This window comes from Solanum dulcamara, chromosome 1, assembly GCF_947179165.1.
Source record: "Solanum dulcamara chromosome 1, daSolDulc1.2, whole genome shotgun sequence".
Classification (NCBI taxonomy): domain Eukaryota; kingdom Viridiplantae; phylum Streptophyta; class Magnoliopsida; order Solanales; family Solanaceae; genus Solanum; species Solanum dulcamara.
Genome location: NC_077237.1, coordinates 394,722 through 537,784, shown reverse-complemented (window position 1 = coordinate 537,784; position 143,063 = coordinate 394,722). Strand labels below are relative to the sequence as shown.

At 35.2% G+C, this 143,063-nt stretch overlaps 14 protein-coding genes, 1 long non-coding RNA gene and 1 pseudogene across 24 annotated transcripts; 9 read left to right on the top strand and 7 right to left on the bottom strand.

Annotated features, from left to right (window-relative positions):
• Positions 1 to 206: 206 nt before the first annotated feature.
• Positions 207 to 4,020, bottom strand: LOC129895975 (inositol transporter 4). Of its 2 annotated transcripts, none has more exons than XM_055971785.1 (7): positions 3,931 to 4,020; positions 3,095 to 3,295; positions 2,621 to 2,691; positions 2,195 to 2,530; positions 1,988 to 2,095; positions 1,253 to 1,864; positions 207 to 827 (listed from the first exon to the last, which is right to left on the bottom strand). In XM_055971785.1, the coding sequence occupies exons 2-7, from the start codon at positions 3,225 to 3,227 to the stop codon at positions 354 to 356; spliced, it is 1,734 nt and encodes a 577-aa protein (XP_055827760.1). In that variant the 5' UTR covers positions 3,228 to 3,295; positions 3,931 to 4,020; the 3' UTR covers positions 207 to 353. The 2 variants fall into 2 exon arrangements, with proteins under 2 accessions (XP_055827760.1, XP_055827752.1); XM_055971777.1 differs by lacking the exon at positions 3,931 to 4,020 and adding an exon at positions 2,893 to 3,022 and having other exon boundaries at positions 3,095 to 3,205.
• A 6,459-nt stretch (positions 4,021 to 10,479) lies between these two features.
• On the top strand, positions 10,480 to 14,884 carry LOC129895959 (ras-related protein RABA5a-like). 2 transcript variants are annotated; one of them, XM_055971757.1, is made up of 4 exons: positions 10,480 to 10,756; positions 13,298 to 13,386; positions 13,485 to 14,170; positions 14,334 to 14,884. In XM_055971757.1, the coding sequence occupies exons 3-4, from the start codon at positions 13,831 to 13,833 to the stop codon at positions 14,669 to 14,671; spliced, it is 678 nt and encodes a 225-aa protein (XP_055827732.1). In that variant the 5' UTR covers positions 10,480 to 10,756; positions 13,298 to 13,386; positions 13,485 to 13,830; the 3' UTR covers positions 14,672 to 14,884. The 2 variants fall into 2 exon arrangements, with proteins under 2 accessions (XP_055827732.1, XP_055827739.1); XM_055971764.1 differs by having other exon boundaries at positions 10,490 to 10,752.
• Positions 14,885 to 17,474: 2,590 nt separating this feature from the next.
• Positions 17,475 to 21,698, bottom strand: LOC129895951 (heterogeneous nuclear ribonucleoprotein 1-like). Its single transcript, XM_055971745.1, has 4 exons — positions 21,350 to 21,698; positions 20,516 to 20,738; positions 18,505 to 19,666; positions 17,475 to 17,962 (listed from the first exon to the last, which is right to left on the bottom strand). The coding sequence occupies exons 2-4, from the start codon at positions 20,735 to 20,737 to the stop codon at positions 17,949 to 17,951; spliced, it is 1,398 nt and encodes a 465-aa protein (XP_055827720.1). The 5' UTR covers position 20,738; positions 21,350 to 21,698; the 3' UTR covers positions 17,475 to 17,948.
• Positions 21,699 to 26,326: 4,628 nt separating this feature from the next.
• On the top strand, positions 26,327 to 32,640 carry LOC129895938 (thymidine kinase a-like). 2 transcript variants are annotated; one of them, XM_055971736.1, is made up of 4 exons: positions 26,354 to 27,109; positions 31,188 to 31,332; positions 31,766 to 31,887; positions 32,056 to 32,640. In XM_055971736.1, the coding sequence occupies exons 1-4, from the start codon at positions 26,793 to 26,795 to the stop codon at positions 32,309 to 32,311; spliced, it is 840 nt and encodes a 279-aa protein (XP_055827711.1). In that variant the 5' UTR covers positions 26,354 to 26,792; the 3' UTR covers positions 32,312 to 32,640. The 2 variants fall into 2 exon arrangements, with proteins under 2 accessions (XP_055827704.1, XP_055827711.1); XM_055971729.1 differs by lacking the exons at positions 31,766 to 31,887; positions 32,056 to 32,640 and adding an exon at positions 28,404 to 29,718 and having other exon boundaries at positions 26,327 to 27,109; positions 31,188 to 31,759.
• A 324-nt stretch (positions 32,641 to 32,964) lies between these two features.
• On the bottom strand, positions 32,965 to 36,419 carry LOC129885698 (pumilio homolog 18-like). 2 transcript variants are annotated; one of them, XM_055960078.1, is made up of 6 exons: positions 36,123 to 36,419; positions 34,730 to 35,243; positions 34,475 to 34,640; positions 34,201 to 34,364; positions 33,557 to 33,815; positions 32,965 to 33,344 (listed from the first exon to the last, which is right to left on the bottom strand). In XM_055960078.1, exons 1-6 carry the CDS (start codon positions 36,367 to 36,369, stop codon positions 33,195 to 33,197), a joined length of 1,500 nt encoding a protein of 499 aa, XP_055816053.1. In that variant the 5' UTR covers positions 36,370 to 36,419; the 3' UTR covers positions 32,965 to 33,194. The 2 variants fall into 2 exon arrangements, with proteins under 2 accessions (XP_055816053.1, XP_055816062.1); XM_055960087.1 differs by having other exon boundaries at positions 34,730 to 34,866.
• Positions 36,420 to 37,248: 829 nt separating this feature from the next.
• Positions 37,249 to 38,538, top strand: LOC129885690 (uncharacterized). Its single transcript, XM_055960066.1, has 2 exons — positions 37,249 to 37,571; positions 38,372 to 38,538. The coding sequence occupies exons 1-2, from the start codon at positions 37,366 to 37,368 to the stop codon at positions 38,451 to 38,453; spliced, it is 288 nt and encodes a 95-aa protein (XP_055816041.1). The 5' UTR covers positions 37,249 to 37,365; the 3' UTR covers positions 38,454 to 38,538.
• Positions 38,539 to 40,545: 2,007 nt separating this feature from the next.
• LOC129895929 (uncharacterized) lies at positions 40,546 to 43,311 on the bottom strand. The gene is made up of 5 exons (XM_055971718.1): positions 42,838 to 43,311; positions 41,817 to 42,096; positions 41,553 to 41,690; positions 40,991 to 41,143; positions 40,546 to 40,922 (listed from the first exon to the last, which is right to left on the bottom strand). Exons 2-5 carry the CDS (start codon positions 42,061 to 42,063, stop codon positions 40,855 to 40,857), a joined length of 606 nt encoding a protein of 201 aa, XP_055827693.1. The 5' UTR covers positions 42,064 to 42,096; positions 42,838 to 43,311; the 3' UTR covers positions 40,546 to 40,854.
• Positions 43,312 to 43,386: 75 nt separating this feature from the next.
• Positions 43,387 to 46,741, bottom strand: LOC129895919 (scarecrow-like protein 13). Its single transcript, XM_055971710.1, has 2 exons — positions 46,635 to 46,741; positions 43,387 to 45,493 (listed from the first exon to the last, which is right to left on the bottom strand). The coding sequence occupies exon 2, from the start codon at positions 45,259 to 45,261 to the stop codon at positions 43,636 to 43,638; it is 1,626 nt and encodes a 541-aa protein (XP_055827685.1). The 5' UTR covers positions 45,262 to 45,493; positions 46,635 to 46,741; the 3' UTR covers positions 43,387 to 43,635.
• An 8,762-nt stretch (positions 46,742 to 55,503) lies between these two features.
• On the top strand, positions 55,504 to 57,644 carry LOC129885680 (uncharacterized). The gene is made up of 2 exons (XM_055960054.1): positions 55,504 to 56,094; positions 56,940 to 57,644. Exons 1-2 carry the CDS (start codon positions 55,852 to 55,854, stop codon positions 57,195 to 57,197), a joined length of 501 nt encoding a protein of 166 aa, XP_055816029.1. The 5' UTR covers positions 55,504 to 55,851; the 3' UTR covers positions 57,198 to 57,644.
• Positions 57,645 to 58,543: 899 nt separating this feature from the next.
• Positions 58,544 to 64,753, top strand: LOC129895910 (F-box protein CPR1-like; annotated as a pseudogene).
• A 1,780-nt stretch (positions 64,754 to 66,533) lies between these two features.
• On the top strand, positions 66,534 to 71,298 carry LOC129895871 (F-box protein CPR1-like). 6 transcript variants are annotated; one of them, XM_055971667.1, is made up of 5 exons: positions 66,534 to 66,756; positions 66,852 to 66,996; positions 67,323 to 69,143; positions 69,299 to 69,354; positions 69,885 to 71,298. In XM_055971667.1, the coding sequence occupies exons 3-5, from the start codon at positions 68,960 to 68,962 to the stop codon at positions 70,950 to 70,952; spliced, it is 1,308 nt and encodes a 435-aa protein (XP_055827642.1). In that variant the 5' UTR covers positions 66,534 to 66,756; positions 66,852 to 66,996; positions 67,323 to 68,959; the 3' UTR covers positions 70,953 to 71,298. The 6 variants fall into 6 exon arrangements, with proteins under 6 accessions (XP_055827642.1, XP_055827627.1, XP_055827657.1 ...); XM_055971652.1 differs by having other exon boundaries at positions 67,286 to 69,143; XM_055971682.1 differs by having other exon boundaries at positions 66,852 to 67,380; positions 68,838 to 69,143.
• Positions 71,299 to 71,543: 245 nt separating this feature from the next.
• On the bottom strand, positions 71,544 to 75,734 carry LOC129895865 (pentatricopeptide repeat-containing protein At3g51320). Its single transcript, XM_055971641.1, has 4 exons — positions 73,834 to 75,734; positions 72,715 to 72,795; positions 72,442 to 72,548; positions 71,544 to 72,331 (listed from the first exon to the last, which is right to left on the bottom strand). Exon 1 carries the CDS (start codon positions 75,431 to 75,433, stop codon positions 73,841 to 73,843), a length of 1,593 nt encoding a protein of 530 aa, XP_055827616.1. The 5' UTR covers positions 75,434 to 75,734; the 3' UTR covers positions 71,544 to 72,331; positions 72,442 to 72,548; positions 72,715 to 72,795; positions 73,834 to 73,840.
• A 610-nt stretch (positions 75,735 to 76,344) lies between these two features.
• Positions 76,345 to 77,799, top strand: LOC129885671 (glucan endo-1,3-beta-glucosidase 4-like). Its single transcript, XM_055960042.1, has 3 exons — positions 76,345 to 76,531; positions 76,968 to 77,216; positions 77,494 to 77,799. Exons 1-3 carry the CDS (start codon positions 76,426 to 76,428, stop codon positions 77,526 to 77,528), a joined length of 390 nt encoding a protein of 129 aa, XP_055816017.1. The 5' UTR covers positions 76,345 to 76,425; the 3' UTR covers positions 77,529 to 77,799.
• A 6,536-nt stretch (positions 77,800 to 84,335) lies between these two features.
• LOC129885664 (CASP-like protein 2B1) lies at positions 84,336 to 86,758 on the top strand. The gene is made up of 3 exons (XM_055960030.1): positions 84,336 to 84,652; positions 85,299 to 85,431; positions 86,379 to 86,758. Exons 1-3 carry the CDS (start codon positions 84,429 to 84,431, stop codon positions 86,625 to 86,627), a joined length of 606 nt encoding a protein of 201 aa, XP_055816005.1. The 5' UTR covers positions 84,336 to 84,428; the 3' UTR covers positions 86,628 to 86,758.
• A 946-nt stretch (positions 86,759 to 87,704) lies between these two features.
• On the top strand, positions 87,705 to 89,861 carry LOC129885658 (uncharacterized). The gene is made up of 3 exons (XR_008766100.1): positions 87,705 to 87,809; positions 88,728 to 88,875; positions 89,631 to 89,861. It is a non-coding gene; the product is annotated as an uncharacterized LOC129885658 (long non-coding RNA).
• A 525-nt stretch (positions 89,862 to 90,386) lies between these two features.
• On the bottom strand, positions 90,387 to 94,381 carry LOC129885648 (uncharacterized). The gene is made up of 5 exons (XM_055960009.1): positions 93,672 to 94,381; positions 92,265 to 92,483; positions 91,394 to 91,483; positions 91,079 to 91,183; positions 90,387 to 90,889 (listed from the first exon to the last, which is right to left on the bottom strand). The coding sequence occupies exons 1-5, from the start codon at positions 94,206 to 94,208 to the stop codon at positions 90,671 to 90,673; spliced, it is 1,170 nt and encodes a 389-aa protein (XP_055815984.1). The 5' UTR covers positions 94,209 to 94,381; the 3' UTR covers positions 90,387 to 90,670.
• Positions 94,382 to 143,063: the final 48,682 nt, after the last annotated feature.

The window sequence follows — 143,063 nt, the reverse complement described above, 5'->3', positions numbered from 1 at the left end:
AAAAAATCTTTAAACAGTGGTTTAAAATATACATAAGTTGCAATATAAATAAATGATCATTTACTAAACCGTTACGCAAAATAATTGTAACCATTTAAGCAGAGAGAAGAAACAAAGAAAACTTAGAAAAATCAATATTTTTGGCTAAAAAAAGAAAAAACTGTGCCATATGAAATGTCTAATTGAGAAACAAAAATATTATGCTCTCTGATAATCTTACACTATATATAAAACATCAACTAAACAATCAGAGATTTTCACTTAAGCTTATTTTTTTCACCATAATCTAATAATTGGAAACAAATTACCAGTAATAAACGTCACGCTAATTAAGATTATGGACTAAATTAAACTTAGCTCGTATCGGCTTTTTCGTCCTTTTTCCTGCGAAATAATTTGGGTTTATAGCCTTTCTCAAGCATTTTTTCAACTTGCTCAAATTGCAAGCCTTTAGTTTCAGGCACCACAAAATATATGGCTATCAAACCAATTGTTGAGAATCCAGCAAATAGAAGGAATGTACCAGCTGAACCAATTGCCTCGGTTAACGTCAAGAACGTCTCACTGACGATAAGATTAGACACCCAATTGGAGACAGCCGCGATTCCACCACCAATGCCTCTGTATCTTAAGGGGTATATCTCAGAGTTAACAATCCACGGGGCTGTTCCCATTCCAGGAGAGTAGGATATGATGTACATACCGAGAAGCATCACTGCAAAGAACCCGAACTTGCTAGGACAACCTTTAGTGAACCATTCACGCTTTTCTGATCGACATAAACCTTTAACGTTATCATTTAGAGCCAAGCATGCACCGGGATGATACTGATCACATAAAGTTACTGTCAGTACCAATAGTAGATACGCGGAGAAAACAAAAGAGTCAAGCATGAAAAAGCAATGCAATTAGTAACAACAACAAAAAAAAAAAAAAAAACCGGTGTAATCCTACAAATGGGGTCTGGGAGGTAGAGTGTTTGCAAACCTTATCCCTACCTTGAGAAGGTACAGATGTTGTTCCCGATAGACCCTCGGATGAACGAACGATGAATAACAATGCAATTAGCAGGTAACCAAAATGCAAGACGGCATACACTAGATTGGGCTATTGTCACAAACTTGACTAGTAAGCCGTTTGAATTCTAAACCTTTGCTTCATGTTTCAAGCTTTGACATATCGGATATGGATTCAATAATGAAACGGAAACAGATAATAACTTCAATGTATAACGACAGAAATAACAACTTACTTTGTTGTTTCCATTAGAGCAGAAAGCACAATCTGAGGAAGCCTGCAAGCAACTCATACAGTTCCAGGACGAAGCGCCTGGAGCATTTAGAAACGCCGAGCATGTGGAATTTGATCCAAAGTGATTGGATTCGAAAGCACTAATTCGTGGGGAGTGTGAAGAAGCTTGCATGAAGAGCACGGACAATACCACTAGGCACGTTATGATACCAAACATGGAGACAATCATCAACCTCCTCCTCCCATATCTGTCAACAAAACACATACTAATAATGGAGCCCACAGCATTGAGACCGGACGTTATGAGTGAGAGAGCTATAGCTGTCTTGTTAGAAGCAAATCCAGCCAGTTGCACAATCGTAGGACTGTAGTACATGACCGTGTTGATTCCGACAAATTGCTGTGCCACCTGGACCGTAATACCAGCATAGAGACCCCGACGAACAATAATGTTGCTCCAAGCACTCTTGACTTTTGAAAACATACCCTCCCCAAGGAACTCTTCATCAGCCTTCTCTACTTCAATGGAAGCCTCCAATGCTTTCATCTCGTCTTCGACTTCATGAGCAGGATAAATCTTCTCTAAGATAGCCCTAGCTTCGTCTTTCTTGTCCTGCAGAAAATGTCAATGTCAATGGACAATTAATCATGGCAATGATGATAGAATCTACTTAGATAAACATGTGTTCAAAATTTCAGCTAAAAAGAGAAACTTAAAGAGGCGATATAGGCTTACCGCTCTATACAACCATCTAGGTGACTCGGGCAGAGACAGCATTAGGACAAATTGAATTAGAGCAGGAACACTAGCTACGCCAAGCATCCATCGCCAAGTTCCTTTGGTCTAAAATGTGATCAGCAGAAATAAGTTAAAACATTCCGAGATAAAGAACATTTCCAATGGACTAAAAAACTGCAAACGAGATTCAACATGTATCATTACCCTTGTAAATGCTAAGTTGATAAGATAAGATAGAAACTGTCCTCCCGTAATTAGCAGACCATTGGTGCTAACTAAAGCTCCTCTAATCCGAGCCGGGGAAGCTTCTGATATATAAAGAGGTGAAGTCATAGAAGCCATTCCAACTCCTAAACCGACAAGTACTCTTCCAATAATTATCACCCAAGGTACTGGGGCAAGTGCCATTACGATCGCACCAATAAAGAACAAGATATCTGCTAAAAGAATCGATTTTCTCCGACCATACTTGTCATTCAACCAACCACCAAATCCTGCCCCGAAAATCGCCCCTGCAACAGCCATGCTTACTATGGTTTCCTACATAGTTATGAAGAAATAGTTCGAGTTATTTCATTTTCACGATACAATCAAATTGATTTAATATATAAAGCAGAGTATATCACTTACTTGCAACCAAGTATGCTTATCAACAGATTTGAAGTCATCCCGAATATAAAGCAATGCACCAGAAATCACACCTTATTTCCAAGAAAAGAACATTAAGCCAAAATTTTAGAAAAAAGTGACAACAATGATTTATTGAAAAAGGTCAGTATTAACAACATAGTGTTGAACACGGGCGGAGCTACAGCCCGTGAAGGGTGTACAATTGACCACCCATCTATCGGAAAATTATTCAGTGTATATAGGTAAATACATATGTATTAAATCTCAAATACCTTCAGCAAAATTCTTAACTTTGCCACTGGTAGAAAGAAAGTCAGTAAGCAAGTAGTCTTTTAACAGTATCATAACCAAACAGCCTACGAAGGGTGACCGATTGACCATCCATTGGCGGAATACTACAATCTGTATATAGGTCAAATATAGCGAAATTCTTCACAATAAAAACAAGAAAGTAGTAAAAGGAGTTGTCTTTACCAGTATCATAACCAAACAGCAGCCCTCCTATACCAGCAGAAAAGGCAAGACGCATAATGTAAGGCGTTTTCCATGAAGTCCTCCAACATTCTGTAAACTCCGTCTTCGCGGCTTTGTGAGGACCACCCTCCATTGTATCAATTTAGTTTTCTGCTATACTCAAAAAGGAATTCACAAGAGAAATCTTCACAGCAAATTACTCTGCCAACAACAAAAATTTACCTTTAAATACTCTAAATCACATACATTATCTAATTCAAAGTATCAAATACATTTATTAATACAAATTGCAAAAGAAGTAGGCATAATGACCAAAAAAGGAAGATTATTGATCTAATCATTCATCAATCAAGGAAAGATATTCAAGCCCCGGATATGGAAAAATTCTTGACACAGAGTACCAGACATAAAATGGAAACAAAAAATTCAAGGAAAGATATCTATGTGATTATGAGGGGATAAAAAGAGAATCCTTAGCACAAAAATCACCAATTTCTACAATGGATATACTGACTAAGACAATTCATATTCCAAATTATCCAAACAAAGCAAAAATTAACAAACAAACAAAAAGTTTGTTCCTTTATTCTTTTCTATTAACAAATAAAAACACCATTTGATTCTCTTTTTTAGACTTATTTACAGAGAATAAATAGAATCAAATCAAATCAAACTAAATACATAATACAATCATGCAGAATCAAGAAAACAAAAAAAAAGTACCCAAAATTACAAATTTATTCAACAAAAAAAAAAACTGACAATTGGGATTGAGAATTAGAATAACAAAAAACCATATGAACACACACACCCAAAAAAAAAAAAAAAATCAGTACCTAAAGTCAAGTTGTCAACTTTGCCACTTTGTTTTTCAACTTCAGTCTTTTTTTCTACTTTGATGATAAGATTTAAAGTGAGGTTTTTTGGATATATATAATATAATATAATGTGTAGAACCCAAGTCAAAAAGGAAAAGGATTTTTGAGTCAAATCTGATTAGGATTTTATAATATGTTTATCCTGTTAATTATGATAATAATAAATTCTAATAAATGTAGAATTAGGTAAAAGGGGAAAAATATATCACAATTAGTTGATTAGAATTCCTAAAATAAAAGTCGGAAAGTAATTTATTTATTTTTGTTTTAGAGGCAGAGGTCAAATACGGTGAGTTAATCCAAAACTCTTATAAAATTCATATATAGAATAAAGTTTATTATAGAATTACTAATTTAAATCATGAATTCGCTTCTGATAGTTTTTTTTAATATAATAATCTCTCCATTTCTTTTAGTTGTCACGTTGCATTTTTCAAAAGTCAATTTAACTAACTTTCAAAGTTAAATTAGATTACATTAATTTGATATTTTAAAATAAAAAAATAATATTGAAAAATTATATGAAAAGTATTATAAGTTTCAATTTTTTATCTATTAATATGATTAAAAAAATACATGTTAAAATATTAGTCAAAATTCATATTATTTGACCCTTAAAAAAAATTGTAACAAATAAAAAGGATCGGAGAAAGAACGATATATGTTTTAACTTTTGGAACATACCAAAATTATGTAACTCGTTATTTTATTTTATTTTGGAAATTCCTAATTTGTGGGAATCGAAAAAAAATATTATTGGTTTATCGTTATTGAATTAATAATTTTTAACGGTTTTGTTAACTAGTATCGTTATTGAAATTCCTAATATCGTTTTTACATGAGTCTTTAGAAGGAAATCAAATTTGTATTACACTTTTATTTTTGCTATTATTTCTATTTTATGAACATCGTGTACGTGTGATTATATGTGCATTTTCTTATCGGTTAAATCAAAAATCGAATCATTAAAGACAAAATCGATCAATCGAAAACTAATGATAAATATCTTAATAATTTAATTATTAATTTAGCGTATTCACAATCAAAAATAAATATATCAAATCGATAATAGATAAAATGAACCGAACTAATAAATATACACACCCCATCATATTTCATGATGGTTTGCTAATTAAAATATGTATTTCGTTTTCAACCGTAACGACTTTCCCATGATATATGGAGGAAAAAATGACCCCCCCCCCCCCCCCCGCCGCAACATTTCAGAAGAAAACAAAGGGAAAAATATAAGCTAAGAAAGTTGATAATTGTTCACAATACAAAAGGCCAAAACTAAAAAATAAAATAAAATAAAGTTATATATATGACTTTTGGGATAAGCATCGAGAACAAATTTAATGTATTTTGCATTGGTGTTGATGCCAAACACTACACACTTTATTGTGTTAGTATTGGAAAAAGCAAAGAAAGATGAAGTAAATTAAAAATGCACCTATTACAATTTTGTTCATCACTCCCATAAGTGGAAGTTCTAAAATTATGAATTTAAATATAATAGTATTTATTAAAAAAAAATTAGTATATAAAAATATTGAATTCGAATGAATTTATTGTTGACTAGATCTGACAATGTAACAAATCATTGAAGAGGAGCACACGTGTTGTTATTTGTGTGTTTGGTGTTCGAAAATCTGTAAAATTAAATTATTAATAAAAATAGAATCAAATATCATAAAATACATGCTTTTTATAAATTAAAAAAATCGAGAAATATGATAAAAAGAATAGTTGATAGAATGCACATAATGGTCCAATTTAGTTAGCCATTCTCACCCGAGATATATAATACTTCTTTGATATTAATCTAATAGTAAGTGTAAAATAAGTGGTTATTTTTATATCAAAAGTTATAGCTAATGATAAAAGTGTAACTTTATTTTTGATTAAGCTTAAATAAGCATCTCATTCGATCATAATTTCAATCCGAATCACTTTAGCTTCGTTGTAAACCTTGTCATAGACGGAATATTGATGTTAGCCAACAAAATTGAAAAAGCAAAAATCGTAATAGCAGTGAGCAGAATAGAAATAACCTAAATCGTGAAAATAAAATTGTAATTGAGCAATATAAGCATTATGAAGATTTCCTTTTAATTAATTCTTGAATGATTTTTTTTTATTAGGTGGGTGGTTGTTACCTTCAAAAAGATCCTTTATTTAAGAAAAAACACCATGAAAAACATGACAAAGGGCATATGTCCCAAATATTTATATCTAACCAATTGGCATTCATGCCTTTTACAATAATTATTTCTTTCCTTTTCTTTGTGGTTTTTGGGCCATTTTATGTTCACATAATAAAAGCTAAAACTAGTCAAGAAAATGACATTTCTTTTGCCCTTTAATTAAGGAGTTCTATTTATTTATTATGTATTTTGCCATTCTTGATATTGATACTTTGTCCTCATTATTTCTTTCCTTTTCTTTGTGGTTTTTGGGCCATTTTATGTTCACGTAATAAAAGCTAAAACTAGTCAAGAAAATGATATTTCTTTTGCCCTTTAATTATGGCGTTCTATTTATTTATTATGTATTTTGCCATTCTTGATATGGATACTTTGTCCTCATTATTTCTTCTATTTTGTGCTAAAAATAGAAGAAAAAAATATAAATTGGTCGCTAGTCCTCTAGGTAAATAACTCAATCTTCAGCTAAAATGCACCATTTAATTTTCTTGTATCAAAGGCGCTAACATATAATATATATATTATACTAAATTTAGAAAATATATATATAAAATATCTAATTTTACAGAGAGACCATGAATTCACGTACACCAATTTTTGCTCATAAATTTGCCCATGCTCGTTATGCAAGTTGTGGGCAGAGTCACATTGATAATTACGTGTTTGACATATTAAGTAGTTTTTAATAATTTATTATGAACTCAACAAGTTAAAAGAATTATAATCCAAAATTTATAAACTAAATATCCTTGTTCGACCTTCGACACAAGCACGATATAATGATGGCCTTGTAACTTCAAACCTATGACCTCATATGTCATTACTCATTATCATTAAGAAACTTAAAATTATAAGATGAATCATATTTTCATTTCACTTAAAATTTTAAATTATTAGAAATATTATATTTTTATTTATTTAATTATATCTTTGATATCAACCACATGCATCAAACTTATTAAGGTTATCACGACAAATATTCTTAATTACTCTTAACCTCAATATCTCAATACTACTAATCAAATAATTCAAATAAAAATAACCTATCACTATTAAGATCTTATATATATATATATGTATGTATCTTTAATTGGAATAGTATAAATCCTTCCACTATCAATACAACTGTATTTTACTATAAAATAACCTACGAAATATATAATAATCCTACAACAACTAGACTAGTGTGGATAGAATCTTCATATTTGATTGATTACTAAAGTTGTATAAAAAATTAAACAATTTTAGCGATTCAGCAAAATTATAATGCTATCTTTCTAAGAAAAATAATACATATTAATAGAGGGAACTTTCTTGATTGATTTAAAAGATTTTTAGTTACGTAAATCATAAAATAAGGTAAATGTTGATTGTGTAATTAATAGATATTAAAAACTACGTAATTATAAGTAAGATAAAATTTTATGTTCTATTAAGATAAAGATGAATTGCTCAAGGAGTTCCCAATGTCATAGTACTATTTAGTAATTATTCTCCTTTTTTTTATTTGTATATGTGGTAAATAACATATGCTCCTTTCATTTTACTTGATCTAATGCACATGAATCGAGGGTCTTTCAGAAACAACTTCTCTATCTCTAGGATATAATAGTAAAGTCTGTGTACAGTAGACCCTTCATTGGATTTGTTGTTGTTGGTAAATAAGATAGACGTATTTTGTTTTATGGGCAAGATAAATGATATATCTGCTCTTGAAATATATTTCATAATCGTGCATATAGTTGAGATGATCCGAAAATAGAGTTTGTGAGTATTCAACATGACTACTTTAAATATGATAATCCTACATGATTTATGAATAATTCGACATGACATCTAAATTGAATGATATAAAATGATATTATCGATATGTCATGCTTTGTATGCCACAGTTTACCGGCTAATTTTTATTAGGAAAAATTACCTAAATACACTCTTTTATTTACCATATTTTTCATTACGCTTATTCATTTTAAAAAATTTCAAAAATTCCTTCTTTTTATTCGAATACATTAATTCAGATTCATAAATTATCATACCCCTTATTTTTAAATATTTCGCACATTTGATACCATGAGAGTATGTAATATAATCTGATGGTATCAAGCAATTTCGCTGAAACACTATCTCTTCCTTCTTGATATCATCAGAGTATATTATACTCTGATGATATCAAGAAATAACTGTTTGATAAATTATTTGATACCATCAAAGTATAATTACTATATTCTGATGATATCAAAGAGGAACAAGGGAAGGAGCATTGCTATAAATACACATTTGATATCATGAGAGTATATATATACTCTGATGGTATTAAGAAGAAAAAGACAGTGATTCAGAAAAACCGCTTCATACCATCAGAATATATTACATACTCTCATGGTATCAAAGAGGAGCAGTGATGCTGACGTCAGTATGACGTCATGCGCGAAATTAAAAGGAAAAAAATGGGCTTAGAGGGTAAATAGTTTGGGTTGGATCTAATTTGGGTAAATAGTTTCACAATTGGTCTATTAGGTGTAATTTAGGAAAAAATAGTAATTAGCCATTTACACTATGTGATTTAGGTAAGTTTTCCTTTTTATAATGCTTAGTGTCTCTTTACCATTTATGTCAACTTAAAAATAGTTCAAAATTTGCCCAAAATATCCCTTTTGTGCAAATCATTCAGAGTTATCCACATCCATAAGGGCCCAAAATAGAGAAAGCAAAAGGCCCAAAAAAGCTAGCCCATTGTATACATGTTACCTCATGAGTCACGATTATACAAATATTTTTGTTAAATTATTAGGAAAAATACTTTTTAATAAATAATTATCGATTTTAGCAATATTTTTTATTTATTATCATTTATAGCAATATTATGATATATCTATTATGTATTAAAAGGGAATTATGCATGCAATATAAATGTATTATAAGTGTTTTAAAATATATTTATACTTGTTTGGTAAAAAATTGACACAATGTATTATAAGTGTATTAAAGTATGTGATAAATATATTATCCATAAATAAAATTTTTATTATATGAGTTTTATAAATTATTCTTGCTAATATGTATTAAAATTGTATTATAAGTGTTCAGTGAAAAAAATATTATTGTTATAAATAGTAAATATTTTCTTAATGTAGTACATTTATGTAAATTTCCCAATTTTTTTATGTAATTAATCAATAAATTCTGAATTTTATAAATATAATGCATTCAATGTTAACAATTTTAAAGATTGAGACTATCAAGTTAAAATTTTGAACATATGTTAACTATATTCTACTAAAAATATGAATAATTGTTCATGTCTTATTGGTGAAAAATATATATAATTAAGAGGAATTCTGATTGGAAAATATTTACTGAAATCGTCATTGAAATTGAAATCTTATAAAAAAAAAACGTCTCAATTTTTATTTTTATTTTTATATTATATGAATTATCCAACCGCAAAGACCATGAGTAATTTGATTAGTATTTCATGATTTTATTTTATATATATTATAAAGTCATACAAATTTATGTAGCAGCAAGAAAGACAACATGACCAGTATTGCAGGCACTTTAATTTTGTTATTCATTATAGTAGCTTTAACATAGAAATATCTAAATTGTATGGATAATGTTGATTTTGATTTTTACAGCTCTTTAATTTTATTTTTTCATAAGTCATTTTTAACCCCACAAGATTAAAAGATATTTTAGTACATTCTACACATCTCTAATTTAAATTTAATTTTTTTTACTTTCTCAAATTTTATGTCAAATCAAAATCAAATAAATAAATTGAAATGGAGGAAGTACAACATAACAAACAAAGGAAGTTACAAATATTTCGATAAGGTTTTTTGTGGATTAATTTAGATTATATATTTTGCTAAACCAATCCAACATTTAAATTAAGCAGATCAAAATTGACCGAATTAAAAAAAGTAGCAAATTTATAACTCACCCAAATTGAAATGGATTACCTAAATTATGTTTCAATAGGTTATTATGTCATCCCTTTAAATAGTTTAACAAACCACCTTAAAAAATTTGTGAGCCTATAAGTATTTCTTTATTTTTAACTAAAGCTCTCATATTCGAGTTTTTAGAATGAAAACACTTTGGGTGTGAAACACTTTACTAGAACTGCATGAAATCACATTACTTGAGTCACAAAATGGATATCAAATATCGAACAATAAATATAAAAAACTCATGTATATTAAATTGGGCCAACAAAAAAAATCCGATCCATTTTACAAAGCCCATTTAATGTGACCCCTCTGTTCCTTCCAAATTTGTACAGTCTGTAGCATCTTGGCTTTCTTCCCCCTTTTGGCCCCTTCTCTCTCTCTCTCTGCTTCTTCTTCTTCTCTCTCTTCCGTGGATCTTCAAACCCAATCCAATCTCTCCAAAAATAAAAAAAAAATCGTAATACTCCTTTGATTCCTGTGTTCTTCAACACATTTTTCTCAAATCACTCCTTTTTACCTTTTTTTGGGGGATTGATCTGCCTTAGAAACGGGTCTGATTTGATCACATCGTGGGAGATTGATAAAAGGGGAAGATCCTTTCATCATATAAAGAAGTGGGTATGTGTCGAAATTGTTTCTTTTTATCGATTTGTTTTGTTTATTTTGTAGTTACATTATGCTGGTTTATAAGCTTGTTATGGTCAAAATAATTTCCTTTTTGTGCTGAAACTTCTAAAAAGTCTCATGAAAAGGAAAGATTGAAACTTTATTTTTTTGATTTGGGAGCATTATGAGAATGAGGAAATTAAGGGGTCGTTTGTTAGCTGGTTAGAATTATGCAGTATAGTTATGCGGATATTAGTTATTCCATGTTCTACTTATTGCTTATAAGATAATACACCAATATTAGTTAGGCGCGTTTCTAATAGTTAATACTACATGAATAAGTTACTTCTTTACTAGCTACCAAATGACCCCTTAAGTGTACTTAGTGTAGCATGTGTCTTGTCTATCTTTAATGGGTAAATGCCAAATAATAATGTCACTTCTCATTGTGATTATGTCTGGTAGATATATTTGTTTCACTTAAATAATATTGGTACTAAAATACTGTTTTGGGATGTCAGAAAAAGAACTGTTCGCCTTTAAGATTGTTGTGGCGTCATGTACAATGTTGAGTCGTTCCAATGGCCATGATGAGACAAGGGGCAATTATGATCAGTTAGAATAAGTTTACCAACACATTATGTGTGGCATGATCAATGAAGGATTACATACTGAGCTGACATTTTCAAAGTCTACTTGCTAAAAGTCTTTGTTTATCTGACCTCATTAACTTTGTTGTAGATGTCTATGCAAGTGCAGCTTATTATTGAAATTATTAACAATGTGGGTCCCGTATAGGATATCGCTTCACCTGTTAATAGATAGACTTTGTGACTAGTGATCAAGGGTGTAGTTTAGCTGTCAATAAAATTGGAATGGACCATGTTGAGATCAGTGTTTAAATCCAAACTTGTGCAAAAAAAATGTTGGGTGATTTCTCCTCATATATCTAAGCTTTGGTAGACAAAATTATCTGATACTTGTAATAACGGGAAGGTAGTGGGTATGTGGTAGATTAGTCAAGTTGCACGCAAGTTGGCCTGGATTAAAACACTACACGGTCTTTGTGACCTCTCATAAACTTGATTTTTTTTCCTTTTAGCAGGTCACCAGAATGTCCTTCAAATTTATTGCCTTTATTGAGTGAAGTCAATAGGAATGCATAGCATAGAATGCTTACTTTTCTCTACATCAATTTCCTTTCTTGGTCTACGTAATTTACATGTTGACAGTGATTGTTTCGTATTCATGTATTCTGGGTTCTTCTGATGGTGTATTTCGTGGATGAGGTGTATGCAGCTACCTTGAATAAAGACTTCTTATACTATCTGTTAGCTATTTCTGAAGGTTGTATTTGCATATTTTATTGACTTGAAAAAGCTTTATATATCCGTCTTAGAATCTAATCTAGGGAAATCAACATCTAGTGACCAGATTCTAATTTTCAGGCTTGAGGAAAGAAGACAAACTACAATATTACTGTACAATACTTGTCAAAAAGTAATAACACAGTGCAATACTGCGCTTGAATGTTAGTAATTATAGCTCAAAGTTAGATCTTAGACATCTTGCAGGACTAGTGAGAGAGCACTTAGTGAACCGGGCAAGCCGTTTTTTCAAGGTACAGGTGTCATCATTAAGTACATTGTAGGGACTAAATCTGGCTTAACGGATATTTCCACTGGTCAAATTTTGGATATATTACAAATTTTAAGGCAAATATTCTTGATTTTTCATAGATGATGTTTAGACTATATTACCAGTGATATTGGAGTATTTTGTTTGCTTCAACCTTGGGCATTACATATGTTCTTCTGGTATCATCAGATCTTATGTGCCCTGTATGTTGTTAAAAATCCTTCCTGCATGATAACTTTATCAATTTGGTTTGCACTGTTTATCCCTTCATATTGAATGCTACACACTTAGTTCTTACCTATTATATACCAAGAAAGATGTATGGTCTAATGAGGCTACTATGAAATATTTACTCATGGGTGGGGCAAATTCTTCTATTCTTTCCCGTTTCAAGTATTCTTTTCCGTTTTTGAGAGGGCGCCTCCTCCTCTTACCTACAGCTGGAGAGCGAGAGAAAAATGTTAATCTTTTTCTGTTGACACTTTTCTTTCTCTTATTTGTATCTTTTTCATGTAAATTGTATCTATTAATGGTTTCTGACAGTTAGCAAGCTTTTTGAGCATCGTTGTTTTATGGTCATTGTTTGCAGTCCACAGATATTACTATTTCCCTGAGAATTATCTCCCCTCTCTCACAAATCCCACCCTTCTCCCTCTTCATTTAAACCCCCTTATCCTGAAGAAGTGGGAAAAGAGAAAAGAAGAAAAAACCTATACAGATAGTGTAATAACTAGTTGACCTTCTGCATTAATAGTGAGTAATTTTTCTTGGTGTAACTTGGTTTGAATTAGTGGAACTTTTTGGAGATAACAATTTCCGGTTTCTTATATTATGTCAACAACCAGAAATGAATATTCTGCAAGCACAATTTTGTGTAAAGTCTTATAGCAGTACTTCCCTTCATTTTTCTTCTAGGGTGGTGCTTAAAAGGTCCGCAACAAGAAGCAGGGGAAGTGGGAGGTGGCAAGGACTGGGCACTAAATGAGCGACAGCTGATTAGTCTTGTATAATTTCCTTTTCCTTACCTATGTTAATTAAACTATATCCTATTGAAGAATCTTTGCTGAAGTTTCAAGTTTCTATCTTGCTTCTTCTTATGCAGGTACGTATTTAAAAGCTGTCCGTTTAGAGGGCTGAATAAAATAAGAAAGAGTTATCCAGTGGTGAAGCAGCCAGAAGAAGTTTTAGTGTAGGGTTAATAGAAAGTTCTTATTCTAAATTACCTTGTCCTTCTTCACCTTCATATCCAACTTTTATTATCTGAGATTCCTTTCTTCTCTTCTTAAACCAATTCCTAAGCGAAAGTGCTTTGTCTTACATATGCTTGTATTGCCTTGCAAGTTTCCTTGAGGGCCTTCTGCCTATTTGTGCTTTAAATTTCTTGGTTTTGGTGTTTAGCTACGAAATAAGCAAATATGATGTTCTAGCTGCCATTTTACACAAAGAAGATGGCGTTTCGTTCTGAGGAAGCACAAACAGAGGATTACCTTTTCAAGATTGTTTTGATTGGTGATTCAGCTGTTGGGAAATCAAATTTGCTTGCTAGATTTGCTCGTGATGAATTCTATCCCAACTCAAAATCAACAATAGGAGTAGAGTTCCAGACCCAAAAGCTGGACATAAATGGGAAAGAGGTCAAAGCGCAGATATGGGACACAGCAGGTCAAGAACGGTTTAGGGCAGTAACTTCTGCATATTACAGAGGCGCAGTCGGAGCTCTTCTGGTTTATGATATGAGTAGACGCCTAACTTTCGAAAATATTGGTCGATGGCTTAATGAACTTCAGAGTAAGTTTTATGACTACATTGTTTACTCCTTTGCTTATAAATAGTTTGACTTGCATACTCTGCAATTTAAACTTGATAAACGCTTATTTGAGCTTTTTCCATGTCTATATGTTGCGCAATTTTTATTTTTTATTTTGCTCATTTTCTTTACTTGTGTGGACAGCTCATTCTGACATGAACGTGGTTACAATACTCGTTGGAAATAAATCCGATCTCAAAGATGCGAGGGAGGTCACAACTGCTGAAGGCAAATCCTTAGCCGAGGCACAAGGTCTATTCTTTATAGAAACATCAGCTTTGGATTCTTCAAATGTAGCTGTAGCTTTTCAAACAGTTGTTAAAGAGATCTATAATATCTTGAGCCGGAAAGTCATGCAATCGCAAGAACTTCAAAAAAAGGATTCCGGGCGTCTAGCAAATGGTAAAACTGTGGTTTTGCAGGCAGACGAAAACCAAGAAGCAGAGGCACAAGCGAAGAACGGCTGGTGCTGTTCATCATAATTTGGTATGGGTAATTCTTGTTAACAACATCTTCTGCCCTGTTGTAATTCAATATCTGTTGTTGCTTTTGAAATATTATGGGGGGAAAACAATGAAGTTAGATTTCTGTGCTATGGGAAAACAAACTTCCATTAGAAAAAAAAAATGTAAATTATCCAAAGTGGAGCTGTCAGTTTTTTTGTATAAGGCACTGGTACATCTTCTTCTCTTTTATCTGTGCTTTCAAATTTATGCTCATTTTCTAATTTGATGTGCCAAAATCAGGCTCTTCTTCTATCGAGCCTGATTTTTTAATTATATTAGTAAAGCGTTAGCGCCCAACCTAAACTAGGGCTTTGAATTCACTTGCTCGTGAACTCGCAGCTTCATTAAAAGCTTCGAGGGGTGAGGCCGACGACGATATGAAGAGAAACTTTTCATATTTAGAATCTTTATATTGTATCCTTTGTTTATTATTCTTTTGTACTTTCTTCATTTAACCACGCGATAGGTTAGTAGTGCTATTATATCCAAGGAAATAATTTTTTTTTACTATTATTGTTAAGGAATTCTCTTAAGGATTAAACTTCAAACCTCTCCACAAAAAGGAAGGAAAAAAAATGGTCCTTATTCTGATGTTGAAATTTAGCAATATAAGTAGTATTTATTTTCATTCCAAAGGAAGTGCTAAAATATGTCAAGCATTCATGAATTTCCCTGTCATTTGTCAACTGATTTGATTTGCCCACCCCACCTTATGGTCCTATAATATTCTGTAATTTGATACCATTTATGGTCCCGCATCGAAATTTAATTAATTTAAATTCATTTTTTTATATATTCATGATATTAATCTGAGGTTTTTGATTAAGGGTAAAAATATCTTATCAATTCCTCCATATCTTTTGGTGATTAATAACATGCACTTGATTTACTCCAAATATTATAGTATTTTGAGAGTTGAAAATATTGACTTGTTTATTAAAAATAAGATTTAATATTTTGTAGCAACTGCTTAGAATGTTTTTATTGGTGTAATGGTGACTCGAGATGAATTTAAATGGTGATCACGAACAATAAGAATTTATATATTCGATTCTAACTTGTTTAAGACTAAGACATAATTATTGTTAATAGTTATTTTCACTTCTCCGAAATTATTCTTGACTAAAATTTTCAACTCCTTTCATTATTTTTAGAATATGAAATAAAAATAGGAAAGTTAGGACTTTTTATGCACTTTTTGATTTAAAATTATGTTTTAATAGTTGAAAAGGAAATAAATAAATAAATAAAAAGAAGAGAAAGGTATAAATGGAGCCACGAAATAAGGATAAGAATATATATTTGACCACACATTTTAGGGAATTTCTAAACTTTATTTTTCCTTTACAAAATTGACAAAAAAAACAACATAAAAAAAGGGAAAGTTACAAATATATATCGTCCGATCAACTAGTTTAACCGCTAAACGACACGCAATATATACACCATCAATATATAATATTATGTATAGTATATATGAATTTTGTATAAATTATATATAATTTATCTAATTCATATATATTTTTGTAAATTAGATAACCAAATAATTATCATGAGAAAAAACATGGCATACACAATCACAAGTTGCCCATTACGTACTGTCTATTTGCTTATAATTCCGTAGTGGGCCACTCAGCCCATGGACCGGTGACCAAATATCGTGGGATCCACTCTTTATCCAGACATCTTCATGGGTCTCTAACATTTTTTTTAAAAAAATTTACGAATATTTTATTTGGACACCGTTATACTTTGTATTCAATATTTATGCACATTTATCTCCTTTGGAACAACTTTATACATCCAAGAATGTCCGCAATGTCCGAAGATTTAGATAAATATGACTGAACTTCAATTATATAAAATTTTAAACGTTGCCAAAAATATAGACTTGCAAATATTTACGTACGAATATGAATAAGATGATGATCCCAAAATCGAGTATTTCTCCAATTAATTAAAGCCAAATATTGCTTAAAGATAATTATATAGCGAATCGTAAGGTTGATTTCTCATATGGTCAATAATCTAATACTCTCTCCATTTTAATTTATGCAGCAATATTAAACTTGACACAAAATTTAAGAAAGAAAGACAATTTTTTGAAATTTGTAGTCCAAAACACTCATTTGTGTGGTATAAATTATTTCATATAGGGTAAAAGACAATTTTAAAGTTTAATTGTTTCCAATTATTAAAAGGTGATACTCTTTTTGGAACGAAAAAAGAAAAGAAAAGAAAATGTGCCCCATAGATTAAAACAAAGAGAGTAATTATTATCTCAAAAAATCATTTTTTTATTCTAATTTTTTTGAACGAAGTGACTTTCTGAAAATAATAACTATTAGTTGAGTGGCCATTTAAAAAATCAACCAGTGTGAACCATAAAAAAAGACTTGACATACACTGAATAAACACAGGATGGATGTTATGCATGAATTGTCTACTTCAATGATAGAGTAAGACTTTTCTATATCTCTATAACAATATTTCGATATAATGGTTGAGTATTTTTCTGAAAATTATTTATCATGTTATGTTATATTACATGTTCTTTCTAATAGCATTTTGCTATATCAACAAAAAAGTATTCGAACAAACGACGTTATTATAGTCAAAACTCTATAGCAGCCAAAAAGTATGTGGACAAACAACTAGGGGTGTACAAAAAGTATGTGGAATTAAGATCAGATCATAAGAGAAATAGTTCTAAAAATATCATTTAAGAGCGTAGCAAGCATCTGTTACACAATTTCTCTACACTAAATAAGCTGAGAAGTTCATAGAAATTGAGATAAATTTCAACAACAGCCAGCAAGTTTGCTGGAGCATTACAGTATGAAAATAAAGAAGAAAAGAATCCGATGAAGGAACGAACAATCTGCTTTTACGTTGCATTGTTTTCATCAGATATGATGCAATGGTACAATTATCTCTTAAGTATATTCCGCTATCCAATTTTACATCTCAACCATATGCAGGGACAAGAAAAAAAGGCGAAGAAAATGAAAAGTTCTATACTAAAGAATCTACGTTCAAACCTTACACGAGAAGTCCCTTTCTTTTGTAAACGTCGATTGGGAGAAGTTCTTTCTATAGCAGATACTGAATTAGCTCTAAGTGAATGTACCTCTAGACTGAAGTATTTCTTCAGAGAGAATACGCGTAATCCACATCCACGATTCTGGCTCAAGCTGTATTTTCCACCTATATTAAGCATTTTTATATCCAAACTTCCATATGATAAATCTTCCTAGGCAGCAATTCCTGAATCACAAATCATGAGCATATGTAAGTAACTGTGATGCAAATGAAACAAATCGGTCAATGCATACGTATAAGCATAGCATGAAACAGAATCATCATTGTTTGCTCTTTAGTTCTAGCTTAGTTCATGGTATCTCATTCACTAGCCACCGAATTGCAGCTCAGATTAGGATTGCCAAAACCAGCTTGAGCCGATGACGGTTTACATGTTTTTGGGGTTTCCCTCCTTTCTTTTCTCTTTCAGGCATAGGTGTAAGGGTTGAAGGGGAGCGTTGACATATCTGATAAAGTTGTTGTTACGTTACCTCCTGTGACCAGGTTCGATGTGAAAATAGTCTCTTGTAGAAATGCCAGGTAAGGCTGCATCTAATAGACCCTTAAGGCCCAGACCCCGCGCATAGCGGAAGCTTAGTGCACCGGGTCGACCATTTTTCGGTAGGAGCAATGATGTGTGAGTAAGTTTTGTGGCAGACGGCTTAGTGCATGCATTAGAAAGACATCAAGACAATTAACTAAAAGTGAAAAATGAGGAGTTTAGTTACCTTTATTTGATCTATTTGAAACACTATAACCACCAACATAACCGAGTGAGTCTGCATTCCCAAGTCCATAACCAAAGGTTGCAGAGTCATCTAGTTCTGGAGATGTTGAACGCCAGGCTGAGTCCTCATATAACGAAGCACCTACAGTAGTACCATACAAGTTCCCAAAAGCTCCAGCTGGAACGTCTTTTGCTGAGGCATAAGGTGATGTATTGACAGCATTGCCTCCTGAGTTTCGTCCATACCCTGCCCCAACTGCTTCGCCACTGTTAGCGATGTTGCCACTTCCAAAAGTACCATTTCCTCCACCTTGACCCGAAATTGAAGAGGAACCCCAAATTGTTCCAAGACCCCCCAACGTACCATATCCCGCAACCCCACTTCCAGAGCCAACAAAATCAGTAGAGTTGCCAGAATTTGCTCCATAGTTAAGACTTTCATTGTCCCACAGGTTCCATCCTACTGAATTCAACATTGAACCGCTTGCAACCCTTCCAGGGGCAAATCCGACAGGACCGCTGAACCTGTTTGAATTCCCATTGTATAAGGAACTGAATCCACGTCCATAATTAGAACCAAAAGTTCCACTTCCACCATAGTTTGGGTTCAATGTGGAGTCTATGCCTGTTGGCACGTTAAAGTCAGCAGGATTAAAGGAAGAATATCCATTCCGACCAGCAGTAAGAGGACTGTATCTACCTTCCATTCTCATTCCATAATTTCCAATTGAGCTTGGAACGTAACCTTGGGTATATGCATTAAGCAAATTGTTAACCCTGTTAAGACCATAGTTCTGTCCATTAAATGGGCTTCGGGCTGGACTAGGTGATAGCTCTTTGGGTACTGCACGCTTAACCTCAACCATTTTACCATTAAGTTCATGAAATGTTTTGTATAGAACTTTATCAACTGCCTCCTCTGAGTCAAAGGTGATGAATCCAAAGCCTCTAGGCCTTTGTGTGTTGTGATCATACATCACCACAACATCTGTGATTGTCCCAAATTGATCAAAGTAATTCTTGAAGTCACTCTCGGTGACTGAGGATGCCAAACCTCCAACAAAAATCTTTTTAGTGCGAGCTGGACCTGGAGAGCCCTGCATACTACCATTGTTTCTGGTAATGTGTTGATCATCTCTCGGAACAGCCTTCTTTGCCTCTACCTGGGTATCAAAGGGAAATAGTAAAAATGTAAACAATCTTTTCCGGTAAACAATTAGCAATTTATCGGAAGTCCTTAAGCAGAAGCTTATTCTTATAACACAGTTACTTGCTACAAATACAAGTGTTTTAGTAATTGATGATTTAAGAAAGTTCAGAAGAAATGAAAAAAGGTCCATAGCAAAATCCTGCGAACTAAATCTGCTTGCATGCATTAACTGTGCTTCTTGTCTACATATCGTGTACTATTTCAAAGATTAAATTATTTCCATCATTTAATTTCATGCAACATTTGATAGTTTGAACTGTTGATTCAGTGAAGCTCATCTCAAGCAAGTCAAAATAATACATATAGTGCCAATCACATTAACTGTGGTAATATTAAACACTTGTCAAATTGAATCAATCAAAGGGGAGCCTTGGGGCAACGGAAAGTTGCCTCTGTGTGACATATAGGTCACATGTTTGAGCTGTGAAAGCGGCCACTAATGCTTGCATTAGGGTACATCACATCCCTTTGGGGTGTGGCCCTTCCACGGAGTGTGCTAGTGTAGAATGCTTTGTGCACCGAGCTGCCCTATCAGATTGAATCATCAATTTCTTGATTAACAGTGCTAATACGTCATTGTTCATGAACTATTAACAGTTTGCAAATAACACTAATCAAAATCATAGAAAAACATCACAGGTAAAGTTTAAAAAGTTTAGACTAAATTATATCATCATAACCATTCTTTTCTGACAAACCATCTGAGAGCCTTCATCCTAATTCGTTTAACAGTATCAGTAACGATAAATTCAAATGAACAAAGTACAGAATATACTCCAGATATTAGGCACATGTAACTTACAGTTCTACCATCAATTACGTGTTTTTCCTTAACGACTCTTTCGGCAACAGAAGGGTCTGCAAAAACAACAAAACCAAAACCACGAGCACGACCAGTGATCCGATCTTTCATGATCACAGCTTCAATCACATCACCAAAAGCTTGGAAATATTCTTTGAGACGATCTTCATTAGTATCCCAAGAAATTCCACCAACAAACAATTTTCCAGGCTCCATTTCCATTCTACACATCAAAAGGTACCACCACTCATAATCATTAAAATGAAACTAAACAAAATCATATGAATAGATCAATACTCCAAAGTGTTTAAAACAACTCTCTTCAAATCGAAATTCAGATCACTAACTCCAACAAGTAAAAAGGCTTAGCAAAGGATCTCAACAACAAACTCATAAAATTGGATAATTCAAGTTCAACTATTCTAACAACCTTATCAATCAAGAATCCATTACCCCCATCAATGCAACAATTCAATATGAAACATCAAAATGCAGATTAAGTAAAAGAAAAAAAGAAAATTACATCTAAACAATAAATTCCAATACAACAGCAGATCATCTAATCTTCAACAGATCAAAGATCATCACATCCAGAAGCAATAAAGATCAAAACTTTTTTAACAAAACATGAACAATAAACCAAGAATCAAAAGACCCACAATCCAGAATTCTCTACAAAGTAAAAAAGACAAACTTTAAGACATAAAACATGAAACTATACAGTATAGAACCAAAAATCAACAGACCCACAAGCCAGAATCCTCAAATTAAGCCAAAAAAATTAAAACTTTAAACATGAAACATGAATAAACAGATCAAAGATTGAATCTTTACCAATAGATGAACAAGGCCACAAGAAGAGAAATGGGTGTAATTCAAGATCGATTAGAGAGGCATATATAGAAAGAGGGGCTTGAAAGGCCCTCTCTTTTTCCTCTCTAAACGTTCTAAATTCACCAAAACACAAAAATGGAGTTTTTATTTTTAGCAAAAGAGGGAGAGGGAGAGAGAGAGAGAGAGGAGAAGAAGGGAAGGAGAGGAAAAAGGTAAGAGAGAAAAGAGAGTGTGGTGTAAGAAAGATTGATTTACGCAATGGCTAACTCTGTCTATCCCTATATATATATATATATATTTGTATAATATATTGTGAGTGAGAGAGAGAGAGAGCTATTTGGCTATCCTCTCTTGTGTGCAAGAGAAAATATAGCTGAGAGGAGACAATGGAAGATGATGATGACTTTTACATTGTTTTATATAAACAGAATTTTGAATTTTAAAATATTTTTGTCCTCGAAAAGAAATTAACTTAGCATTACATTCAATCAGAGATTTTGAATTTAAATTCTCAGTATGAAAAGAATCATGTTGAGAGTGTTGTCCTAAAAAAGGCTCATGCAATATATGAGTTCAGATTTATCGAATTTTAATATGAGTATCGAATATTGAATGAGAAAACAAATAAAAAAATTAACTAAACAACACCCTTAATTAGAGATTTCAAATTTAAATTTAAATTAAAAAAAAATCATAGAGTCGCCTCAAAATGGCTCACTCAATACACGAATTGATGAGAAACCAAAAAATAATAATTAACTAGACAACAAATATTACCTTGACATTTACTTCAAGTTTTCTTTTGATTATCAGATACTTTTGATATTGAGTCCACTGATTGTCAATATTTTAGACAATTTGTCTTAAATTCTTCTTTTTTCTATTCTTTTTCCTTCATATTTTTACCTCTGTTTTCTTATTTCATTATTTAGGAAGCAAAATAAGAGAAAAAAATTTCACTCCTCAGGTAAATATTTACATTTGGTTTTCTGGTATAGTAATAGTACTAAAGAACTTATTCCATTTTCAATAATTATTTTACTCCATTAAATATTCAAAATTCACTGATCCGATTAATTTAAATTCGTATGTACTGTTTAGTCTTTCACTAAGGATGTAAAACGCTCCAGATCATGAAGCTTTTCATTTTCAAAACTTAAATCCGATCGTGATACATTTCCACAATTACTATTGACCCTTTTTGTCACTAATCATGTCATCTCCTATGTGACGCATTTTTTTTTTTACCTATTTTCAATAATTTAAAATTATATATGCTTGATTAGAGATCTTAAAAAGTTACCAATAACAATTAACAGAAGTACCAAAAATGTTATTATTCCTAAATTACTTGACATATGTTATATAGTATCTTGAAAATCTTATCCACATACAAGAATATAATAGTGATTGCTTTAAGAACCTTAGGCAACTAGCTTTTAATCAGTCAGAAATTATTTCTTTAACAATTAATCATTTGCAAGAGTCACCTTAAATGGTAAAAAGACCAAATTTTAGAAACATAAATAATCAAAATCTTCGCCAATTAATGTGTTCATGACACACATTATTCGTTTCAGATAAATTAAATTCTTGAATATGTTTTTTTAATCATCATTATTGAACCTAAAAACACGTGTATCACGTAAAAATTTATGTGATATCTTATAAAACTTTTTACACTCTCTCTATTTAAATGTGAAGTTCGCTTAACGTATTCATGAAATATATCATTTTGTATATTACTAGCATCTTTAATTATTTTTTTTTAAAAAAAAAGGTAAAGGAAGACTTAATTATGTGCTCCTTATAAAACAAGATGAAATTAATTAATTCAAAAATATTGCAATTATACCAAGCTTTTATTATCCCTTCATGTGGTGGAAAGGCATGACTAGCAACACAAAAAATATGGACTAAGTCACATGCTACGTCAAAAAAACTTTTAAAAAATCCCTCATTAAAACGAATCATTACTTTTCTTTTCATATACATATATTAGCATATATAATACAAAAGAAAAAAAAAGAATAATAACACTTTTAATCCTTCAATTATTAGTATTTTTTTATTTAGGCTCTTATATCTGACACATCAAACTTCCGACAATCTTTTCACAAAATTATTGAGTTAGTAATTATTACATTAGTTATGTTGAGTAAGGTTAAGCTTGTATTGTTACTCATAATTTGAGGATAATACGATTTTAAAAAACAATCTAAGATTAACCTCAATTGAATGTTAAATAAGATATTACGTGGATCAAATTTAGAATTTAACAATAATTGACGGACCAAAATTAGAATTTAAATAAATATAGCAAATGCTATAATATTTAACTGCGTTTCGAATAAGATAAGAATTTTATTTTTTTAACATCAAAACTCACTTATTTATCTCAACTTTTTGAATAAAAAAATTGAGAAGAAAGTGGGAAATGTGTGTTGGACAGATTGGATTCCTTGTTTGCCTATTCATCTAAAAAAGGAATAAAAACAGATAGACTTAGATTTAATCAAAATATACACACACAAAAAAGAATATTATAGTTATATTATATATTACTAATTATTTATATATTTTAAAGAAAATTCAAAATGACAACTAATTTACAGTAACTTACCAACCGTCGCTTCATTTTAGTGACAACTTTTTTTCTTTTTTTATAAAATTCCGACTATTGTTAAGACTTTCTAATCTTACAAGTCAACAACTATTTTAGGCAATTGTTTGTTATCACCGAGCGTCGTGGTGGAATCGTAAATACTCATTTATTTTTAATTAAAATTCAATAAATTTTGATCTTTTAAAATAGAATCGTGAATAATAATTTTTTTACGCTCCAAAAAAAAATAATTTTTTTTTGAATATATTATATACGAGAAGTACTGACATAAGTTGCACTTAAGGATGTTGCCTGATGGTTAATGAAGTGGTTGAGAATTATAAAGTCTTAGGTTCAAATTTCAGCAAACACTAGGATTCATTAGTTCTAGTTTTTTATGGACGGAGATGACAAATATTTTATGAAATTAGTCAAAATACGTGTAAGCTGACTCGAACACAACCACTCGCATTTTTGAGTTGCTATGTAGTTATTGAAAAATAATAATTACAAATTACTCAAAGAAAAAGAATAATTACTGGAAGCAAACATTTGGAGAATTAAAGATGGTTAATTTTAAGGTTCTTTAAATAGTTTTCTCCCTTCTCTTAAAATTTAAAAAATTCAAAATGTCATTACAGATTATCGTGGAACGACAATTATTTTTTTTATTTTTAATAAAAGTCTTGAATATGAAATTCGAAAATGAAATTGTTTTTAGGAAAGAGTGTTCTATCTTTACATAATATTTTTTGACGCAAATTTAAATTAGGTGGAGATCAAAATGAATATTGAATGACGAGTAGAAAAAAAATGTACAGTAATTTTTTAGAGTCTTGGTGATGGAGAAATGTACCGCAATTTACGTACTTTGTTTTTCTTCTCCCTTTTATAGGGGTAGAAAATTAATTATTGGTGTGCCCAAGAAAGAATTTTGGGCCTTTGTTTAATTCTTTTTGAGCTACGTTAAACTTCATGGATGTTAGAGCTGATTTTTGTTAATGTATATTTGAAGCATTTGTTTAAAATATCCATTACAATATATAATACTAAAAATCGTGATTATAATTACACAATTATATCATATTATACAACATAAAAAGGTAGTACGATACATAAAATATTCTGCGTTTACATAAGATTTATGAAAATATTGTATTTCAAGATGTATGATGTAGACAATCTATCGTAATACAAACATCACTAATTATTTTTACGATTTGAACCCATGACTTAGGGATCACATGAAAATTATATAACATAATTCAATAATAAATTAACATAAAACTTCATTTAGGGGTATAAGAAAGTAAAACAACTTTTATATTTGTGCTCTATACATTAGAAAACAACTTGGAAGTATTTCCAAAAATATATTCATAATGAAACTATATAATATGTTTGTGCCTTCAATTAAATAATCTTAAAAAGAACTTTATCTTTAATTATGAAGGATTATGATGGTATAAAACTATTAATACAATTACATCTCTTTTAATCAGATATTTTAAATTTAAATTTATATATATATATATATATACTAAAAAAATATTTTTTCTTGAAATAAATTTTATGCAACATAAATTTAAATTAATCTAAAAGTTTGCCAAAAGTTAGTCAATGCATATTATGAATATAGCTTTTGGACACAATTATATCTACTGAATGAATGATTATATCACATGCAAAAGCTAATAATATATATTACTACAAACATTTCGTAAAATCATTTGGCTTTCGACAAACTGCTTTGAAAATTTAAAATTTAAAATCATAATTTCTTTCAGTCGAGAATCTATTAAAAATAATATTTTTATTATTTAAGATAGAAATAAAATTTATGTATATTCCCTTTCTCAATATGTATCATATATATATATATATATATATTGAATAAGTATAAATACATATTCTCTATAGTTTTATGTATCTATTTATAGTTTCATTGCTATTGTGTAACATTCCTATTCTAGTTTCTTATAGTCCATATAATTTAATATATGATGTTTTTTCTTCTTTCTTCATTGATTGAACTAAACCTATTGGCTATTCATATAGTCCTTTTGCTGCCCTATTCTATTACATCACGTGTTGGGATCTTACGTTAGATTAAAGCTCTATGACCTATTACTATTTGATATTAACATACTTAAATATTTCTTTTTATTATGATATTTTGATTTAGTGTGATTTTGTAAAAAGAAAAAAAGACATTTATATAATCTAATTACATCAATTTTTTCATGAAAAAAATAATTCTTAATTAGTATTTTAATATTGTTAATTGAAATAATAAATATATAATCATCAAAATGATTATATTAAGATCATGTATAATCAAAATACAAAAACTATCCTTTTAAATATACAATTGGTAGGTAAGTTTGGTACCTATTTCTAATGAAAGGCGATAAGCCGTTTGTCAAATGCTCGTATTAACGACAATTCTCTTCGAAGGAGATAGTTATTCACCAACTTCTCATTCCAGATAGCTTCAGATCACTATATTTTGTGAAATTAATTCCATGAAAACGGACTCGAATACCAGGGTTATCAACAACAATGAAAAATTTGGTAGGTAAGTTGTATTTTCCACCCTTGTTGGTTCCATCTTGTATGTGTTGGACACTTCAATATCTTCTTCCCAAGGACCAAGACCCCAACTTTCCCTCCAAACCAACTTTCCCAAGGACCTAAAACCCTTAAAACCCTGCCCCCTTTTTGTTATCTCATATACTCTATCATCACTTGCACTCAATTTCCCATGAAATCATACCTACAAATAGTCTTTACGTGAAAAATTTCAGCCCCAAAATCCTAAAAAAACTCAACACATACATGTTACCATTATCAAGAATGAAATCAGTCCTTTCCCCAGTACTTTCAAGACCCACCACCATGTTTGTATGCAGGAGATATGGGGTTCTTAGTACATTCAAGAACCCTAATTCTGTTCAAACAATAAACCCCAGGAGTAAAGTTTCTCCCTTTAGGTGTTCTACTGTGCAAAACCATAATCAAATTCGGGTCTTGAATAGTGAGGCATCGGGTCCGGGTTCGGGTTCTGGTGAGGTTCATGTGATTGTGGGTCCTATGTTTGCTGGGAAAACTACTACTCTTTTGAAGAGGATTAAGTCTGAAAGAAGCAATGGCAGGTTAATTTTCTCAATCTGTTTCTCATTTGGTTGTGTAATGAAATGCTGTGCATATTTAAAGTTCAAATCTTTTTCATCTCTTCTTTGGCTTTAATAGATGCTATTCATCTGTTGGAGTGGAAATGTTCTCGTAGTTTCTTGTTCTTCAATTTTGGTTATCAACTGTGTTTGTTTGTGCTTTAGCTGTCACCTTATTTTGTCGTTGTTACTGTTCTTTCTTGTGTATGTTGTGTACTATTTTTCATTTGGCATTGTTTCATTGTTGTTAATGTGATTCTAAGCCAAAGTCTATCGGAAACAAGCTCTCTACCTCCCGAGGCAGGTTCGAGTCTGCTTACACTCTCTTTCCCAGACCCCACTTGTGGGATTTACATTGGGTATGTTGTTGGTGTTGTATATGTTGTGAGTAGAACGTGTGCGTGAACTGTTTTTTTGGTCCACCCTATAAATAAAACAGTACCTGTTTGGTTTCCTCTCATGAGGATTATCTACTTAGCTACTTACTTTATTGTGTATAAGCTTTTTAGAACTTATATAACTAGGACTTTTGGCTAGTATCCTAAGACTTTGATGCACTATATATACCTTAAAATGAAACATGGAAGAAGATGAATTGAATCCAATGTTTGTAAGTGTTTTTTTTTTCTTGCCTCAGAATTTGTTTTAGCCAATAGCTTAACAGTGGCACGAAGAGAATGACATGGTATTCAGTAACATAACAAAGCATCTTTTCAGCTGTGTGTTGTCATATTGTGCTATTTTTATCGAAGAAAAACTTTCTGGGTGATGATTTATTTGGTTGAATATAACTGTAAAGTTATCTTTCATCAGTTTAAGGACATGGGTGGGCAAGAGTTCAACGTGAGAGTTCCGACTTAGTCATTTATATCATCTTCAGTGACGGTGGTCTTTTCGTAGTTCGATTTCACACTTGGCGTTCAAATAAACAAGTTGTTGGTAATTAAAAGAAAAACCAAGTTGCTGCAGCACTATAATTCCAATGCTCCAAGGCAAAAGTTTTCTTTCTGCTACGCGGACTTGGTTTCTTTGCAGTTCTTAGATGTTAAAAGTTTAGGAATTCTCTTCTTACTCAACCTTTCATCTTTCTCGTTGAATATGTGCCTTTCTTCTGAATTTTGCTGTTCTTGAATCGATTTTTTTCTGTTTCCTTTGCTTTCTTACTGGGGTGTTGAAATCTCCATGCTCTTTGGTTCGCTCATGTAGAGGAAGTAAAATTTGGACCATGTTATTCTGATGATATTTGAATTGAAATCATGATTGGTAATATTCCCAGTTTTCAGGCGAATGGCGTAAAGAATTCCCTCTATTTGGATGAGACAATAAAAGGTCTCTGTTTCTCAGGAAGGGTGGCTGAAGCAGTTGGAATATTGTGCCGCTCTGGTGTACAGGTGGAGGCAGAAACTTATTCCCTTGTTTTGCAAGAGTGCATTTTCCGCCAAGCTTATAAGAAAGGGAAAAGAGTCCATTGGCAAATGATTACTGTCAGCTTTGTTCCAAATGAGTATCTGAGTATTAAGTTGTTAATTTTGTATGCCAAAGCAGGAGACTTGGATACATCACACATTATATTTGATAAGTTGCAATTCAAAACCCTGGTTTCATGGAACGCTATGATTGCTGGGTATGTGCAGAAGGGCATGGAGGAAGTAGGCCTGAGTCTGTACCATGATATGAAACAGAGAGATGTACTTCCAGACCAGTATACCTTTTCATCAGTTTTTAGAGCCTGTGCCTCTTTAGCTGTCCTGGACCAGGGCAAGCAAGCACATGCTTTGTTGATTAAAAGCCAAATTAGTGGAAATATTGTAGTTAATAGTGCGCTTATGGACATGTATTTCAAGTGTAGTTCTCCATCTGATGGCTATCTTGTGTTTAGTAAGTCCTTGGAAAGGAATGTGATAACATGGACTGCTCTGATATCAGGGTATGGACAAAATGGAAGAATAAAAGATGTTTTGGAATCATTTCATAGGATGATAGATGAAGGATATAGGCCAAACCATGTTACTTTTCTTGCAGTTCTTTCTGCTTGTAGCCACAGAGGTCTGGTAGATAGAGGTAAGGAGTATTTTTCATCTATGATGAGAGATTATGGGCTTCAACCAAGAGGAAAACACTATGCAGCTATAGTGGATCTTCTAGGCCGTGCTGGAAGATTACAAGAGGCTCATGAGTTTGTCAAAAACTCACGTTGTGTAGAGCACCCAGTATTATGGGGCGCCTTACTTGGGGCTTGTAAGATTCATGGTGACATTGAGATGGTAAAACTTGCTGCTAGAAATTTCTTCGACTTGGAGCCTGAGAATGCAGGCAAATATGTTGTCTTGTCTAATGCTTATGCTTCTTTTGGTTTGTGGAACAATGTTGCGGAGATAAGGAGACTGATGAAGGGCTCTGGGGTGAAAAAGGAGCCTGGTTATAGTATGATTGAGGTTCAAAGACAAGCACATTTCTTCTTTATGGAGCATAATGCTCATGAGCAGACTAATGAGATATATAAATTGGTCAAAGATATGGCAGGTATCTTAAAAGACGCTGGGGATGTTCAAGATTTACTGAGTTAAAGGGGAAGACAAACGACAATATAGGTAGAACATTTGATTGAATCCCCAGCCACTTAGCTGCAAAGAGTCTTACTAAACGGGCAATTTGCTGTATCTCGTAAAGCGCCATGCATGTCACACTCCAGGTGTATGCTTGTATCCTTTTAAGCTATAAAAGTGGAAAGATTAACAATCAAACATAGAAAGGGAAACAGGCTTCAGCCTTTGTGCTACAAGTCGGGAATGCACTTTCCAGACACAAGTCATGTTTTCCTGGAATTTGTGATCCTTCGTGAGAAATCTTCTGTGGAGATGCCATTTGCCTTTGAGTGTAAAATTTTGATTGCTATCTCCCCACACTTTCAACTGTTAGTTTGTCAAGCAGGGGCTTGCTATTTGCTTCTATGAGGAGCATGTACGTGAGCAAACAGATAAAGAGCCTTATAACCAAGTAATGTGATGGCCTCGATTTATGGGATGTGATTCTTAATAAAATAAGTTTACCAAAGAAAACATATTCTCTTAAGGTCATTTTAAACTATATTTGTAACAGTGGAGTTGAGTAGTTTCCAATAAAATGCTTAAAAAGCCATACCTCATCATAATTTGAATTTGTAGCAAATGAGTTTATTTCTTCTACGATACTATATACTAACCAATGCTGCCCACGGATTGATGAATTTAGGGCATTCTAGGAAATCTATTTGTATTTGTTTTCTTATGCTATATTGCTATATCTGGTGGTCAAGCAGATCATTCTATGTTGTTGCCAAAATACGTTTAGACAATGCATTTATGTTTCAATTGTTGGCAGTGTTTGAAAAGGTTTTAGAATCTTAACCAACCCATGAATGTTTCTCTGGAACTGACATAATTCCATCTACCTGGCACATCAAGAGTAACAATTGCGTGAACAAGCATAAAAAAGTGGGTATATGTGAAATTTGTCTTCATGTGGTGGAAACATTAACGACTACTTCTTGGATTAATTGGGATTAACAAGTCCTTTTACCCTTTATGTTAGACTATGCTATCCTTATTTTAGGTGCAGTTTGCACGGCTCTCTATCTTCACTGCATACTTTTGTTGTCCTTTCTTATGCATCCCGTTGAACACAAAATAAACTTGAGCGTTCAGTTCCTTCCCAGTTGAACTGCCGTTTGTATGAGGATCTATCTCGTGTATCCAGCTGCACAGAGAAGTAGAGCCAGCACATTCTGTTTCCTTCTGTTCAATTGATGAAAACATTCTGAAGGAGATCGTTTATTTTGTTCTGAGATGGTTTGTATGATTCTTTACTTGAAATTTACCAAGTTACAAATTACCTTCAAGATATCAAAAAATTGATATTAGAATTATGGACATATAATTTGGATTCACGAGGTTGTGCATGCAAACTTCTGAGTTTCGAAGTGGTGGCTTGAAATTTGATGATCTCGATAGAGATTTAAGGCTTCCTGATGTTCTCATATCATTGTCTGTTTTAATTTTTGTTCTATTTCCCCTCTCCGCAGAAGTGTAGCAATTATAAAGTCGGACAAGGATACAAGATATGGGTTGGATTCCATTGTGACACATGATGGGGATAGATTGCCATGCTGGCCTTTAGCTAATCTGTCGTCATTCAAACAGAGATGTGGTTCTGATGCTTACAGTAAGGTAACGCTATAACGGGAAAATGTTGAGATGTGAATATATTAGATAATCATTGTAGGACCTTCTCAACGTGTAGTTAAGAGTGCTAGCAGCCTAGCAGTGTTAGCAACAGAAAATATTCTCCTAAATATGGGGCAAAGAATATTTTTGAGTGCATTCTTCCGAAATTTTTTAATTCGAAGGGTAGAATTTTAATTCTTGAAAAGTTGGGGACTCCACCCCTCCAAATATACCCCTAGGTGTGAGGGGAAATGATATAATCATGAAGCACTCTTTTGTAAGTTGGTCTCTGAACTTTCTTTGCTAATATGCACTCTTTTGTAAGTTGGTCACTGAACTTTGCTAGTATGTAACAATAACGTATTATGACTTTTATCATCATTCATTTTTCTTTGTATGTGTGACTACCCTTTTTGGGACTGTTACGTGGTTTCAGTTAGAGGTCATTGGCATTGACGAAGCTCAGTTTTTTGAGGATCTATATGATTTTTGTACGGAAGTTGCTGATCATGATGGCAAGATTGTGATAGTTGCTGGGTTAGATGGTGACTATCTAAGGTACTACTTCCGTTTAGTCTCCGTGCACTCTAATGTAATAATTGATTCCTTTTTTATGGAAAGAGGTATTCTGCTTATTCTCCCGAATACTTCATAAGTACTGAATGTGATTCTCTGTTGCAAAAACTCGTGTACTGATTGTATTGGATCATATTTTGGATTTTGCAGAAGGAGGTTTGGTTCAGTCCTTGACATAATACCGATTGCTGATTCCGTGACCAAACTTACTGCCCGATGTGATCTTTGTGGTGAACGTGCTTCTTTCACCTTGAGGAAGACAGAGGAGACGAGAACGGAGTTGATTGCAGGAGCAGAAGTATATATGCCCGTGTGCCGCAAGCATTATGTGAGTGGACAAGTAGTCAAAGAGGCTGCTAGAAGTGTTCTGGAGTCTCAGAAGGTTGAATGCAGCTCTATTTTGTAATATCTCATGACCACTTGTCTTTGCAATATAATAGGATATTGGTGCAATAGCTATGTACTTGTTTATAGGCCATTTGCTTAGAAATGTTAACCAACTACTGCACTTCCAAGTTCCAAGTCTGTCAACTGGCCAAGCCTTTGTGGACAAAATTACCCGGTATCTATGCTAGTGGAAGGTTGCTAGTATCCAGTAGAGCAAGCTGGCTCGAACGAACACCATAGTTGTAAAAGAAAAATACTATTGTACTTCCAAGTCATGTTTTGGGGAGGGTGTTCCCTCAAAGTGATGAAAATGAAATGGTTAGTCTATGATTATTCTAGCACATTAAATTTCCTTTTGTCTTCATGCCTCTCCATAATGTTTATTTTAATGATTGAAAGTATGAACAACTTTTGGTTCCAAATTTTACCATTATGGGCCCTTTTCAAGGGAAAGGAAACAAGTAAAAAGAGACAACAACCATTCTGTGTAAAAACTTTATTTTTTTTACTTGAACTATAGAAATATACCAAATGGAACAACATAGCCTATGTATGTAGACCTTACCCCTACACCTTGGGAGGTAGAAAGATTGTTTCTGATGGACCCTATTACTCAAGAAATATCCCAAATGTAAAAAACAAAGATCTCAGGTTATTGGACAACAACATAGATAAACAAATGCTTTTGTACTAAACACACAAGAACTCTTACAAAGTATTTCTATCAAAGTACCAGACTACCAATCTCAAGCAAATCTTACAATTTTAGACGCTGATTTTCATCATCCCAAATTCACCCTTGTGTTACTAAGTACTAACAAAGAGACACAGATTATACAGAAGTAACATATACAGAAAAACACAGAAACAATATTGTCTTCCTCAACAGTCTTGAATCTTGATTATGTATTCAAAGCTCCATAATAAGAAACTGGGTTTAGTTTTTTGATAGTTAAGATCACACGTTTCCCAGGTATGCTGTTTACAAGAACCGAGCCATGTGCCATTAGAATTCTGGCTAGAGTTTGATGGCGCGTTTCCTCTCTATGCACCTGCCAAAATAGACACAAATGAATCTTAAACCAGCTTTTACAATCATGTTTGATTTGCTATTGAAGTCAGACCTCTTCGTAGTAATCATCCTCTATAGCAACATATTACTATAACAATATTTCTCTATAGCAGCCAAAAAATATCCAGACAAACAATGTTATTATAGAGAGGTTTGACTGTAGTGATAAAAGGACATGATGCATTAACTTACCTTTGTGGATTTCAATGCTTTCTGAATCACATAATTGCCATAAGGTTCTGTGGCAAGTTGAACTAATGCTTTTGCATCAGTTAGAAGAACATCAACTACTGAAATCATTCCAGATTTTGATGACTCTATGCATTTCTCAACAACGTGGCTACCAACTTTTTCGAAGGCTAGTGTTAAGTACTCCTTCTCAAGTTGACTGAATATCTTACTTGAAACCTCTGTGTCCCTGAGTTCAAGAACATGCTGCACAACATAGTTCCTGTTGTGTAACAAGAACACGCACTTATTCTTAAAACATAAACCAGAAACCAGCCAACAATATATAAAGACAGGAAAACAATGAAAATTTGACCTCTACCATTCGAAACATCTTAATTTTACACTCTCTTATGCTTTATGTCCATGCAGAGTCTTGTCATTAGCCAATCGTCTAGTATCTGATATGGACTGTAAGGGAGCTCCAACTTGATGTGTATAAAACGTGCAACTTAAACTATAGTTATATGTAGAGCAGTAAATTTGGACATTTTTTCTGGAAGTATTTTTATAGTTAGAATCCACAAGTCCATATCGGACCTCAGTTAAAGTCAGGAAAATACGAGGCGATTTGCAATGGAGGGTGGAAACTATATGTTATTACTTACCCCCAGGGATCATTGGCAAAGTAACCTGATTGGTTTGCAATTTTCTCAAGTAGTTCCTTTCTGAGAGGGTTAGTGATATAATCAATGCAAACATTCAAAGATATACATCCACAATCATTTGTAGCCAAATCTCTGAAACAACTAATAACCCTCCGATACAGAACCTGAAAATCATTTAGCAAATTCACTAAGTGAGCATTCATATCTAGAGTATACCTTATTGCTAAAAGAGAAAAACATATGAAAAACAACCAAAATATGTTATAAATTTTACCTCTTTCTGCTTCTCATTGAAGACATGGAAACACTTTTCAACAACGTATCGTCCCATTCGATCAGTCATCAGTTCAATTAACTTCAAAGACACAATTTGTGAGCAATATTTGGCCAATGATGGCTTCTCTTTTAGGATTACAATTAGCATTTGAATAGACTTTGAACTGTCAAATCCAAAGGAAAAAAATGTTAAAAAGTCAATATTCAGAAGGTGAAAAAAGTTTGTAAGTACTTAAAACAAAACTCTACTCACCCATATTTTATAAAAGCTGTTTGTAGAAACAAATCCATATGAGAGTGAAATCTACAGAGAATTAGTTCCATCTGTTTGTCATTGCAGACCTCAACAAGTTTTACGAAGAAAGCATGTCCAGATTCGTCAATCATCACCTCAAAAAATGAATTAAGAACCTCATTAAGTATCCTTTGTATGTAGTAATAGTTATTCAGCTCAAGAAACTTTTGTAATAATCGCGAGGCATTGGGATTTTTAGCCATCTTAACAATGTTGAATCCTAAATTTGGCAGATAACCATAGCGCAATGCTGAAACAGTCTGATTCGACAAGCAGTTTAAACACTTTGAATAATCCTCATTAGTCCAATTGTTATAATCTAATGGAAGCTCATTATAATCTGCAGATTCTTGACCAAAATTGGATTCATTCATTGAATTATATGTTGAGGAAGATCCATATTCATATTTGGTACTTTTTCTCATATCTGCATGATCCAATATGCTTTTCTGTGAAGATTTGGTGCTTGAAACTGCAGGAACAAAAAGTCCAAGAAAACCAAGGAATCTTGAATATATTGACAAGAAAGTACTAATTGAAAGAAAAATAACATAAAGTTGTGAACTTTATACCGATGTTACTCGGACTCTCCAAAAATACTGTACACTACTTTTGGAGGAGAATGTGACACTCACCCATCGATATTTTTGAAGAGTCCAAGCAACATAGCTTTATACTTAAAAAATCTTGAACATATTGGCAAGGAAGTACTAATTGAAAGAAAACTAACATAAAGTTGTGAACTTTATACTTATGTTACTCGGATTCTCCAAAAATACTGTACACTACTTTTAGAGGAGAATACGACAAGCACCCATTGATATATTTGAAGAGTCCAAGTAACATAGCTTTATTCTTAAAGAAATCTTGAACATATTGGCAAGAAAGTACTAATTGAAAGAAAAAATAACATATAAGTTGTGAACTTTATACTCAAAGAAAACTTGATTTTTTTCTTTTTGATAATCCACCTCAACTATAAAGAAATCTTGAATATATTGGCAAGAAAGTACTAATTGAAAGAAAAAAATAACATAAAGTTGTGAAATTTATACTCAAAGAAAACCTGATTTTTTTTCTTTTTGATAAGAGTGGTGTCTAAACCAGCTAGTGGACACCTCAACTGTAAAGAAATCTTGAATATATTGGCAAGAAAGTACTAATTGAAAGAAAAAAAAACATAAAGTTGTGAACTTTATACTCAAAGAAAACCTGATTTTTTTCTTTTTGATAACCGTGGCGTCTAAACCAACTTGAAGGCAGCTCAATTATAAAGAAATCTTGAATATATGGCAAGAAAGTAGTAAATTGAAAGAAAAAAATTCCATAAAGTTGTGAACTTTATACTTACTTCCATTGTTGGGATTGTAATCATAAGCCCAAATATTTGAAGAACTTGTTGATGGCCATTGTAATGATGATTGAACACTATTTTGAGCCATTGGAAAATTTGAATCATTGCAAAAATAGCCACTTTTGCTTAGAGGATCAGTAGTTTCATCATCAGAACTTGTTAAAATTTCTCCTAAGTTAAAATCTTGAAAAGAAAGAAGCAAATCTTGATAATTCATTGGAGATTTGTTGTTTGAATTTTCCATGAGAAAGACAGAAAATAAAAACCGAAAAAAGTTCCTTTTTTTTAAATTTTTTTTTTATCAATTGCTATTGAACTTGTTTTGTGTTTTGTGTTTATATAGGAGTGGGATTGGAAATTTTCCGCGTATATTAATTATTTACTATGTTTTAAAATTATTTTTATTTTTACTATACTAATATTTTCCTAAAATGGAAACATTAGAAATTTGGTTATTTTTTACTGAATTTGTAGACAACTTTAGGTAAAATAAAACATTTTACAAGTAAAATTACTTGTTGGAAATTGAGTGTTAAAGTATATTATTAACATTTAATTATGCATTTTGCCTTTTATTAAATTTGTTGGTCGTTAATTTTTGTTATAGAAATCGAACTTATGCCTAGTGGACATAAGTTCTTCAAAGGGGCGGGCAATATCTCGAGATATTATGATGTAAAAATATAAAATTATCTCGAGAGGCAAAAATCAAAAACCAACATAAAATAGGGAAAAAATAATGCAAATGATCCTTTTGTATCAAGTCGTATTTGTCTGATACAAAAATTATGAACATTTGAATAATAAAAATAGATTTTGCATGTCCAGTCAAATTTGTAAATAATTTCAACCAAACTATATAATACAACAATAACACCAACACATGTAATTCTTAGTTTTGTAGAGTAGAGAGATTGTTTCTGATAAACACTCAACTCAAAAAATAAACTAAATTTTTTCTATTTGTTGCAATTTATATCAACTAGTATTTTGTTTAGGAACATTTCAAATAATTCGATACAATTTTAATTATATTTTAGCAAATTCAAAAATTTAAATTTTAAATCTTATTTAAGTTTTTTTGCTCTATCAATTATTAAAAAAGAAATCACAATCAAACAGGGTCACTTTGTTTGTACGTAGTGTAGTAGGAGTTGTACCTGGTTAAATTCTATAAATACCCAAATATTCAATTTTTGCTGGTAAAGTTCATCTCTTTCGTTCCTTCGAAACCCTAACAATGGCGAAATCTCTTCTTTGTTATCCTTGTTTTTATTGCAATGGAGGATATCCTCCTTGTTATCCTTGTTCAGATTGCGTTCGATGTATTTACAATCAATACTTTCCAGCGGAATCTGATTTAGATGATATCGAAAATTGGTACCAGAACCGAGTTTTCGAAGATGAAATACGTGCTCGTGATGCTATAATAGAAATTCTTGAGAGGTATCTATAGATATATGTTAGATTTGATGATTAATTTTTGTGAATACCTTGTTATTGAATGTTTATTTACATTAATGTTTGTATCAACTGACAACTAAACACTGTAACTCGTTCTTTGTAAGCTTTGGAGGTGTCTAGATGATTTCTTGATGAGTTGAGGTGTATAGATGTATTCCCACCTAAGGCCAAGTTTTGAGTTTTGAGTGTCTGTTTATTGTATTATGCCTTTTTTTTTCCATCTGGTATTCGGTGTTTGCGTTGGAGCTGAAGACGAGTAAAGGATTATAGATGTTTTCCCACCTAAGGAAATTCTTGAGTGTCCGTTTATGTATTATGCCTCGTTTGTATGAAGCAGAATTCACATTGGGCATTGGGGGCAAAGGGGATTTGAACCAGAGACCTTTGGTTTGGGATGAAATATTATATTTTGTGTATACTAATGAAATGTTGAATAAATATTTATAATATTATTATTTTTTTCATACCAATGAGACCTAGCGCGAAAGATAACTTTTTGACAGAAATTTTATGCAATCTTATTTAAAAAACAACAATAGTTGATTGAGTGCGTTTTCTACGGCTTCTTTTCTTAATTTAGATTTTTAAAAGTTTTTGTTAAATGGAATATGGACCTTGGGCATAATTCGGATCCCAAAAGTTAGCCCAAAGGGAGGAGGATTGCCCAAGTCATATAAGGAGTCCTCGAGATCTTGAAGTGGTTCTACGCGGGACATTTCTTTTTGTCATTTTTTAGTCGGAATAACATTTTGACCTAGTTAGTCCTTATCTTTATTCTATAGAGAAAATCAGCGTCTTGATAGAAAATGGGTTTCTCACCTTGCTGAGCTAGCTGAGAGCCTGAGATGGTGCCTTGTGAAATAGACAAGAAGGAGCTTGCTGAAATAGCTAAGAAGCCGTTATCTATGGAATGCACGGAACAGGTTCGTGAAATGGTTAAGAAGCATTTTCCTTAAATAGCAGCCATCATGAAGTCGTAGGAGCACAATGACGTTCATCATCAGGTTCGATCTTCCTCTCAATTCATTGATAACAAAATTCTTGTGCCTTTCATTGTTTCGGTTCTGTACAATTTTGTAATCAAGATTGTATTTTTATGATGTGTATACTGAGAGGAATTACGTGGTTGTGAATTATGTTTTCCTTTTAACCGACAGATAATATGGATAATGCATATTATTCATGGTTTTAGAAATAGTCGCTTGAGAGTACAAGCTCAGAGCCAAAATATGGTTAGACTCCCAAAATGCAAGAACTCATGAGAAATAACAAGCAGACAAATGGATATTCGGATATTCATATTATGCATCTGGATATCCATTTTTCCAATTTTTTAGTGGATAATATCCATATTTGATCCATTTTTAAAAGTTACTTTGAATGTTCGGTCAGTTTTCATGGTGACGACTCCCTGGTGTCTCTATTGAAACTAAGGTGTTCAGTTCCCTTTCTCTAAAGAAAAAGTGTATTTTTATTTTCGGAGTTCATTAAATCAGCTGAAATTCAATCAATTAAAACTTGATGTGCCTAACGTTGTTTGCTAAATGTGGTGTGTTGGTTTAGGTGTTGATCAGTTTGATGGTGATGACTCTCTGGTGTCTCTACAATTGTTGCTTAAATTCCATATTGTTATAATGGTTGTAGACATATCAAGAATACTTGTGCTACTTAGAGATTTTGGATATTTGTTGGTAACTTGGTTTAATGCATACATAGGTCGATCTTTCCATAGCTTTCTTTGCTGAATTAACCGATTACAAACACCATTTTTAAACATGGCACTGATTTTCTTTTTGTTGCAATTTTCTGAAACAGGGAAGTCGTGGAAATGAAGCCTGCAGAATTCAATTTGTTCGTTGATAGTACATTAGTTCGAGCACTAAAGGTAGCAGTAGAAGTTTAGAAAGAACTATAAATTTACAACTTAATACCAAGTTTACTTCTCTTTGTGACTTGTAAAGACTATGGTACTCTAGTAGCATGTTATCTTTGCAGCATGAATGATGGGAAAAGGTGAAAATATGTTTTTGCAGCTTTCTTTCTTCAGGCAGTGAAGTCACTCCGGTTTGTGTATCACTTGACGCTCGAAAGATGTAGTGAATTTTCGTGTCTGCTTTTCGATGGTTAATGCAATGTGGCCCTTTTGCTGGAAAGTTATATGTATATATAAGGTCAATTTTCTTTTTATGTATATATTATAGATGTTAAACTCTTTCGACTTTGGTGTGGTCGGGGGCGCAAGAAGCTTAATCCGAGCCCTCTTTTGCTGGAAAATTACTTGTATATATAAGGTCAATTTTCTTTTTCAGTATTTTATTTTTCTAATATTAATAAGGGAGAATAAGAGGAGCTTAGGGTCAACATGGGAATTGACCAATTCACCCTCCTCATTCTCCTTTATTTATTAATATATTAGTCTCTTTTTAATTTATTTATATTTTTTAATGAAAAAACTACAAGAAGAATCAGTTTATCATATATGCAAAAGAGAAGACTTATAAATCACATATGATGAATGCGTTTTATGCTTTATTTACTATGAAGGCATTTTCGATATTTGTTCGTGTTCGGATTATTGCTAAATAAGTCTTGTAAGTTGAGGAGTCAAAAGTTGTACCCTCGAATATTATAGATGTAAACTCTTTTGATTTTGTGTACTTCTTTATATGTTTAATTCATTTAGTGAAAATTCTGACTCTTATCAGTGGGGCATCTAGTTAAGGCCTCTAGTTAAGGCCATGATCATTGAAGCACTAGAAATTTGGGAAACTTGAATTCGAGCTCTCCAAATTGGTTGGACAAAGATTCATATATTATCATATGCAAAAAAATCTTGGGCCAAATTGATACAAAAGGTGGAAGTAGATGCATCATGTCTAGAGTACATGCAAGCCTTACCCCTATATTGTAAAGGTAGAGATACTGTTTTCGAAAGATTATTGGCTCAAGTATCGCATTTCAGAGAAGTATACCCTAGCTCATAGTTTGGTTAAGTTTTATTAGATAAAACTAGATGAGTTCAAGCTTAAATGAGTGAAATAGAAAATAATTATGTAACATGAAATATCAAAGTTCACAAAGGAGGTACATAAATTTCAACTATTCAATAACTTTTCTTGGCATTTGATTCTAATGTACTATACCAAGAAAGATCAACATTGTAATCCTTTATGTTATTACTAACAACAACAATGCAGCTAATATGAAACCATCTTCGATACCTCAAGTTGTTCCAAAATCCATATTAAAGAAATGAGAAAAATCTTCAATTTGAATTAAGTGCTCGCGCCAGACGCTTAACATCAGTTAACCTTATGCCTCGTCGCGATCTACCTGAATATCACTTAAAATTTAGCGCGATAGAAAGACAAGAAAAAGGAAAGGACATGTTAGAAACTTACTCTCTGTATTCACATTGTCCTTGGACATCAAATTGGTCCAAATTTCTTGATTGTCACTTGAAAAAGAATTCAATAATCTAGCAAGATGTCTTATTTGATATAATGGCATAATATTTGGACTTCTCTGCACTTTATACCTCCTGTCTTCAACTCCTATTCAATCACAAAAGTAAAAAATAAAAAAAATCTTTTTAATGAAGGAAAAAATACAATATTATTACTAGTGCTTTTAAAAGGTAAAAAGGCGACAACGTCCATGGGGCATGGCAATTAGAGTGATCGGGGTACCTATGCTGGTGTAAGATAGTAGGTATCAAGTGGATGCAAACAAGTTGACTCAGACACCACCTAACCAAAATGTACTTATACTTTATGTCGCTCGGACTCTCTAAAATGTTGTTGTATTTTGGAGGATCTGACAATATTTTTGAAGAGTTTGAACTAAGTAACCAGGGTACTTCTACTAATGGGAGTTAGCAAGTATTAGTATAATAGTTGAGGCGCCCCCTCAAACACCACTGTTGTAGTATAAGTTTATATGTTTAAACTATACAAAATGTACCTTGGGGCAATGTACTTAATGCATCAGTTGGTTCTTCTTGTGATTTATACAATTCAGGATGAAATGTAGCATCAGATAACTGAACACCAAGCCCTAAAACAGGAACAATTGCTTGATTTTCTTCTTCATTTGAGTATCCTGCAGTGATTAGAGACGAATCCAGGATTTAAACTTTATGCATACAGAATTCTATAACAACTATTTATAAGAGATGTAAATAGTAAATTTCATAACACGAATACACGGTTAGCTCTGCCCCCCTACCTGCACTAGTAGTAGTGTCATAATTTTGAGAAGTTGAAAATGAAATATTGTTCAACACTTTTTGTCTTCTCAATTGATAGTTTCTTCGACGTCTAGCTAAATGTTTTTCCCTCTCCTCACTGCTCATTGTTTGCCTTCTCAATCTATCACGAATTCTACGACGTTCTCTCTCTTTTTCTTTCTGTGTATTCCGCCAGTTCTTTACGATGTTCCATTCTTTAGTATCAGCTAACTCTTCAGTAGCCATTGAACTAAATATTCTTCAAGTTTTTGCTCCAGTCTTGCAACAGAAATTTCTTCAATCAGAACCAAATTAACAACAACAACAACATTTAACGCACCTGATGAATTCGAAATCTGTCTCAGACAAAAGTTTTAAAAGTGGAAAAAAATGGAGTTGGATTCATTATTCATCAAATTTCGAAATGCACCCAAACTGACCCTCCAGCCTTTTTCGATTATAAAATAGATGTGAAATTATGTATATATATACACACAAAGGACTTTATGTAATATATGTGGTTGAAGATTTCATGAAAAATTTAAAAAATCATGTTTTTCCTTCATTTGATTTACAATAAACAACACACTTCTACTTTAAGTGTAACTCTATATTGACTGAATCTACTCTAATTTCATTGAGATGAAAAAAAAAATGCAAATTATATGTAATATTGAGAGACTATTTATAATAGACATTCGACTATCAATAAGCTCTGAATAAAATAAACCCTATATACAAAAGATGCAAATGTCAATACCAATCATAAACCAAAAAAATATACAAACAGAATTACTTTAACTTTAATGCCACAGAACTATATATCCCACGTCCTTAATCAACCGTAAAACACAAATCTTCATCAACAGAAAAATACAGAAAAAAATTAATTTAATATTACCATAATCATGAAAAATCCAAAAGAAACAAAAAAGAAAAACACTACTTATTTATTTGCAAAAATCCCACAAAAATGAAAAATAAAAAAAATTAATTCTTTGTGGGAACTGAAAAACCTACCTGTGTTGATGGTGACTGAGGGGAAGGATTTGTAAATTCAGATTCAAAGAATAGAAAACTGAGCTGTTGTTTTTTTCAACAGAAAATAATAAAAATAAAATCTTTTAAATGCTCTTTTTTGGTAATTGGTTAAAGGTTTGTAAATAAATTAGAATTTGCCACCTATACACAAAAGGAAGAAAAAAAGATCTGTTTTTTTAATTCGAAATTTGGGGATGTTGATCCATTTGGCTTTAATTACTCAGTCCTCATCCAATTTTTTTATTTAGTAAATAAAATTACACAAATTGCTAATATTTACCTTTCAAGTTTTTCCTTTATTTTTTTTGTCTTGTTAATTATTTGTACCATACAAATTTAGGGTCCTGTGTGATGCTTATATAAACTTTAAAGTTATATTGTTATAACATGAGACATAGGCTATAACAAATGTGACTCTTATTTTGTGCCACAAATTGAGTAATGAAATCGAATCTTCACCAATCGTTTGAGTCAAATATTATGCAAAAAGCACTAAAAGTATTCATTCCATAGGCTCTGAAATTGACATAGAGGTAAAAGATATAAGCTTCGATTAACCAAATATGAATTCGAAACAAGAATGTGCAACAAAAAAAGAGCATCCAAATACAAAGGGAAATGACAATAACCAGATGTGGAGACATGGAGTCTATTTCAAACTCACTATATTCCTCCCTATGCTGGCATGTAGAAACCTAAATATTTCATACTCTGAGCTCGTATATATGAAACGAAAAGGGTTAAAGATAAAACGTCGAGATCATAGAGCAAAAAATGTCATCTCCAGGCAGAAGAAGTTGCTAAAGCTCTATTTTTCCATCCAAGATAGAGTGCCCCTTCGCTTTCTGCAAATCGATAATTTGGGCTGTACTCCTTCAACATGTCATTGATGGTCTCACCAACTGATGGACTCAATTGGCATGGGGTAAATCCAGCCATTTTAAGTCTTAACCTCCACTTTCCGAAAAGTTCATGTCTTTCCACTCTGTCAGCACCCTCACATGCTATTATGTTCACAATGTCCCGTGCCACACAATGCTCCTCTGCGTTGATCCTCTCCTTGTCATCCCTAGGACGAGCTGCATCAATTGACTCAAACATTGCTGTATAGTAATCAAAAGTTTCACGGAATCTTGGGAGGAAAGGGGCAGTGTTGGTGTTCGATTCTTGTTCAACTAAGGTCACAATTTTGGGGGATAAACTCTTAACTAGTCTTAATAGGCGGTCACGATGATTGATAGTACTTACACTCTCGTCTGGCATGTGGTGTAGCATATAGGGGAAGTTTACTGCCAGAGCTTCTCCATGTCCAACCCGAAGGTTCTCTAGTTGGACCTCACAGCCTGATAGTGCAGCACCATGGAATTCAAAAGGCACTCCATATGACTTGGCAATATCTGCTAGCCTTTCGCCCACTAGCTGAAGTCCTCCACCCCGTGCATAAACTGATTCGGCATCATCAACACCTGTGATGCGGACAAATGGGGGTCCACCAGGGCGACGAGCAAGATCGTGGAGGAGGAACATCCACTGACTTCCCTGTGCAATCTGAAAATCAATGATGTGGATTCTGTTTTCATTCATCATGGCTTCCCTGATGACGACATTGGCAGACATATAAGCAAATTTGTAGTATGGACACATGTTATAGATGACTTGCATGTAAGACAACAATTCCGAGCTAGTTGGTTCTTTGCACTTCAATTTTTTGTATATGATGCTTCCTGATGATAGTAGTCGTGCTCTAAGCCCTTCCAACACGTATGCACCCAACCGTTCCATAGGTTCCCCGGAGACTGACACCCTTTGCTCTAAAACATTCATAAGAACTTCAGCAGTTGAGATATCATCTGACACTGCTTCAGCACAGGCATCGAGCAACTCTTTCAAGTTCAAGCTGGGGGCCATGTCCAACACTCGGTTCCACTTTGTTACGGAAGATGGTTTTGAGACCACATCGTTCAAGGAGCAACTGCAGCAGTCGTCAGTATCAGATTCAGGCCCCAGTAATTTATTCTCCAGCTCCCGAAGCACATGTCTCAAGTCACCATCATCAATTCCTGAACACCCACTCAAAGGCGAACCACAAGTGTTATCAGAGGAGTGATGCATATCAGACATGTATGACTGTGAACATTGCGGAGAGAAGGGACTCCTGTTGGAAGAGACGCTTAATGCAGGAGGTGAGTCGTTGACAACATAGTCAGTAGCTGGCGACGAGTCCAGAGTGAAGAATTGTTCGTCTTGTGCCTGAAAACAGAACTGCATCCCTGGGCTGCGACTATCCTTGCAAACGTTCTTAAGAACATTGTAAGGGGCGTAATATTGCTCAACTTGCTGCATTTGCTGATTGTACAATCCGTGGACACTCCCAGACATCTGTGTTCTCTGGGATGCTTGCATCTGGAATATTCAAAATGACAAAGATGAAGTAGAGTGATTTCCAGCAACCGTTTCAGACAAAAGCTATCTTCGATCTCTAAACCACGCACAAGCACAGTGAGATCAGCAAATCTCTCTCGACTAGAAGTAGTCACAACATCATAAGGAGCAGCGATTCGTTCAGCATCGTGTGATAATGTCAACTTGAAAGAACTAGAGAAGGATTTGCTACTCCGATGATAACTAACAGAACCTGCCAAGAACGAAAATCACAATCAGTATGATGGAGGAATTAGAATTTGGAAAAGTGATGCATAAAGAAGCTAATTTACAGAACAAAAGATGCAGATTTGATAAGTCAAAGCATATAACGACTAATAAATGATGCTCCTAAGATTTCACGGTTAAATTTTGCCATCGCCAAACTGAAAAACTAACCAATTACTAAAGAATTAAGGAAACTAAGAAAATGAAAAAGCATAGAGACCTAAAACAAACAAAACTTTGAAATACTAGAAAACAAAAGAACTCCTAGATAAGAACAAACAAAAGAATAGACTTTTAAGAACCTTTCCTCACAGCATGAATAAATTGAACACAAAAGAAAGTCAGAAATTACAATCAAAAGACAAACCTTCTTACCCAACAACATAAAAATCAAAACTTTATACAAAACAAATACAAAAATCACTACTTATACCTCCATAACATCCTCCCCCTCCCTCCAACCCTAACCACCACCACCCTACCCCATCCCATCAAGAATTGCAAATAATCTCTTACACCAACAACAACTCCACCCCCCACCCCCACCCACCCATAAAAAAAGATACGGAATTGCAAATAATCTCATACCCAACAACATAAAAATGAAAACTTTATGCAATAAGGAGAGAAGGGAATTGCATATAAAGTGCATACATAAACTCAAAATTTCATCTTAAGAGACTCCTCAAGACTAACCAAAACTCAAAAGGATTTTTCTTTTACAAATAATCTCTTACTCAACAACATAAAATCAAAACATTATCCAAAATACAGAGAAAAATCACTAGTAATAACCCCCAACAACATAAAAGTCAAAACTTCATACAAAACACATGGAAAAATCACTAGTTATACTCCCAACAACATAAAAATCAAAACTTTATATAAAACATACAATTATTCCCCCAAAAACATAAAAATCAAACTTAATGCAAAACACATAAAAAAATCATAACCTCTAAATAAATACTAGCATATAAACAGAAGAATTCATCTTAAGATGCTTTCAAGATCAACCCAAAACCTTAAACCATAAACTAAGCAAAGCCAAGAATTAACATTAATTAATGAAACTAGTAATAGTAATTACCAAAGAATGAAAAAAACAATAAAGAAAAAGAACAAACCTTGAAAATTGAGGATGTATTACTTGTTTTTTGTGATGAATTGAGACTTTTTTGTTCAAAGAGCCATGTGATGTCAATTGTTGATTGTTGAAAACAAAGAATGGAGTGTTAGGTACTCCTTATAAAATCTTTATATAGTCAAAATACCTGAAAATTAGATAAATAAAATGCCCTCATTTATTGGGAATAACTACCTTAAATGCCACTTCCATTAATATATGTAACGCCAAAAAAGCAATCTTTTCTACCAGTTATTTTTTAGATTTTCATTCCATGTTTGATATCTAAAACTTATAATTTAAATTCATGTCATATACAGAAAGTAATTTTCTTATAATATTGGGATTCGAAAGTGAAACTTTTGATTAAGAAAAACGATCTCATCAGTTGAATTATATTTTTTGGTACTGTTCTACAAACTATTTGATTACACATTTTCCCTGTTTTATTTATAAAAAGAATATTCTCTCCGCGGTGAATTACATGAACTCAAAAGTGAGTATTTGTTTGACTTAACATATATTAAAATAACTTAGTAAATCATATCTTATATTAATTATTTTTCTTAATAGATGTGAATTAAACTAAAACTGACACTTATTTTTTGAAATAGAGCAACCAATAGTATTTGAAGTTAAAATTATACTTTAACTCAATTTTTTTTTTATTAAAAGTGACAACTGGTATATTATAGATGACACATAGTTCACTAAATCTTTTCTATGTCACTTTGAAAAAAATAATGCGCAAAATTATATTTCACGACGTTGAAGATACATTCATTTATTATACTGTAAAAGTTTGTTTTCATTTAATGTTTACGTTAAAACTAATTAATGCAAGAAACATGTCATTCATTAGAATGAGTCGCATATTATACTATACAATTTTGAAGCCTCAAATCACTCTAATTAATGAGACAAAAATTATAAGAGTAAAAGATCTAAATTACATTTAAAGTATTTTGATTTTTTGAGTTTTATTATTTATTAATTATCAAGTTTGTGAGTTTTTTTGTCTGAATTATCACCAGTCATTTATCAAAATATACTTTAACTATAAATTATTTACTTTTTCTATCCGATGACTGATAGTTAAGGTATGTTTTGATAAATAATTAATAATAATTTAGATTAAAAAATTTTGCACACCTGATTATCAAGGCACAAAACTCAAAAAAATCAAAATACTTTAATTTTTTTTTTATCATTAACTCAAATTAGAACTCAATATATAAGAAAAACAATCATTGCACTGTCTAAATTTAGTTGGGCTGGAGTGTGACCCGAATACTACGCGGAAACCAAAAAATATTGTTCAATGTGTGGGAATGGCAATTTGAGTAAATAAGAGATGTAATGAAGGGCAATGAATTTGTGGGCCCTGAAGACCGCGTTTGTTTTGACATTCGTTTGTTCCTGGAAGCTGTCTATACACGACATATTTCCCATATGCTTTCTAAGTTTTATTAATTATACAAATTTTATTATTCAATTTTTAAATATTTTTTCGATATTCACATTGTGCCTTACTATTCTACATTTTCTCTGCATAGGAATTCGAAGGGAAGTGCTCTCAAAATCGAGACTTTTGATTAAGAGAAAAATAACTCAATTTATTATATAATTATTCATTAATAATGTTTAACAAAATTGATTATCAATTAATTTGAATTTTATATAACAATATATATTTTGACATAGCACACAATTTAGTTGTTATCCTTAGATTAAGATATATTAATGACGAATTTTTACTATTTAGCGATAGATGATGTATCGTAGCAATTTTTGTACAGTGAATTAGTGATTATGATGACATCAACTTCTTATTGAAATATATATAATATCTTTGGAATTGAAATATATATATTAAAATGGAAATTCTATAATTATCTAACAAAAATAATATTTTTCTCTCTATTTCATTTTGTCAAATGAGAGTTTACATGAGTTTGACAATAATATAATATTCAGTACAAATTTAAAACTAGTTTAGTAGCTTCGAGAAAAATGTTTTTTCATAAATTATTGCAAGTGACAAATTATTTCTGGAAGAGTGATTATCGAAAAGTTTTTTTATTCACAAAGTTTAAATTCAAAAATTAAGAGATCTTGATTTTCACCACAATCTTGAGTGATTAAAGAATACATTTTTTATCAAAAATAATTTTATATTTAAAATTTGAACTCAAAATCTTTTATTAATACTATCTTAATTACTTGACACAAAATGAGTAGGCTAAAGAGATTTCATCCATTTTTTGTGGATAAAAAGAGATGAGTTCTTATCTTTATCATAACTGTTTAGACGGTGCACAAAGTTGTGATTAATTACTAATTAAAGTTGATATAATGATCATGATTTATAAAGAAGGTAAGCTCAAGGAAAGAATAAAACTAAAGGAGAATCTTGCTTTCTTTTCTTTTCTATTAGATTATATTATTATATTATTACACATATATTCTTTTCAGTCGATCTTGAAAAATAAATTTAATTAAGTTATATACATCATAAATATATTATATTCAAAGTTTTTTAAAATTTATTCTATCTGATAACTTATTTTATTTAAAAGATTGTAAATATCGTGTTTTAAGAATGCGTATTTATATAAATATTTTGAGGTGTATATAACTTAAACTCGAAAAAAATTAGGAAAGGTTTTCTTTTTCTTAAATCTTTGAATAGTTTATGAAATAATAGGAAAGCTAAACCACGTGCAAGAAAAAAGTGACTAGGAATTTACGTGTAAGATTAAAAAAAGAAGAAGTTGATCTTGTTCTATCTTTTTCTCACTTTTTTTCTATTAATTCCTTTTGCCTCCAATTTGAATAAAATTAAATCATACAAATTAGATTTGTGTAGTTGGAAAAATAGACTAAGGGAACAACCAACAGACAAACTTCTACTTTTTTTTTAATTTCTCATAATTTTAAAAATTATCCTTTTGGAATCTTTTGTCAAAATTGAACAAATTATCTACTTACATAAAAATATCATGTTAATTTGCATGGTTTTAAACTTTTATTTTTGTATTCTTCTATTTTCTTCCCCAAGATCATTCTAGACTTGATTATGCTGACAAAGAAAATTCAGTGAAATTCCACTATGCCCTAGAAAGAATATAGTATACGTAGATTTTATTGTTATCATATTTTTGAAAGACCCTTGATTCAAGTGCATCAAATCCAAATAAAATAATAAAAAAATAATGAAGATAGCATAGTTATTAACAATAACAAAAAAGTGCAAAATCTACACGAAAAAACGCTAACAACAATAACATATTGATAATCATACACAATAAAAATGATGAGTTTTTTAATATAAATATGCAATAAGGATTTAATTTTATTTTCATCCTATTGTGGGTTCCATTTAATTTTGGCAAAAGAAAATTATTATTTTCTAAGTGTCATCTCTTTCACCTTTATTTTTATTTTTTTGGACGTGCAGAACAATTCTCTTTTTTTTTTCTTTTGTAATTTTGAGTCGTTCTTTTTACTTTTCAAGACCCTACGAGAATAATGAAATATAAAAAAAAACACAACTTGATGGGATATGTCTACTTTTCAACATCTAAGGATTGAATTTATCAAATAATATTACTTAATTGCATTAGGAAAAATAATTCAAATTAATTCTTTTCATTTGAAATAAAACATGATATGATGATATTTTTTAAAATTTATTATATTCATATTTTAATTCTATATTAGTGTGACACCTTAATAGTCTATTTTACTATTTAAACGTGTAGAAGACTATGAACTTCTAAGTGGGAAGATCTTTAAATAGTAATATTCTCAAATTACACTTCCTTATGAAATATTTTAAACTATGTTTAGATAAAATATTTATATCATTGGTTAATCGCTTTATGAGCTATATTCATACTTTCAAAGAATTTATGTTTTTTGTTGTCTGTGACTTGACTGATCGAGATTCATGTTACATTAGAGGTCAATTTTTGGTGCAGTTATTTGGTATCCGATATCTACAACGGACCCAAAAAACTAATTTAAGCTCTTGCACGTTAAATCTCCATAGCAAAAACAGAAACCAAATAAGATTATTATAAATAAAATTTTGAAAAAGGAAGGAAAGAAATAGAATATCAAAAGTTTTCTTGGTAAAAAACCTTCAAATTTAGATGGCCCAAACAAGCATAGAATATTGGGCTAAGCCGTTCTGGGCCAGTACACATTACCGTGACGCTACATTGGGCCGGGCCCAATAAGCTAAGGATCTTATGGTTAGTTAGAAAAAAAAAAGAAGGAAAAATTACCTAATCACACTCCTTTATTTATCATATTTTCTATTACTCCCATCCATTTCAAATTTTTTTAAAGATCCCTTCTTTCCATCTGGATACATTAATTCAGTAATTCTGATATATTAATTCAGTAATCCGGATACATTAATTCTGATTCATAAATTATCTCTATGTTCAATGTATCATGGTTTAAATGTTACCTGCTGATACATAAAATCCTAATTAATGTATCCAGATTACTAAATTAATGTATCCGAATTATCATGTTTTTAGTGATTTCTGTAAATTGAAAAGGGGTAGAAAAAATGATAATTAGTCCTTTACGCTATGTGATTTATGTAAGTTAAAAAAAAGAGAAAATTTGATTATACTTAATTTTAAGAAAAGATTATTTGGGTGAGTACTTTTAATAAATAATTACTGATTTTAGCGATATTTTTTTATTTATTATCATCTATAGCAACACATAACGAGGTGGAACCGAATTATATTATAAGTGTATTAAAGTGTGTAATAAATGTATTATCCATGAATAAAATTTATATCATATGTTTTTATAAATTATTCTCTGTAATATGTATTAAAACTATATTATAAGTGTTTAGTGAAAAAAATGTTATTGCTATAGATGGTAAATATTTTCTTAATATAGCTCTATATAAATTTCCCTAATTTTAATTGCAACTTAATCGATCTTGCATCCGTTAAGCATAGAGTTTCTCTTGTTTTTTCCAAACATAACTTTGAATGTAATACTTTTTTTGAGCCGAGTCGCAATCAGAAATAACATCTCCACCCATCAATTAGGTTGGAGTAAAGTTTATGTACGTCTCACCCTTCTTCAGAACCTACGTACGAATGAGATCATATTAGATATCTTGTTGTAATCAAGCCCACAAGAGGAGAGTGAAGTTGTTCATTTTTAAGCATTTGATAATCGATCCCATAATTAGCTATAAGATCATTATTAGGTTAATTTGCTATGATAAAAAAACTTTATCGCATATAAACATGCATGATTATTTAAGAGTCCATTCATAATAAACATACATACTCCTAAGAGAAATAACACTTGACAATTACTCCAAGATATTAAAAGCATACAATTCCCCCCTTTAAATGTTGGAGGACTAGTGGGGTGCTAGATAAGCGCGTTGAAGCTATAATATTAGAAAATAATTAAAAACGCTTCATTTCTAACAACTTAATTAAGCTTTCAGATAAAATAATCGCACACTTTATCCATTGCCATATACAAAATTCTCTCTCCCCCACCGCCCCCTATATTTTTTTTGGATTCAAAGATGAAGAGAAGTATCAACATCTGAATGTGAATCATCAAATTTGATCTTTGTCGAGTTAGTAGTATTAGAAATCCGCGATTTATCCAAAGATCGCGAATGAATTTCTGGCCAAAGGGAGAGAGAAAGTTGGGAAGATGACTCGGGATTTTGTGGAAAAACTAACTTGTTATTATTTAGTGGCTGGTAATAGTGATGATGATCGTGATCAATATTATGCATTTGCATAGTAATAGAAGGTTGATGATATTGATCATAACTATGTGATAGCATTTTCAAGAGCTCTTTCTCTTGCCTCATTTCTTTTACTCTTTCCAATTGTTTAAACCTTTCTTGCAACAAAGCAATAGAGGAACAAATGGCCATTTTAAAAAAAATAATATTCTTGTGCTTTAGAAACTAATAAGGAAAGATGGGAAATATTTTGTACGTGGGGATGAGTACATTTTAAGCTAGTGCATGGGTATTTATTTGGAAAGTGTGGGTAGGGATATTTTGGTCATTTTACTAGTTGTTTTAGAGTCTAGTATATGATTTAAATGAAGAAATTAAAAAGAAGAATCTTCAAAGAAAGCATAAAGTCCAAAAGGAAAAAGATGTGAATCCAATCTAAGGAGTAATAGTTTTAATTTTTTTTTATGAGAGGCCAAAGTGGGAGCCAAAGAGGAAAAGAGTAAGAAGAAAAGTCCAAAACACAGATAGAAAGTAGCACATGGAATTGTGTGTTTGGAGGAATATTAATAGGTTGTGTTGATGTCCTGTCTACATTGTCCCCTTAAAAGGCCCCTCTTTTATCTTTAAGAGAAGATGGTGCCCTCTTTTAGTACCCTTTAATTTGGGTGCTCATGATCAAACCTTTATCCCCCCTACTCCTTAACCCCACCCCACCCCACCCCAACAAACCCAACTTTAACTTAATATATCATGTATGTTGAAATTTTGTTCTAAACTAGATAGATGATTGGTACACGAAACATTCTAATTCATAGAGAGTTACACCCCAAGGGGTTTAATGTAAGCGGTGCACCATGACACAAGCATGAATAATTGATTTCATAGTTTAAACTTGAGATATATAGGTCATACGAAGACAATTTCATCGTTGTTTCAAGACTCCTAGCCTTTGACAATGCAATTTATATACAAAAATTCTTCTTCAATTTTTTATTTCGTGTCTAGTCAAATATTCCGCCCCATATGAAAAAAAGAATTGTAGAAGTATTTATATTCTCTTTATGAAACTTTTTTTAGTAGTTGTTAATTTGGAAGGTAGTGTTTGGATTGGAGAAAGAGAGGGAAAGAAACCATAAAAGGACAATCATATAGAAGTGGGAATAATCTTAAAGGGTCATGATTCTTTGATTGAACTATGATACAACTTTTTTTTTTTTAAAAACAAAAAATATCTACCCCAACATTCTCCTATTGAAAAAATACAAAACCAAACCAACATTCTTTAGAATGTTAATTAATTTGTCTTCAAGTCATTGGATGAGAGTGGTATGCATAGATGAATGTTAATTATATAGAATGTTATTTTTTTATATAAAAAAAAACTTCATTTTCTTGTTCAATAATCATGTTAGAAATGACTATTTTCTTGGAGCCTTTTGGCCTTGAAGAGAGAGTTTTAAAAAGTGTATTGAGATAGACAACTATATGTGCATTTATCTAATGTGTACAAAAGAGATGCATATAGTTTTACATTTGGGAAGAAAGGAAGCGCAATATATGGGGGGTTTTGTCACCAATAAAATCACATGGATGCATTATGCATAGTCCAATTTCTTCTCTAGACATGGCGGGAGAGTTATTGAAAACTCACGACCTCACTTTTACTTCGAGGCCTAATGTCATGACAATTTAATACTCGTATCCTAAAATTATTGCATCATAATATTCTAACTATCTAATGTCGCGTTAATCCATTAAATTCTTCAATTAATAATTGTGTTACATAAATTGACATTATTTCAAATATGTCAAGAGATTTTTATTTTTATTCAATCGAGCATCTAAATACATGATAATTTTTTTTTTTATCTCTTCTTTTCAACAACTAAATAAATTGCTCTTTCACGACAAAGAGTCAATAAAGTGCATTGACAATCATTGTTGGGTAATTCACTTCAATATGAGATAGTAAAAATGGTACAAATAAGAGTATTATGAGGTTGTAACATGGTAACCAAAAAATGATAAAAAGTGTCTCAATCATACATAAACAAACACTAAATAAGTGGTTTGGAAGAGATTAAGCTTTTTGTAAACGCGATTCCAGCCTGGAGGGTATCACATCGAGGTCATAATCCAAATGGTCCATTGCACATCCAAAATGTGTTCCCTTTCCCTTGATATGGCCATATAACTTATGCAAGGATCTTCAACGCTGTAACTGATAAAACGTGTTAAGTGCAATACTTGCTCTGGCAACGGTATCTCCCCATACACTTCATTTGAAATACTAAATGAAACCAAAATATGTTCTTTTTTATCGTCAGTATATTCTCTAATAGCAATGGCCCAATGAAACGTCTCATCTACCACATCTGCCAAAGAAAACATACCACTCAACAAATTCCGAACGGCAAGAGGATGTTTATCAATATTTCTAGAGGGGCAACCTTTCAACGCGAGAATTTGACCAGATGCCCTGGGACCACCTACAAAACTGTCAATTTTAAGGATCTTATAATCGCCACTAGTTGAGTCCTAACCGAATCCCATATGACTAATGCATTTCTCCGGTGGAAATTTTGGAAGTAGTATTGATTCTCTTGTGGAGAGGTACCATAACACAAGTTTGTCAAATATGTCACGTTCACCAAGAATGTGGATAATCAAGTTTTTGTACATCCTCAACCAATTGAACCGACGATAAAGGACAACAATACATGCATGGGAGTTGGACCAGTTGGGTATAACTCGCTAATAAGAAGTTTGTGAGAATTTTTGTCATGATTGAGATAATCTAAGAAAAAATCGCACAGGTAACTTGTTGAGGATGTCCATAAGTATTTCGTCTTGCAAGTTGTCATGGTCTGGATAGAAAAGAAAATGCAATCTGAGAATACAAACAATTAGAAAATTTGAAAAAAAAGAAAAGAAAATGAATTGTAAGTAACAGGTTAAAGTTTACCTCATTAGACTTGCTGTTGTTTTCTCTTGTGTACTCTCCATAATTTTTGGAGATGCTTAGGGTTTTTGCTCGTTAGGGTGGTTGACTGATCGGGCCGGACCAAGTATTTTAAGAGTATATTTTTAAGGGTAAATTACCCTTTTACACATATTCCCCTAATATATTTACTTTTATTCCCATATACATCAAAAAATTTCCAAATTCCCTCTTTTTCCTTTCTCTCTCTATACCTCACTGATACATCCGCCTCTTCCTTCATCCTTGCCCTAATTTGCTCTAGTTAATTTGTTATTCTTCAACTGTTAATCAATCTCAAGGTTCCAAATAAGGTATATTTCAATCTTCCCTTATATGGAATTTTACTTCATTCTCATTCAATCTGATTTCTCCTAAAATTTGTATATTTTGATTTCTTCTGAAAATCTTTGAAAAATCTTCTAAATTTTTATCATTTGCTTTCTTCTGTAAATCTTTCTATTTTTGTTTCTCATACCTTCAATGATACATATGGAATCCGTTCATGGTCTCAAAAAGTCCAATAAAAATCAACGAATTCTTGTTTCTCCTGGTTTTGATTCGTCTTGGGAAGGTTACGACGAAGTTAGATCCAAACATCGTAACGATCCAGCAGTGATGAATAAGCTACGTGAGAAATTGAAGTCGAAAGCTACAGTTAAACATGCACCCAAAGAAATAGACAACAAGATTGAAGGGGTTACAACATGCCCTAATCTCCCAAAGGTATGTGTTCAATTAAATTTTTGTTTTAGAATGAAAATTTTGTGAAGGTTTTAATGATTCTGATACATATCATTTATGTATCAGACACATAATGTCTTTTTAAAAGGAATTTTTTTGGAGATTTTCTATTTCTGATACATCATGTTTAAGTGTCAGTTTCTGTTGTTTTAATTTTTAATGATTCTGATACATATACATTTATGTATCAGATACATAATGTCTTTTTCAAATATAATTTTTTGGAGATTTACTATTTCTGATACATCATGTTTAAGTGTTATTTTATGTTGTTTCAAGTTTTAATGAAGCTGATACATATCATTTATGTATCAGATACATAATGTCTTTTTCAAATGCAATTATTTGAAATTTACTATTTCTGATACATTATGTTTAAGTCTCAATTTCTGTTATTTCAAGTTTAATGATTCTGATACATCTACATTTATGTATCAGATACATAATGTCTGTTTCAAATGCAATTTTTTGAGAATTACTATTTCTGATACATCATCTTTAAGTCTCAGTATTTGTTATTTCAAGTTTTAATGATTCTGATACATATATATTTATGTATCAGATACATAATATTTTTTCAAATGCAATTTTTTGGAGATTTACCATTTCTGATACATTATGTGTAAGTGTCATTTTTTGATGTTTCAAGTTTTAATGATTCTGATACTTCTACATTTATGTATCAGAATATAATATATAACTGTTTCTGATACATCTTCTGTATGTATCAGAATCTCATCTCATGGTTTAGATATTTTAATGCATATGATACATCGTATTTATGTATAAAGTTCAAGTTGTATTTAACCATTTTCATGCCAATGCAGGAAATGAAATACGTCATCAAGAAGATCCCGTCCCACCCATTGAGATTCGGAACGGCATATGGGGCTAATTTTCTTGATGATTTTGAATCATCAATAGGTGAAGAAGGTATAAAGTTATTTAGGATGGAATTTCTATTCCAAATACTGGACTACATGCCGAATTCTTCCGTTCAAGATATGCCACACTATTGTGGAATTTTGGTTGTCGAAAGGCCAAGGATGGTTATGTTAGCGATACCGAAGATCCTAAAAATCTAAGAGAGATTTCATATCTTCTAGTCAAGGAGAACCGATGGACGTCGAGTAGTTTTTTTTTGAATTTTGTATTAGAAGAATGTACAATTACCAGACTTTTAAGTTTTTCTCATGTATGAAACTCTAATATAAGATGAAAGTTTATATATCATATTATCAAGCATCAAACTTGACTGCTTCTTGATTCTGATACATACTATTAATGTATCATATTCTAATGTATAAAACTTGACTGCTTCTGATACATATTGTTAATGTATCATATTCTAATGTATAAAACTTGACTGCTTCTGATACATACTGTTAATGTATCATATTCTAATTTATCAAACTTGATTGTTTCTGATACATACTGTTAATGTATCAGATTCTAATTTATCAAACTTGAATTCTTCTGATATTGTATATGTATCAGCATCTCATGTATCAAGATTTAGTGATTCTGATACATCTTATTTATGTATCAGAATCTCATTTATCAGCTTTAATGAATTTGATTCATCTTGATTATATATCAGATTATCATGTATCAATATTTAATGTTTCTGATACATCTTGTCTATGTATCAACACCTCACGTATCAACCTTTAATGTGTCTGATACATCTTGTTTATGTATTAAAATTCTCATGTATCAAAATATAATGATTCTGATACATCATGTTTATGTATCAGATTCTGATACATCTCATGATTCTGATTGAATTTTTTTTTCGCACTGATGCTCTGTTTTTAGAATTTTCCTTGATCTTCATAACTATTTTGTTCTTAAAAGGATTCTTTACCTTATTTAGCACTTTAATTGATTGAAACAATCAATCATAACTTAAATTACGTTACTATCCATAAATAACTCACAAGCATTAATTATTTTACACCCAAAAACTGATGTATCAGGAAGGTGAGTAATGTATCAGAAATTTGAAAAAAAAAGGGAAATCGGGTAATTTAAGAAAAATGAGGGATACATTGTAATTGAGCTTTTTCACTATGGGATTTAGGTAAAGTTTACGCCCGACTAGCTAAACTCAATAGCTTTATTTGAAAGAAAAAAAATACCTAATTACACTCATTTATTTAGCATATTTTTCATTATTTCCATTCATTTTAAAAAATTTTAAAAATTCCTTCTTTCTAGAATACATTAATTCAGTAATCCGGATACATTAATTCATAAAATAATATATCTGAATTATCGAATTAATGTATCTGGATTAACATATTTTTAAGAGATTTCTGTAAATTAAAAAATGATAGGAAAAAATAATAATTAGCCGTTTACACGTTTCCCTATTTGAAATTCTATATTTTTGAACCCGAACCGGCCCATCTCTCATTCCGGAACAGCACAATCACTCTGCAATATAAAGAACCCTAGAATTCAAATTGAAGCAGAGAGCTCAACAGAAGAAGAAATATTTTCACAAAAAAGGCAAAGCTTTTCAATCAAATTTGGGGGATACAGACCAGATGGATATTGATCGGGTGAGTTCTGATTTCTTACTTACTGTTGAGTTTTTGTTGGACTTGGATTCCCCTGGGATGTGACAGGTATACTGTGGAATTAGTGTGCACCCAAGCTGGCACCACGTTTATCGAAAAGAATCAGTGGAATTATTGATCAGGTGAGTTTAAGGTGTTACTTACGATGAGTTTAATTGTTATTGGTTGGAATTAGATTCTATTTTCTAGGTGTGAAAAAGCCTGGGATCATGTATAATAAAGAAAGTGCATTCCAATATTCCTTAACACTATAGTCTGAGGTAGGGGTAACCATGGGCTAGATAGAAAAGAAAATGTGTTCATACAATTTTTTAAGGTATTCAAATATCAAGCAACTTCAACCAAGAGTTTAGAAAAGATAAATTTAGAAAATTTCAGGATTTCATCAAACTACTTGCACACTTGCAGCTTACCGAGGATACAACACTAGATAGGAAGATATGGAGGATGGGGATTAGGGTAGAAAATTAGTAGGTAGTCGAGCATCGTCTAGTTACTTATCCGTGTTGTTATTATTACTCTCGTACTACAATATTCTTTGACTTTAGAATTACCTATGTTTTCTTTGCTTCGGTTTTCGTATTATTTGTTGTTGCTATTGTTGTCTTCTTCATTGTTTTCAGCATGACTTCTCCGCTGTTGTATTTGCTTTAAATATTTGATTTTTTTATGCTTTACTTGAGCCGAGGATCTATCGGAAACATCCTATCTACCTTCACATGGTAGGGCAAGGTTGCGTACACATCACCCTTCTCCTTAGACCCACATTTGGGATTACACCGGGTATGTTGTTGTTGTTTCTATGTACTGACAAATAATAAATTAGAAAACTCGAAGGAAAAGAAATTCCAGGAGCAATACTATGACTACTAATATGAACGGACAATAAGACAACGCATTGCTACCTACTAAACCAGCTACCCTAATCGTATTAACCATACCCTTCTATTTAATGTCATGTCCTTTGCAAACTGAAATTACGACATGTCTTGTCTAACCACCTATCCCCAATACTTCTTCAGTCTACCACTATCTCTACCTCGGTAAGTTGATCTCCAAGCCACTATCTCTACCTCGGTAAGTTGATCTCCAAGCCTTACTTTAAGATGAAGCATCTCAATCATGTCAAGAATGACTAGAATTCCAATTTTTTCTTATTTCCTCAACTTTTCTCTAAAGATGATATATATTCCATGTATTTCTTTCCATCATCATCGGTTCAACCAGTTGAGAATGTACAGAAACTTGATTTTCCTTAATCTTTAAACCATATATATGCGCAATTCATTGTTGTGATGACATGGTTATTATCCTTGTAAATTATAATATTGATGTTGGAGGCAATATACATTTGCTATGGAACCCCTCCACAAGAGAATCAATAGTACTTTCCGGTCCAGAACTTCCACTGAAGGAAGATTCTTGTTTGGGATTGGGTTATGACTCAACTTCTGGTGACAATAAGATTCGTAAAATTCACACTAACATAGATAATCCTTGTCAAATTCTACATTGAAAAGTGGTTCCTAGTGAAATATTGATAAACATCCTCGTGACATTTGCAATGTGATCGATGGTAGCATTCTTTTCCATTTGAAAACGAGGCATTTCATTAGATCAGTATTTTTGGAAATTATTCTATGGTTTCAAGAAATCATTCTGTGGTTTCATTTTATATTTCAAATGAAGTGTCCAGAGAGATCTTTGGCATAGCAAATATTATGCTTGAGGAGCGATGTCTCCATGGGCGTTTCAGTATCGGAAGGTATGCTTTGTGTTCATTCTACTTCTATTCGTCAGAGGAAAGACTCTCTTAAGTTATGGGTATTGAACACACACACAGACACAACAACAGCTGCACAAAACAAACAGATACCTTTGGAGATCTGACTAAACTTTTGGGTTGCATCAACTCCACTGCTAATAAGAATTTGATTGAAAAGATCAACCTCTATCTTTGGAATTGCAATGGTTTTCTTCTTTTGATTATTTTGTTTCTCTAGTTCCGGAGCAGAATTACTATCTGCTAATCTTCCCTCATTCTTAGTTTTTGTATCATCTTTCTTTGGAGCGATCAATGGTTTCTCAATTGCTAAGTATTTATTGAAGAGACTAAATTTTTTTTGATTTGCAAAAGAAAAGGGTTATTGGAGGAGAGCAAGGAATTTCTTGGTAATCAGGTGCTATCATTGAGCTGTGATTGCTTGAAAAAAATCAGTTGAAACATCAGGTGGGATAAAAGGAAAGAGTGTACCTGCGCCTCTCGATGATCGGATGCGCAGTCTTGTTTTCTAGGGTTTCTTCTTTTATTGATTTTTTTTTTTTGCTTTTATTCATTCATTCATTATCACAATTTATGCAACACAATTATTAATTGAAGGGTCTAATTGATGCAAATATTAGATAGTTAGAGTATTATAAATTAGAAAACCTTTTTTTATTGTAAAAAAGAAGAGCATTATAATGCCATGATTTTAGGATGAGAATAATAAATTATCCTGACAAAAAGGAGAAATTTCGCAGGAACAACAGTTTGATAAATGACCTTTTTTTTATTTCTTGCAATTTATGATTCTTTGTCATATCTTGGCCAAAAGATTCCTTTTGAGCAAACTGAAAATAGCATGAGAAAATGTTAGATTGTGGTCCAAATTTGTTGTAAGTTATTCAAACGTTCAATGAAAGTCTAATATTTTAACAGTAAGATTTGGAAACTTATGAACAAACGTGAGACAAAATCTAATGTTATTTGGAAGGTAACTTTTAAGGTCTATATTTGCACGACTTCTAAAAATAGAGACACCGTAAATAGTGGTGTAAAGAAGGACATTTGTGTAAATTGGCAAGAGGTGTGCTGTTAAGTCATATGGAAGAAGTTCCAAATATGACACAAAAAGAAAATTCCCAACAAAGGAAGAAATTAATATCCCTAAATCAACTTCGCTAAGGTATTTGTTTCTTTCAGTGTGTTCTTTTACCCGCAAGACACTGAAAGAAAAAATACCTAGACACTGAAAGAAACAAATACCTCAGCGAAGTTGATTTGGAGATACTAATTTCTTCCTTTGTTGACAATTTTCCTTTTGTCATATTTGGAGCTTCTTCTCTGTGAATTAACGGTGCACCTCTTTGCCAATTTACACAAATGTCCTTCTTTACATCACTATTTATGGCGTCTCTATTTTTAGAAGTCGTGCAAATAGCCCTTAAAGGTTACCTTCCAAATAACATTAGATTTTGTCTCATGTTAGTTCATGTCTTACGTATAAAATATTGGACGGTCGTTGAACGTTTGAATAACTTCCAAAAATTTTGGACCACAATCTAGCATTTTCTCATGTTTTTTTCAGTTTGATCAAAAGGAATCTTTAGACCGTGATATGACAGAGAATCATAAATTGCAAGAAATAATAAAAAGGTCATTAATCAAACAACTATCCCTACGAAATTTCTCTTTTTTGTCACGTGAATTCATTATTCACATCCTAAAATCATTGACATTATAATACTCTTCTTTTTTACTATATAAAAAAGTTTCTAATTTATAATACTCTAACCATCTAATATTTGCGTTTTTAGACCCTTCAATTAATAATTGTGATAATGGATGAATAAAACTAAAACTTTTTTTCAATAGAAAAAGAAACCCTAGAAAACAAGATTGCACATCCGATTATCGAGCGACGCATGTTCACTCTTTCATTTTATCCCACCTGATGATTCAACTGATTTTTTTTTCAAGCAATCAGAGCTCAATGATAGCACCTGATTAGCAAGAAATTCTTTGCTCTCCTCCAATAAGCCTTTTCTTTTGCAAATCAAAAAAGATTGAGTCTCTTCAATTGATACTTAGCAATTGAGAAACCATTAATCGCTCCAAAGAAAGATGACACAAAAAATTAAGAATGAGGGAAAATTAGCAGATAGTAGTTCTGCTCCAGAGATACACAAGAAGAAATCCATTGCAATTCGGTTAAGAGGTTGATCTTTTCAATCAAATTCTTATTAGCAGTGGAGTTGATGCAACCCAAAAAGTTTAATCAGATCTCCGAAGGTATCTTTTTGTTTTGAGCAACTGTTGTTGTGTGTGTGTTTATGCACCTCGACTATTTCACCAGCTACATCCTAAGTCTTCTCTCTTTTTATTTTGCTTTATAACTAGCCACAATTTTTTAATTTAATCAGGGAAGAGCGTTATGGAGCCGTCAAATGATAACACAGACCAGATGGATGTTTATCGGGTAAGTTCTGATTTCTGGGTGGTGTTACTTACAATTGAGTATTTTAATTGTCGTTGGTTGGAACTTAGATGCTTGGTTTGTTAAACATTTTCCCAGGTGATAATTAACCTCATTAAAGATACTTTTTTCAACAAAGGTAGTATGGTTAGCTAACCACGCCAATTCTATATATTCTTTCTCTTCCTCATAGGAAAAGAATGTGAAATTTAAGCCTTCTATTCTCACACCAGTTTTATGCCTTCACCGATTTATTTTGTCAAAAACGACACCACAACTATAGTCAAGGCTTCAAACTTGACAGAAATTCTTGAAGTACATTGCCCTTTTGTTGTTTACTTGGTACCACTGCCAAGAGCCGAGTAATTTCAGTATTCTCCACTTGAATTATCCAGTTTTATATTTGTTACTAAATAGTAGATAGAAGAAATAAACAAATTCAGGTTTATCTTTTCTGAACTCTCGGTTGAAATGTCTAATATTTGAATACTTTAAAAAAAAGCTGTTTGATCGCTCCTTCTTGTCCTATCTAGGCAATGGCAATTCACTTCCCAGAGGTAATACTTATGGACATCCTTAGCAGGTTACCTGCGCAGTCTCTACTTCGATTCAAATGTGTGTCAAAATTTTGGGAAACGTTGATCTCCGAGCCTTACTTTAAGATGAAGCATCTCAATCGTGCCAAGAATGACCAAGATTCTCAAAAATTTCTTACTAGCCAAATGTGCTGTAAGAATGGTATAGTTTCCATGTATTGTCGTCCTTTGTCACCGGTTCAGCTGTTTCAGAATGCGCAAAAACTCGATTGCCCTCTAAGCCCTACACCATTGCGATGCACAATCCATTGTTGTTACGATGGCTTGGCTGTTATCGAGGTTCTTGATAATTTGGATGCTGAATACTCCACACTTTTGCTATGGAACCCCTCCACAAGAGAATCAATAGTGCTTCCGTCTCCAGAATTTCCGGGGAAGAGAATTTCTTGTTTTTGTTTGGGTTATGACTCAACCAGTGGTGAGTATAAGATCCTTCAGATTTATCAGGGTTGCAATTTACCTTGTCAAATTCTTGCGCTGAAAAGTGGCTCCTGGAGAAGAACTGATAAGTATCCTCGTGGCAGTCTGTTGTTTGCTATGAAGTATTTGACATTTGTACATGTGGCATTTCATTGGATCGGTATTTCACGAAATTATGCTGTGGTGGTTTCATTTAGTATTTCAAATGAAGTCTACGGAGAGATACCCTTGCCGGAGGAAATGTCAGGCTTGAAGGGATGCTATTGGAATTACAGTGTTGGAAGGAATGCTTTGTGCTCATTCTATTTCTTTTCATCGGAGGAAGCATACCATTAAGTTATGGGTATTGAAAGAGTATGATATCAAGGAATCTTGGATTCCATTGTTATCTATAGAAGATCCTTCAATTTCTCTTTCTATACCGAAATATAGGTTTGCAGATGGTGAAGTGCTATTCTGGTGCAGTGCTGGGGTTCTGTTTGGGACACGTAGTGGACCATATGGAGCATGGCCTCGATGTGATATCATATTAGATGCACATGCTTTTACAGAAAGCTTGATTTCTCCAAGATCACTTACTTATTAGTTTCTTATCTATGATTGAGGCACTTTTTCTTCTTCTTTTGTTGTCATGTTACAAAACTCGTATTCTTATTAGTTTATCAGCAGTTTTTGGAGTACAATGTCATATTTAGCTGCAGGTCAGGAGAAGTGTTCCTCTATCCGTCATGTGGAGTAGTTGGCTTGAAAGAAATCACAGATGTTTTAATGGAGAAAAGCTACATGCATATCTTTTGTTAAATCTAGGTGTTTCAGAAAGAATCTATATGCATTGTCTGAGGAACAGAGGTTTCCTATATTCGCCCTAGCACAGCAACTTAAATTTGCACAAAACATAATTCGAATGTACAGAAACTTGATTGCCCTTGAAGCTCTAAAAGTGCAGTCTATTGTTCTTGCAATGGCTTGATAAAGTTAACCTTGCTATTGATAAAGTTAGTGATGTGATAAATGCTCAAACTCAGCAAGGACATTCAGTGCAATAATAGGTTATGTAGCTTAAAAAGGAACTGCAAGTTTCATCATAAGCTGAAATGCCCAGCTTCCTCCTGATGGTGTTTTACTGCCACTCTTCAGGATCTCGAAAGCTTTACCCTTTGAATGTCAAAAAGAGAGCTAGGTGACTGCCACTAGAAAAGCTTCCATTCACCAGTTACATCATCTATCATCTCAGCTAGATCAAGAATAGCCATATCGCTGTCCTTGATTAGTGGAGTCACGTACAGAGGTTATCAATTAAAACAATATGTGAAGTACGCCTTGTTATTTTACCTCAGGAGCTTACCGCTCTTGTGAGATATTGATAGCTTCTTCTTGTTGTTAATATTAGTTGTTGGTTTGGTTGAGATTCAAACGAGCATCCAAACACATGATAAAATATTTTATCTCTTCATTTCAACTAAAAAAATTACTCTTTCACAACAGAGAGTCCATAAGTTGCATTGACAATCATTGTTGGGTAATTCACTTGCATATGAGATAGTAAAAATGGAACTAATAAGAGTATTATGAGGTTGTAACATGGTAACCAAAAAAACGATAAAAGGTGTTTCGATCATTACATAAACAAACACTAAATAAGTGATTTGGGAGAGATTAAGCTTTCTGTAAAAGCGATTCCATCTTGGAGGGTATCACATCGAGGCCATAATCCAAATGGTCCATTGCGCGTCCTAAATGCATTCCCTTTCTCTTGATCAAAACTTAAGAACCAGTACAACAGTTCACCATCCGCAAACCTATATTTCGGTATGGCCATATAACTAATGCAAGGATCTTCAATGTTTAACAATGAAGTCCAATATTCCTTGACACCGTAGTCTTTCAATACCCATAACTTGAATGTTCCCTTCGTCGGAAGATCAGAAGTAGAATAAGCACAAAGCATACCATCCAATACTGAACACCAATATAGATTTAGGCCTTCAAGCATAATAATTGCTCTGGCAATGGTATATCTCCGTACACTTCATTAGAAATACTAAATGAAACCACCGAATAATTTCTTGAATCCTTAGAATATTTTCCAAAAATACCAATCCAATGAAATGCCTCGTTTACAAATGGCAAATAATGCATACCCATGTAATGACTGCAAATGCCACGAGGATGTTTATCAATATTTCTCCAGGAACCACTTTTCAACGAGAGAATTTCACCGGGACTATTTTTGATTGATTCATGGCCAGACTTTCTTTAATTGTGTACTACACGATGTTACACACGTACTTTAAACCAGTAATGCTAAAAGTAAATTACTATTGAAAAAGAGAAATAAGAAATTATATATCCTATATAAAGAGAGAAAAGAATCAGAGTAGACAAAGTTAGAGTATTGGCTATCAATTTGCTGAATTCAATAGCTTAAGTTGAAATTCTATATTCGTATTAAAAGTTCATTAACCATATAAATAATGCTGATTTAATACTCAATAACTTAAAATAATACATAAATAGCCATAAATTATTATCAAAATCTCAGCACTCCATTCACATAAACGCACCTATTTCGGAGTGATCTTTAATTTTTGCTATTAAGAGTACCAATTTGAAGAATAAAAATCCCCAAAATAGAGAGAACCCGAACCGGGTAATCCCTCTGCAATATAAAATGCCCTAGAATTCAAATTGCAACTGGGAAGGCAGAGATTCTTTCAATCGAAGCGATTCTCTTGAGAGCTCAACAGAAGAAGAAATCTTTTCACAAAAAAGGAAAATCTTTTCAATCAGATGTATGTTGATCGGGTGAGTTCTGATTTTTTGGGTCGTCTTGCTTACTTACTGTTCAATTTTTTCTTTTAAATTGTTTGTTGGACTTAGATTCCTGCGGGATGTGACAGGCATTCCGTGGAATTAGCGTGCACCCAAGCTGACACCACGGTTATCAAAAAACAATCACTGAAGATGTCCATAAGTATTTCCTCTTGGAAGTGAGTTGCCATGGGCTAGATAGAAAAGAAAATGTGATCGTACAGTTTTTTTAAGGTATTCAAATATTAAACAATTTCCACCAAGAGTTTAGAAAAGATAAATCTTGAGATTAGTGTAGAAGATTAGTAGGTAGTTGAGCGTTGTCTAGTTACTTATCCGTGTTGTTATTATTACTCTCGTAATACCATATTCTTTGACTTCAGTATTACCTATGTTTTCTTTGCTTAGGTTTTCTTATTATTTGTTGTTGCTATTATTCTCTTCTTCATTGTTTTAGCATGACTTCTTCGCTGATGTATTTGCTTTACATATTTGATTTTTTTATGCTTTAATTGAGCCGAAGATCTACCAGAAACAATCTATCTACATTCACAATGTAGGGGCAAGTCTGCATACACATCACCCTCCTCTGTAGATCCACATGTGGAATTACACCGGGTATGTTGTTGTTGTTGTTATTATTTACCGACAAATAATAAATTAGAAAATTTCAGGCAGATGAAATTACTTTTGAATTGACAGTGGCACCATGTAAGCAACAAATGGACAAAGTACTTTAGGAATTTCCAATATGTTTGGTGCCTTAGCTATGGTTGTGGTGTTTGCTAGTTTGACAAAATAACTCAGTGAATGCATAAATTGGTGTGGCAGGAAAGAAGGCATCAATTAGTTTTCTCTCATTGTTTTCTAGTGGTTCTATGATGGAAGCCATTGATGCTTGGTAATGATCTGTCTGCTTTGTGTTTGGATTTTTGTCTCACTAGAGCACATATGCGCTAAAGTTCCAGGGAATTCTGGTGAAAGGACCCGGTGAGGAAAAAATTCCAGAGATTGTATGCATTATTCATTGTTCAGCTACATTTTTGAAACTGATTGTTCAGCTACATTTTGCCACTAGGGTTTAAATTTTTGAACAGTAATTAGAGTAAAGCTAAAACACAGGAAAAACACCTTTTAGCCATAGCAAATAATCCTAGATTCTAAGTCAACCAACAAATGAAGTAACCTGATCAACAACATAAATCTTCTTTGAATTCTTTGACGGCTTCACAATTCTTTTCGCTGCAATTGAAAATTGTGGTCAGCCCATAATAGACGATAACACCCGCAAACCCGAGGTAAAAAAACACACAGAAAGAAACAAATACCTTTGCAAAGTTGATTTGGAGATACTAATTTCTTCCTGGCAAGTTTCCTTTTGTGTCATATTTGGAGCTTCTTCTCTATGAATTAACGGTGCACCTGTTTGCCAATTTAGACAAATGTCCTTCTTTATACTACTATTTATGTTGTCTCTATTTTTAGAAGTTGTGCAAATATAGCCCTTAAAGGTTACGTTCCAAATAACATTAGATTTTGTCTCATGTTAGTTCATATGTTTTCCAATCTTACGGATAAAATATTAGACGGCCGTTGAACGTTTGAATAACTTACCTAAATTTTGGACCACAATCTAACATTTTCTCATGCTATTTTCAGTTTGCTCAAATGGAATCTTTTGACTGTGATATGACAGAAAATCATAAATGGCAAGAAATAATAAAAAGGTCATTTATCAAACAGTTGTTCCTGCGAAATTTCTCATTTTTGTCATGATTTTTTATTATTCGTATCCTAAAATAATTGGCATTATAATACTCTTTTTTTTACAATATAAAAAAAAAGGTTTTCTAATTTATAATACTATAACTATCTAATATTTGTGTTAATTAGACCCTTCAATTAATAATTGTGTTGCATAAATTGTGATAATGAATGAATAAAATTAAAACGTTTTTTCAATAGAAAAAGAAACCTAGAAAACAAGATTGCGCATCCGATCATCGAGCGGCGCAGGTACACTCTTTCCTTTTATCCCACCTAATGATTCAACTGATTTTTTTAAGCAATCGCAGCTCGATGATAGCACCTGATTAGCAAGAAATTCTTTGGTCTCCTCCAATAAGCATTTTCTTTTGCAAATCAAAAAGATTTGTTTTCTTAGCAATTGAGAAACCATTGATCGCTCCAAAGAAAGATGACACAAAAAACTAAGAATGAGGGAAAATTAGCAGATAGTAGTTTTGCTCGAGAGATACAGAAACAGAAGAAGAAGAAGAATAAATCCTTTGCAATTCCAAAGTTAGAGGTTGATCTTTTCAATCAAATTCTTATTAGCAGTGGAGTTGATGCAACCCAAAAGTTTACTCAGATTTCCAAAGGTATTTGTTTGTTTTGTGCAGCTGTTATTGTGTCTCTCTGTTTATGCACCTCGACTATTTCACCAGCTGCATCCTAAGTCTTCTCTCTCTCTCTCTCTCTCTCTCTCTCTCTCTATTTTGCTTTATAACCAGCCTTAATTTTTTAATTTAATCAGGGAAGAGCGTTGTGGAGCCGTCAAATGATAACACAGACCAGATGGATGTTTATCGGGTAAGTTCTGATTTCTGGGTGGTGTTACTTACAATTGAGTATTTTAATTGTCGTTGGTTGGAACTTAGATGCTTGGTTTGTTAAACATTTTCCCGGGTGATAATTAACCTCATTAAAGATACTTTTTTCAACAAAGGTAGTATGGTTAGCTAACCACGCCAATTCTATATATTCTTTCTCTTCCTCATAGGAAAAGAATGTGAAATTTAAGCCTTCTATTCTCACACCAGTTTTATGCCTTCGCCGATTTATTTTGTCAAAAACGACACCACAACTATAGTCAAGGCTTCAAACTTGACAGAGATTCTTGAAGTACATTGCCCTTTTGTTGTTTACTTGGTACCACTGCCAAGAGCCGAGTAATTTCAGTATTCTCCACTTGAATTATCCAGTTTTATATTTGTTACTAAATAGTAGATAGAAGAAATAAACAAATTCAGGTTTATCTTTTCTGAACTCTCGGTTGAAATGTCTAATATTTGAATACTTTAAAAAAAAGCTGTTTGATCGCTCCTTCTTGTCCTATCTAGGCAATGACAATTCACTTCCCAGAGGTAATACTTATGGACATCCTTAGCAGGTTACCTGCGCAGTCTCTACTTCGATTCAAATGTGTGTCAAAATTTTGGGAAACGTTGATCTCCGAGCCTTACTTTAAGATGAAGCATCTCAATCGTGCCAAGAATGACCAAGATTCTCAAAAATTTCTTACTAGCCAAATGTGCTGTAAGAATGGTATAGTTTCCATGTATTGTCGTCCTTTGTCACCGGTTCAGCTGTTTCAGAATGCGCAAAAACTCGATTGCCCTCTAAGCCCTACACCATTGCGATGCACAATCCATTGTTGTTACGATGGCTTGGCTGTTATCGAGGTTCTTGATAATTTGGATGCTGAATACTCCACACTTTTGCTATGGAACCCCTCCACAAGAGAATCAATAGTGCTTCCATCTCCAGAATTTCCGGGGGAGAGAATTTCTTGTTTTGGTTTGGGTTATGACTCAACCAGTGGTGAGTATAAGATCCTTCAGATTTATCAGGGTTGCAATTTACCTTGTGAAATTCTTGCGCTGAAAAGTGGCTCCTGGAGAAGAACTGATAAGTATCGTCGTGGCAGTCTGTTGTTTGCTATGAAGTATTTGACATTTGTACATGCGGCATTTCATTGGATAGGTATTTCACGAAACTATGCTGTGGTGGTTTCATTTAGTATTTCAAATGAAGTCTACGGAGAGATACCCTTGCCGGAGGAAATGTCAGGCTTGAGGGATGCTATTGGCATTACAGTGTTGGAAGGAATGCTTTGTGCTCATTCTATTTCTTTTCATCGGAGGAAGCATACCATTAAGTTATGGGTATTGAAAGAGTATGATATCAAGGAATCTTGGATTCCATTGTTATCTATAGAAGATCCTTCAATTTCTCTTTCTATACCGAAATATAGGTTTGCAGATGGTGAAGTGCTATTCTGGTGCAGTGCTGGGGTTCTGTTTGGGACACGCAGTGGACCATATGGAGCATGGCCTCGATGTGATATCATATTAGATGCACATGCTTTTACAGAAAGCTTGATTTCTCCAAGATCACTTACTTATTAGTTTCTTATGTATGATTGAGGCACTTTTTTTCTTCTTTTGTTGTCATGTTACAAAACTCGTATTCTTATTAGTTTATCAGCAGTTTTTGGAGTACAATGTCATATTTAGCTGCAGGTCAGGAGAAGTGTTCCTCTATCCGTCATGTGGAGTAGTTGGCTTGAAAGAAATCAGAGATGTTTTAATGGAGAAAAGCAACATGAATGTCTTTTGTTAAATCTAGGTTTTTACAGAAAGAATATATATGCATTGTGTAAGGAACAAAGGTTTCTCAGCTTGTTGAATTTGAGAAATTGATAAGAGTGCATTGCTTCTATTATCATCAGGAATGATATATTTGTTTTTCCAATATTCCCTAGCACAGTAACTGAAATTTGCTCAAAAGATATTTCGAATGTATTTTGTTGTCTTTTTATTGTCAGAATGTACAAAAACTTGATTGCCCTTCAAGCTCTAAAAGTGCAGTCTATTGTTCTTGCCGATGGCTTGATGAAGTTATCCTTGTTATTGATAAAGTTAGTGTTAAATACTCCATACTTATTCAAAATGACAAATATTGTACTTCCTAACTACACTGAGTACGTTGTTATTGTTTATTGAAACTGTACAGAAGCTCAACAGACTTGTTGAAATTATAGCTGCAAATCTTAAGACAAGTACTATAGTTTTCTGTAATAGTGACGTACAAGAAGCTGGTCATTCTTCCATTAAACTTGCTCACCCACCATTTATAGATGAGGAGGTAATTGTACCTTTTAGATTTCAGAATACAAAAAGGCATAACGCCATAAAGGCTTATATAGATGTTGGTAACCACATAAACTGATGGACGACAAACCAATGTAAACTTTGGGATATTTATATGCACTGAATTAACTCTGCAGATAAACACAGAAGGAAACTCAGGTGTTGTGTATTCAAACTAAGCAAGGACATTCAGTGAAATAATAGGTTATGTAGCTTAAAAAGGAACTGCAAGTTTCATTATCAGCCGAAATGTCCAGCTTCCTCCTGATGCTGTTTTATTGCCACTGTTCAGGATCTTGAAAGCTTTACCCTTTGAATGTCAAAAAGAGAGCTAGGTGACTGCCACTATAGAAGCTTCCATTCACCAGTTACATCATCTATCATCTCAGTTGGACCAAGAATAGCCATATCGCTGTCCTTGATTTAGGGGCAAGTTCAATGTTCGTTCTTCCCTTTCTTGCATCATCTTCACAATCAGTTTATACCATCACCTTCCGTTCCACACATCTCCCATCTGTTTATGGACCTTCTTGTAGAGACCCAGAGTTGGATGTGACTGCAGTATGCAGCTATCTTCATTTTTCCCATCTTCCAAGTCATTCCTTATTCCAAAATCCATTTTGAAATCAGAAATCCTAAAGGTGTTCAGGAAAACATTTAGTTGACTCATGCAATTTGTAGTTGAATATTGTTAGTTATAACAGAAGAGCACCATCAACATCTGAAAACGAAAGTTGGAGTTTACCAGTAAAGCATCCCATGAGCCCCGCATATCTGTACTTTTAGTCATTCTCAGACAAGGGCAGAGCACCAGACATTTAGGTGTGTAAGGAAGTCATCAGTAAAGCCTCCCTGAGAAGAAAAGAATAATAAGCAGGATCCTGATGAGATCTCAAAGGTATACAATTTTATTTTTGGTTGTTTTAAAGGTATACAATTTATTATATCTAAAATAAGTACAAATACTTTGACACATATGCATGAAGGTACTTATCCATCATAGCTGTTAAGTCTTTACCATGATGCTTAGCTTTTTCAAAGCTCCTTCCGATGCAAGGACAGTTGGCCATAGTTTCATCAATAGCTTCCATTGAAGATGCTGCATCTCATGCAATTTAGGTTCTTCATTGTTAGCGCTCAAAGTATCAAAGAAGCGCAGACAGCAGGATAAAGCAAACAAAGAAGATAGCAGATATCTAGTTATGCTCATAGAATTTGAATTCTAAGATAGGGATACCCATTTAAAAGTTGGCACAGAATTTCCATGATTATGTGGGGTGAATTAACTTGGAGAAATAGTCAAGCATTAATCTTTTGCAGGATTGGTGTGATTAAGAAAGGAGGCAAGACTATAAGAGGGACTATATAATCTGTTCTTCGATGTTCCATTCAACACAACATTAGCTAGCTTGTCAAATTCCTCAAGTTAAAATGGTTAAAAGCCTGCATATGTAGCTCTGTTCGATTACCTCCAGTTTAAAAAACAACTCTAACAAGAGAAAGGTATCAGACTGTAATATGGAAGTCCTTGTCTGAAGTCTATTCAAACTCAAAATTGACAAAAGAGTAGGTGTTACTAGTTAAATTAACCACAAAACACAGTATATTTGGTCTTACTTGATTACAGCAACTCAAACTGCAATTAAGTTGCTCGTAGTATTAAACACTTACTAGTCCGTTAACCAATTTCTTCTTTTTTACGGAGCATAGAGAAGTTAAATAATGCTTAGGATTATGCTTTTAATATTGGTCTTCCCAACATTATTATTTGTTTTTCTTATTTTGATAGTTGTGGTATCCGGGCCAACTTGTGAACCCCTCGACTAAGTCCACGGGATACCATCACCTCCCACCAGCACCAGGTACCACATAACCTTGTCCACCCAAGGCTAGAACAGATGGGAAGAAATCACCTAGTGTGTTGTTTGTGTTGGGGATTGAACCTGAGACCTCATGGTGACATCTTCGGTATCATTTTTAGGTTCCCAGCCGATATATTCTCAGAAAGTATAGGACACAAACTTTATGAATATGCATCATATGAGAATATATAGGGTCATGCATCTAACTAGGTTTTTCCTTAAGAGCAAAGGCTATTCTGCAGGTAAATAGAAGACACCAGCTAACAAAAAGATACCTGCACTTTATGTGGCTGACATGTTGTGAACAATTTCCTTCAAGTCTTTTAAACTGCAACCTGGTGTTCTTTCTATTCCTCTATTCTTCATCTTCTCCTTTGTCTGAGCCACTTCATCCCAACGACCAGCTGCAGCATAGATGTTCACCAGCAATAAATAATGCCAAAAATTCTTGGGGTCTTGATCAATCAACTTATTTGCAATTTGTTCTCCTACGCTAACATCCCTTCCAAAGCGGGCTGAGCCAAGCAAGTCAGACCACAATGAGGATTCCAGTGGCAAATTGCTCTCCACTGGTATGTTCTTCAGTGTTTCTATTGCTTCTTGCATTAGGCCAACGTTTGCCAAAAGATTAGCCATGCACCAAAAATGCACAAAGCTGGGCTTTATACCAAATACATCACTCATGTTGCCAAAGTGTTTTCTTCCTTCTGTTAACAGTCCTTCACGGGCACAAGCGCATAAGACGCCGACAATTGTGATTTCATCTGGAAGCACACGGTTCTTAACACGTTTTTTTTCTGTACTTTCTAATCTACTACTCGACAAGTCTGAATACAGATTAAGCCCATCTTTTGGATTTCCATGAACGCAATACCCCAAAATCATTGCATTCCAGCACACTATGTTCTTGATCAATATCTGATCAAAAATTAAACGAGCAATTTCTGCTCTTCCGCATCTACTATACATATGGATTAAAGTTGTACTAATAATCAAATTCAAGTCTTTAGATGCCTTAATAAGACACCCATGAACAGATTTTCCTTCCTTCATCCGAGCTGACCTAGCACAAGCAGTAAGCGCAATGACTATAGTTGTATCGTTCCCATTCAATCCCCTCTGTGCCATTTCTCGGAACAGCTTTAGGCACTTCCCTGGGTTATTCGAATTCAAATACCCAGTCATCATGACATTCCACCCAACTAAATTACACTCTGGCATTGCATCAAATAACTGTCGCGCAACGACTAATTCCCCCACTTTTAAATATCCATTCATAATACTGTTCCAAGACACAACATCCCTCTGGGGCATTTCATCAAATACCTGCCTAGCAAGACCAATTAAACCACAACAACCATAAAAATGCACTAAAGAATTCTGCACTTGCAAAACTCCATCAACACCATTTTTCACAACTTGTCCATGACACTTCTGACCCGAATCCAAACGACCCGTTTTAGCACAAGCACTCATGAGAGGTGAAAACGTAAAACTATTAGGCAAGAACCCATTTTTAAGCCTTTGGAAATAGAAAATTACAGCATTATCTGGCAAAGAACTACAAGCATAAGCTTTTATAACAGTATTAACTGAAAAAGTATCTGGAAAATGAATGCACCTAAATACCAATGCAGTATATTCAGTATCACAATGTTGAGTACAGAGCTTCAAAAATCTGCAAGAATATGAGGGGTTTTGTACTTGTAAAAGACCAGTTATTATCAAATGTGCTTGGATTTGAAAGAGCTCCTTCAAGCTTTGACAAGAATCAAGAAATTCCAAAGCATTGGATTGATAAGAAGGTGTTAATGAAGAGAATTTGGATGCAGAAAAATAAGGGGTTAAGTGTTTGATGGAGATTCTTGCTGCCATTCATATATCTGTTTCTGGGTTTTGTAGTGATGTTTAAGATTTGAAGAAAGAAGGATTTTTCTGCCATTAATGCTGCTTACTGCTGTTTTCTATAGTGCACATGATGAATATTAATCGAAAAATTACTTCTTTCTTTCTTTCTTTGTTCATCACTGTTTACTATGGTTTTTGGATCAAAATCAATGGATTTTAATACTTGGAAGATATAAACAAATACCCAAAACCCCCAAAAAAGAGAAAGTTGAAAGCTTTGTCAAATTTGGAGGAAGAGGGAAGGAGGATGAGCCAAGAAAGGAAGAAGAAGAACGGCAGGGGATTCACTGAAAATTTTATTGTTGGGCTTGACTGTTGAATATGGGCTTTGCTATACTCAATTTTGATGGCCCAAATTTATGGATCCACAATGTTTTTGGGCTTGCTTATTTTCACTTTAACTACTATTGTCAACCACAGTTCGTCATCATAATATACCATTGCAATAATCACCATTAATTACCATTTGGAGGTATTAAGTAGTTATTGGATTATATATCCCACAATTTATACCATAATGATGGAATAAGTTATCTCATATACATGGTATGACAACTTATCTTGTTATTCCAGAATAATTAATCCTAGGATAACTTGTTCTCAACCGAACGATCCTTTAATCGTTAACCATCACTATCTAATGCTTCCGCCACAATTATTATTTATCACCATTAACTACCACTACATACCACCACATAGAGAGGGGAATTTTCCACTTTTTTAGCTTTTATGTTTTCTTCTCTAGTCGGTGATCTTGATTCTTGTAAAGATTATATGCCTTATAGTCTATTGACAACTATGACCCTTTATACTAAATAATATAAATCCTATAACATGTGTTGATACTTGATATAATAAACTTGAGGGCAAACTAGACATTTGTAATATGATTGCATACACTTTTTAAGTCACTATACAACTATTTGCTCAATCAAAGGATTCAAATTACATAAATTGTAATGAGCATGTCTAGTTCAAAATATTTACATACAAGATCAATGTCATTTGGATTGATTAAGATTCTAACTGCTCTCATCTTCTTCTCAATTGTTCCCTTCAAATCTGGTAAGTATTTGTTTAACTACCTATCTTAACTTGTTAATTACTAGATCTAACTAAGAATTTAATATAATTTGCCTGCAAACTATTAGATCTATTACCCTATTTTACTTGTCAAGATTTGGCAATGGGATATAGTAGCCTAGTTCCACCAAAGAATGAAAAAAAGCACACTTTCATATTAATAATCAACTTCGTTTTAGTTCAGAACAAGTTAGAGTCGACTATATAAAATTCTTTGTATCCACTTTATTTTTGGGCTGAGCCCGATAATTAGAGCAAGAGCCTATTTTTTGTTTGTTTAAACATCTGGTATTCGAAACCTACTGGATCAATTTATTTAGGTCTAGGTCAGGACAAAGGAAATTTTTTATTTATGAAGTTTGAACCCCAGATCTGTGATTAAATAAATGTTAAAGTAGTCTTTGGTACATGTATGTAGAGGGACAGTTTCATGATTGGTGCATAGCTGATAAACAAACACCAGATGATGAGTTGGTTCAAGCCCTGAAATGGGCATGTAAAAATGGAGGAAATTGCTCAAAAATACAAGAGAATCAGCCATGTTACCTCCCAAATACTGTGAAAGAACATGCCTCTTATGCATTCAATAGTTACTACCAAAACATGAAACAAAAAGGGGCTAGTTGCTACTTCAATTCTGCTGCTCTATTAACTGCCCATGATCCAAGTAAGTTTTATTACTAGTGCATTCCCTCCATTCACTTTTCTCTTCTCGAGATTTAAAATATTATATACTAAGCATTTTTAAAATGTATATTTGTAATTGTATTGATATGGAATAAACTGCAACTTATACTAACTTTTACAATTGTGGTGTTACGATTATTATATATGTATACATGCAATAGTTTCTTTTGAAGTTATATGATTAATTAATTGTAATGTATAATAAAATGTTGAAAAGAGAATTTAATTAATTATTTTTTGTCATTTTCTATTGACAGGCCATGATGCTTGCAAGTTTGAGGTTATTCCATGATCAATCTTGTTTCTATTAAATTTGTGTTATTCCTTCTTTTGTCTATGCTTTGATTATTTTACTTACATAAACGAATTTACTAAAATGGAAAGATGTGAGAATTTTGGTTTAAGTAAAAATCAAATTCTACATCCGTCCGTTATTCGATTACCATGTATCTAGCAAGTAATCATGTGGAACTAGTTGAGGTGCCCGATAACAAGAATAAAAAAAGTCTGCAAATACTTTGACACCTTTTACCTTTACTAAGTTGCTCATCCTCAATTTCCTAAGAAAAAAATAATTGTCAATGAAAATATTACATGTTTTCTAGAATTCTTTGTAGTACTTTATATTTTCTAGAACGGCTAACGCACGTCATTAATATTTTGAAGAAATGAAAGAAATTAATTGAATGAAATAACAAAGGAAATTTATTAGTTGGACAATCAATAAGGTTAATCTAGTATTACTAAAGCTTGTTTTTGATACATGACTTGGCATTTTTTTTTTTTTTTTTTTTTTTGGGAACAGACTCTACACGAGGCTCCCACCTCTCGTGCACAGTCAGGGGTTGAGCATCACCCCCAAGCCTTAACATAAAATTAAAACAGAAAAATACAAGGAGGGGGACATAAAGCCTTACCTCCGATCCTATGTTGGTACATAAGTCGGCTAACCTACTAAGGTCGGCTAACTCATCCCCGATACAAAAAAGGGCTAACTATAACTAGAAAGCAGTAAACCTATGAGAGGACTCCTCCTGATACAAATCGACTAAGAAAGCATAAATGAGGGAGACTCTCCCCTTCCATGAGAATACAAGAAAGTAACTTACACTAGTCCTATTCAATTATGCTACGACTCAGGCATAGCTACATTGAGAAGAACAAGTATACGAACCTTCTATCTCGCATGGGTTGAGGAAATTCTTTTCATCTTTGCCCTTTTTAGTCATATCGTACCAAGTAGGTCCAAGGAGTTATGTAGCAACAACAATAGCAGCTAAGGGGGTGAAATGATAGGAAATAAATGGAGCCATAGCAGCCATCTTTCTTGGGGTTGTAGTTAAGGAAGCTGAGGGACAGAGTATGTGTAACATGCATTTTGTATGTGGTGCAGCCCTGACTTGAACAGCTGGTTGTGTGGTTCCAGTGTTGTCGACTGATCAGGGATGTACCTGCACATCTACAATTAAACCAAGAAAGAGTTCCAAGGGTGAATCCCTGGCTTAAATGTATGTCTGAAGGTGCCTTGCACTTTGGAAGGGTCCATTGTTGCTGTTTGATATGCTTGCACATCAGCAAGTAAGCAAGCCAAGAGTTCCAAGTGGAGGTTGTATACTCAGCATTGTGTCTGTTGGTGCTCCATCTTCTTGTCTTCTCAACAATGAAAGCAGTCAAGGAGTTCCAAAATACTTGGATGAAAGGAGGCTGCTGCAGGTGTTGAAGGTATACAACATGTATGCATGGAGAGTTGGTGGGAGTAGGTGAGGCCCTTGCAATTGTGGTTGTTATGTCCCTTTGTCTGTGACTTTGTTTACCTGCACAAACAAGCAAACAAAGAGACAACCAAGTGTGATAGTTGTGGGGTTTGTTGCAAACCTGTAGGCAGCTTCTTGTTGTCTCCAAAGAAGGATTGAGCAGCTCCTTTGAGGGTATCTTATGTGCCTGCACATAACAATTAAAGGAGCCAGGAGGTTCAAGAGTTTTTGGAAGCAGTGGAGCTGCTACAGGTGTTGCAGGGATGGAATGTGTATGGGTGTAGGGATGCTGTGTTGGTGAGTTCCTATCTTTGAAGGATGTTGTCTCTCTGTTGATGCTTTTCATCAGACAGACAGGGGTCTTGGAGTTGATGGTTGTATCTGTGGTGTCTTCTATGTAGTTGTTGTTAGTGCATGTTGATGAATCAATCCAGCAACCTACAACAATACAACAAACAACCAAAGGCAAGAAAGAACTTGCACCAGCTAGCAACAAGGAAAGGACCTCCAAGAGTGCTTTGGAGTCTGTTAGGATTTTCAACGTCGCTCGACTAACGTCTCCAATTTTGACATTTAACTTTCAAATATGTAATTTTGATTCCATTACGTAGGAAATTATAATATTTTAATATATGGAGTAAACATACAAATTTAAGATAACACATGGATAATCAAATGGTTGATAGTACGTTCTAAATATTTTACAAGTAAAGGGATATCAATTGAAGCTTAAATATGCTTAATCAGATATCAAAAACTAAAATCAAAATTTACTAATAATAAAGGACAAAAAGCTGACTACAGTGCAAAGGCTCGCGATTAACCTTTGGCTAAATTGAAAGACATTAGGTTTATTGAAACAAGCCAATGTTCAACATAAAAATTAAATGTATTTATATTCACTGAACCTAAATTACATTTAAAAATCCGAACAATAAGATAATAGCAAACTCTAATTAAGGAAAGAATAACAAAAAGAAGAAGATAACCAGAAGAAGAAGATGAGATAATAAAACATAAAAAAACAAAGCACGGAAATCGGACAACAGACACTATAAATTAAGTTACCTCATAATATATAACAATCTATTGTTTCCGTAATGAGACGCGATATATATCAACTTAGACAAAAACTTGAACGAATATCTTGTTGGGTTGTCCAATTAATTGGCCCATTCACCTTAAGCATTATTTGAGTTATTTGTGTTCACAACATTTATAGTCTAATAAAAATGATTAATTTATAGAAAAAATAATAGAGATTTTAGAACCATATGATCTATTGTGCGTGTGAACAAAATTTGAGTCTAAAATGTGGGGATAAAAGCAGAAGATGAAGCAAAAAAGAGGACCAATTAATACTCACATTTACAAGTATAGTTGTTAAGTATTATTTACTTCATGAATAAGGTAAATGCATGATATTGAAATTTCCATTTTTTCTGACATTAATATTTATGTTCCAACAATATGGAATTTAATCTTGAATATGGGGTTCCTTATCAAGTGGACACATTTCCCAATTCCATTGTTTCAACTTTCAACTATATATACAATCATAAAAGAGGTCTAATTTACATAAGTTACCAAGAATATCACTACATTTTTTAAGAGAGTAGTTTTGAAAATATCCTAAATTTAGCGTGAATTATTAGTTTCGTCTCTGAACTATTAACAAATTTAAAAGGACTGATACTTGACTAATTGAACTTAAATACACCCTTGATCTCGCCACATGGGTGAAATACACCCCTAAATTCTCGCCAATTTTAGGGGTGTTTTCAACACTTCTCTTAGCTTTTTATTAAGAGTCTCACACTCCTACAAGAGTTTGAGACCACTTGCTATGCCATGTGGCAGATCGGAGGTGTATTTAAATTGAGTTAGTCAAGTAAAATTGTGTTTTTAAGGCTGTTAATAGTTCGGAAATGAAACTAATAATTCACACCAAGTTCAAAGGATATTTTCAATACTTCTTTCTTTTTTTTTAACTTGAAAGTGAATAACATTTGGCTAATATACATCCATGGACGTATGTGGTAGCCACATAGGCATTAACACAAGTTAGTTGCTTGAACTTTTCGAAAATATCAAAAAGTATATGTTTGATTCGTCAAAAATAATACATTTTTAAAAAATCAGACACAAGCACAACATTGTTTTAGAGAATTACCCCTCCAAATTATACTTTTGCCTCCAACGTTTGTACAACAAGCTAAGCTAATTAGTTACCAATTGAGAGACAATTATATTTTTGCTAATTTTAGGAAAAGGTATAGCTAGTGAGGCAACACGAGAGAAAAAAATAGTAGTTTAATATAGTAAAATTATAATTTCATAAATGTGTATAGCACACCAAAAGACAACTTAGATGCAATATATAGACAAATTATAAGTCTTGTTGAGTGGTTTATTATAGCATTCAAGCGCTCTATTTTATTGACTATCTACTCCTTCACAGAAAAATAAAAATATTGATTAATTCTTTTTGCTAAGGCTTTTGTAAGGTCCAAATAAATGATCGCTAATATTTTTTTTTTTATCATTTATCGATTTTCATAATCTTTACTCGTTAGAAATTATGAACTAAGAAATAAATGATGATGTTGATGGTGACTAACAGTCAAATAATTATAGCAAGATCTTAACCTGTCGTTTGTTGCCTTGTGCGAATTCAATGTTAACTAAATTATTTTCTAAAAATAATAATATTCAAATGGGCAACTTGTTAGAAGCGTAATAATTCAATGTTTGTTGACCATTTTATTAAAACTATAAATTTAGTAATTTACATTAGGCCTCAAAATTAGCTTATGAAAATATGACTCGTTAAATTTGAGTTAGTTATTGACCTGCAAAATCTAGTAAAAATTGAACTAATATGTAGTTTAAATCAACTTATAAGAAATCTTATTAAATTAAATATGTAAATCAAATCGATGGAAGAATTATTTCTTTTTGATTTTACCACTTTTGCTAGTGGAATGAAGTAGTTGTACCTGCTACTGGATTTGCTTTTCCACTTCACACTTTGAATCATATAAGTGCATAATTTAGCTAGATGACCAAATTTCTTTACGGATATATATCGTTCGATTAATTAATTTATTCATAATTATCTTTTTTTAATCTGAGCTTTGAGAATGGAGTAAAAATATTTGATAAGGAGAAATAATTTTTTTTGAATCAAAATTATCATAAAACAATTTATTTATTTTTTTGAAAAATTCACAACTTTGGCAACCAATGCCCTACCACTTTCATTAAAGTAAAACATCAAGTGTGGTCTTCATTATGATTCTAGCAACTTTGAGATTTTTGTTTCTTTTTTCCATAGCCTATGATCAGTGATCACACACACATTATTGTAAAATAATAATGCAGTGTGAATCTAATGCGATCTAAGTCGATATTTTTTTTTTAATTTTTCAATGGCTGAATCAATTATTGTTGCAAAGTAAATATATCAAACACGAATGAAAAAAATTAAAAAAAACACTGCATAATTTGTCAACAAAATATATATATTTTTAAAAATAATATAAAACTAGAAGATTTTTTATTTTATTTTATTAAACACCTTGTTGTGTCCCGTTTGCTATGCATGGAGATGAAATAATGGTCATAATAAATGTCACTCACCACACTATAATTCAGCAGAAAATTTAAGGCAATTTCTCATCCTTATCTCTCCTTGCACCTTGGGACAAGTAACTGTTGTCACTTCCCAGAAAATCAGTATTACTCCCTCCGCTTCAAGTTAATTGTCATGTTTTTATATCTGAATTTGAATTTGAATTTAATTAAAATTATATTAAATTATATATTTAATATTTTATATTTAAAATTTAGATATTTAAAATATAATAAATATTATAAATTATAATTGTTTTATGCTCATTTGATATGAATTTTTTTTTATAAAATACTAATTATAATTTACATAATTTAACTTTTAAGAAGAGTAACATAATAACTAATATGAGATTGTGGAAATATTGCCTTCATTCAATTGCAAGCTGATCGGGCTCCATTTATTGCTTTTGTTTCCTATCTCCAATTATTGCACACGTGGAGCTTTGTGTGTGAGCGGAATCAGAGGCGGAACTAGAAAGGGCTGTCGGGGTTTCATTGAATCCTCTTTGATCGGAAAATTATAGTACTTTTATATATATATATATATATGTATATATATATTTAAATTTATTTTTTACGTATATCTATAATAATATTGAATCTCCTTTGACTTATTAATGTGTTTATTTTTTAATATTTTGAGCTCATTAATAACAATCTTAGTTAATTACTCTATCGAGTGAGAGAACTCATACTATACCGTTCCTACCTTTTACTGAATTTTATTGAATTCAAGTTATTTGTATTGATAATAAAAATATGGTAATAATACTATCAATATTTTTTATATTATGAATGGATTTTAGTTTGTAAGAGATAGTTGATTACCATTATATTTAGTTCTCCCACCTAGTCTAAGAGAGGAATAATTTTTTTGTCACATTAAGTAATAAACCAAGCTATAAATATCTATGTGATTATAACTCAATGTACTAAAATAATATTTTTAAAGAGTTTAAGTGTTTATAAATATAAAAAATAACATTTTTTTATAGGAAGGACAAAAAAAGAAAGTACCATCACATTTTATGAGAGGGAAAAAATACTCTCTCTATTCCATATTTTAACTGAATTTGTGAGATAATGTAAACATATTAAGAAAAATATTCAAGGACATAATTTGAACCATACTTTTCACTATTGCCCTTTGTAAAATCATAAATATAACTTTACAATCAGTGTGATTTATCTCCTAGAAAATATAAAACTTCAATAAATGAAAGGGTAAATATGGAAAAAGTTTCAAACATTCATCTTAAACTTTGAACAATCCAATTATTTTGAACAATGAAAAATCCCTCAAAAATTCAATTAATATAGAATAGTGGGAGTAATATTTAACAAAAGATTTACCTGTAATTTTCTAATAAGTGACTTAGATTATGTAAATGTATAAAAAGTTAAATTTATTTTTTGCTTAGCAATATTCTTTGTCAAAAAATTAATATATATATATATATATATATATATATATATATATATATATATAATTATAAACATTTTTAATGAAATTTTTGTCTTCTGTTAAATTAGGTACACTTGCCACTCTAAGAGTCCTATAAAGGTGCAGCTAAGCTCCATCACCACATATCTCATAAAAGTCACAATCTATTTCATTCTAAATAATAATTAAAATGTTGCATTAAATATGTGAAGCCCTGTACAGTGAGAGTTTTTTCTATATAAGTGCATGTTTCAACTTTTCTTGGAAAATTGCAATTGCCTTTTTCTTGTTTGTTTACTCTAAGCTAATTAAAAAAAAAAAGAAGCTTTTGAGTTTGTGTTATTAAGAAAAACAAAAGATGAGTTATTTAGGAATAGGAGTTAGTCCTGGAAATGTTCCAGTTTATCATGGGAATAATTTAAAGGTAATTGATAGGAGAGTGAGAGTTACAGAGCTTGTGTTAAGGTGTGTTATTTTTGGTTTAGCAATTCTTGGTGCTATTCTTATTGGGACCGACAAACAAATTAAAGTTATTTTCTCTATTGAGAAAATTGCTAAATTCACTGATATGAAAGCTCTTGTGTAAGTTATTTCTCTTTTCTTGTTTAATTTATTTGACATGTGCTATTTATTTTCATTCCGATTAATTCAAATTTAAATTAGTGTTTGAAAGTTTCACATAAAATAAAGCTCTCTATGTATTAGAGGAGACTTTATTCAAGTTTCGAACTCAAGACCTTTCATGTGTCTGAAAGTTCCACTTGAAATAAGGTTCTTTCTCTTAGAAACGACTCTATTTAAGTCTTGAACCCTAATATCTTTGGTATGTCTCAAAAGTTTTCTATTATAGGTTTGAATACGAGACCTTTGACTTGTGTAGAAGTCTATTTGAAATAAAGCCTTTATAATAAAGGTAATTCTATTCGAGTTTTAAACTTGAGGTATTTGATTTTTTAAAAAAGTTTTACTTGAATTAAAGCGCTCTTTACTAAATGCGACTGATTTTATTAACTTTTAAACTCGAAAACTTAGTCTATTTGAAAGTTGAACTCAATATAAAACGCTCTTTACCTTATTCGAGCTGCAAACTCAAAACTTTAGTTAAAAGTGAATTAATATCAAGCCTTTTGGTTGAGGACAGAGGATCTCAAAACCTGTGGCGGTGATTATTTGGCCCAGTTTTAAGTCTTCAAAGGTTTAAAAAGTGGACTTATGTATATTTGTGCAGGTTTTTAGTGATAGCCAATGGATTAGCTGCTGCCTACTCATTGGTGCAAGTTCTAAGATGCATTTTGAGCATGATTAGAGGAAGTGTTCTCTTCAATAAACCATTGGCTTGGGCTATTTTTTCTGGTGATCAGGTAAATTTATATCAAATTGCTAGTTATTATGTTCTTTTTTTTTTTTAGTTTTTCACTAGAGTATTCAATATTTATATTGGAATCCGATCAATTCAGATTTGTGGCCGGAAATCTCCCAAAATAAGTGACCCTATGCCCAGATTTTGAGCGTGAAACCTCTTGTTGATAGCTCTTATTTAATTATTATGAAACTTAAAGTCTAGTAGTAATAGTTCTTGGGAAACAAGAGTAGTTGTAGCAATAACGATTTCTTCTAGGATAAGGCTGCAAAATCAATGTTTTGTTTGTAGTGGAATCATTAAATTCATACAGTTCATAACTCATACAAATTTCAGAAGTGAGTCACAACCCAAATAAATGTACTGTTCTATGACCAGTCTAAGCATTATATATATATATAACAGTTTTGGTCCAAATTCAACTAGTCAATACTTCATAGTCCAAATTAAACATAGATTTATATGAGAAATGACTAAAATCTCAACAAAAAATAATCAAAACTCAAATGGATAGAATATATGGTCCAATTATATAAACTTTTTCTTTTATCATTACTTTCATGATCACGTCTCGTAACACGGCAACACCCATACTAATATTGAAATAGTTCATCATTAGAGATGTCTCCACTAGTGTACCTTTTTTTCCCTTCAAATTCAACATAGATTTATATGCTTAAAACCACTAAAATTTCAACAAAAAAGAAACAGAACTCGAACGAATAAAACAAATGTTCCAACTACATGACTTCTACTACGACATCGCCCATATTATTGAAATGGTTAATTAGTAAAGATTCATCCCCATGGGTGCCCTTTTATAATTCTTATTTCTATCACATCATTCCTTCTTTTGGTCTATTTACATTTTAAAAAATGCATAACGCTTTCCTACAGTTTAAATTCTGAATCTGTCACTGAAATATCATTTTTTTCTCAAATTTGCAGTTGATGGCCTACTTGACACTGACCGCCGTTGCTGCGGCCGCGCAATCGGCGGTGTTTGCCAAGTTAGGGCAAACAGAATTACAATGGATGAAGATATGCAATATGTATGGGAAATTTTGTAACCAAGTTGGAGAAGGAATTGCAAGTTCTTTAATAGTGAGCCTTAGTATGATAGTTCTCTCTGGCATTTCTGCTTTTAGTCTCTTTCGTTTGTATGGAAATAGTAAAGGAAAAGGCAATGCAATATAATAATGTAATGTAATGTAACTTTGGTGGATTTCCCTTTTGGTCTTTTTTTTTAGATCTTTTTTTGTGGGATGTTGTAAAATAAATCAAAGACCAAAGATGGTGAGATTATTATAATCATTTCATGTTTGCTTGATCATAGTTAGCTTTTATCATTCCTTATATGATATGTTAATTTTATTTGCTTGCTTTCATAAGTTCATCAATTGTTATATATTACAAACACATTACATATGAGGTTATATTCAACAAATTTGTTTTTTTTTTAATTAATTAAGATGTGTGAAATTGAATATATGTTTGAATATAAAATATTATATTTATATATAAATGTTGAATGATTAATGTTATTTTCTCAATTTCTGATATATTTAATATTTATTTTTATTAAAGAATATATTAAGAAAGTAATGTAAATATTATATTCGCAATATACAAGGTAGTAAGGTGGTGGTTTTGATGGAGAAAGTGATCGACCATGGTGGTGACGGTTGTGAACTCGTGATGGTGTAGGTGATTGATGGTAGTAGCTAATGACAACGATGGGTTGGTGGTTGCTAATAGTGATATGATAGTTGGAAGTGCTAATGATTGTGATGGTTGAAGGTGTGGTTAGTGATAGTGACTAATGATGATAGTGGTTGATAATGATGGTTGTACAATGGTGGTACTCGACGATTGTTGTGAATAAAGTAATGGCGAAAAATTATCTCACAGATCTTTAACTGAATAATCTCTCTTAATAATTTTGAAACTTTGTTTAAAATTGAAATAATTTTAATTAGTTTAAGCGGTTCGATAAAAATATAGTGTTAGAAAACGGTGCATAATTGTGAAAAATATTTGTATCGCTTCAATTTTATTGAATGTGTATTGGAGTAGACGATTAGTAGACTGTGAATACAACTTAATTCATACTACTTTGCATTTTTGAATTAAACATTGTTACTTGAAATATAATCTAAATTTGGTATCAAAGTATGAAAGCAATTAATGCTTAACCAAATTAAATTAGAGTAACAAAGCATTGAATGTTTTCCCTCTTTTGTAATGTTTGATTTCTACAAAATATAACGCACAAAAAGGTAATTTTTTCTTCCTCTTTTTTCACAGAGTAAGTCTTAGGTTTTCTCAAATTCTTACAACCTTTCACAGCCATTGAAGAAAATCAAGAACAAAAAAATGGTAAAAACAATTCTTCTCCTTTTTCTAGTTTTTTTGGGGGGGATTTATGTTGGATTTCTTCTCTCATTTGTTGTAAATTTATTCTTTTACTTTTCGATTCCGATTTAGTTGAATTCAGTTATATAAATCTTATATATCATCCAAAGGGGGTTCATCCTAATTTCATCGTTGGCGGTCAGACTACCACAACCAATTTCGTTTATTTGGATTTTGGTAGTACTCTAATTTGTGTCTACTGAGAATTTTAGATAAAAGTTTACTTTTTCCTTAATCAATGGATAAGAAAGGGTTTTGATTCTTTAATTTTTTTTTGGAGGGGGGGGGGGGGGGTTAAGTTACAGAAGTCACAAAAAGGTAGGGATATTCAATACTCATACCAATGAGAAATGATACAAAATAATTGAGGTGTGTGCTAGTTGGCTAATAAAAAAAAATTCTCCCAAACACCCTATTTCCCTATAAAAAAAAATCGATTAGAATCATGGACTTGTAGTTACTTTTTCCTTGTCCTTTTATTTTTATTAAAAAAGAAAAAAATATTCCCGTTGTTTGTACAATTTAATTAGATTACTTTGCTTGTTCTTGTTAAGAAAAATCAAATTACTTAATTAATTTTTTAAAAATTACAAGCCACTAGAAAGGTGAAACACTTCATATTTATCTAAAAAAATAGAGATTCTTTTGTGGTCTCAGGTAAAATTACTTTTCTTTTGTTATTATAAATAAATTGAGGAGAATGATAGTGATTTGTTTTCGTGGAATTAGTTGAGGCGTATACAAGGTGACCTAGCTAATACCATTATTAAAAACTGACAGTGATTTGTTTTGTCGAGATGTGTGTAAGCTAGCTAGTCTGGATATTTACAGGAAAATGATGATGATTTGTTTAATTTATTTTTTTCTTCGAAAAATTCGCAGACAACATCAAAAAGAGTTGCAGAGAGGAAAGTGGCTAAGTTTGAGAAGAACATAACAAGAAGAGGATTGAATCCTCTAACAGGAAAGAACAAAATGGAACCAGCACACATTGTTCTTGCACTCTTTGCTGTTTTGGTCGTTGGATCTTGTAAGCTTTTCTATAACAACGTTTCACTATAATGACCAGGTTCTTCTGGAATCGCTTTTTCATATTATGTTATAATATATGTTTTCTATACAACATAATTAAGTTATGTGATTTTCTAATACTTTTTCTTGTTGGCTTGTCAATCAATATCAAAGTCATAAGTTGTGTATATATAAATATACTGTCAAACCTCTCTATAGCAACTGTCATTTATAACAACGCTATTTCATTCTAACAATTTTTTCTTGTTATGTTATGTTACAAGTATGTTCTTTATAATAGCATTTTTCCATAGCAACCAACAGAATCCAAACATGATGCCGTTATTAGAGAGTTTTGAATATATATAATTTTCAATTATGGATGTATCCTTGGGCAAGGGCATCAATTGAATCTCCTTCATTGAAAAATCGTAGTGTGTCAATAAAGCAAAAGCAACTTTTGTTTTTTGATATTTGTGAATTGTTGAATCCCCTTGATATAAGAAAATATTTTAGGATGTGATAATAAAGTGTTCTGAAATTGCTTTAGGTCGTAAGTTCAAATCCTAAATATGATACTAAAGTATTTTCTCAAATCTTGTATGAATTTCTTGCTCCGTCATCACTATAGTTCTCATTGAATTCACATGAACCTTTCACATCCCATTAAATCGATCGATTCGCGATGTAAAAACGTTATTTATTTATTTATGAACTCTTCATTTCTCAAATTGATGGGATAAATCCTTTTGTTTTTTCCTTTTGGATTTGCAGTTGTTTTCCAGGTTGTGAAGATGGCTATTAATGGTGGGAACAATGAAGATTGAAGCTCTTAATTTCTTCACAAGAATGCAACATTAAGATATCTTTTTACAATTAATCTAAGAGTTACATTTTCAAACAAACTCTAAATAAGTTGTTACAACATTCTCTCTTGCTTGATGCACTTTTGATCCCTTTGACTGTGAATTTCTACAAATTATTTAGTGTTATGTCATTCCATTATCGATGAGTTATGTTAAATTTGTATTCTTCATCCATATTGGATGGTAATATAGTTCTAAATATTGTGCATATTTCTTATACAAAGGGACCAAAATCACACATTTTTAAAGTTAAATGTGCTCAGTCATATATCACAAGGACCAAAATCAAAATACATTAAAAATCGATGGATTAAAAGTGCAATTATCACAATGAATTACGATCGATGAGCCCAATCAAATATATTTTAAACAATTGATTTCAAAATCAAAGGCAAAAGCTTTTATCTTTTGATACCATGGTCCAAACAACTGCTTTCCAGTTTTTTAAAACCATAGATCATCTATGGAAAAAACATGATCTATTTAATAGTTAGAATTCTTAAAATTGCGACGGTTCATATCATCAAATAAATCCTTTCCAATTTTGGGAGTGTACTTATGTGGTATCACCTATATGACAATATTTGCTTGAGCTGAGAGTCTATCCGAAATAACTACTCTACCTATGTGTAGGTAGGAATAAGGTTTGCGTACACACTACTCCATTGTGGGATTCCACTGAGCATATTGTAGATTTGTTGAAATACGATCTTAAAAATGCAATTTTAGCCTCCAAACGTGCATTTTATTAACAGATCATACCAACAAAATGTATGCTGATTACATGGTCTAGGCAGCTCAATCAGATTGAGTTTCTGAAATACATCGAAAAGGAGAGAATTGGACGGAAAATTGAGACAATGCGATCACCAAGAATGTCGTCAACCAGCAAGCTGTTGATTCAAGGCTTTGTGGCCCTCAAGAAGCATTGTCAGGATTGAGGGCAACTTAGTAGAACTTATTGTGAACCTGCTTTCCGTAAGTACATTTGCTTTCATGAGAACTGCGAGCTGCACGAGTTGCTTTGTTGCCTGTATTGGAACATTGGCGACAATCTGAACTTTTCGACAACTTCCTTGCACAGGAATTGTAGCTGGCCTCATGATACACTTGAATGTTGTTTTTTACCAAATCTTTAGCATCAGGAGAATTGAAGTCATCAAATTCCTAAAAGATAACATGTTAGACAATGAAACACGAGTCACCTTATTTATAAGAGCATAACACTATGTGTCGAGAAGATATTTCAAAGCAATTGCAAATCAGAAATGCCCCGCCACGAAGGGCTTTCACTGATAATGTTCAAATTTCACAAACAAAAGAGCGCCAAGTATTTCACAGGTCATGATCACTCACCTTGGACTTTGTCTTGGCATAATAAGGTGTTAAGCAGGGGTTTACATCCTTGAGAAACATGTCATCTGGACTACCGGGAATTGTGTGATCCTCAGAGCTGAACTCCTAATAGAAACAAATAAACCTAATTACTCCCCTGAAGCGAATGCCTAACATGCACATTCATGTCACATTTCTTTTGAAAGGATGATAACTTACGACCAGAATAATGGCGTAAAAGGATATTATCTAAGCTTATATCGATAATTTGTTCAAATTCACAACAAACTTCGTGTTGCATTAGAAAAATTTTGCACATTATTTAGATATATTTACCAGAGAATTAGCTGCTTCTTCTTGATCATATTCTGGAGGGCTACCAAAAGAGTCATAGCTCCCTCTTATAGCATATTTATCTGCTTTGACCTGTGAAAATTATAGTATCAGCCATTTTCTATAACAATCTAATGCTGATCTATTGATAAATTACCAAAGATATTTGCTTTATTACATCCAAAGCACATGAGGACCAAACCAACGGACTTGTCAAAATTGCAGTAGCAACAGTGTAGCATAATTAAAAGAAACAAAAGAGTTTTACACCAAAGAGCAGGCAAATGGGATTCCTTACCTTTGTTTCACCTTACTGGACAAGCAAAAAGCCCTCTTGAGCAATTTATCACTACAGGCTATATGGGTAAAAAAAATGATGCAAAATCACAACATATAGCTCCCTCCAAATCATTTATAAGAAACGCAGAAGCGATAGTTTGACTATCAACAGGCTAAAGAACAAATATGGAAGACGCATATATCAACTAGATCCATATAGTGTTCTTCCATATTTTTCATCATGATGGAGCTAGCAGAAACCAAGAACGATACTGACTTTTTCATGACATGAAGCCTTTGTGGTTCATCTGTGAGGTAGAAAAATCATATTATTCTCTGTAGTATCCTTATTGGATATATTTAAGAGTTCATGGAGCATTCGAACAAGAAGGTTCTCGTTCTCTTAGCCAGTAGATAATAAGGTTAGTGATATCAACAGAAAACATGTCTGAGTTTAACTAGTTTTTGTTTATCGTGCAGCTTTTCAAAATACACGATAGATTGGAATTTGGGGTTTAGACAATAGAGAGATCCCAACAAACAGTCCAAATGATTCATATGAAGCAGAAGGCAGACAATAATGACTTCTTGTTACCTCAGCGAGATCTTCGGCTAGGCATTGTAGTTGCCCGGTAAGAGAAGTGACCTGCCTTTGAAGATTTGGTATAAGCTGCTTTGCCTGTTTGAGTTCTGAACCCTGCTTTTCCAAAAGATCCTGAACTTGAGAATTCATAACATCTGGGAACAGTATGGAATTTTTGAGTGACTTTATCTCTTCCCTTTGCTTTAAGCACAGGTCCTTAAGCTTCTCAACCTGTCAGTATTATGTGCAAATCAGGAAATGAAGCAAAGAGGTAGCATAAGCTCAAAGCATCAATTCCTTTATGTAACCTCAGAAGATTAACTCGATTCACGTTGAAAATTGCAGGGAGGAAAAAATGGGAACAGCTTTGGATTGTTTGTTTTTCTGTTCAAACTCCAACACCGCCCCCATAACATGGAAATTCCCAGAAAGAAAAGGAATAAACACCATTAAAAAGTTATACAATAAAGAATTGTATAAACCAAATCCACAACATACAAACACATTCAATTAGAAATCAAGCATAATTCTGGCTCATCAATAAACAACCAATAATAACATAAATGTGCCATGTTGACCAACATAATTACATCATTCTTTTAGACTATCAACCATCTACACCAGATACATTTTACAACAACAAATGTACCATCTTGATGTGCAAATCTACGCCTCCACTATTCTTGAAAATCCACATATCAAATGATGAACTCTTTGACTGAAAATAGACAAAAAAATTGCACCTTGACATAAAATGTACCAAAAAATTCAAAAGGCCACAACTTTTGAACAAATTCATGAACAAGCTGTTGGCCAACCCATTCCATTCAAAGTTAGTCTCCAATTATTAAGATGCACAGAGAAAGCTTCCTTCTACATTAGAGAGAAAGGGGTAAAATATCAAAAATTATGACAGAATGCAAGATAAAACTATACGGTATACAAATATAGCACCACTTACTTTTTCTCTTCAATCATCAACTAAAGTAACATACGCATATATTCAATTAGAAAACATGAATAACTCACTAATTGTTATACCACCAACGTGCCATCAAAAATGATATCATCACACATTTTGCAACAATAAAAATGTCATCTTGAACAAAATAATTGCAGCATTTTTTAGATTATAAACCTCCAAAACCAAATACATTGACTACCACTTTCATGGACTAAGTTATGATGCCACTTTACACCTCCAATGTTCTTAAAATTCTACATACCAAAACTAAAATCTTTGAATTAAAAATCCATAAAGTTTGCATCTTTGCCCAAAAATTTAACCAAATAATTCAGAAAGGCACAGCTTTTAAACAAATCCCAAGCTGTTTATCAAAATGTTTAAATCAAAGTTAGCCTCTAAATGTTTAATTTATGCAAATAACAAAACAAGATCCAAAAGCAACACTAAAATACCTCTCGATGTTTCTCCTCGAGCATCAACTTAAGCTCAACAATCTGATCCTCCTGCTCCTTATTCATACTTAACAACTCCCTCTCACTTCTAAGAACCATTCCTAATGTCCTTGTATTCCCCTTAACCTCCGTCAACGCCTTCTTCGCGCTTCCTTCGTCTTTTTTCACACCACCAGCAGCAGCAGAAGAAGAACCTTTAAACAATTTCTTATGCAAAGAACTCAAACCACTGCCCCTTTTCGCTGTTTTCTTCAAATCTTCAGCTATAAAATCCACAGGAATAACCAATTTCAAATCACCCTTTTTCTGCTGCTTTGTGGCAGATTTGTGTTCAACAAATTTCTTGACCATTGAGCTGAAATTGGATTGATGGGTAGTTTGAGTAACCCCATTTGAACCTTTCTTGATTTTGATTAGAGCTGTGTTTTGGGTTTTTGATGTGAGGTCTATAGAGGAAGAAGGGTCAGATTTAGTGGAAGATCTTGAAGAATCAAAAGATGTTTTAGCATAGCGAGATGATGGCTTGATTAAAGACATTGTTGGGGTTGTCAAAGTTTGAATTTTGGAGAGATTAAGGTTTGAATTTTAGAATAGAGAGAGCATTTTCTGGGTTTATTGTAACTGTGTGTATGTGTGAGAGGGGTGAAGAAGAAGATAGTTTGGCGCTGGCTGAATTCAAATTTTTGGGAGCGTTTACACTTGGGAGATTTTTTTAGAATTATCACATGATGCTAATAAATTACGCTAGGCCGGCTCAAAATCAAACCGAAATCGATAATCTGAATCGAAAAAAGGTTATTGTTTTATTAATAATGTGTTATTAGTTTAACAATTTTGATAACGGTTTTAATTTTTTTTATTATTGAATTATCGGTTTTGAACGATTGTAGGTTTTTTTTAATGGATTAATCAATAATCCGATAGTAAATTAAATAATTATATTTGTATCATTGGTATATAAAGTCTCCAACAATGGTATTTCTCCGTAAACCTCATTTGAAATATCAAATGATACGATTACGATAGTATAATATTGTGACAATCCAAGCCAATGAAATGCTCCATGCATGTACAAATGCCAAACAATCCCTACCAGATGGCACACCATTAATTAAAGTTGCTCATATTGAAATCAAGAACTAATGCTATATGTGCATATATAGTACTTCTTTGTTGATTGAGATTAGAAATGAAATGCATGAGATGTTTTACTTGAATCAGAGATTACTAGCTAGAATGGACGCTGAAACTATTATACATTTAAAGGTAAGCACATTAAAAGTAATATACTTTCAAAAAGTAACATTTTTTGAAAGTCTTTATTTAAATATTCAAATGATTAAATTTATCTCCAGTTCCTTCGATTGAACCTTTTTTTACCACTCTATGTCTCATTTAACACATGTACGTGTACTGTCCCATCTTGGTTCAGAGTGAAAGCAGAAGATTAACTATAATTAGATAGATAAGGAAATTAGAGAGGGTAAATACTATGAAATTTTTACTCACAACCAAATAATTAATAGCATTTTAAAATTTAAATTATCTATTGACCAAAAGTCATAAAATCCTAACTTCTGACTTATTTTTGTTATTTTAATTTACAAATAAGTGCTTGAAATATATTTTGTTTTACCCAAACGCTATACAACAACACGAACATATTCAAACACTATAAAAATGTTGAATTAAAAGCTACTTTAGCTTAAATCCAAACAGGCTCTTAATGTCTCTTTGATTGCTTGTTTGGAAGGAAGTTATATCATGATTTTTTAATTATTATTATTTATTTAATCGAATATGATTTTAGAAAATAAAATTTAAAAAAATCGGGATTAGCCATCAATTTATTCTTTTCTACACGTCAGGTGTAAAATAAATATATTGAAATTAAATAAACTAGATGGTTCGATATGCCAATTAGAGTATTATTTTTTTCCTTTAATATTTTATAATATTTTAAATTACAAAAATCAATATTATAGTGATTGTTACCTTTAGAAGACATTTAAAGTTAAAGACGTTTAAGTTTAATTATTTAATAATCTAATTAGTTTGAGCTTAAAATGTTTAATGAGACATTTTAAAAAATTGAACACAATTGTACAAAGTCAATATTAAAACATGGTTGATTCAAATTGAAGTGAATTAGACAAATTAAAAAATAAATAGTAACTGTACTGTTTACAATTTTTTATTATAATTACATCAATAATAAAATTTTAAAAATATGTGTATAATTATTAGTAAGAGATTAGCGACAAACTATAAAAATAAATGCATAATTTTTTCAATATTTTACTCACGGTTTCTTCCAAATGTGCTATTGGCGGTGCTTCTTACAATTAATATTAACATTTTACATCGCCCTCATCACAATTAATATTAACATTTTAACGTATGTATGTATCTCCTTCATCTTTTGTCTGCTCCGTGCTTTTTGTTCTTCGTTTAATCTGTCGAATTTATTTCTTTTATAAAGTGCAATATTAGTGTGCAAAGACTATAGGAATTATCGAAATATTATGATGGTTTCGTTTCTTACCTTTGTTGTTGGTCAATCATGATTTAATATTCTAAATTCTCCGAAAAATATTCATAATCTCAATTTTGACTTAACCCATAACTTAATTTTGGAAGATATGACACTCCAATTCCTCTTCAGGGTCTGTGGCACCGTAGAAAGACCTAGAAAAAAAATATTATATTAAATCGACTCCTGTGATATTTTGTATTAAAAAAATCCTTATCATTTTAGATATTGCAAAATTTAAAAAAAATTATATTTGGCATATGTGAAATAATTATAATAAAGAATAAATAGTTACTATTATCATTGCTTAGTGATATTTATAAAATTATATGTATTAGAAAGTTTGTAATCACAAACATTTACTTATAAAACTAAACATGAAGATATGAGATTTATCAATTTCATATGGCATTCACATGTCAACAGGCAAAAAAAAAAAGTTTGCTGACCAGATACTGGTCTATGAATATTTTGGTGAACTAGTTTTCTGTCAATTTTTCTTCGAAATCATTATGGGACCCTCCGTAGGTAATCAGGGGATTAGTATGTGCGGCGTCGGTATGACCCACGACGCATTCATAGCATTTAAGGACCGCACAAGCAGATTAGGTGATTTTCTCTTTTTTGTGTGTGTGTTAGCCCATTAATATTTTGGTGAATTAACTTTCGATCGATTTTTTTCTTCGAAACCATTATGGTACCCTCCGTAGGTACCCGAGGGATCAGTACGTGAGGCGTCTTCACGATCCACGGCTCATTCATGGCATTTAGGGGCCGCACAAGCAGAATTAGACAATTTTCTGATTCTTTTCGTGTGTGTTAGCCATGAATATTTTGGTGAACTGGCTTCCAGTCTATTTTTCTTCGATACCGTAATGGGATCCTCACTAGTGGGATCAATACGTGCGGTATCGGCATGATCCATGGTGCATTCACAGCATTTAGGAGCCGTACAAACAAAATTAGGCGATTTTTCTAATTTTTTCATGTGTGTTAGCCCATGAATATTTTTGTGAATATCTTTTAATTAAAAAAAAGAATATTTTGTGAATAGGCTTCTGATCAATTTTTCTTTGAAACCGTCATGGAACCTTCGTATGTACCTGGGAGATCAATACATGCGGCATGATCCATGACACATTCATAACATTTAGGGGCGGCATAAGGCAATTTTCTAATTTTTCGTGTGTGTAAGCACAAGAATATGTTGGTGAGCGGGCTTTCGATCGATATTTCTTCGAAACCGTTATGGAACCTTCCATAGTTATCCGAGGGATCAAATCATGCGGTACGATTCACACCGCATTCATAGCATTTAGGAGCCGCACAAGCGGAATTAATCAATTTTCTAATTTTTTCATGTGTGTTAGCCTATGAATATTTTGGTGAATTAGCTTTCAATCAATTTTTCTTCGAAATCATTATAGGACCCTCCATAGGTATTCAGGGATCAGTACATGCGGCATCGGCACGATCCACGATACATTCATAGCATTTAGAGGCCACACAATCAAAATTAAGCGATTTTTTAATTTATTCGTTGTGTTAGCCTATGAATATTTTGGTGAATAGGCTTTTGATCGATTTATCTTCGAAACCATTATGGAACCCTCCGTAGATACCCTAAGGATCGGTATATATAGCTTCGACATGATCCACAATATATTTATAGCATTTATGGATCGCACAAGCGGAAATACGCGATTTTCTAATTCTTTTCGTGTGTATTACCCATGAACATTTTGGTGAATTGAATTCTGATTGATTTTTCTTCAAAACCGTTATGGGACCCTTCATAGGTACCGGTAACATCAATGTTTGCAGCATTGGCACAATCCATGACTCATTTAAAGCATTTAGGAGCCGCACAAGCGGAATTAGAGAATTTTCTGATTCCTTTCGTGTGTGTTAGCCAATGAATATTTTAGTGAACTGACTTTCGATTGATTTTTCTTTGAAGCCATTATAGACCCTCTATAGGTACCAAGGGATCAGTATGTGCAGTGTCGGCACGATTCACGATGCATTCATAACATTTAGGGGGCGTGCAAGCGAAATTAGGCAATTTTTTTATTTTTTCATATTTGTTAGCCCATGAATATTTTGGTGAACTGACTTTCGGTCGACTTTTCTTTGAAATCATTATGGGACCCTCCGTAGGTATCCGAGGGATTAGTACATATGGTTTCAGCATAATTCACAGCGCATTCATCGCATTTAGTGGTCGCACAAGCAGAATTAGGTAATTTTTTTTTATTTTTTTCGTGTGTGTTAGCCAATGAATATTTTATTGAATTGGCTTCCAGATGATTTTTCCTCAAAATCGATATAGGACCCCTCATAAGTTCTCGAGGGATGAGTATGTACTGCGTAGGCACGATCCACGGCTCATTCAACACATTTAAGCACCATCATAAGCAAAATTAGGCGATTTTATAATTTTTTTCATGTGTGTTAGCCTTTGAATATTTTGGTGAACTCACTTCTGATAATTTTTTTTGAAGTCGTTATGGAACCCTCCGTCGGTACCTGAGGGATTAGTGTGTGTGGATTCGACATGATCCACGGTGCATTAATAGCATTTAGGGGCTGCACAAGCAGAATTAGGTGATATACCTCATTTTTTTATGTGTGTTAGCCCATTAATAGTTTGGTGAACTGTCTTCCAATTGATTTTTCTTCGAAACTGATATGGGATCCTCAGTAAGTACCTGGAGGATTAGTATGTACAGCGTCGGCACGATCCACATTGCATTCATAGCATTTAGGGCCCCCCACAATCAAAATAAGGCGATTTTCTAATTTGTTTCGTGTGTGTGAGCCCGTGAATATTTTAGTGAACTGGCTTCTGATTAATTTTTCTTCAAAACCATTATGGAATCCTCCGTAAGTACTCGAGGGATCAATATGTGTGGAATATTTACGGGTTGCACAAGCAAAATTAGGTAATTTTAGATTTTTTCGTGTATGTTAGCTAATGAATATTTTGGTGAACCAGCTTTCGGTCTAATTTTCTTTGAAATCATTATGGCACCCTTCGTTGGTACCTGAGGGATATGTACGTGCCAGATCGACATGATCCACGGTGCATTCATAGCATTTAGGGTCCGCACAAGTAGAATTAGGCGATTTTTTAATTTTGTTTTGTGTGTGTTAGCCTATGAATATTTTGGTGAACCGGCTTTCAATAATTTTTTCTTCAAAATCATTATGGGACCCTCTGTAGGTACCCGGAGGATCAGTAACTGCGACATTGTTATGATCCACAGTGCATTCATAATATTAGCCCATAAATATTTTGGTGAGCTGACTTCTAGTTGATTTTTCTTTGAAATTGTTATGGGACCCTTCGTAGGTACCCGAGGTATCAATACGTGCGGTTTTAGCATGATCCACGGTGCATTCAATAGCATTCAGGGACCGCACAAATGGAATTAGGCAATTTTCTCATTTTTATTATGCGTGTTAGCGCATAAATATTTTTGTGAACTAGTTTCTAGTCAATTTTGCTTTGGAACCGATATGAGATCCTCTGTAGGTACCCATGGGATCAGTTTGTGAGACAAAGGCACGATCCATGGTGTATTCATAGCATTTATGGCCGCACAATCAGAACAAATCAATTTTCTAATTTTTTTCGTGTGTGTTAGCCCATGAATATTTTGGTGAATTAGCTTTCGATCGATTTTTATTCAAATCCATTATGGGATCCTCCATAAGTATCCGAGGGATCTGTACGTGTGGCGTCGGCATGATCTACGGTGCATTCATAGCATTTATGTGGTCGTACAAGCGAAATTAAGCAATTGCCTCATTTCTTCGTGTATGTTAGCTCATGAATATTTTGGTGATATGGCTTCCGGTTGACTTTTTTTTGAAATCATTATGTGACCCTCTGTAGGTATCCTAGAGATCAATATGTGCAACTTTAACACAATCCACGGTGAAATAATAACATTTAGTGGCTGCAGCTTTTCTCATTTTTTTCGTATTTGTTAGCCCATTAATATTTTGGTGAACTGAATTTCAATCGATTTTTCTTTGAAACCGATATGGGACACTCCGTAGGTACTTGGATGATCAGTAAGTCTGGCATCAGTATGATCCATGGTGCATTTATAGTAATTAGGGGCCGCACAAATCGAATTAGATAATTTTCTTATTTTTTTCGTGTGTGTTACCCTATGAATATTTTATTGAACTTGCTTCCAGTCGATTTTTGTTCGAAACCATTATCGAACCCTTCATAGGAACCAGATTGATCAGTACATGTAGTGTTGGAATTACCCAGGGCTCATTCAAAGCATTTTGGGGCCACACAAGCGAAATTTGGGGATGTTCTAGTTTTTTTATGTGTATTAGTCCATGACTATTTTGGTAAATTGATTTTCTATCGATTTTTCTTCAAAATCCTTATGGGACCCTCCGTAGGTACCGAGTGATCAGTTTGTGCAGCGTCAGCACAATCCACGGTGTATTCAAAGCATTTAGAGCTCGTATAATCAGAATTAAGCGATTTTCTAATTTTTTTCATGTGTGTTAGTCAATGAATATTTTGATGTACTGTATTGCGATCGATTTTTCTTTGAAACCATTATGAGATCTTTCGTAGGTACTTGAGGAATCAGTACGTGTGGCGTCGGCATGATCCAAGTGCATTAATAGCATTTAGGAGCCGTACAAGTGTAATTAGGTAATTTTCTCATTTTTTTCGTGTGTGTTAGATCATGAATATTTTAGTAAACTAGTTTTGATTAATTTTTCTTTGAAACCATTATGGAACCCTTCGTAGGTACCTGGGGGATCATTATGTGTGTCTTTAGAATGATCCAAAGATCATTCAAAGCATTTAGAGGTCATACGAATGAGGCGATTTTCTAATTTTTTTTCATATGTGTTAGCTAATGAATATTTTGGTGAACTGGATTCTGATTGATTTTTCTTCGAAACTGTTATGATACCCTCAGCAGGTAGAGGCAGATCAGTTAATGCATTGTCGACATGATCTACGGGGTATTCATAACATTTAAAAAATGTACAAGCAAAATTAGGTGATTTTATGATTTTTTTTCATGTATGTTTGCAATGAATAGTTTGGTGAACTGGCTTCTAATCGATTTTTCTTTGAAGTCATTATGGGAACGTCCGTAGGTAACCGACGGATCACTATGTACGCCTTTGGTATGATAAACAACACATTTATTTCATTTAGGGCCCGCACAAGCGGAATTAGGTGAATTTCTAAATTTTTTTCGTGTGTGTTAGCCCATGTATATTTTGATGAACTGGCTTCTAGTCAATATTTTTAAAAATCATTATGAGACACTCTATAGGTACATGGGGGATATGTACGTGCGGCATCAATTTGATCCACGGTGCATTAATTGCATTAAGGGCCGTAGAAGCAAAATTAGATAATGTTTTTGAATTTTTTCGTGTGTATTAGCTCATTAATATTTTGGTAAAGTGGATTTCGATCGATTTTTCTTCGAAATTGTTAGGGGGCCCTCTGTAGGTACCCAAGGAATTAGTACGTGTGGCTTTGGAAAATGATCCACGGTGCATTCATAGCATTTTGAGCCGCACAAGCAGAATTGGGCAAATTTCTTATTTTTTTCATGTGTGTTAGCTTATGAATATTTTGGTGAACTGGCTTACGGTTGACTTTTTAAAATTTTTTAGGGGACCCTCTGTAGGTACTTGGAGAATCAGTACATGCGGCTTCGACATGATCCCCAACGTATTTAGCATTTAGGGGTTGTACAAGCGAAGTTAGACGATTTTCTCATTTCTTCATAAGTGTTAGCCCATGAATTCCAGTTGATTTTTATTCGACACTGATATGGGACCATCTATAGGAACCCGAGGGATCAGTTCTTGCTGTTTTAGCATGATTTACGTTGCATTCATAGCCCTAGGGGCCGCAATAGCAAAATGAGGCAATTTTATGTTTTTTATGTATGTGTTAGCTAATGAATATTTTGGTGAATTTGCTTTCGATAGAATTTTCTTCAAAATTATTATGGGACTCTCTGTAGGTATCTAGAGATTAGTACGTACAGCATCGGCGCGATCCACATTGCATTCATAGCATTTAGGGGTCGCATAAGCAGAATTAGACGATTTTTTAATTTTTTTCCATGTATTAGTCCATGAATATTTATGGTAAACTGGCTTCTGATCTGTTTTTCTTTGAAACTATTATGGAACCCTCTGTAGGTACCCTAGGATTGGTATATGCGGCTTCAGCGCAATCCATGGAGATTTCATAGGATTTAGGGCCCGCACAAGTGGAATTAGATGATTTTCTAATTTCTTTCATTTGTGCTTATCCATGAATATTATTGGTGAACTAGTTTTCGGTCGCTTTTTCTTCGAAATCAGTATGTGTGGATTCGATGTGATCCACGATACATTCATAATATTTAGGGCCCATACAAGCGGAATTGGATGATTTTTCTAATTTTTTTTATTGTGTGTTAGCTCATTAATATTTTTGATAAACATGCTTTTGATCGAGTTTTCTTCGAAACAGTTATAAGACCCTCTATAGGTACCTAGGGGATAAGTATATGCGGCTTTGGTGCAATTCACGATACTTTCATAGCATTTAAGAGCCGCACAAGCAGAATTAGGCTATTTTATGATTTTTTTCGTGTGTCCGTGAATTAACACACACGAAAAACTTGCAAAATTATCTCATTCCTATTGCGTCACCCTTAAAATGTTGTTAAACACCGTAGAAACACTGTCAGGGACTAAAGTTGTTCTCCTTGTCGTTACAGACGCTACTATAGAAGAATCCAAGAAAATGACTCGGATCCCCGACACATAAAAAATCCATAGGCTAACACACACGAAAAATTAGCAAAATCGCCTAACTTCTGTTGCGTCACCCAAAACTTCTCCTAAACGCAGTAGAAGTGCCGCCAGGGTCACTAGAGTCATTCGTCAGGTCGTTATGGACGATACTAAAAAAGAATTAATAAAAACTTGACCCGAACCTCCAACATCTAAAAAATATGTGAGCTAACACACACAAGAAACTATTAAAATTGTCTAATCCTGTTGCGTCGCCCTAAAATGCTACTAAAAATCGAAGAACCGCCGCCGAGTCCACTAGAGTCGTTCCCCAGGTCATTACAAACGCTACTAAAGAAGAATTCAAGAAAGTTTGACTCGGACCCCCGACACCTAAAAAATTTATAGTCTAACACACATGAAAAACTAACAATATCGCCAAATTCCTGGTGGATCGCCAATGATCCTAAATGTCGTAGAAAGGTCATCAGGTCTACTAGAGTTGTTCTCCAGGTCGTTATGGATTCTACTAAAAAATAATCTAAGAATATTTTACTCAAACAACCGGTAGCTAAAAAATCTAATGGCAAACACAGACGAAAATCTTGTAAAATCGCCAAATTTTTGTTGCGTCACCCCTAAAATGCTCCTAAATATCGTGGAAGTAGTTCTGGGGCCACAAGAGTCATACATTAGTCGTTACGGACGCTACTAAAGAAGAATTTAAGAAAATTTAACCCGAACCCCCGATACTTGAAAAATCTTTGAGCTAACACACACAAAATATTGGTAAAATTACCTAATTTGCGTTGTGTCACCCCTAAAATGATCCTAAATGCCATAGAAGCAACGCTGGGGCTACTAGAGTTATTCCCCTGGTCATTACGGACTCTATTAAACAAAAAATCCAAGAAAATTTGATACGAACCCCTGACACCCAAAAACTCTTTTGGCTACCACACCCGAAAAATTGGAAAAAATTATCTAATTCTTGTTGCGTCACCTTTAAAATACTTCTAAATGTCGTAGAAGCGCCGTTGAGGCTACTAGAGTAGTTTCCTAGATCATTATGGACGCTACTAAAGAAGAATCCAAGAATATTCAATCCCGACCCTTGGCAACTAAAAATTACGTAGGCTAACCACAGACGAAAAATTGGCAAAATCTCCTAATTCATGTTGTGTCGCCACTAAATTGCTTCTAAACACTGTAGAAGCGTCGTCGGGGCCACTGGAATCATTTCTTAGGTCGTTACAGACGTTACTAAAGAAGAATCTAAGAAAATTCAACCTGCACTCCCGACACCTTAAAACCCGTGCACTAACACACACAAAAAATGGACAAAATCACCGAATTCTAGTTGCGTCGGCCTAAAACGCTCACAAAATCCTTAGAAGCACCGCCGGGGTCATTGGAGTTATATCCTTGGTTGTTGCAGACGCTACTAAAAAAAATTCAAGAAAATTTGACCCATACCCCCAGCATCTAAAAAATTTGTATGCTAACTCACACGAAAAACTGGCAAAATCCCCTAATTCCCATGCTGTAGCCCTAAAATGCTCCTAAACGTCGTAAATGCCACCCTAGGGCTACTGGAGTCATTCCGCAGGTCTGTACGGAGGATACAAAAGAAGAATCCAAGAAATATTTAACTAGAGGGCTACTAGAGTCGTTCAGCAGGTCGTTACAAACGCTACTATGGTAGAATCCAAGAAAATTTGACCCGAACCCCCAACACCTAAAAAATCTGTGGGCTAACACACAAAAAACTGGTAAAATCGCCTAATTCCTATTGTGTCGCCAATAAAATGCTCCTAAACCACTCTAAAGTGCTGTTGGGGCTTTAGAGGAGGAATCAAAGAAAATTCGACCCAAATCTGTGGCACCTAAAAAATCTGTGGGCTAACACACATAAAAAACTGGTAAAATCGCCTAATTCCTATTGTATCGCCAATAAAATGCTCCTAAGCCCTTTTAAAGCACCGCCAGGGCTACTGGAGTCGTTCCTTAGGTCTTTACGGACGCTATTATTGAATAATCCAAGAAAATTCAACCCGGACACTTGGCACCTAAAAATTTCGTGGGCTAACACACACGAAAAATTGGAAAAATTTCCTAATTCCTATTGCGTCGCCAATAAAATGCTCCTAAACTCTTCTAAAGCGCCGCTGAGGCTACTAAAATCGTTCCGTAGGTCATTACGGACGCTACCATTGAAGAATCTAAGAAATTTCGACCCAGGCACCTACACCTAAAAAATCTGTGGGCTAACACACATAAAAAACTGACAAAATTTGCTAATTCCTATTGCGTCGCCAATAAAATGCTTCTAACCCTCTAAAGAGCCACCGGGGCTACTGGAGTCGTTCCCTAGGTCATTACATATGATACTATTGAAGAATCTAAGAAAATTAGACCTGGACCCCTGGCACCTAAAAATTCTATGGGCTAACATACACGAAAAACTGGCAAAATTGCCTAATTCCTATTTTGTCACCAATACAATACTCCAAAACCCCTGTAAAGCACCACCGGGGCTACTGGAGTTGTTCACCAGGTCGTTACGGACGCTACTATGGTAGAATACAAGAAAATTTGACCCGAACCTCCAACATCTAAAATATCCATGGCTAACGCACATAAAAAACTAGCAAATCACATAATTTCTATTGCATCACCAATAAAATGCTCCTAAACCCTTCTAAAGTGCCTCCGGGGCTTTAGAAGAAGAATTCAAGAAAATTCGACCCAAATCTTCGGCACCTAAAAAATTTGTGGGCTAACACACACAAAAAACTAGAAAAATTGCCTAATTGCTATTGCGTCGCCAATAAAATACTCCTAAACCCCTCAAAAGTGCCGTCGGGGCTACTGAAGTCGTTTCCTAGGTCATTACGGACGCTTCTATGGAAGAATCCAAGAAAATTCGACCCGAACCCCCAGCACCTAAAAATTCCGTGGGCTAACACACACAAAAAATTAGCAAAATCACCTAATTCCTATTTTGTTGCCAATAAAATACTCCTAAACCCCTTTAAAGCGCCATCGGGGCTACTGGAGTCATTCCCTTGGTCGTTACAGACGCTCCTATAAAAGATTCCAAGAAAATTCGACCTGGACCCCCCGTACCTAAAAAACTTTGGGATAACGTACACAAAAAATCTGGCAAAATCGCCTAATTCATATTGCATCGCCAATAAAATGCTCTTAAACCCTTTAAAGAATCGCCGAGGCTACTGGAGTCATTCCCTAGGTTGTTGCGGACATTATTATGGTAGAATCCAAGAAAATTCAACCCGAACCCCCAGCACCTAAAAAATCTATGGGCTATACACACAAAAAACTGGCAAAATCGCCTAATTCCTATTGTGTCATCCATAAAATTGTCCTAAACCCCTCTAAAGCACCGCTGGGGCTACCGGAGTCATTCCCTAGGTCGTTAAGGACGCTACTATGAAAGAATCAAAGAAAATTCGACCCAGACCCACGGAACATAATTCCTATTTCGTTGCCAATAAAATGCTCCTAAACCCCTCTAAAGCGCCGCCGGAGCTATTGTAGTTGTTTCCCAGGTTGTTACAGACTCTACTGTGGAAGAATCCAAGAAAATTCAACTCGAACCCCTGCCAACTAAAAAATCCGTAGGTTAAAACACACAAAAAACTGGCAAAATCGCCTAATTTCTATTGCGTTGCCAATAAAATTCTCCTAAACCCCTCTAAAGTGCCGTCGGGGATACTCGATTCATTCCCCAGGTCATTATGGATGCTACTATGGAAGAATTCAAGAAAATTCGACCCAAATCATCGGCACCTAAAAATCCGTGGGCTAACACACACGAAAAACTGACAAAATCGCCTAATTCCTATTCCGTCGTCAATAAAATTATCCTAAACCCTTCTTAAGCACCGTCGAGGCCACTAGAGTCTTTCCCTAGGTCGTTACGGACGCTATTATTGAAGAATGTAAGAAAATTCGACCTGGACCCCTTGCACCAAAAAAATCAATGGGCAAACACAAATGGAAAACTGGCAAAATTGCCTAATTCCTATTGTGTCGCCAATAAAATGCTCCTAAACCCCTCTAAAGTATCGCCGAGGCTAGTAGATTCTTTCTCTAGGTCGTTACAGATGGTACTATGGCAGAATCCAAGAAAATTCGAGTCGAACCCCCAACACCTAAAAAATCCATGGGCTAACACACACAAAAAACTAGCAAAATCACCTAATTCCTATTTCGTTGCCAATAAAATGCTCCTAAACCCCTCTAAAGCGCTTTTGGGGCTACTAGAGTCATTCACCAGGGCGTTACAGACGCTATTATAGAAGAATCCAAGAAAATTCAACCAGAACCCCGGCACCTAAAATATCCATTGACTAACACATACAAAAAACTAGCAAAATCACCTAATTCCTATTGCGTCGCCAATAAAATGCTCCTTAACCCCTCTAAAGTGCCGCCGGGGCTATTAGATTCATATCCTAGATCGTTACAGACGCTACTATGGAAGAATTAAAGAAAATTCGACCCGGACCCCGACACCCAAAAAATATATGGGTTAACACACACAAAAAACTGGCAAAATTACCTAATTCCTATTTTGTTGCCAATAAAATACTCTTAAACCCCTCTAAAGCACCGTCGGGGCTAGTAGAGTCGTTCCCCAGGTCGTTACGGATGCTACTATAGAAGAATCCAAGAATATTCGACCTGGACCCCCGACACCTAAAAAATCTATGGGTTAACACACATGAAAAACTGACAAAATCACTTAATTCCTATTGCGTCGCCAATAAAATGCTCCTAAACCCTTCTAAAGCTCCGTCGGGGCTACTGGAGTCGTTTCCTAGGTTTTTACGTATGCTTCTATTAAAGAATCCAATAAAATTTGACCCAGACCCTCGACACCTAATATATCTGTGGGGTAACACATACGAAAAACTGGTAAAATTGCCTAATTCCAATTGCATCGCCAATAAAATATTCCTAAACCCTCTAAAGCGCCATTAGGGATACTGGAGTTTTTCCCAAGGTCGTTATATATGATACTATGGAAGAATCCAAGAAAATTTGACTTGGACCCCCGACAGCTAAAAAATCTGTGCGCTAACACACATGAAAAACTGGCAAAATCGCCTAATTCCTATTTTGTCACTAATACAATACTCCATAACCCCTGTAAAGCGCCGCCAGGTTTACTGGAGTTGTCCTTAGGTCATTACGGATGCTAATATGGTAGAATCCAACAAAATTAAACCCGAACCTCCGGCACCTAAAAAATCTGTGGGCTAACACACACAAAAAACTGGCAAAATCACCTAATTCTTGTTGCGTCGCCAATAAAATGCTCCTAAGCCCTTCTAAAGTGCCGTCGGGGATACTAGAGTCATTCCCTAGATCGTTACGGATGCTACTATAGAAGAATTCAAGAAAATTCGACCCGAATCTCCGGCACCTAAAATATCTGTGGGCTAACACAAATAAACAACTGGCAAAATTGCATAACTCCTATTGCGTCACCAATAAAATACTCCTAAACCCCTTAAAAGCGTTGCCGGGGCTACTGGAGTCGTTCCCAGGTCGTTACGGACGTTACTATAAAAGAATCTAAGAAAATTCAACCCGAACCCCTTGGCTCCTAAAAAATCCATGGGCTAACACACACGAAAAACTAGCAAAATCACCTAATTCCTATTTCGGTGCTAATAAAATGCTCCTAAATCCCTCTAAATCGCCACTGGGGCTACTGGAGTCATTCCCCATGTCGTTACGGATGCTACTATATAAGAATTTAAGAAAATCAACCCAAACCCCCCGACACCTAAAAAATCAGTGGGCTAACCACATACGAAAAACTGGCAAAATCACTTAATTCCTATTTCGTTGCCAATAAAATGCTCCTAAACCCCTATAAAGCGCTTCCGGGGCTACATGAGTCATTCGCCAAGTCGTTACGGACGCTATAATGGAAGAATCAAATAAAATTCAACCCGAACAATCGGCACCTAAAAAATCTTTGGGCTAACACACACAAAAAACAGGCAAAATCACCTAATTCCTATTTGGTTGCCAATAAAATGCTTCTAAACCCCTCTAAAGTGCCGCCGAGTTACTAGAGTCGTTCCCAGGTCGTTACGGACGGTACTATGGAAGGATATAAGAAACATTCGACCCAAACCCCCGGCACCTAAATAATATGTGTGCTAACACACACAAAAAACTGGCAAAATCATCTAATTTCTATTTCATCGCCAATAAAATGCTCCTTAACCTTCTAAATCACCGTCGGGTTACTGGAGTCATTCCCAGGTCGTTACGGACGCTACTATAGAAGGATCAAAGAAAATTCGACCCGAACCCCGGGCACCTAAAAAATCCGTGGGCTAACACACACAAACAATTGGCAAAATCGCCTAATTCTTATTACGTCATTAATAAAATGCTTATAAACCACTCCAAAGCTCCGCTGGTACTACAGGAGTCTTTCCCAGGTCGTTACGGACGCTACTATTAAAGAATCCAAGAAAATTCGACCTGGACCCCCAACACCTAAAAATTATGTAGGCTAACAAACACGCAAAACTGGCAAAATTACCTAATTCCTATTTCGTCGCCAATAACATTCTCCTTAACCCCTCTAAAGTGCCGCCGGGGCTACTGGAGTCGTTTCCTAGGTCATTACGGATGCTACTATAGAAGAATCCAAGAAAATTCAACTTGAACCCCCATCTCCTAAAAAATCTGTGGGCTATCATACTCGAAAAACTGGCAAAATTGCCTAATTCCTATTGCGTCTCCAATAAAATGCTTCTAAACCCCTCTAAAGCGTCTCCAGGGCTACTGCAGTCATTTCCTAGGTCGTTACGGATGCTAATATTGAATAATCCAAGATAATTCAACTCAAACTTTCGGTACCTAAAAATTCCGTTCGCTAATACACATAAAAAACTAGCAAAATTGCCTAAATCCTATTGCGTCGCTAAAAAAAACTCCTCAACCCCTCTAAAGCGTCGTCGGGGCTACAAGAGTTGTTCCCAAGATCATTACAGACGCTACAATGGAAGAATCCAAGAAAATTCGACCTGGACCTCCGGCACCTAAAAATTCGGTGGGTTAACACACACGAAAAATTGGCAAAAATGCCTAATTCCTATTGCGTCGCCAATAAAATGCTCCTAAACCCTTCTAATGGCCGCCGGGGCTACTGGAGCCATTCTCTAGGTCGTTACGGACGCTAACATAGAATAATTCAAGAAAATTTGACCTGGACCCTCGGCACCTAAAATATTCGTGGGCTAACACACACGAAAAACTTGCAAAATTGCCTAATTCCTATTGCGTCGCCATTAAAATGCTCCTAAAACCCTGTAAAGTGCCATTGGGGTTACTGGAGTCATTCCCTAGGTTGTTACGGACGCTACTATAAAAGAATCCAAGAAACTTTGACCCGAATCCCTGGCACCTAAAAAATCTGTGGGCTAACACACACTAAAAACTTGCAAAATCGCCTAATTTCTATTGCGTCGCCAATAAAATGCTCTTATACCCTCTAAAGCGCCGCCGAGGCTATTGAAGTTGTTCCCAGGTCGTTACGGATGCTACTATAAATAATATAACAAAATTCAACCTGGACCCCCGGCACCTAAAAAATTTATGGACTAACACACACAAAAAACTGGCAATATTTCCTAATTCCTTTTGTGTCGCCACTAAAATTCCTAAACCTCTCTAATGCACCTCCGAGGCTACTGTAGTTATTACCTAGGTCATTACGAATGCTACTATGAAAGAATCCAAGAAACTTCGACCTGAACCCCTGGCACCTAAAAAATCTGTGAGCTAACACACACGAAAAACTAGCAAAATCGCCTAATTTCTTTTGCGTCACTAATAAAATGCTCGTAAACCATTTTAAAGCACCACCAGGGCTACTGGAGTCGTTCCATAGGTCGTTATAGATGCTACTATGGAAAAATCAAAGAAAATTTGACCAGGACCCCCAGCATCTAAAATATCTGTGGGCTAATACATACGAAAAACTGGCATAATTGCTTAATTCCTTTTGCATCGATGATAAAATGCTCCTAAACCCCTTTAAAGCACCATCGGGTCTACTGCAGTCGTTCCCTAGGTCATTACGGATGCTACTATGGAAGAATTCACAAAAATTCAACCCGGACATCCAGCACCTAAAAAGTCCGTAGGCTAACACATACGAAAAACAGAAAAATTGCCTAATTTCTATTGCGTCGCAAATAAAATGCTAATAAACCATTATAAAGCACCACCATGCTACTAGAGTTGTTCCCTAGGTCATTATGGACGATACTATGGAAGAATCCAAGAAAATTCAACTCGGACCACCGGCATCTAAAAAACCATGGGTTAACACACACGAAAAACTGGTAAAATCACCTAATTCCTAGTGTATCGCTAATAAAAAGCTCCTAAACCCCTCTAAAGTGCCATCAGGGCTACTGGAGTCATTTTCTATGTCGTTACGAATGCTAATATGGAAGAATCCAAGAATATTTGAACCAAATCTCCAGCACCTAAAAAATCTGTGGGCTAACACACACAAAAAACTTGCAAAATTGCCTAATTACTACTGCGTCGCCAATAAAATACTCCTAAGCCTCTCAAAAGTACTGTCGGGGATACTGGAGTCATTCATTAAGTCATCACAGATGCTACTATTGAAGAATCTAAGAAAATTCAACCCCAATCTCCGACACCTAAAAAATCTATGGGCTAACACACACGAAAAACTTGTAAAATTGCCTAATTCCTATTGTGTCGCCAATAAAATTCTCATAAACCCTTCTAAAGCACCGCCGGAGCTATTGAAGTCATTCCCCAAGTCGTTACGGACGCTAATATGAAAGAATTCAAGAAAATTCGACCCGAAACCTCAGAACCTAAAAATTCCGTGGACTAACAAATACGAAAAACTGACAAAATTGCCTAATTTCTATTGCATCGCTAATAAAATATTACTAAACCCCTCTAAAGTGCTGCCGGGTCTATTGGAGTCATTCTCTGGGTCGTTACGGACGCTACTATGGAATAATCCTAGAAAATTAGATCCGGACCCCCAACACCTAAAAATTCTGTGGGCTAACACACACAAAACACTAGCTAAATCGCCTAATTCCTATTGCGTTGCAAATAAAATGCTTCTTAACCCTTCTAAAGCACCGTCGGGGCTACTGAAGTCATTACCTAGGTCGTTACGGATGCTACTATAGAAGAATCCAAGAATATTTGACCCGGACCCCCGACACCTAAAAAATCTGTGGGTTAACACAAACGAAAAATTGGCAAAATCGCCTAATTCCTATTGCGTCGCCAACAAAATGCTTCTTAACCCTTCTAAAGTGCTGTTGGAGCTACTGAAGTCGTTCTCTAGGTCATTAAAGATGCTACTATAGAAGAATCCAAGATTATTCGACTCGGACCCCAGGCACCTAAATAATCCATGGGTTAACACACACGAAAAACTGGCAAAATTGCCTATTTCCTATTGCGTCGCAAATAAAATATTCCTAAACCCCTCTAAAGCGCCGTCGGGTCTACTGGAGTTGTTATCTAGGTTGTTATGGATGCTACTATAGAATAACCCTAGAAAATTCTACCAAGACCCCCAGCACCTAAAAAATCTGTGGGCTAACACACACGAAAATTGGCAAAATAGCCTAATTCCTATTGCATTGCCAATAAAATGCTCCTAAAACACTGTAAAGCGCCGCTGGGGTTACAGGAGTCGTTCTTTAGGTAGTTACGGATGCTACTATGAAAGAATCCAAGAAACTTCGACCCGAACCCTTGGCACCTAAAAAATCTGTGGGCTAACACACACGAAAAATTGGCAAAATCGCCTAATTCCTATTGCGTCGCCAACAAAATGCTTCTTAACCCTTCTAAAGTGCTGTTGGAGCTACTGAAGTCGTTCCCTAGGTCATTAAGGATGCTACTATGGAAGAATCCAAGATTATTCGACTCGGACCCCCGGCACCTAAATAATCCATGGGTTAACACACACGAAAAACTGGCAAAATTGCCTATTTCCTATTGCGTCGCCAATAAGATGTTCCTAAACCTCTCTAAAGCGCCGCCGGGTCTACTGGAGTTGTTCTCTAGGTCGTTATGGATGCTACTATAGAAGAACCCTAGAAAATTCTACCAAGACCCCCGGCACCTAAAAAATCTGTGGGCTAACACACACGAAAAATTGGCAAAATAGCCTAATTCCTATTGCATTGCCAATAAAATGCTCCTAAAACACTGTAAAGCGCCGCTGGGGTTACAGGAGTCGTTCTTTAGGTAGTTACGGATGCTACTATGAAAGAATCCAAGAAACTTCGACCCGAACCCTTGGCACCTAAAAAATCTGTGGGCTAACACACACGAAAAACTGGGAAAATCGCCTAATTCCTTTTGCGTCGCTAATAAAATGCCCGTCAACTCTTCTAAAGCACCGTTGGGGTTACTAGAGTCGTTCCCTAGGTCGTTACAGATGCTACTATGAAAGAATCCAAGAAAATTCGACCCGAACCCCTGACACCTAAAAATTCTATGGGCTAACACACACGAAAAATTGGCAAAATCACCTAAATCCTTTTGCGACGCTAATAAAATGCTCGTCAACCCTTCTAAAGCACCGCCGGGGCTACTGGAGTCGTTCCCTAGGTTGTTACGGACGCTACTATGGAACAATCAAAGAAAATTCTAGTTGGACCCCTGGCATCTAAAATATCTGTGGGCTAACACACACAAAAAACTGGCATAATTGCTTAATTCCTTTTGCGTCGCCAATAAAATGCTTCTAAACCCCTTTAAAAGCACCGCTGAGTCTATTGGAGTCGTTCTATAGGTCGTTACGGATGCTATTATGAAAAAATCCAAGAAAATACGACTCGAATCTCCGACACCTAAAAAATCTATGGGCTAACACACATAAAAACTGGCAAAATTGCATAATTCCTATTGCATCGCCAATAAAATACTTTTAAACCCCTCAAAAGCGCCACCGGGGCTACTGGATTTATTCTCTAGGTCGTTACAGATGCTACTATGGAAGAATACAAGAAAATTTGACTCGAACCCCCGGCGCCAAAAAAATTTGTGGGCTAACACAAATGAAAAACTGGCAAAAATAATCTAATTCCAATTTCATTGCCAATAAAATACTCCTAAACCCCTCTAAAGAATCGTCGGGGCTAGTGGAGTTGTTCCCCAGGTCGTTATGGACGCTACTATGGAAGAATCCAAGAAAATTAGACCCGGACCCCCGGCATCTAAAATATCTATGGGCTAACACACACGATTAACTAGCAAAATCGCCTAATTCGTGTTGCGTCGCCAATAAAATGATCCTAAACCCTTCTAAAGCGCCTCCGGGGCTATTGGAGTAGTTCCCTAGGTCTTTATGGATGCTACTATTGAAGAATCTAAGAAAATTTGACTCGAACCTCCGACACCTAAAAAATCTGTGGGCTAACACATATGAAAACTGGCAAAATTGCCTAATTCCTATTTTTTCACCAATACAATACTCAAGAACCCCTGTAAAGCACCACCAGGGCTACTGGAGTCGTTCACCAGGTCGTTACGGACGCTACTATGGTAGAATCCAAGAAAATTCGACCTGAACCCCCAGCATCTAAAAAATCTGTGGGCTAACACACAAAAAACTGTCAGAATGACCTAATTCCTATTATGTCACCAATAAAATGCTCCTAAACTCTTCTAAAGTGCCTCCGGGGATTTAGAGGAAGAATCCAAGAAAATTCGACCCAAATCTCCGGTACATAAAAAATTTGTGGGCTAACACACACAAAAAACTGATAAAATTGCCTAATTGCTATTGCGTCGCCAATAAAATACTCCTAAACCCCTCAAAAGCACCGCCGAGGCTACTGGAGTCGTTCCCTAGGTCGTTACGAACTCTACTATGGAAGAATCCAAAAAAATTCAACCCGGACCCCTAGCACCTAAAAAATCCGTAGGCTAACACAGATGAAAAACTGGCAAAATCAGCTAATTCATATTTCGTTGCCAAAAAATGCTTCTTAACCCCTGTAAAGCGCCGCCGAGGCTATTGGAGTTGTTCCCTAGGTCGTTACGGATGCTACTATGGAAGAATTCAAGAAAATTCGACCCGGACCCCTGACACCTAAAAAATCTGTGGGCTAACACACACAAAAAATTGGCAAAATTGCCTAATTCCTATTCCGTCGCCAATAAAATGCTCCTAAACCCTCTAAGGCGCCACTAGGGCTACTAGAGTCGTTCTCTAGGTCATTACGTACGATACTATGAAAGAATCTAAGAAAATTAGAACTGGACCCCCGACACCTAAAAATTATGGGCTAACATACATGAAAAATTGGCAAAATCGCCTAAATCCTTTTTTGTCACCAATACAATACTCCAAAACCCCTATAAAGTGCCGCTTGGGCTACTAGAGTCGTTCAGCAGGTCGTTACGGATGCTACTATGGTAGAATCCAAAAGTTTTTGACCCGAACCCCCGACACCTAAAAAATCCATAGGCTAACACACAAAAAATTGGGAAAATCACAAAATTCCTATTGTGTCGCCAATAAAATGCTCCTAAATCACTCTAAAGTGCCGCCGGTGCTTTAGAGGAAGAATCGAAAAAAATTCGACCCGAATCTTCGGCACCTAAAAATCTGTGGGCTAACACACACAAAATAACTGGCAAAATCGCCTAATTACTATTGCATTGCCAATAAAATACTCCTAAACCCTTCTAAAGCACCGCCGGGGCTACTGAAGTCATTTCCTAGGTCTTTACGGATGCTACTATTGAAGAATCCAAGAAAATTCAACCCGAACACCTGGCACCTAAAAAATTCGTGGGCTAACACACACGAAAAACTGACAAATTTCGTAATTCCTATTGCGTCGCTAATAAAATGCTCCTAAACCCTTCTAAACCACTTCTGGGCTACTGAAGTTGTTCCCTAGGTCATTACTAATGCTTCTATTGAAGAATCCAAGAAATTTCGACCCGAACACCTGGCACCTAAAAAATCCATGGGCTAACACACATGAAAAACTGGTAAAATTTGCTAATTTCTATTGCGTCGCCAATAAAATGCTCCTAAACCCTCTAAGGAGCCGCTGGGGCTACTAGACTCATTCCCTAGGTCGTTACACATGACACTAAGGAAGAATCCAAGAAAATTAGACCTGGACCCCTGGCACCTAAAAATTCTGTGGGCTAACGTACACGAAAAATTGGCAAAATCGCCTAATTCCTATTTTGTCACCAATATAATACTCCAGAACCCCTGTAAAGCACCACCGGGGCAACTAGAGTTGTTCACCAAGTCGTTACGGATGCTACTATGGTAGAATCCAAGAAATTTTGACCCTAACCTCCAGTATCTAAAAAATTCGTGGGCTAATACACAAAAAACTGGTAAAATCACCTAATTCCTATTGTGTCACTAATAAAATGCTCCTAAACCCTTCTAAAGTGCCGCCGGGGCTTTAGAGGAAGAATCCAAGAAAATTCGACCCAAATCTAGGGCACCTAAAATATCCATGGGCTAACACACACAAAAAACTAGCAAAATCGCCTAATTCCTATTGCGTCGCCAATAAAATTATCCTAAACTCTTCGAAAGAGCCGCCGGGGCCACTAGAGTCTTTCCCTAGGTCATTATGGATGCTACTATTGAATAATCTAAGAAAATATGACATGGACCCCCGACACCTACAAAATCAATGGGCTAACACACATGGAAAATTGGCAAAATTGCCTAATTCCTATTGCGTCGCCAATAAAATGAGCCTAAACCCCTCTAAAGTATCGCCGAGGCTACTGGAGTTTTTCTCTAGGTCGTTACGGATGGTACTATGGAAGAATCCAAGAAAATTCGACCCGTACCCCTGGTACCTAAAAAATCCGTGGGCTAACACACACGAAAAACTTGCAAAATCACCTAACTCCTATTTCGTTGCCAATAAAATGCTCTTAAACCCCTCTAAAGCGCTTTCGGAGCTACTGGAGTCGTTCTCCAGGTCGTCACGGATGTTACTATGGAAGAATCCAAGAAAATATGGCCCGAACCCCCGGCACCTAAAATATCCATGGGCTAACATATACAAAAAAACTAGCAAAATCACCTAATTCCTATTGCGTTGCCAATAAAATGCTCATAAACCCCTCTAAAGTTCTGTCGAAGCTATTGGATTCGTTCCCAAGGTTATTAAGGAAGCTACTATGGAAGAATCCAAGAAAATTTGACCCGAATCTCTGGCACCTAATATATCTGTGGGCTAACACACACAAAAAACTGGCAAAATTGCGTAATTTCTATTGCGTCGCCAATAAAATGCTCCTAAATCCCTCTAAAGCACCGCCGGGGCTACTAAAGTCGTTACCCAGGTCGTTACGGACACTACTATGGAAGAATCTAAGAAAGATTCGACCCGGACACTCGGCACCTAAAAAATTCGTGGGCTAACACAGATTAAAAACTTGCAAAATCGCCTAATTCTATTGTATCTGCAATAAAATGCTCCTAAACCCCTCTAAAGTGCCGCTGGGGCTATTGGAGTCGTTCCCTAGGTCGTTATGGATGCTACTATGGAATAATCCAAAAACGTTCGACTCGAATCTCCAGCACCTAAAATATTTGTGGGCTAACATACACAAAAAACTGGCAAAATTCCCTAATTTCTATTGCGTCGCCAATAAAATACTCCTATACCGCTGATGTCTCCTCCTGGGCTACTAGAGTCATTCCCTAGGTCGTTACAGATGCTACTATGGAAGAATCCAAGAAAATTCAACCCAGACCCTAGACACCTAAAAAATATGTGGGCTAAAACACACGAAAAACTAGCAAAATCACATAATTCCTATTTCGTTGCCAATAATATGCTCCTAAACCCCTCTAAAGCACCGCCGGGGCTACTAGAGTCATTCTCCAGGTCGTTACGGAAGCTACTATGGAAGAGTCCAAGAAATTTCGACCAGGACCCCCAACACCTAATAAATCTGTGGTCTAACACACACGAAATACTGACTTAATCGCCTAATTCATATTGCGTCGCTAATAAAATGCTCCTAAACCCTTCGAAAGCGCCGCCGGGGTTACTGGAGTCGTTTCCTAGGTCGTTACGGATGCTTCTATGGAAGAATCCAAGAAATTTTGACCCAGACCCTTGGCACCTAAAAATATGTGGGGTAACACACACGAAAAATTGGCAAAATCGCCTAATTCCTATTGTGTCGCCAATAAAATGCTCCTTAACCCTTCTAAAGCACCGTCGGGGCTACTAGAGTCGTTTCCTAGGTCGTTATGGACGCTTCTATGGAAGAATCCAAGAAAATTTAACCTAGACCCTCGGCACCTAAAAAATCCATGGGCTAATACACACGTAAAACTGGCAAAATTGCTTAATTCCTATTGTGTCACCAATAAAATGCTCCTAAACTCCTCTAAAGTGCCACCGGGGCTACTGAAGTCATTTCCTAGGTCGTTATGGACGCTATTATGGAAGAATCCAAGAAAATACAACCCAAATCTCCGGCATCTAAAAAATCTATGGGCTAACACACAAAAAACTAGCAAAATTGCCTAATTCCTTTTGCGTCGCCAATAAAATACTTCTAAACCCTCAAAAGTGCCACGGAGCTAATGTAGTTATTCTCTAGGTCGTTACGGACGCTACTTTGGAAGAATACAAGAAAATTTGACCCGAACCCCCGGCACCAAAAAATCTGTGGGCTAACACAAACGAAAAACGGGCAAAATGACTTAATTCCTATTTCATTGCCAATAAAATACTCCTAAATCCCTCTAAAGTACCGCCGGGGCTAGTGGAGTCATTCCCTAGGTCGTTACAGACGCTATTATGGTAGAGTACAAGAAAATTCAACCCGGTGCCCCCAACACCTAAAACATCTGTGGGCTAACACACACAAAAAATTAGAAAAATCGCCAAACTCATATTGCATCATTAATTAAATGCTCCTAAACCCCTCTAAAGCACTGCCGGGGCTACTAGAGTCGTTCCCTAGGTCATTAGGGATGATACTATGGTAGAATCCAATAAAATTAGACCTGGACCCCTGGCACCTAATAATTTTATGGGATAACACACACGAAAAACTGGCAAAATTTCCTAATTTCTATTTTGTCACCAATACAATACTCCAGAACCCCTATAAAGCGCTGTTAGGGCTACTGGAGTCGTTCAACAGGTCGTTACGGATGCTATTATGGTAGAATTCAAAAAAATTCGACCCGAACCCTTGGCACTAAAAAATACGTGGGCTAACACACAAAAAATAGGCAAAATCGCCTAATTCCTATTGTGTCGCTAATAAAATGCTCCTAAACCCCTCTAAAGTGCCACCGGGGCTTTAGAGGAAGAATCAAGGAAAATTCGACCCGAATCTACGGCATCTAAAAAATCTGTGTGCTAACACACACAAAAAACTGGCAAAATTGCCTAATTCCTACTGCGTCGCCAGTAAAATGCTCCAAAACCCTTCTAAAGCGCCGCCGAGGCTACTAGAGTCATTCCCTAGGTCGTAACGGACGCTACTATTGAAGAATCCAAGAAAATTCAACCCGAACACCTGGCACCTAAAAAATTTCGTAGGCTAACATACATGAAAAACTAGCAAAATCGCCTAATTCTATTGTATCTCCAATAAAATGCTCCTAAACCCTCTAAAGCGCCACCGGGGCTACTGGAGTCGTTCTCTAGGTCGTTACATACGATACTATGGAAAAATCCAAGAAAATTCGACCTGGACCCCCGGCACCTAAAAGTTTTGTGGGCTAACATACACGAAAAACTGGCAAAATCGCCTATTTCCTATTTTGTCACAAATGCAATACTCCAATAAAATACTCCTAAATCCCTCTAAAGCATCGCCGAGGCTACTGGAGTCATTTCCTAGGTCGTTACAGATGCTACTATTAAAGAATCTAAGAAAATTCGACCCGGACCCTCGGCACATAAAAAATCCGTCTCTAACACACATTAAAAACTGGCAAAATACCCTAATTTCTATTGTGTTGCCAATAAAATGCTTTTAAACCCCTCTAAAGTGCCACTAGGGCTACTAGAGTCGTTCCGCAGGTCTTTACGGATGCTACTATAAAATAATCCAAGAAAATTTGACTTAAACCCCCGGCACCTAAAAAATCTTTGGGCTAACATACACGAAAAACTAGCAAAATCGCCTAATTCCTATTGCGTCGCTAATAAAATGCTCCTAAACCCTATAAAGATTTGTTGAGGCTACTGGAGTCATTTCCTAAATCGTTACGGACGCTACTATGGATGAATCCAATAAAATTTGACCCAGACCCCCGGCACCTAAAAAATCCGTGGGCTAACACACATGAAAAACTGTCAAAGTCACATAATTCCTATTTCATTGTTAATAAAATACTCCTAAACCCCTCTAAAGCACCTCTGGGGCTACTGGAGTCGTTCCCCAGGTCGGTACAGATGCTATTATAGAAGAAACAAAGAAAAATCAACCCGAACCCCGGCACCTTAAAAATCTTAGGCTAATACACACGAAAAACTGGCAAAATCACCTAATTCCTATTTCGTTGCCAATAAAATGCTCCTAAATCCATCTAAAATGCCGCTAGAGCTACTGTAGTCATTCCTCAGGTCGTTATGTACGCTATTGTGGAATAATCCAAGAAAATTCGACCCGACCCCCGCCACCTAAAAAATACGTGGGCTAACACACATAAAAAACTGGCAAAATTGCCTAATTCCTATTGCGTCGCCAATAAAATTCTCCTAAACCCCTATAAAATGTTGCCGGGGATACTGGATTCGTTCCCTAGGTCGTTACGAATGCTACTATGGAAGAATCCAAGAATATTCCACCCAAACCACCGGCACCTAAAAAATCCGTGGGCAAACACACATGAAAAACTGGCAAAATCACCTAATTCCTATTTCGTTGCCAATTAAATGCTCCTAAACCCGTCTAAAGCGCTTTTGGGGCTACTAGAGTCATTCCTAGATCATTACGGACGCTACTATGGAAGGATCCAAGATAATTTAACCCAAACCTCGGCACCTAAAAAATCCATGGGCTAACTAACACACATAAAAAACTGGCAAAATTGCCTAATTCCTATTGCGTCGCCAATAAAATGCTCCTAAACCCCTCTAAAGTGCCGCCGGAGCTACTGGATTTGTTCCCTACGTTGTTACAGATGCTACTATAAAAGAATTCAAGAAAATTTGATCCAAACCCCCGGTACCTAAAAACTTTGTGGGCTAACACACACGTAAAGATGGCAAAATCACCTAATACGTAATGCGTCATTAATAAAATGCTTATAAACCCCTCTAAAGTACCACTGGGGCTACTGGATTCGTTACCTAGGTCGTTACAGATGCTATTATGGAAGAATCAAAGAAATTATGACCCAAACCACCGGCACCTAAAAAATCCGTGGGCTAACACCTACAAAAAAGTGGCAAAATTGCCTAATTCCTTTTGCGTCCCCAATAAAATGCTCCTAAACCTCTCTAAACCATCGCCGAGTCTACTGGAGTCGTTTCCTAGGTCATTACGGACGCTACTATAGAAGAATCCAAAAAAATTCAACCCGGAACACCGGCACATAAAAAATCCGTGGGCTAACACACATTAAAAACTGGCAAAATTACCTAATTCTTATTGCGTCACCAATAAAATGCTTTTAAACACCTCTAAAGTGCCGCCGGGGCTACTGGTGTTGTTCCCCAGGTCGTTATGGATGCTACTATAAAATAATTCAAGAAATTTTAACCTGGACCCCCGGCACCTGAAAAATCTTTGGGCTAACATACATGAAAAACTAGCAAAATCGTCTAATTCCTATTATGTCGCTAATAAAATGCTCCTAAACCCTCTAAAGATTCACCGAGGCTACTGAAGTTATTACATAAGTTATTGCGGACGCTACTATGAAAGAATCCAAGAAAATTCGACCGGGACCCCTGGCACCTAAAAAATCCATGGGCTAACACACATGAAAAACTGGCAAAGTCGCCTAATTCCTATTGCGTCGCCCATAAAATTCTCCTAAACCCCTCTAAAGCACCGTCGGAGCTATTGGAGTCGTTCCCTAGGTCGTTACAAATGCTTCTATGGAAGAATCAAAGAAAATTCGACCCGAAACCTCGGCCCATAAAAAATCTGTGGGCTAACACACACGAAAAACTGGCAAAATCACCTAATTCCTATTTCATTGCCAATAAAATACTCCTAAACCCATCTAAAGCGCCTCCGGGGCTACTTGAGTCGTTTTCTAGGTCGTTACAGACGCTACTATGTAAGAATCCAAAAATATTCGACACGAACCCCAGGCACATAAAAAATCCGCGAGGCTAACACACACGAAAAACTGGCAAAATGGCCTAATTCTATTGTGTCGCCAATAAAATGTTCCTAAACACCTCTAAAACACCGCCGGGGCTACTGGAGTCTTTCCCTAGGTCTTTACAGACGCTACTATGGAAGAATACAAGAAAATTCGACCCGAACCCCCGATACATAAAAAAATGTGTAGGCTAACACACACGAAAAACTGGCAAAATGACCTAATTCCTATTGCATTGCCAATAAAGTGCTCTTAAACCCCTCTAAAGTTCCATCGGGGCTACTGGAGTCATTTCCCCACGTCATTACGGATGCTATTATAAAATAATCCAAGAAAATTTGACCTAAACCACCAGCACCTAAAAAATCTATGGACTACCACACATGAAAATCTGGCAAAATTGCCTAATTCCTATTGCATCGCCAAAACAATGCTGCTAAACCACTATAAAGCGCCATTAGGGCTACTAGAGTCATTCCCTAGGTAGTTACGTATGCTAATATGAAAGAATCCAAGAAAATTCGACCCGAACCCCTGGCACCTAAAAAATTTGTGGGTTAACACACATTAAAAACTGGCAAAATCACCTAATTCTATTGCGTCGCCAATAAAATGCTCCTAAACCCTTCTAAAGAACTGTCGGGGCTACTGGAGTCATTCCCTAGGTCGTTATGGTTGCTATTATGGAAGAATATAAGAAAATTCGACCCGAACCCCCGACACCTAAAAAATCTGTGGGCTAACACACACGAAGAACTGGCAAAATCGCCTAATTCCTATTTTGTTGCCAATAAAATGTTCTTAAACCCTTCTAAAGCACCATCGGGGGTATTGGAGTCATTACCTAGGTCGTTACAGATGCTACTATGGATGAATCCAAGAAAATTTGACCCAGACACCAGGCACCTAAAAAATCCACAGGCTAACACACACGAAAAACTGGCAAAGTCGTATAATTCCTATTTTATTGCCAATAAAATACTCTTAAACCCCTCTAAAGCACCTCTGGGGCTACTGGAGTGGTTCCCTAGGTCGTTACGGATGCTACTATGGAAGAATCCAAGAAAATTTGACCCAGACCCCTGGCACCTAAAAAATCTGTGGGCAAACACACACGAAAAACTGGCTAAATAGCCTTAATCCTATTGCGTCGCCAAGAAAATGCTCCTAAACTCTTCTAAAGCGCGGTCGGGGCTACTGGAGTCAATCCCTACATCATTACGGATGCTACAATAGAAGAATCCAAGAAATTTCAACCCAGACCTCCGGCACCTAAAAACATCCATGGACTAAAACACATGAAAAACTCGAAGAATTACCTAATTCCTATTTTATTGCCAATAAAATGCTCCTAAATTCCTCTAAAGCGCCGTCGGGGCTACTGGAGTCGTTCTCCAGGTCGTTACGAATGCTAATATGGAAGAATCTATGAAAATTCGACTAAGACCCCCGGCACCTAAAAAATCTGTTGGCTAACACACACGAAAAACTGGCAAAATAGCCCAATTTCTATTGCGTCGCTAATAAAATGCTCCTAAAACCATCTAAAGCACCGCTGGGGCTACTAGAGTCGTTCCCTAGGTCGTTACGGATGCTACTATAGAAGAATCTAAGAAAATTCGACCAGGAACCCTATCATCTAAAAAATATGTGGGTTAACACACACGAAAAACTGACAAAATCGCCTAATTCCTATTGCGTCGCCAATAAAATACTCCTAAACCCCTCAAAAGCGCCATCGGGGCTACTGGAGTCGTTCCCTAGGTCCTTACGGATGTTAGTATAGAAGAATCTAAGAAAAATCGATCCGAACCCTCGGCACCTCAAATATCTGTGTGCTAACACACATGAAAAACTTGCAAAATTGCCTAATTCCAATTTCATTGCCAATAAAATACTCCTAAACCCCTCTAAAGCACCTCCGGGGCTACTAGAGTCGTTCCCCAGGTCGTTACGGATGCTACTATGGAAGAATCTAAGAAAATTCGACCCGGACCCTAGCACCTAAAAAATCCGTTGGCTAACACACATGAAAAATTGGCAAAATCGCCTAATTCCTATTGCGTCGCCAATAAAATGCTCCTAAAATCTTCTAAAGCACCGTCGGGGTTACTGGAGTCGTTCCCTAGGTCATTACGGATGCTAATATGGATGAATCTAAGAAAATTCAACCCAGACTCCAAGCACCTAAAATATCTATGGGCTAACACACATGAAAAACTGGTAAAGTCGCATAATTCCTATTTCATTGCCATTAAAATAGTCCTAAACCCATTTAAAGTACCTCCGGGGATACTGGAGTCGTTCCCCAGGTCGTTACGAAAGATATTATAGAAAAATCCAAAAAAATTCGACCCGAACCCCCGGTACCTAAAAAATCCTAAGCTAACACATACGAAAAACTGGCAAAATTGTCTAATCCTATTGTGTCGCCAATAAAATACTCCTAAACCCCTCAAAAGCACCATCGGGGATACTGGAGTCGTTCCCTAGGTCGATACAGATTCTACTATTGAAGAATCTTAGAAATTTTAACCCGGAACCCCGGCACCTAAAAAATCCTTGGGCTAACACACGAAAAACTGGCAAAATCGCCTAATTCCTATTTCATTGCCAATACAATACTCCTAAGCCCCTTTAAAGCACCTCTGGGGATACAAGAGTCATTCCCCAGGTCGTTACGGATGTTACTATTGAGAATCCAAGAAATGCTGAACCTGACCGCCGGCACCTAATAAATTCGTGGGCTAACAAACACAAAAAATTGGCAAAATCACCTAATTCCTATTGCGTCGCCAATAAAATGCTCCTAAACCCTTCTAAAGTGCTGCCAGGGCTACTAGAGTCATTCCTTAGGTCGTTACAGACGTTACTATGGAAGAATCCAAGAAAATTCAACCCGTACCTCTAGCACCTAAAATATTTGTGGGCTAACACACAGGAAGAAGTGGCAAAATTGCCTAATTCCTATTTCGTTGCCAATAAAATACTTCTAAACCCTTCTAAAGCGCCATCGGAGCTACTAGAGTCATTCCTTAGGTCGTTGCGGACGCTACTATAGAAGAATGTAAGAAAATTTAACCCGGACCCCCAACACCTAAAAAATCCATGGGCTAACATATACGAAGAACTAGCAAAATTGCCTAATTCCTATTTTGTTGCCAATAAAATGCTCTAAACCCTTCTAAAGCGCCATTGGGGCTACTGGAGTCATTCCTTAGGTTATTACGGACATTACTATAGAACAATCCAAGAAAATTTGACCCAAACCCCCGGCACCTAAAAATCCTATGGGCAAACACATACGAAAAATTGGTAAAATAGCCTAATTCCTATTGCATCGCCAACAAAATGCTTCTTAACCCCTTTAAAGCGCCGCCGGGGCTACTGAAGTCGTTCCCTATGTCAATACGGATGCTACTATGGAAGAATCCAAGAAAAGTTGACCAGGACCCCCGGCATCTAAAAAATCTATGGTTTAACACACGAAAAACAGGGAAAATCGACTAATTTCTATTGCGTCGCCAATTAAATGCTCCTAAACCCCTCTAAAGCATCGTCGGGGCTACTGGAGTCATTTTCTAGGTCGTTACGGACGCTACTATGGAAGAATCCAAGAAAATTCGACCCGGACCATGGCACCTAAAAAATCTGTGGGCTAACACACACGAAAAACTGACAAAATCGCCTAATTCTTATTTTGTAACCAATACAATACTCTAGAACCCCTGTAAATCACCGACAGGGCTACTGGAGTCATTCTCCAGGACATTACGGATGCTACTATGGTAGAATCCAAGAAAATTCTACCCGAACCCTATGGCACCTAAAAAATCTGTGGGCTAATACACACAAAAATTTGGCAAAATCGCCAAATTCCTATTGCGTCACTAATAAAATACTCCTAAACCCCTCTAAAGCACCGCCGGAGCTACTAGATTCCTTCCCTAGGTCAATACGGACGCTACTATGGAAGAATCCAAGAAAATTCGACCCGAATCTCCAACAGCTAAAAATTTTATGGGCTAACACACACAAAAAATTGGCAGAATTGCCTAATTCCTATTTTGTCGCCAATAAAATTCTCCTAAACCCTTTTAAAGCACCACCGGGGCTATTAGGGTCGTTCCGTAGGTCGTTACGGATGCTACTATTAAATAATCCAAGAAAATTCAACCCAAAGCCCCGGCACCTAACAAAACTGTGGGCTAACACACAAAACAAACTAGTAAAATCACCTAATTAGTATTGCATCACCAATAAAATACTACTAAACCCCTCAAAAACGCTGTTGGGGCTACTGAAGTTGTTCCCTAGGTCGTTACGGACGCTACTATAGAAGAATCTAAGAAAAATTCAAACCGAACCTTCAGCACCTAAAAAATCTGTGAGTTAACACACACAAAAACTGGGAAAATCGCCTAATTTCTATTGCATCGCTAATAAAATGCTCATAAACCCCTCAATAGCACCATCGGGGCTACTGGAGTCATTGCCTGGGTCGTTACGAATGCTTCTATTGAAAAATCTAAGAAAATTCGACCCGAATCTCCGGCACCTAAAAAATCTGTGGCCTAACAAAACAAAAAACTGGCAAAATTGCCTAATTCCTATTGCGTCGCCAATAAAATACTCCTAAACCCTTCTAAAGCGCTGTCGGGGCTACTGGAGTCATTCCTGAGGTAGTTACGGACGCTACTATTAAAGAATCAATGAAAATTCGACCCAAACCCCCGGTACCTAAAAAATCTATGGGCTAACACACATGAAAAATTGGCAAAATTGCTTAATTCCTATTTTGTTGCAAATAAAATGCTCCTAAACCCCTCTAAAGCATTGCTGGGGCTACTGGAGTCATTTCCCAAGTCGTTACGGATGCTATATGGAAGAATCCAAGAAAATTTAACCAGTACCTCTAGCACCTAATAAAATCCGTGGGCTAACACACAGGAAGAAGTGGTAAAATTGCCTAATTCCTATTTCGTTGCCAATAAAATACTTCTAAACCCTTCTAAAGCACCGTCAGGGCTACTAGAGTCATTCCTTAGGTCGTTACGGATGTTACTATGGAAGAATCCAAGAAAATTTAAATCGGAGCCCCGGCACCTAAAAAATCCGTGGGCTAACATACACGAAGAACTAGCAAAATTGCTTAATTCCTATTTTATTGCCAATAAAATGCTCTAAACCCTTCTAAAGCGCCATTGGGGCTATTGGAGTCATTCCCTAGGTCATTACGGATGTAACTATGGAACAATCCAATAAAAATTGACCCGGACCCCGACACCTAAAAAATCTGTGGGCAAACACATACGAAAAACTGGCAAAATAGCCTAATTCCTATTGCGTCGCCAACAAAATGCTCCTAAACCCTTTTAAAGCGCCGCTGGGCTACTGGAGTCATTCCCTATGTCAATACGGATGCTACTATGGAAGAATCCAAAAAATATTTGATGGGACCCCCGGCATCTAAAAAATCTATGGTTTAACACACACGAAAAACTGGAAAATCGCCTAATTTCTATTGCATCGCTAATTAAATGCTCCTAAACCCCTTTAAAGCATCGTCGGGGATACTAGAGTCGTTCTCTAGGTCGTTACAGATGCTATTATGGAAAAATCCATGAAAATTCGACCCGAACCACGGCACCTAAAAAATCTGTGGGCTAACACATACGAAAACTGGCAAAATCGCCTAATTCCTATTGCGTCGCCAATAAAATGTTTTGAAATTCTTCTAAAGCACCATCGGGGCTACTGGAGTCCTTCCCTAGGTCGTTATGGATGCTACTATGGAAGAATCTAATAAAATTCAACCCGAACCCCCGGCACCTAAAACATCCGTGGGCTAACACACATGAAAAACTAGCAAAATTGCCTAATTCCTATTTTGTTGCCAATAAAATGCTCTTAAACCCTTCTAAAGCGCCGTCGGGGGTATTAGATTCATTCTCTAGGTTGTTACAGACGCTACTATGAAAGAATCTAAGAAAATTCGACCCAGACCCTCGACACCTAAAAAATTAGTGGGCTAACACACACGAAAAACTGGCAAAATTTCCTAATTCCTATTGTGTCGCCAATAAAATACTCCAAAACCCCTCTAAAGCACCGCAGGGCTACTGTAGTCGTTCCCTAAGTTGTTACGGATGCTACTATAGAAGAATCAAAGAAAATTCGACCCAAACCCCCAGCATCTAAAAAATCCGTGGGCTAACACACACGAAAAACTAGCAAAATCACTTAATTCCCATTTCATTGCCAATAAAATGCTTCTAAGCCCCTCTAAAGCGCTTTTGGGGCTACTAGAGTCGTTTCCCAGGTCGTTACGGATGCTACTATGGAAGAATCTAACAAAATTCAACCCGAACCCCCGACTCCTAAAATATCCATGGGCTATCACACAAAAAAACTAGCAAAATCTCCTAATTCCTATTGCGTCGCCAATAAAATGCTCCTTAACCCCTCTAAAGTGCTGCCTAGGCTATTGGATTCGTTTCCTAGGTCGTTACAGACGCTACTATGGAAGAATCAAAGAAAATTCGACCCATACCCCCGACACCTTAAAAATCTGTGGTCTAACACACACAAAAAACTAGCAAAATCACCTAATTCCTATTTAATAACCAATAAAATGCTCCTAAACCCCTCTAAAGCACCGCTGGGTCTACTGGAGTCGTTCCCCAGGTCTTTACGGATGCTACTATGGAAGAATCTAAGAAAATTCGACCCACACCCCCAGCACCTAAAAAATCTGTGGGCTAACACACACGAAAAACTAACAAAATCGCCTAATTCCTATTGCATCGCCAATAAAATGCTCCTAAACCCTTCTAAAGCATCGCCGGGGCTACAAAAGTCGTTTCCAAGGTCGTTACGAATGCTTTTATGGAAGAATCAAAGAAAATTCAGCCCGAACAATTGGCACCTAAAAAATCTTTGGGCTAACACACACAAAAAACTGGCAAAATTTCCTAATTCCTATTGCGTCGCCAATAAAATACTCCTAAACCCCTAAAAAGCGCCGTCGGGGCTATTGGAGTCGTTCCCTAGGTCGTTACGGATGCTACTATTGAAGTATCTAAGAAAATTCAACCCGGACCCCCGGCACCTAAAAAATATGTGGGCTAACACAGACGAAAAACTCGCAAAATCGTCTAATTTCTATTTCATTGCCAATAAAATAATCTTAAACCCCTCTAAAGAACCTCCGGGGCTACAAAAGTTGTTCCCTAGATCGTTACAGACGCTAATATGGAAGAATCAAACAAAATTCGATCCGTAGGTCATTACGGACGCTACTATTGAAGAATCCAAGAAAATTCAACCCGAACCCACGGCACCAAAAAATCCGTGGGCTAACACATACGAAAACTGGCTAAGTCGCCTAATTCATATTGCATCGCTAATAAAATACTCCTAAACCCTACTAAAGCGCCGCCAGGGCTACTGGAGTCGTTCTCTAGGTCGTTACAGATGCTACAATTAAAGAATCAAAGAAATTTCAACCCGGACCCTCAGCACATAAAAAATCCATAGGCTAACACACAAGAAAAACTGACAAAATTGCCTAATTTCTATTACGTCGCCAATAAAATGCTCCTAAACCCCTCTAAACTCTGCCAGGGATACTAGATTCGTTTCCTAGGTCGTTATGGATACTACTATGGAAGAATCCAAGAATATTCAACCTGGACCCCCGTCACCTAAAAAATCTGTCGGCTAACACACACGAAAAATAGGCAAAATTGCCTAATTCCAATTGCATCGCCAATAAAATGCTCCTAAACCCTTTTAAAGCACCGCCGGGGCTACTAGAGTCGTTCTCTAGGTTGTTACGAATGCTACTATTCAAGAATCCATGAAAATTTGACCTGGACCCTCAACAAATAAAAAAATCTGTGGGCAAACACACACGAAAAACTGAAAAATTGCCTAATTCCTATTGCGTCGCCAATAAAATGCTTCTAATCCCCTCTAAGCACCGCTAGGGATACTGGATTCATTCCCAGGTCGTTATGGAATCTACTATGGAAGAATCCAAGAAAATTCGACCTGTACCCTCGGCACCTAAAAAATCTATGGGCTAACACTCATGAAAAATTGGCAAAATTTCCTAATTCCTATTGCGTCGCTAATAAAATGCTCCTAAACCCCTCTAAAGTGCCTCCGGGGTTACTAGAGACGTTCCCTAGGTCGTTACGGACGCTACTATGGAAGAATCCAAGAAAATACGACCCGGACCCCCGGCACCTAAAAAATATGTAAGCTAACACACACAAAAAACAGGCAAAATTGCCTAATTCCTATTGCATTGCCAATAAAATGCTCCTAAACCCTTCAAAAGCACCGCCCGGGTTACTGGAGTCATTCTCTAGGTCGTTATGGATGCTACTATTGAGGAATCCAAGAAATTTTGACTCGGACCCTCGGCACATAAAAAATCCGTGGGCAAACACATACGAAAAACTGACAAAATTGCCTAATTTCTATTGCGTCGCCAATAAAATTCTTCTAATTCCCTCTAAACACCGTAGTGATACTGTATTCATTCCCCAAGTTGTTATGGACTCTACTATGGAAGAATCCAAGAAAATTAGACCTGGACCCCCGGCACCTAAAAAATCTGTGGGCTAACACACACAAAAAAATGGCGAAATCGCCAAATTCCTATTGCGTCGCCAATAAAATGCTCCTAAACCCTTTTAAAGCACCGTCGGGGCTACTGGATTCGTTCCCTAGGTCGTTCGGATGCTACTATAAAAGAATCTAAGAAAATTCGACCCAGACCCCCGGCACCTAAAAAATCTGTGGGTGAACACACACGAAAAACAGGAAAAATCGCCTAATTCCTATTGCATCGCCAATAAAATGATCCTAAACCCTTCTAAAGCGCCGCCGGGGCTACTATTGTCATTCTCTAGGTCGTTACGGATATTACTATTGAAGAATCTAAGAAATTTCGACTCGGACCCTCGGCACATAAAAAATCCGTAGGCTAACACACACGAAAAATTGACAAAATTGCCTAATTCTTATTTCATTGCCAATAAAATGCTCCTAAACCTCTTTAAACACCGCCAGGGATACTGGATTTGTTCCGCAGGTCAGTATGGACGCTAATACGGAAGAATCCAAGAAAATTTGACCCGGACCCCCGGCACCTAAAATATTTGTGGGCTAACACACACAAACAATTGGCAAAATCGCAAAATTCCTATTGCGTCGCCAATAAAATGCTCCTAAACCCTTTTAAAGCGCCACCGGGGCTACTAGATTCGTTTCCTAGGTCGTTCGGATGCTACTATGGAAGAATCCAAGAAAATTCAACCCGGACCCCCGGCACCTAAAAAATCTATTGGCTAACACACACGAAAAACTGGCAAACTCACCTAATTCTTATTTCATTACCAATAAAATTCTCCTAAACCCCTCTATAGCGCCTCCGGGGTTACTGGAGACGTTTCCTAGGTCGTTACGGATGCTACTATGGAAGAATCTAAGAAAATACGACCCAGACCCCCAGCACCTAAAAAATCTGTGGGATAACACACACGAAAAATAGGCAAAATCGCCTAATTTCTATTGCATCGCCAATAAAATGCTTCTAAACCCTTCTAAAGCACCACCGGGGCTACTGGAGTCGTTCTCTAGGTCGTTACAAATGCTACTATTGAAGAATCCAAGAAGTTTCAACTCGGATCCTCGGCACATAAAAAATTTGTGGCAAACACACATGAAAAATTGGCAAAATTGCCTAATTCCTATTGCATCGCCAATAAAATGCTCCTAAATCCTTCTAAAGTGCCGCTGGGGATACTAGAGTCATTCCCTAGGTCATTACAGATGCTACTATTGAAGAATCCAAGAAAATTCGAACTGAACCTCTAACACCTAAAAATTCTAGGGGCTAACACAAATAAAAAACTGGCAAAATTGTCTAATTCCTATTGCGTCGCCAATAAAATACACCTAAACACCTCAAAAACACCATTGGGGCTACTGTAGTCACTCCCTATGTTTTTACGGATTCTACTATGGAAGAATCCAAGAAAATTCGACCCGGACCCCGAACACCTAAAAAATCCGTGGAGTAACACACAAAAAAAATTAGCAAAATCGCCTAATTCCTATTTCATTGCCAATAAAACGCTCTTAAACCCTTCTAAAGCGCCGCCGGGGTTACTGGAGTCATTCCCTAGGTCATTACAGATGCTACTATTGAAGAATCTGAGAAATTTGGACCCGGACCCTCGGCACATAAAAAATCTATGGGCTAACCACACGAAAAACTGACAAAATTGTCTAATTCCTATTGCATCGCTAATAAAATGCTCCTAAACCCCTCTAAACACCACCAGGGATACTGGATTCGTTCCCCAGGTCGTTATAGACGCTACTACGGAAGAATCTAAGAAAATTTGAACCAGAACCCTGGCACCTAAAAAATCTGCGGGCTAACACACACGAAAAATAGGCAAAATTGCCTAATTGCTATTGCATCACCAATAAAATGTTCCTAAACCCTTTTAAAGTATCGTCGGGGCTACTGGAGTCGTTCCCCTAGTCGTTACAAACCCTAATATGGAAGAATATAAGAAATTTTGACCCATACCCTAGCACCTAAAGAATTCGTGGGCTAACACACACGAAAAACTAGCAAAATCTCCTAATTTCTATTTCGTTGCAAATAAAATGCTCCTAAACCCTCTAAAGCACTGTCGGGGCTACCGGAGTCGTTTCCCTGGTCATTATGAATGTTACTATTGAAGAATCCATTAAAATTCGACCCAAACCACCGGCACCTAAAAAATCCGTGGCTAACACACATGAAAAACTCGCAAAATTACCTAATTTATATTGCATCTCAAACAAAATGCTCCTAAACCCTTAAAAATTCTGTAGGCTAACACATACGAAAAACAGGCAAAATTGCCTAATTCCTATTGCATCACCAATAAAATGCTCCTAAACCCTTTTAAAGCACCGTCGAGGCTACTGGAGTCGTTCCTCTGGTCTTTATGGATGCTACTATAGAAGAATACAAGAAATTTTGACCCGGACCCCCAGCGCTTAAAAAATCTGTGGGCTAACACACATGAAAAACAGGCAAAATCACCTAATTCCTATTGCATCGCCAATAAAATGCTCCTAAACCCTTCTAAAGTGCCGCTGGGGATACTGGACTCATTCCCTAGGTCATTACGGATGCTACTATTGAAGAGTCTGAGAAATTTCGACCAGGACCCTCGGCACATAAAAAATCTGTGGGCTAACACACAAGAAAAACTGACAAAATTGTATAATTCCTATTGCGCCGCCAATAAAATGCTCCTAAACCCCTCTAAACACCGCCAAGGATACTGGATTCATTCCCCAGGTCATTATGGATGCTACTAAGGAAGAATCTAAGAAAACTCGACCCAAACCCCTGTCACCTAAAAAATTTATAGGCTAACACACACGAAAAACAGGCAAAATCGCCTAATTCCTATTGCATCGCCAATAAAATGCTCCTAAACCCTTCTAAAGTGCCGCTGGGGATACTGGACTCATTCCCTAGGTCATTACGGATGCTACTATTGAAGAGTCTGAGAAATTTCGACCAGGACCCTCGGCACATAAAAAATCTGTGGGCTAACACACACAAAAAACTGGCAAAATCGCCAAATTCCTATTGCGTCGCCAATAAAATGCTCCTAAACCCTTTTAAAGCGCCTTTGGGGCTACTAGATTCGTTCCCTAGGTCGTTCAGATGATACTATGGAAGAATCCAAGAAAATTCGACCCAGACCCCCAGCACCTAAAAAATCTGTGAGCTATTAACAAATGAAAAACTGGCAAAATCACCTAATTCCTATTGCGTCACCAATAAAATGCTCCTAAACTCCTATAAAGTGCTTCCGGGGCTACTGGAGTCATTCCTTAAGTCATTATGAATGCTACTATGGAAGAATCCAAGAAACGTTGACACGGACCCTCGGCACCTAAAAAATCTGTGGGCTAACAGACACAAAAAACTGGCAAAATTTCCTAATTCCTATTGTGTCGCCAATAAAATCCTCCTAAACCCCTTTAAAGCGCTGTGGGGGCGACTAGAGTCGTTACCTATGTCGTTACGGACGCTATTATGGAAGAATCCAAGAAAATTCCACCCGAACCCTCGGCACCTAAAAAATCCGTGCGCTAACACACACGAAAAACTAGAAAAATTGCCTAATTTATATTGCGTCGCTAATAAAATACTTTTAAACTCCTCTAAAGCACCGTCGGAGATAAAAGAGTCGTTCCCTAGGTCATTACAGATGCTAAAATGGAAGAATCCAAGAAAATTCGATCCGGACCCTCGGCACCTAAAAAATCTATGGGCTAACATATATGAAAAACTGGCAAAATCACCTAATTTTTATTGCATCGCCAATAAAATGCTCTTAAACCCTTCTAAAGAGCCTCCGGGGTTACTGGAGTTGTTCCACAAGTCGTTACATACGCTACTATAAAATAATCCAAGAAAATTCGACCTGGACCCCAGGCACCTAAAAAATCTGTTGGCTAACACACAAAACAATTTGGCAAAATTGCCTAATTGTTGTTGCATCTCCAATAAAATGCTCCTAAACCCCTCTAATGCATCTCCGGGGCTACTGGAGTCATACCCTAGGTTGTTACATATGCTACTATGTAAGAATCCAAAAATATTCGACCCGTACCTCCGACACTTAAAAAATCTGTGGACTAACACACAAAAAAAATTGGAAAAATTGCCTAATTCCTATTTCATAGCCAATAAAATGCTCCTAAACCTCTCTAAAGCGCCGTCGGGGCTACTGAAGTCATTCTCAGGTCGTTACGAATGCTACCATGGACCTCCGGCATCTAAAAAATTTGTGGGCTAACACACATTAGAAATTGGCAAAATCGCCAAATTCCTATTGCGTCGCCAATAAAATGCTACTAAACCCTTTTAAAGCGCCACCGGGGCTACTAGATTTGTTCCCTAGGCCGTTCGGATGCTACTATGGAAGAATCCACGAAAATTTGACCCGGAGCCCCGGCACCTAAAAATTTTGTGGCTAACACACACGTAAAACTGGCAAAATTACCTAATTCCTATTTCATTGACAATAAAATACTCCTAAACCCCTCTAAAATACCTCCGAAGCTACTAGATTCGTTCCCCAGGTCGTTACGGATGCTACTATGAAAGAATCCAAGAAAATTCGACCCGGGCCCCCGACACCTAAAAAATTAATGGGCTAAACACACGAAAAACAGGCAAAATCGCTTAATTCCTATTGCATCGCCAATAAAATGCTCCTAAACCCTTCTAAAGCGCCGCCGAAGCTACACGAGTCATTCTATAGGTCGTTATAGATGCTACTATTGAAGAATCCAAGAAATTTCGACCCGAACCCTCGGCACATAAAAATCCTTGGGCTAACACACACGAAAAACTAACAAAATTGCCTAATTCTTATTTCATTGCCAATAAAATGCTCCTAAACCTCTATAAACACCACCAGCGATACTGGATTTGTTCCCCAGGTTGTTATGAACGCTACTATGAAAGAATCTTAGAAATTTTGACCCGTAGCCCCAGCACCTAAAAAATCTGTGGGCTAACACACACACAAAACTGGTAAAATCGCCAAATTCCTATTGTGTCGCCAATAAAATGCTCTTAATCCCCTCTAAACACCACCAGGGATACTGGATTCATTCCCAGATCGTAATGGACTCTACTAAAGAAGAATCCAATAAAATTCGACCCAGACCCTTAGCACCTAAAAAATCTTTGGGCTAACACTCACGAAAAACTAGCAAAATTTCCTAATTCCTATTGCGTCAACAATAAATGCTCCCAAACCTCTCTAAAGCACCTCCGGGGTTACTGGAGACGTTCCCTAGGTCGTTACGGACGCTAATATGGAAGAATCCAAGAAAATACGACCCGGAACCCCGGCACCTAAATAATCTGTGGGCTTACACACACGAAAAATAGGCAAAATAGCCTAATTCCTATTGCATTGCCAATAAAATGCTCCTAAACCCTTCTAAAGCACCGTCAAGGCTACTAGAGTCGTTCTCTAGGTCGTTACGGACGCTACTATTGAAGAATCCAAGATATTTCGACCCGGACCCTCAGCACATAAAACATTCGTGGGCAAACACACGAAAAACTGACAAAATTACCTAATTTCTACTGCGTCGCCAATAAAATGCTCCTAATCTCCTCTAAACACCGCCAGGGATACTGGATTCGGTCCCCAGGTCGTTATTGACTCTACTACGAAAGAATCCAAGAAAATTAGACTTAGACCCCCGGCACCTAGAAAATCTGTGGGCTAACACACATAAGAAATTGGCAAAATTACCAAATTCCTATTGCGTCGCCAATAAAATGCTACTAAACTCTTTTAAAGCGCCGTCGAGGCTACTGGATTCGTTCCCTAGGCCGTTCGGATGCTACTATGGAAGAATCCAAGAAAATTCGATCCGGAGCCCCGGCACCTAAAAAATTTGTGGCTAACACACACGTAAAACTGGTAAAATTACCTAATTCCTATTTCATTGCCAATAAAATACTCCTAAACCCCTCTAAAATGCCTCCGAAGCTACTAGATTCGTTCCCCAGGTCGTTACGGATGCTACTATGAAAGAATCCAAGAAAATTCGACCCGGACCTCCGACATCTAAAAAATCAATGGGCTAACACACACGAAAAATAGGCAAAATCGCTTAATTCCTATTGCATCGCCAATAAAATGCTCCTAAACCCTTCTAAAGCACCGTCGGAGCTACTCGAGTTGTTCTATAGGTCATTACGGATGCTACTATTTAAGAATCCAAGAAATTTCGACTCGAACCCTCAGCCCATAAAAAATCCTTAGGCTAACACACACGAAAAACTGACAAAATTGCCTAATTCTTATTTCATTACCAATAAAATGCTCCTAAACCTCTCTAAACACCACCAGCGATACTGGATTTGTTCCCCAGGTTATTATGGATGCTATTACGGAAGAATCTAAGAAATTTCGACCCGGAGCCCCAGCACCTAAAAAATCTGTGGGCTAACACACACACAAATCTGGCAAAATCATGAAATTCCTATTGCATCGCCAATAAAATGCTCCTAAACCCTTTTAAAGCACCACCGGGGCTACTGGATTCGTTCCCTAGGTCGTTCGGATGCTACTATGAAAGAATCCAAGAAAATTCTACTCGGACCCCCGGTACCTAAAACATCTGTGGGCTAACACACACAAAAAATTGGAAAAATCTCCTAATTCCTATTTCATTGTCAATAAAATACTCCTAAACCCCTCTAAAGAGCCTACGAGGTTACCAGAGACGTTGCCTAGGTCGTTACGGACGCTACTATGGAAGAATCCAAAAAAATATGACCCATACCTCCGGCATCTAAAATAGCCTAATTCCTATTTCATCGCCAATAAAATGATCCTAAATCCTTCTAAAGCGCCGCCGGGGCTACTGGATTCGTTCCCTAGGCCATTCGGATGCTACTATGGAAGAATCCAAGAAAATTCGACCCAGCGCCCCGGCACCTAAAAAATTTGTGGCTAACACACACGTAAAACTGGCAAAATTACCTAATTCCTATTTCATTGCCAATAAAATACTTCTAAACCCCTCTAAAATGCCTCCGAAGCTACTAGATTCGTTCCCCAGGCCGTTACGGACGCTACTATGAAAGAATCCAAGAAATTTCGACCCGGACCCTCGGCACATTAAAAATCCGTGGGCTAACACACACGAAAAACTGACAAAATTGTCTAATTCTTATTTCATTGCCAATAAAATGCTCCTAAACTCCTCTAAACACTGCCAGGGATACTAGATTTGTTACCCAAATCGTTATGGACGCTACTACGGAAGAATCCAAGAAATTTTGACTCGGACCCCCGGCACGTAAACAATCTATGGGCTAACACACACGAAAAAAGGCAAAATTGCCTAATTCCTATTGCATCACCAATAAAATGCTCCTAAACCCTTTTAAAGCACCACTGTGGCTACTGGAGTTTTTCCCTAGGTCTTTACGGATGCTACTATGGAAGAATACAAGAAAATTCGACTCGGACCCCCGGCACATAAAGAATTCGTGGGCTAATTTCTATTGCGTCACTAATAAAATGCTCCAAAACCCTCTAAAGCGTCGTCGGGGCAACTGGAGTCGTTCCCTAGGTCGTTAAGTATAATACTATTAAAGAATCCAAGAAAATTAGACCTAGACCCCCGACACCTAAAAAATCTGTGAACTAACACACACGAAAAACTTGCAAAATTGCCTAATTCCTATTTTATTGCCAATAAAATGCTCCTAAACCCCTCTAAAGCACTGCCGGGGCTACTAGAGTCGTTTCCTAAGTCGTTACAAACGATACTATTGAAAAATCCATTAAAATTCGACCTGAACCACCGGCACCTAAAAAATCTGAGGCTAACACACATGAAAAACTCGCAAAATTGCCTAATTCATATTGCGTCTCAAATAAAATTCTCCTAAACCCTTATAAAGCGCCTCTGGGTTACTTGAGTCATTTCCTAGGTCGTTACGGATGCTAATATAGAAGAATCCAAGAAAATTCGACACATACCCCAGGCACATAAAAAATCCATGGGCTAACACAAACAAAAAATAGGCAAAATCGCCTAATTCCTATTGCCTCGTCAATAAAATGCTCTTAAACCCTTATAAAGTGCCGCTGGGGCTATTGGAGTCATTCCCCAAATTATTACGAACGCTACTACAGAAGAATCCAAGAAATTTCAACCCGAACCCCCAGCACCTAAAACATCTGTGGGATAACACATACGAAAAACTGGCAAAATTGCCTAATTCCTATTGCGTCGCCAATAAAATGCTCTTAAACCCTTCTAAAGCACCTCCAGGGTTACTAGAGTCGTACCCTAGGTCGTTACGGATGCTACTATGCATGAATCCAAGAAAATTTGACCCGAACCTCCGGGACCTAAAAAATCCGTGGGCTAACACATACGAAAAACTGGCAAAATCACCTAATTCCTATTGCGTCGTCAATAAAATGCTCCTAAACGCCTATAAAGTGCTTCCGAGGCTACTGGAGTCATTCCTTATATCGTTACGAATGCTACTATTAAAAGAATCCAAGAAAATTAGACACGTACCATCGGCACCTAAAAATTCTGTGCGCTAACAGAGACGAAAAACTGGCAAAATTTCCTAATTTCTATTGTGTTGCCAATAAAATACTCCTAAACCCCTCTAAAGCACCGCGGGGGATACAAGAGTCATTCCCTATGTCGTTACGGACGCTACTATGGAAGAATACTAGAAAATTCGACCCGAACCCTCGGCACCTAAAAAATTCGTGGGCTAATACACACGAAAAACTGGAAAAATTACCTAATTTGTATTGCATCGCTAATAAAATACTTTTAAACCCCTCTAAAGCACCGTCGGAGATACTAGAGTCGTTCCCTAGGTCATTACATACACTACTATAGAAGAATCTAAGAAAGTTCGACTCGGGCCCCTGACACCTAAAAAATCTAGGGGCTAACACAGACGAAAAACTGGCAAAATTGCCTAATTTCTATTGCGTTGCCAATAAAATGCTCCTAAACCCTTCTAAAGCGCCGTTGGGGTTATTGGAGTCGTTTCCCAGGTCGTTACAAACGCTACTATAAAATAATTCAAGAAAATTCGACCTGGACCACCGGCACCTAAAATATTTATTGGCTAACACACCAAAACAATTGGCAAAATTGCCTAATTGTTGTTGCATCTCCAATAAAATCCTCCTAAACCCTTCTAATGCATCTCCAGGGCTACTGGAGTCATACCCTAGGTTGTTACAGACACTACTATGTAAGAACCCAAAATTATTCGACCCGAACCTCCGGGACCTAAGAAATCTGTGGACTAACACACACGAAAAACTAGAAAAAATGCCTAATTCCTATTTCATAGCTAATAAAATGCTCCTAAACCTCTCTAAAGCGCCATCCGGTCTACTAAAGTAGTTCCTAGGTCGTTATGAATGCTACTATGAAAGAATCCATGAAAATTCGACCAAGACCCCCGGCACCTAAAAAATCTGTTGGCTAACACACATGAAAAACTGGCAAAATTGCCTAATTTCTATTGCGTCACCAATAAAATGCTCCTAAACCCTTCTAAAGAGCCATCGGGGCTACTAGGGTCGTTCCCTAGGTCATTACGGATGCTACTACAGAAAAATCCAAGAATATTCGACTCAGACCCCCGGCACCTAAAAAATATATGGGCTAACACACACAAAAAACTAGCAAAATTACCTAATTCCTATTGCGTCGCTAATAAAATGCTCCTAATCTCTTCTAAAGCATCGCCAGGGCTACTGGAGTCATTCCCCTGGTCGTTACAGATGCTACTATAGAAGAATCCAAGAAATTTTGACCTGGACCCCCAACACCTAAAGAATTCATGGGCTAACACACACGAAAAACTGGCAAAATCGCTTAATTCCTATTTCATTGCCAATAAAATGCTCCTAAATTCCTCTAAAGCGCCGTTGGGGCTCCCAAAATCATTCCCCAGGTCATTACGAACGCTAATATTGAAGAATCCATGAATATTGGACCCGGACCACCGGCACCTAAAAATTATGTGGCTAACATATGAAAAACTGGCAAAATTGCCTAATACATATTATGTCGCAAATAAAATGCTCCTAAACCCTTATAAAGCTCTGCCGGGGCTACTAGAGTCGTTCTCTAGGACGTTATGAATGCTACTATAGAAGAATCCAAGAAAATTGACCCGGACCCCAAGCACCTAAAAATTCTAGGGGCTAACACAGACGAAAAACTGGCAAAATTGCCTAATTCCTATTGCGTCACCAATAAAATACTCCTAAACCCCTCAAAAATGCTGTCGGGGCTACTAAAGTCATTCCCTAGGTCGTTACGGATTCTACTATGGAAGAATTCAAGAAACTTCGACCCGGACCCCCGGTACCTAAAATATCTGTGGACTAACACACATAACAAATTGACAAAATAGCCTAATTCCTATTTCATTGCCAATAAAATGCTCCTAAACCCCTCTAAAGTGCCGCTGGGGAAACTGGAGTCGTTACCCTGGTCTTTACAGATGCTATTATGGTAGAATCTGAAAAATTCAACCCGAACCCTTGGCACCTAAAAAATCTATGGGCTAACACACATGTAAAACTGGCAAAATCGCCTAAACCCTATTGCATCACTAATAAAATGCTCCTAAACCCTTCTAAAGCGCCGCCGGGGCTACCAGAGTCATTCCCCTGGTCATTACAGATGCTACTATGGAAGAATCCAAGAAATTTCAACCCAGACCCCCGGCACCTAAAGAATCTGTGGACTAACACACATAAAAAATTAGCAAAATCGCGTAATTCCTATTTCGTTGCCAATAAAATGCTCTTAAACCCCTCTAAAGTGCCGCTGGGGAAATTGGAGTCGTTACCCTGGTCTTTACGGATGCTATTATGGTAGAATCCAAGAAAATTCAACCCGAACCCTTGGCACCTAAAAAATCTGTGGGCTAACACACATGTAAAACTGGCAAAATCGCCTAAACCCTATTGCATCACTAATAAAATGCTCCTAAACCCTTCTAAAGCGCCGCCGAGGTTACCAGAGTCGTTCCCTAGGTCGTTACGAATGCTACTATTGAAGAATCTAAGAAATTTCGACCCAGACCCTCGGCACATAAAAAATCCGTGGGCTAACACACACGAAAAACTTGCAAAATTGTCTAATTTTTATTGCGTCGCCAATAAAATATTCATAAATCCCTATGAACACCGCCAGGGATACTGGATTCGTTCCCCAGGTCGTTACTGATGCTACTATGGAAGAATCTAAGAAAATTTGACCCAGACCCCTGGCACCTAAAAAATCTATGGGCTAACACACACGAAAAACAAGCAAAATCGCCTAATTCCTATTGCATCACCAATAAAATGCTCCTAATCCCTTTTAGAGTGCCGTCGAGGCTAATGGAGTATTTCCTTTGGTCCTTACGGATTCTACTATTGAAGAATACAAGAAATTTTGACCCGGACCCCCGGCACCTAAAGAATCTGTGGGCTAACATACACAAAAAACTGATAAAATTGCCTAATTCCTATTTTGTTGCCAATAAAATACTCCTAAACTCCTCTAAAGCGCCGCTAGGGATATCAGAGTTGTTCTACAGATCGTTAAGAACGCTACAATTCAAAAATCCATGAAAATTAGACCCGGACCACCGGCACCTAAAAAATATGTGGCTAACATACATGAAAAACTGGCAAAATTGCCTAATTCATATTGCATCTCAAATAAAATAGTCCTAAACCCTTATAAAGCTCCACCGGGGCTACTGGAGTCATTCCCTAGGACGTTACGGATGCTACTATGGACGAATTAAAGAAAATTTGACCCGGACCCCAGACACATAAAAAATCTATTGGCTAACACACATGAAAAATAGGCGAAATGGCCTAATTCCTATTGCATCACCAATAAAATGCTCCTATACCCTTTTAAAGCACCGCTGGGGATACTAGATTCATTGCCTAGGTCTTTACAGATGCTACTATAGAAGAATACAAGAAAATTTGACTCGGACCCCAGGCACATAAAATATTCG

Bases quoted from the DNA above. Each gene is read 5' to 3' on its own strand.
- LOC129895975 (XM_055971777.1), bottom strand. The intron at 2,096-2,194 runs GTAATGATACAT...ATCACATTTTAG, and splicing joins TCAACTTAGCATTTACAAGG to ACCAAAGGAACTTGGCGATG. The intron at 828-1,252 runs GTAAGTTGTTAT...TTATGTGATCAG, and splicing joins GCTCTAATGGAAACAACAAA to TATCATCCCGGTGCATGCTT.
- LOC129895959 (XM_055971757.1), top strand. From the start codon at position 13,831: ATGGCGTTTCGTTCTGAGGAAGCACAAACAGAGGATTACCTTTTCAAG. The intron at 14,171-14,333 runs GTAAGTTTTATG...TTGTGTGGACAG, and splicing joins ATGGCTTAATGAACTTCAGA to CTCATTCTGACATGAACGTG.
- LOC129895951 (XM_055971745.1), bottom strand. From the start codon at position 20,737: ATGGAAATGGAGCCTGGAAAATTGTTTGTTGGTGGAATTTCTTGGGAT. The intron at 19,667-20,515 runs GTAAGTTACATG...TTTGATACCCAG, and splicing joins ACGTAATTGATGGTAGAACT to GTAGAGGCAAAGAAGGCTGT.
- LOC129895938 (XM_055971729.1), top strand. From the start codon at position 26,793: ATGTTACCATTATCAAGAATGAAATCAGTCCTTTCCCCAGTACTTTCA. The intron at 27,110-28,403 runs GTTAATTTTCTC...TAATATTCCCAG, and splicing joins TCTGAAAGAAGCAATGGCAG to TTTTCAGGCGAATGGCGTAA.
- LOC129885698 (XM_055960078.1), bottom strand. From the start codon at position 36,369: ATGGAAAATTCAAACAACAAATCTCCAATGAATTATCAAGATTTGCTT. The intron at 35,244-36,122 runs GTAAGTATAAAG...TTGTTCCTGCAG, and splicing joins TTACAATCCCAACAATGGAA to TTTCAAGCACCAAATCTTCA. The intron at 34,365-34,474 runs GTAAAATTTATA...AATGATTTTCAG, and splicing joins TCAATGAGAAGCAGAAAGAG to GTTCTGTATCGGAGGGTTAT.
- LOC129885690 (XM_055960066.1), top strand. From the start codon at position 37,366: ATGGCGAAATCTCTTCTTTGTTATCCTTGTTTTTATTGCAATGGAGGA. The intron at 37,572-38,371 runs GTATCTATAGAT...TTTATTCTATAG, and splicing joins ATAATAGAAATTCTTGAGAG to AGAAAATCAGCGTCTTGATA.
- LOC129895929 (XM_055971718.1), bottom strand. From the start codon at position 42,063: ATGGCTACTGAAGAGTTAGCTGATACTAAAGAATGGAACATCGTAAAG. The intron at 41,144-41,552 runs GTACATTTTGTA...GTGATTGAATAG, and splicing joins ATTAAGTACATTGCCCCAAG to GAGTTGAAGACAGGAGGTAT. The intron at 40,923-40,990 runs GTAAGTTTCTAA...AGTGATATTCAG, and splicing joins GGACAATGTGAATACAGAGA to GTAGATCGCGACGAGGCATA.
- LOC129895919 (XM_055971710.1), bottom strand. From the start codon at position 45,261: ATGCAAGCATCCCAGAGAACACAGATGTCTGGGAGTGTCCACGGATTG.
- LOC129885680 (XM_055960054.1), top strand. From the start codon at position 55,852: ATGATACATATGGAATCCGTTCATGGTCTCAAAAAGTCCAATAAAAAT. The intron at 56,095-56,939 runs GTATGTGTTCAA...ATGCCAATGCAG, and splicing joins CATGCCCTAATCTCCCAAAG to GAAATGAAATACGTCATCAA.
- LOC129895871 (XM_055971690.1), top strand. From the start codon at position 68,960: ATGACACAAAAAACTAAGAATGAGGGAAAATTAGCAGATAGTAGTTTT. The intron at 69,144-69,298 runs GTATTTGTTTGT...TAATTTAATCAG, and splicing joins GTTTACTCAGATTTCCAAAG to GGAAGAGCGTTGTGGAGCCG. The intron at 69,355-69,884 runs GTAAGTTCTGAT...TGTCCTATCTAG, and splicing joins ACCAGATGGATGTTTATCGG to GCAATGACAATTCACTTCCC.
- LOC129895865 (XM_055971641.1), bottom strand. From the start codon at position 75,433: ATGGCAGCAAGAATCTCCATCAAACACTTAACCCCTTATTTTTCTGCA.
- LOC129885671 (XM_055960042.1), top strand. From the start codon at position 76,426: ATGAGCATGTCTAGTTCAAAATATTTACATACAAGATCAATGTCATTT. The intron at 76,532-76,967 runs GTAAGTATTTGT...ACATGTATGTAG, and splicing joins AATTGTTCCCTTCAAATCTG to AGGGACAGTTTCATGATTGG. The intron at 77,217-77,493 runs GTAAGTTTTATT...TTCTATTGACAG, and splicing joins ATTAACTGCCCATGATCCAA to GCCATGATGCTTGCAAGTTT.
- LOC129885664 (XM_055960030.1), top strand. From the start codon at position 84,429: ATGAGTTATTTAGGAATAGGAGTTAGTCCTGGAAATGTTCCAGTTTAT. The intron at 84,653-85,298 runs GTAAGTTATTTC...ATATTTGTGCAG, and splicing joins ACTGATATGAAAGCTCTTGT to GTTTTTAGTGATAGCCAATG. The intron at 85,432-86,378 runs GTAAATTTATAT...TCAAATTTGCAG, and splicing joins CTATTTTTTCTGGTGATCAG to TTGATGGCCTACTTGACACT.
- LOC129885648 (XM_055960009.1), bottom strand. From the start codon at position 94,208: ATGTCTTTAATCAAGCCATCATCTCGCTATGCTAAAACATCTTTTGAT. The intron at 92,484-93,671 runs GTATTTTAGTGT...TAATACTGACAG, and splicing joins TCGAGGAGAAACATCGAGAG to GTTGAGAAGCTTAAGGACCT. The intron at 91,484-92,264 runs GTAACAAGAAGT...TAATTTTCACAG, and splicing joins TAGCCGAAGATCTCGCTGAG to GTCAAAGCAGATAAATATGC.